We start from the raw sequence: 144,179 nt of genomic DNA on the forward strand, positions 1-144,179 counted from the left end.
ATTTTCTTCTATATTTGCACACAATTATCAAAGTTTATAATGATAATGAGACTATAAAATTTTGAGAAAGTAAAGAAACAAATAAAAAATGACACTTTTGATTGAACCACATATTACTAAATACTAAAATCACATAAAATGTATTAATCTCAAAATTTTTGTACCATCCACCTCATTTATCATAGAGTCCATAAGCCCAAGGAACTTGGGATCTTCACTCATCATCTTCTTTAAAAGAGCAATCATCTCTATGCTAGAAGTTGACATTTGAAACCTACATAAATGTGGTGACTATTAGAAAACGTATATTAATTTTATTAAAAAAATGTTAGGTAACATAAAAAAGAACTTTAATAAACATACCATCATAAGATTGTTAAGTCATATTTAAGTGAATGCCACATAATATGTGTAATTTTGTTTTTTTAATTGATTATCATTGTTTTTTTTAAAATTACACGCCATCACTTTTGTGTGGGTACACACAACCACCAATCTTTCCATTCTAGATCCTCTCCTCTCATCTTTCAAACATTCTCTTGTAAGTAGACCTTACTCAGCCATCCCACTTTAACTTGCTTCATTTCATAATTAACTGAGCTTATGATGGCATATTTTAAATCATTTGGTCCACACATAATACTGATAAATCACCCTTCATATAAATGATTTTATTCTCCTCTAGCCAAGGACGAATGCAACCTATCTTTGTTAAGCGCGACCTTAGTCTTAGATCCTTTGTCTCATATGCAATAATAGAATTTTGATGTTGAAGTGGAGTAAATTTATGTAATAATGACTATATTGGTCTAATGCAATTCCATGAAAATGGCACAAAACTATTAAGAGAGTCATGCATGTAGTGGTATCCACAACCAAACTTTCATGGCTCCTTTTAATTATAATACATTGTCTATAGTAATTTGCACAAACAAAGTCTCACTTTGCCATGACATTGGAATGAGAAAAATGATGATATGCATGCTTTTCAATGGCCAATATTCATATCAACAATGGTATCTTTGTCACATCTTACAACTACTTTATCTTCCACTCTATAAGTTTCTCCCTTAAGAAACGCTTTTTTATGTTCTATTACTCGTTCCACCTCTATGTTGAAAGTTTGATAAACATATCTCATTTCATCACTAGTTGCATTTCTGTATCTCAATCTCTTTCATCTTATAACTATTCACTCTATTACTATTGCTATTTTGCACATGCACAATCATTAGCTTTCATAGAAAACCTCCATAGCTCTTTTGCTCTATCAATACTGATACATGCACGAGACCTAATGCATGCCATTCTGAACGTTTATCATCATATCTATCAAGATCCACTAATAAGTATTCATCAGGTGGCAAGAGAGCTTTGTGAAATTGTTTTATAATCCTTTGATGTGGCATAAGTTTGTCAAGCTGGTCTTTTATTATATGAATGAGTACCATGTAAAGAAACTTCACCTTTGATAATTTGCACAAGAAATTTCATTGTCATTGTTGTTTGTTTTGAAATTAACATATGTTGAGACCATTTGTTTATATATATATATATATATATATATATATATATATATATATATATATATATATATATATATATATATATATATAAAGCATCATGACTACCGTGACGAAGAATATCATCCAAGAACTCTTTAAAACTTATAATTCATATAAAAAAGATTACGTTATTAAATTGAAATGTAGACACCATAAATACATAAACAAAAGGAAAGTTGAGAAGAGTTTATACCTACAATGTACTATAATGGAGTTGAGTTGGATCCTAAGAGTTCTTCAGACCTTACTCTCCAAGAATCAAGCAACTCTATCAAAGTAGATACATATTCTCTAGACCAATCATGATCACGAGGGTAGTTATAAAAAGCTCGAGCAATGTCTATGAGTATTAATCCCAAGTCATAAAAGACATTTGAAATACCTTAAACCTTACACAATACATATGGCAAACACCATTGTATCCGCTTCTTCGGCCTTGTAACTTTCATAATATTTACTAGGATACCTTGGCCAACAATCATATCATATAGAGTATGGAGTTACTTTTGTAATATGATGTATTGCCTCATCAATTTGGATTTTCACTGTATTGTCCACTATCCTTATTAGAGCACATGCATAATTTGAGAGCAAATTTAGAGCCAAAATATGCATACAATCATATACAAAGATCCAAGGACAAATCAAAGCCGTTAATCTCCACAAGCATGATCTATCAGAAAGTCTTGCTTCTTTTAAAAGTTCATCTCTATCTGCTTGTGTAAGGGCTCTCTCTGCCATAATAAAATAAGTAAGCATTTTATCACTCAATTGAAACTTTTTATGATCATATAAGTAAGGCATTGATCCCTCACTTTCCAAGGTAGCTATCGCTTTGTGTCTACGACAAAAAGATTGATCACCCTATTTAAAAAATCGAATCTTACACTGAGTTGGATGGCCAGTAGTTACCATTACTAGCATAGTACATGCAATGAATCGTCTATTGAGAGAATTTCTATGTTCAATAATTTATGTGATTGGATAATTGAAATATACTTTAAATCCATCAACAAACATAATTTCCAACTCATTAATCAATGGTTGCATGAAGACATGAAAAAGTTTGCTAGAGCTCCCGAGCGCCTTTTTACAGCTAAATGGGATAAATAAAAGTGATATAACTCTAATAAAATAGATATTTCTTGCATTGAGGACCTTGACCTCAACAATTCCACAATTCTTCTAGGTTGTCTTCAAGGCTTGAAGCCCATCTCAATGCAATAATAAAGGAAAATTTCGTGGATCACCCTACACACACACACACAAATTCATGGGATTTAAAAAAATTTACATTACACACACACACACACACACACACAAATTCATGGGATTTAAAAAAATTTAAATTACAATAAAGTGTACCTTGTAGAGCCTTTTGTTTTTCTGTATGTGAGTTCGACATGATTTGTAAATAAACTTGTAGGTTTTCTCTGTCTCATTTTAACCATCTACAAGTGTTGGGTGGCAATCTTAGGGAAGGAGGCCATACTTTATATACTTGTTTGCAATGCATATTATTACATATCACTGGAAGCTCAATGTATGATTCTGGATCCCAAATTTTTTTTATACTCTTGCACTTTGTGCCATCCCAAAACTCATTTATATGCGAAGTACCAATTGCCCTATCATTTATTAACCTTTTTTTTTTAAATCTCTCCACGTTTTCAACAATTCATGACATAGGGTTCTACTTTTGGTTAGTAATTGTAATTGTTTGATAATGGAGATATAATCAAAAGAAAGCATATCTTTCTTGGGTAGTTAACAATTGGAACACTTTTCACCGCATTGTGGACAATTATGCTTTAAATTTTTCCTTCTCATGGCATTGAAGTTGCATTGACATTCAAGAGTGTCTCGGGTACAATTATCTTGTTTGGTTGGTATAGCAATGATGCATGAGAATAACTCTCATGTTCTTGGCATATTCTATATCATTGAGGGTTAATCATACCAAGTCGTGTTAATATGACACTGAGTTACTCCCAAACAAGTAGGAATACTTATACCACCTAAGTCTCCATCCCATGTGTTGGGTAGCTGTACTAGCAGTTTGCCTAAGCTTGGAGTGAACATATTGTCTGTATAAGTTTGAGAAGGCATCCTCCCAACAATATCACCAAATAAAATTTGAAGCACCTTGTCTTAAAACTCAATTGAAGCTTGATGTTCATCCCAAAGTGCTTGCATTTGAATTGGTCTTTGAATGATTTTATCAAACAAAGATTGCTCAATATCATCAATATCAACCTCATCATCCTTACCTTCATCCAAGCTATCAATCTCATGTGAGGACTCATTATGGGCTGACTCAATGTCACACCCTTTTAGAATGCCATCCAATAATAAATTATGAGGGTCATGTAGACCTAGATGAGTTGTAAGACTCTCTAATCTCTCCTCAATTTTTTGGTGTCATGCATAAGTTGAAGGAGGAACCAAACTTCCACCACCACAATATGTTTTGCATCTACACCATACACGTCTGTTTAGGCAATGATTGAGATGATACGTGACTTTCAACAAGGTTGTGATCACTCATAGTAGCATTATCTCTCAAAGAGTTTTGATTAGTTTCATAAGCCACAATTGATGGATGCATATTGCCATTCATATCTTAATGACTATGTGCATAATAAGTTTGTCTTGTAACATCTTGATAGCCAAGAGATGAATGTCTACACTTGTAATTGCAATGACATCTCATGATACGATTCATTATAACAATGTGAAATATATAAATTTATTAGAGCTAATCAATCCATACATTCAAACGGTATGTTAAAGGAAGAAGCTTTGTAACATAAGGAAAGCATTAAAAAGACCAACACAATATTCAATAATTATTATTGCTACATAAATATAAGTAATCTCAATACTAGAGATGCAAAACCAAGATTTCATGCTAGACGGTTTGAGATTTCAAACCAAACACAACAAGGAAGGTCATGTCCCTAGGACTTAGTAGTATGTCACAACAGTTATCCCTTTTGAGTGTGGTTAAACATCTCCTTGTATAATGATAGTATAATTTCTATCACACGATTCTTTCATTATTGTAATCCTAGGTGTTACTACACATAGGGTTTGACAAGGTCTACCATAGGATTTGACAAATTTTCAAACCTATAAATTATCAATTAATCTCTTGAACATGTACGAATTGCTAATACAAACCATAAGCACACAGGTGTGATGAGCTTTGTCCACTTTATACATTGTGGCATTGAGAGAGGGATGATAGTACAATATCTATCACACGGTTAAATTGAATACAAGATTAGTTTAAGAGCTACATAAATTTAAGTTGTCAGAGATGCCAAACCAAAAATTGATAGGAAGGTCGTGCCCCTCGGACTTAGTAGTATGTCACAACAGTTATCTCTTCTGAGTGTGGTTGAACATCTCCTCATATGTTGACAATATAAAAACAATCGCATGATTCTCTCTTTGCTTCAAATCGTTATTGTAATCCAATGTATTACTACAAAGCATGTTAAGTTCAAAATAAATGGTGGCATGCATGAATGAATATAAAAGGAGCATTGATGACTTGATGTGATGAGCTTTGTCCACTTTACACATTGTGGCATTGAGAGAGGGATGATAGTACAATATTTATCACATAGTTAAAATTTCATAAAAGACTAGTTTAAGAGCTACATATATTGCACACTAGCTTTGAGATGTCATACTTTCAATTACAATAGATTATTAACTATGGATATTTCAATGACCCACACACCCCATTTCCATTAAAGCAAGGTCTTACCCCATTGGATAACAAAGGACAACTTGGAGAGCCAAGAATGAGACAATAGAATAATTAAAAAAAAGTCTTAGTAAGGAATTTCAAAAGAAAAAGACTATAAAATTTTTAAAGAAGGAGATTATTAAAAAGAAAGATTAAAAGAAGTCAAAGATGCATGGGAAGTGATCCACAAACCAAACCATATTGGCACCCATAGCACAAAGGTAGTAGACATCAAGAGGCATTGTAGTTTTCATTGTAGTTTTCATCCTCATTGCAAGGAGATAAAGTCATATATATCAAGGAGTGACAGGAGGTGGAAACATCCATTAATGAGTAGAAAGCATTACATCAAAAAAAAAAAAGGAAGAAAGTAGACTGAGAGATCCATGAGACCACTAAAGAAATCACACTCAAAGAAACTAGAACATATATCACATAGTTAAAATTTCATAAAAGACTAGTTTAAGAGCTACATATATTGCACACTATATTTGAGATGATCCACAAACCAAACCATAGTGGCACCCATAGCATAAAGGTATTCATATATATCAAGGAGTAACAGGAGGTGGAAATATCCATTAATGAGTAGAAAGCATTACATAAAAAAAACAGGAAGAAAGTAGATTGAGAGATCCATGAGACCACTAAGAATCACACTCAAAGAAACTAGAACAAGTGTAAATATTTAAGAGTTGAAGAAAAAACTAGTAAGCATAAAGGTCAATCTAAAAAAAGTCAATTAGCCTTAGCTAGACAAGTACATGGCACTATAGAGGCCCGCAAATCTTGTTGGATGAGGCACTGTTCAGTCACGCAAATCCCGTTGGATCTACAATGTCTATCTGCGGCCTCCAATCATACCCTACTTGAAGTACAAATCAGCATGCTGTAGCTATGCATCAATATTTGTATGCCCTACTCGAAGTGCAAATCCACTTGCTGCCCTCCACGGATGATAAGCTGTTATAATAATAGGTCATTAATGGAGTATACCATACAAATAAATCGATGGATTTCAAAATAGTAGAGTGCAAAAATTAGCGACCTTTGTAGTAGAGGTATTATGAAATGACTTATGCCCTGCTTGAAGTGCAAACTAGCCTATTGCCCTCCATAGATGATGAGCTATTACATGTCACTAATGGAGTTGTGCTTGAAGTGCAAACCAACGTGATGCCCTCCATGGATAACAAGTTGTTATATATTATAATAGGTCATTAATGGAGTATAACATATAAAGAAATTGATGGATTTCAAAATACCAGAGTACAAAAATTAGGGACCTTTTTAGTATAGGTATTATGATATGACTTATGCCTTGTTGAGCATGCTCGCAGGAAGTCCAAACCAACACTGGCCTATTGCCCTCCACGAATGATGATAAGTTGTTAATCATAGGTCTTTAATGGCACCCTACTAGAAGTGCAAACCGACGTGCTCCGCCCCTCCACAGATGATTAGCTGTAATTACAAGTTGTTAATGGATCACTATAAGTATATAAAGAAATCATATTTTGAAATACTAGAGTAGACGTCAAATAGAAAGAAACCTTTGCAAATAGAGATATTATGAAATGACCCACCCTAGAGTACAAAAAGTGACCTTTGGCGCAGAGGTACGATGAAATGACCATTATCCCAAAAGAACTTCCTTGATATCACCTACTATTGCAAAATGAGCTGGAGAATGGTATTCCATACAGGCCACTGCACCACGTTGATGTCTTCCTCTCTCTCTCTTTCTCTCTCTCTCTCAATTACTTCTTCTCTCTCCCTCTCATTCCCCAATTCGTTGGCGCCAAATCAATGCAATCCAAAAAATATTCCCAAAAACCTTATTAAATTACTTAAAAGAGAAGGTGATAACCTTCAAATAGAAAAGGTGATGAACATGCTCCCAAGAACCTATAATAGTGAATTGCATCACATTTGCCACCATTAGAGTAAGACTTTCACGAAGCCAAGTATCATCGATGCAATTCATTCAATAAGAGTTATACCTTGTCCTTGTGTCGGCAAAGATGGTAGAGGGGAACAAGGACATTTGTTCTATGGATGGTGCACTTTTGATAGTTTAGAACTATCAACATTCATACGAATATGTCAGCTTGGAAGCCATGCTACCAAGTCATCACATTTCCACCCCACGTTCTTATAACGTGTGGATTTAGAAGATAGAGATGTAGCTCCTCAATGACCTCTCATAAATGTGATGACTAGGGTATCTCCAAGTAGATGAGAGAAGATACCACGTTTATACACATACATATGATCCAACACTAATTCCAAGTTGTTCCTTACTGTCAGAGGATTGATGCATGATCACTCTCTAATGATGGACAAGCTTGGAATAATAGTATCAGTACCAAAGTTAAGACACGACATAAGCACCATCCTAGGTCATATACAAAGTGATTTGAGTTTAGTAGGTGACACTATGGTCATATACACACTCTTTTGTGAAACCAATGCTTCTTTTGTGGTGAGGTGCAAATAGCATGTATTAACAATACCAAAATATGTGCCTTACAGTCATACATGAGCATGCACATGCACACACATACTTTTTTTTCCTTTCTCCCTCCCCCACCTCTCTCTCTTAAAACGGAATCAAATGTTGGAAGAACTTGTGGGAGCATAAGGATCTAATATGGTGCCTTTGCATCTAATTAGAAATCAATAGTCCTTAATACCATAGGAAATGCATTGATTAACCCAAATCATGTCAAAGTTTAGGGACTTATTGGCCGCTTCACCTATGGTCAAGCTCAATTTAGGCTAAGCCATTTGGCAAATCAAGGTATCTTTTTAGAAAATGTGAAAAACATCAAAGCCTGAGGTAGAAAGGCTAGTTCCCCAAGGCGTAAGTATTTTGAAGTAAGCACAAAAACTTATGCATGTGAGTGATCAATGCGAAATTCTAATTTTAGTGACATGGAATGCCACATTTTTTGGTAGATTTAACATTTTTTTGGAGGCTAGTTGTGAATGATAGATTCTTGGAACTAGTGCAATCTACTTTCTTGATTGAGATGTCCCTACTACTAGCCAAAACCATTTCAAAGGAGAAACTTCCCTATATGTGGTGAGAAAAAAAAAGACAAATGCTCAATTTGAATTATTGTCTCTCTCATTTGAGGTGTATGAGACCATCTAGGATGTTAATTAATAGAGACTTATGTGCGTTTGCCAATGCTTATGTAATAAGAGGTGACATTCCTATCATTGCTAAAAGAAAAGAAGAATTAAGCTATCCCTAAGTCTTGGATTCAAGATAAACCAGGTATATGAAGGCCCCTCACATTTTAAATATTATCTATAAAATAATTGTAAAGGTAAAAGCATGAAGAGTGAAGTTCATACTACCAAAGGTGCTACATAAGTCTCAATATGGATTCCTCTATGGAAGGGAAATACATGAGATAATCCTCAATTTAATGGTTGCCATTGAATGTGCAATATAAAGTGAGGGAAACTTGATGATCATCAACATAGATTTAAACAAGGTCTGCAATAGGTTTTGGTGGGGTTTTTTCACTATCGTCATGGCTAGACTAAGAATGAGGAGATAATTTTACTATATGGTGAATGTACTCTTCAACAATAGCTTTATGAATGTTCTTCTTCTTATCCCATTACTCTTCAAACTCAACTCAAATCTTATGTGATATGTATCTTTCTTGACTTGCGTTAAGCCTATAGGTAGCTCGTAAGAATTTGTATCATAGATTTAAGGGAGTAAAAAAGATATGTCTTTTTAGCAAAGTTTTCACTAATTTGGGATGGGGTATGTTATACTTTTGAGGGGCTTTCTAGATCTCATAAATCATCATTATCCTATAAGTTTGCCTCTTCTACACCATGAAGCAAGTAAGGCCATATAGGCTTTTAAAAAAAGCAACATTTGGGGTATTCTACATCTCTTAAGAGCATCATCATCCTCCAAATTATCCTCTTTTATGTCATGAAGCAAGCAACTATATACATGCAAGGAGATCAAACAATGTGAGAGAGAGAGAGAGAGAGAGAGAGAGAGAGAGAGAGAGAGAGAGAGAGAGAGAGAGAGAGAGAGAGAGAGAGAGAGAGAGAAGCTTGCAAGATTGGCTTCATTAACATCTTGGACATTTCAGACCTACCATTATATATTGTAGAGAGATGCTTTTTAATCCCATGCTTCATACGTAATGAGTATTCTTTGTGTTGTTTTTGAGGCATATCTTATCTATATGCGAGACTTGAGCATGTAGGAAGTTGTTTTCGTATCCCATTCTTTATATTGTTTGTGTAGCTTTACATTGTTTATCAACATTGTTTATATTGTTTATGTAGCTTTGGATCGTTCATGTAGCTTACCTCATTTAGGCTAGATCATACATGAGATTTGTCCTTAAACACTAATTGAGCTTGAATAAAGCCATTTCCAATAAATGTATATTTGACCCATTGTGAAATCTCCTCCTTAGGGGCTATTTACCCATGAAAAAACATGAAAAATAGTAGCCATAGCTTGAAATACTCAAGATCGGCTATATGCCTTCGTGAGGATTGATTCATCAGATGGATTGTCTATTTGATTGAATGCTTTGGGTTTCAAAGAGGGTATATTTGTTATTAAGAAAAATATTGAAATTGACCTATCAATTCTCAAAAGGAAATGAAGTTTTAGAAATCTTGTTGGATTACAATAAATGAACTAGGTATCTTTGTAGCTAATTATTTTTAGGCACCCCTTGATATCAAAGAAAGTGAGGTAAAACATATCTGCCTTGAGAACCCAATCCATTTGACTCTGGGCTTTGATCTCCAAGTACACTTTGTCCATTACAATACTTAGTATTTCGAACCTCAACCATGCTTGATTATATGTAACATGGACAATGTGTCCTATAACTCAACCTCAAGTAGGCTTGATTACAGGTGATATGTCTAATATGTTTTTAGACGCTAACCTAATTTGGGATAAACATATATAATAGTAAGTGTAATAAGCTTACATATGTGAGCAAAATGCAAAAAATTAACCTCACCAATATGGAATGTCACATCTTTCTATAAATTTTAATATGTTTCTTTGGAGGCTAGTTGTGTTGAAGTTTTTCAAAGGTGGACTAATTAGTATGTTAATGCTTATTTTAGGACATTTATCTTGTGAGAAAGAGGATCATTTTCATCTCTTTTTACAATGCACATGTATTAGAAATGTATTGACAAATATGAAATGCCACACTACAATTGGTTCCTAATTTTCATAACTATTGGGCTAGGTCACATAGTGCTCAACATTAAATTATTTATAAAATTAGTTACCTTTATAGCATCGTGTATCAGGTCCAATTAATCTTTGGAGATATAAAGAGAAGAATTTTGTACAATTTTGTAAAAAAGGATGAGAAGCAAAGTTATACTATTGAGTAACTGGTGCGCAGATCGGATGCTGTACGCTCGCGTAGTGAATGTCGGAAGGTCCCCAAGAACAATAGAACTCTACTTTTTGCACAAATTACAAGGTAAAAAGCATGAACGACAAGAGCAAGAGACCAATTGGGTGCAATCTCCCCCCATGCCTTGTGTGAGCGGTCCACAAAGCATGTATTTTATATATTATTCATCTTCAAGCTCAAATAATAGCCCAAAGTACAAAATAACAAGCTTTTAGCTTTTGAGTTTGCTTTACCACCAAATAGGAATAAAGCTAATGGATAGTGCCCAAAAAGGCTGACACACCCAATACAATGTCCAAATAGAAATAACATAATAGTGCGCCATGCGCATACAAAATAATAATAAATATCCAACGTCTCAATAAATAGGCGTAACAAAATATAGGCGTGGCGCCTATCAAAATATAATCCATAAATCGAATACTTGCTATCCTCCAATGCTTTCCTCCGCCACTGGTGCTATCTCTACACATCAACTGAAGCATTCACAATCGTTAGTAAAATAATACAATTAAACCGACAAAAGTGAATACCTAGCAGTCTTCAGCTACATAAATAAATCAACTGGTTAGAAATAAATCCTAACCTTAATTTATTACGAGTGCGCACTCTAAACTCATAAACGTTTATTAATTTAATATGCATTTTGCGAAATCACCCATGTACACACTAAATTAATGAAACGCTCGAAAAGGACAGGTGTCCCCATCAACTTCTCGCACAAAGAATCAACTTTGTGTATGAGCCCCAGTCATCAAAGTTTACGGAATCCACCGTAAAACCTCACGGAATCCACCGTGGCACGGAATCCACCGTGAAATATGCCTCCTGGCATCATACCCCCGGGGTGGGATAGCAATTGACCTCAATTGCTATTAGCTCAATGTGGAGCTAACAGAGTGGGGAAAGCATTTAAGTCTCTAGCGTGCATCCATTGTGCTTCCTCTACAGGATGGTTCTTAAATTTAACTAGATATCTAGAATATCTTCGGCCAGTTCTAGTGGTCATAAAATCAGTATCTACGATAGCTTCGGGTTCAAGTATTTCAGTCTCTTCCTCTAACAAAGGTGGGTTTTCATAAACAGGATGTACATGTAATTGGCCTCTAAAAGGTCTCAATAAACTAATGTGAAATGTATTGTGAATTTTCCAATGAGGTGGTAATTCTAACTGGAATGCATTGTCGTTAATTTTATACATGATCCTAAATGGTCCATAGAATCTAGGGGCTAATTTGACAACTAGGTGTCTATCTACACTTTGTAGTCTACGCTTTTCTATTCTCAACCAAACATAGTCATCAACTTTGAAATTCATTGCTTGTCTTTTCTTGTTGGCTTGTTTGGTATATGATTGCTGGGCTTTAGCAATCATATCTTTAACCTCATAAAAAATACTATTATGCATAATAGCAATATAATCAGTACTTTGAATTCTATTTGACAAAGATGGAACATGTGCAGATAATCTATATCCATAAATCACTTCAAACGGTGCTTTCTTTGTAGATGTGTGTGGTGTATTGTTATATGCAAACTGTAATAAATGCAAATGTGTGTCTCATGTCTGAGGTTTAGAAATAGTATGTGCACGTAAGAGATGTAGAATAGTGCTATTAGTGGCTTCTGTTTGTCCATTAGTTTCAGGATAAAATGTAGATGAGAAATCAATCTTTGTGCCTAGGTTAGCAAACAGAGTAATCTAAAAGTTGTTACAAAATCTAGAATCACGATCTGAAATAATAACTTTTGGCAATCCATGGTTAGTGAAAACAGTTTTCAAAAATAATTGTGCTGCTTGTGATGCTGTTAAAGTTTTCTTACATGGAATGAAATATGTTTGTTTACTAAATCTATCTACTACTGTCCAAATCATATCATGGTTAGATTTAGTATTAGGTAAACCAGTAATGAAATCCATAGAAATTTGTTCCCAAGGTTTAGATGGAATAGACAAAGGCATAAGTAATCCATACTGTTTACCATGATGTCTCTTAACTCTTTGACAAATCAAACATTTAGAAAACATTAAGTAGTGTTTCCACTATCTTAATGCTTGTACAACTGCTAATAGTTCTTTGTCATATGTGGAATATTTCAGTTCAGAGGGTTTCAACTTACAACTAGAATAGGCTATGGGATGATTGTCTTGCATAAGTACAGCTCCTATTCCTGATCCACTAGCATCGGTCACTACTAGAAAGAATGGTCTATTAAAATCAGGCAACTGTAGGACAAGGGCATGGGTTAATACATGTTTCAATAAGTCCAAGGATTTCTGTTGATTCTCGGATCAATGATAAACAATTCCTTTCTTCAGAAGTTTGGTTAATGGTAAAGCAAGTAAGGAAAAATTACGTATAAACTTCTTGTAGAAACTAGCAAGACCAAGGAATGAGCGTAACTCATGTACGTTTTTAGGTACATGCCAATTCAATATTGCATCTATTTTCTTAGGATCAACTTTAATTCCATCAGATGATACAATATGACCTAAATACTCAATTTCTGTTTTAAAGAATTCACTCTTTTCAGGATTTGCATACAGTTGATTATCTTTTAGTAACTGAAAAACCAATGACAAATGCTCATAATGTTTATTTTCATTTTAACTAAACACCAAAATATCATCAAAGAAGATAATTACACAATACTGATATTTCAGAAATATACGGTTCATCATTCTACTAAACGTAGGAGGTGCATTAGTCAATCCAAATGGCATCACTAAAAATTCGTAATGACCAAACTGTGTTCTAAATGCAATCTTGAATATGTCTGACGTATCTAGTCTCACCTGATGATAACCAGACTTAAGGTCTATTTTACTAAATATAGCAGATCCTTGCAGTTTGTCCATAAGGTCATCAACTCTAGGAATGGGATACATATTCTTTACAGTGATCTTATTTAAAGCTTGATAGTCAATGCACATACGATAGATGTTATTCTTTTTCTTGACTAACAGAACAGGTGCACCAAATGGAGAACTACTAGGTCTAATCAATCCTCTATTTAGTAATTCCTCAACTTGACTCTGAATTTCTTTTTGCTCTATCTGGTTATGCCTGTACGGTGCTTTGCAAGGTGGTTGTGTACTAGGAATCAAATCTATTTTATGGTCTTCTGGATGTGAAGGAGGTAAACCAGGTGGTAGGTCTTCGACAAAACAGTCTTTAAAATGTGCAAGAAATTCTTTATACCTAGGGTGCATATGATTTTCTTTTACTTGCAATTCATTCACCCAAATGAGATAAGATTTACTACTCTTGCGTAATACACGTTTAGCTTGAGTATGCGAAAGCAGTGGAAAAACATTAGATGCATGCATACCATATAATGTAATAGATTTTTCTTGAAAATTAATATTCATTGAATGTGTGGAATAGTCTATATCTGGGTTATGCTGGTGACGCCAAGGCATACCTAAAATAATGTCACTCGACTGTAATGGAACAACTAAGAAATTTCTTCTTTCACTGTATTGACCAATTTGAATCTCTAAGTCATGCACTTCCTGTGTACCATTATACCTAGTGCCTAAGAATGCTGCTTTGATGTGATAATACGTAGGTACAGTCTGTAATTTCAATTCTTTTACTAATTTTGCTGAAATAAAATCATGAGTGCTACTGTCATCATGCAAAATAATCTTTTCCTTTTCATGCGCTAAATATTTCATAGTCAATAAAGAATGTGGAGTTGGCATACCTGGTAAAGTATCCGAAGGAGTAGGAATATCGTCCTCATCTTCTGTGAAATTGGGCATATCTTCATGTTCGTCTTCGTCCATTGCTCCAAGGTAGTTAATATGGGCATATGGCTTCTTTGAATGTCAATTTGCTGTTAGATGTCCAGGCTGGTGGCATTTATAGCATAATATTGGCTTAGCTTTGGTTACATTGTTTGCAATGGCAGGAAGTCTAGGGACATTAGGGTTTGACTGTGGAATAGGCTTAGGGTTTGGATTGACATTAGATGGTAAAGCAGGAGGTTTTGCCCAATTTTTACGGAAAGATGATGAAGAGAAACGACCTGGATTAAATCTTCTAAAATTGGAATTGAATTGCTTAGATCCATAGTTACCATTGGCTTGGAATTGCTGTGGACATCTGTCTCTACCTCGCAGCTTGTCTTCAGTGTCGTGAGCTAGTAAAATGGCGTCTTCAAGAGTAGCAGGCTTGAACATGTTAACTTCAGCGTAGTAATGTCCTAGGAGTCGAGACATATACTTGCGCTTGTGTGTCGCTTCAGGTACATCTTCAAGCATGCGTAGCTGGAGTAATGCATTTCAAAATCGCTCTGTGTACTGAGGAATAGGCTCACGATCCCGTTGCTGAATAAGATCCCATTGCTTAATAGCTTTCTCATGAAATTGTGGAGGAAGGAAATTCTGCATGAACTTCTTCTTGAAATTCTCCCAAGTAGCAGGACAATCTATACTCTTGCATACTACAGTCCACCAAAGAGATGCTCTGTCCACTAAATGATTAGTGACACACTTGATTTTATCTTTTTCTGCATAGGTTTCCTCATGGAAATAGTCGTCAAACTGACTAATGAATGCAAGAACAGTTTTTCCTTCTCGTATACCATTGAAAGTACGGAATTTGAAACTTCTTTTACATATCTTTGATTCCTTGCGGATGGTTTGAGCTCCGAGAGTTCCGTCGATGGTACGTCGAATAAGATCTTCAGCTTGAGGTTCTTCTTTGTCGCTAGACGCTCTTTGTAAATTTGCCAGTTGAACTTGCAATGCTTGCCTAGCCCTTCGTTCTTCTTCCAATTGCATCATAATTAGATCCAGCTTTTGCTCCATCGTAGGTTCAGGTAGGTCGCCTTCAGCCATAAGATCATCCATATGTGGTTCCGTCATCCTGCAAAACTCAAAAGACATTTCTCACTCAAAATCAAGTTAGCGGGATGAGCGTAGCTCAAGTTCGGGAATACAAGGCTTATGTATTTTTGGGTATGGCTTTCACAATCTTCGAAAAATCTGTGTTTTATCCTTCTTCGTATGCTGAAAATGCTTCATCAAACCTGCGTATGGGTAGAGTATCTTCCAATGAACAACTTTGCAGTTCGGAGTTTCTGCGCAGAAACAACCCTTCTATGAGTTTTGAGCACAAGTCAGTTCTGACTCTAGTTGACTTGTCTGACTTGCAGAGTTGCAAACTTATGTGACTTGCAGAGTTGCAGAACTTAGTCGATTTATGAAACTTGCAGCACTTCAACTTGATAGACTTGCTAAATCTGACTGACTGTGTGTGACCTATGTGGCTTATGACTTAGCTTAGTTATGGGACTTATGGCTTACTAAGCCCAATGTAATTTTAAGGTATCGCGGCATGTTGACGTCGCGTTTGAAGACGTCGAGTATATACTGACGCCGCCCGAATCGAAATTTTGGGTATTAAGCTTTTTTTAAAAGCTTAATACTAAGCTTTATAACTTTTGATTTTTAAGCTTTTAGGCTTATAGTCATGAAACTTAGCTCTGGTTTTTGACGACTTGTATGTGAGGATGTAGGAGTGGTCCTCCGCCTCTGCAGACCGGTCCTTCGCAATCCAATGATGGAAACATGGGTTCTTGATCGCCAGAAGTCTGTCTGTATCGACGGTTTGCAACGAGATTGACTGTAGAGCCCGATCGTTCCAAGAGCTCCGCCTTCGCATGAGATGGGTAGCGATTGGAAGCTCTTGATCTCAGCTTCGCTCTGATACCATTGGTACGCAGATCGGATGCTGTACGCTCGCGTAGTGAATGCCGGAAGGTCCCCAAGAACAATAGAACTCTACTTTTTGCACAAATTACAAGGTAAAAAGCATGAATGACAAGAGCAAGAGACCAATTAGGTGCAATCTCCCCCCATGCCTTGTGTGAGCGCTCCACAAAGCATGTATTTTATGTATTATTCATCTTCAAGCTCAAATAATAGCCCAAATTACAAAATAGCAAGCTTTTAGCTTTTGAGTTTGCTTTAACACAGAACAGGAATAAAGCTAATGGACGGTGCCCAAAAAGGTTGGCACGCCCAATACAATGTCCAAATAGAAATAACATAATCGTGCGCCCATGCACATACAAAATAATAATAAATATCCAACTCCTCAATAAATAGGCATGACAAAATATAGGCGTGGCGCCTATCAAAATATAATCCATAAATCGAATATTCGCTATCCTCCAATGCTTTCCTCCGCCACTGGTGCTATCTCTACACATCAACTGAAGCATTCATAATCGTTAGTAAAATAATACAATTAAACCGACAAAAGTGAATACCTAGCAGTCTTTAACTACATAAATAAATCAACTGGTTAGAAATAAATCCTAACCTTAATTTATTACGAGTGCGCACTCTAAACTTATAAACGTTTATTAATTTAATATGCATTTTGCGGAATCACCCGCTATGGAATCATCCATGTACACACTAAATTAATGAAACGCTCGAAAAGGACAGGCATCCCCATCAACTTCTCGCACAAAGAATCCACTTTGTGTAGGAGCCCCAGTCATCAAAGTTTACGGAATCCATCGTAAAACCTTACGGAATCCACCGTGGCACGGAATCCACCATGAAATATGCCTCCTGGCATCAGTGACTACTTAATTTAGTCTTGATTTGCTTGGCAACCATTTCCCATAAACTATTTGTAATTTGATAGGGATGTACGAGATGCGGGAGAGAAGAGCACACACAATGTAGATGCTTTCAACAATGTTATGACAACCTTATTGCACTTTCATATATATATATGAATAAAGAATATGGTTGGTCACTGTACACGGGTAGGCCCAAGGGCCTTTTACCCCAACAACCTCCCACTAAAAGGCCAATGGACCAGGGAGTGAAAAAACAAAAGAAAAGAAAAGAGACAGGGTGAGGAATCATTGCCTCTCACCCAACACGCAATCTAAAAGCGAGATGTGCAATAACTGGCGGGAACCTCCTCACAAGAATAGTCAAGAATCCCTAAGTCCATGACATCCAGGAGATAAGCAATCCCATAGCTCTAGATAATAGAGCAATCCATGACTGCTTTCCATAAAGCAAGCAACACAACTCATAAGTGCACAGCTGTAAAGCATCAGAGTGGCGCATAGCATCAACGCAGTGCATAAAAGACAGCGGAGAGCATATAGACTCTCCAAGGTCAATCATCAAAAGAGGGCCAGCATCCCGGACACAAGTCAACGGGGTCTCAAGATAGTATGCGGCCTCAGCAAAGTGAAAGACTGACATACGGCTGTAGAATCAGCCATAAAGTGCACTGAATGCGCATCAAGAGGCCTGAGAGGTGTCTGCGTCTCATAAAAGAGAGCATGACGACTGTGTAGAACCTGCTAGGCATCTAAATCCCAAAACCTATAAGCCGTAAAGTCACCATCTCCATAACCAAGGAGTATGCATCTGCGTGACATAGGCTCATGTGGCATACTGACAGATGTCTAGTAGCCAAACATCCTCAAGTGATCATAGGAGGGTCTCATGCCACTCCATGCCCCATTTGGAGTAATAACATCCAAAGAGAAACACGACGTCTGATTAACCAAGTAGACTGCCGTCATAAGGGCCTCAGCCCAAAAGCCATAACACAACCTAGCTGTGGTAAGCATAGAAGCAATCTTTGTCTATAAAGTCAGGCAGATACCATGAGCAATCCCATAATACCGTGGGCATAAGAAATCAATGCCATATTGTTGACAAGAGATCCGTAAGCTGGGAGAGATAGCACGACTCTCATAATCCATCTGTAAGCATCTAGGACTGCTACCAACAGAATCCATAAATATGTCAAGCATAGTAACAACATCCTCAATCCGTACCAAAGGGTAAGCCCAAACACGGTGGGTAGCATGATCCATGAAGGTCACAAAATACGAAGCTCCACCAAGTGACTGGGAAGGCATAGGTCCATATACTGCAACATGGATTAGATCTAGAGAAGCATGCCTCACATGATCGCCATAAGCCAAAGAGGCTCTGCACGGACCATGAGTACAATGAGGGCAAGTAGCATGGGAAAGAGTAGACAATAAGCCCATATCACATAAAGCATCCATCTCAGTGTGTCGTACATGGCCTAGGCAACAATGCCATAACAATGCATGTGGTATCTGCGTAACTACAACCATAGAATCTCCCACATGAGAGACATGCACTACATAATCACTGCCATATCTAGCACCTCTGGCCAATACTAAGCAACCACGATGGATTTTCCATGAAGTATCCCCCAAAGAGACAAAATCTTGCACCATGCAACTGACTGTAGGCTCTTACTAAGCGTAGGTATATAGAAGACATCACGGAGCATAAGAGAAGACCCATTTGGCAAAGCCAAGTGTATATCCCCTGTACCAATAACATGACAATCTTGCTCAAGGCCCAAAGAAATACATTCGTTAACCTCCCTATAAGAAGAGAACCAAGCTCTATGCGGAGTAACATGACAAGATGCCATACTGTCTAAAAGCCAACCAAAGGTATAGGCCGTATCACTGAGCAAGTAATCTATAGGGTAACATGATGTTGGGAGTGTAGGCTCAGCTGCATCATCATGGGTAACTACATGCACCATACCACTATTAACAGTGGTCTCACCTACTGTATCACTGACTTTGCTCTCATATCTAGTGCGGTGCAATCTTTTTTGCTCTCTCATCCACTTGAAGCATTTACGCTTCACATGCCCTGTCTTTCCACAATGAAAGCAAATAAAACCTGTAAAACCTGTAGAACAGGACAATTGCTCTGTAATAGCATGAGTAGGGCTGTCCAATACATCCAAGGAGCTCAAAGAATCAGGGGAACTCTCATCAGAGAGAATAGGCTCATCAAGAGGACTGTCTGCATGACTAGAAGAGCTTGAAGTCGTCATAGCATACTGCAAAGGGGACTCATCCAAACCAGAAGGGGAGAACACAAAGGCATCAACCACGGATGTAAAAGCTCCCACAGGGACAAGCCTAGCAGACAAAAGCATGACATGTCCAACCACTATAGCTTGCAGTCATAAAATCATAAGCATGCCTCGAAGCCATAAATGCATAAGCATCCCCGAAACATAGGAGTATACATAACTTTGCAGTGTCTCATACCATGTACTGATATACATGTCAGCCAAGAACGACATGTGGTAAATAAACCTGCAAGAATCAAGCTCCAATAAAAGCCCAAATATTTGTGTAAAAGCATCTAGGTAAAAGGGTCTGTAAAATACATAGTAGTAGACCATGTGCATACACGGGTGGCCATAAAGATCAACTGCTCTCTGACATACATAGGCAATAGCAGCCCAAATAGCATAGATGGCATACAACAGAGAAGCAAGACGGCCATAGCTGTAAATCCCAAGCACTATCCAAGTCCACTGATCAGTAAGTATCCCGCATATCAAATGCAAACGAGCAATCACAGCTCAATAGGCAACTGCCAAAACAAGGGAGCAGTTCACTGCTCAATACCTGTAAGTGCATCCAAGTAACAACCAAGATCCATAATCAGAGCATCAAATCCCATATAGCTTCCAAGGCCGTAACGGAAAAGCCACAACTGCTCAAGGGAATACTTAAATAAATGTAAATACGATCTCAAACAACTGCCATCCATAGCCAAAGCATAAAGCATTCACCAAGACATCATAACCCGTACTAGGTAGCCTAGGCATAAACCATGTCATAGATGAAATGCCAGTTGCAAAGAAGTGACAGTCAAACCCAAATCGAGCTCTAATCTCAGCTCAAAAGCATTCCAGAGCATAAACAAGACATGTGGCATAGTTCAAATACATCATGACATCATACCAAGTAGCCGGGAGCACCCCTTGACCAATAGGCATAACCCAACTGTAGCATAAATAGCTTTAGACCTGAAGTTTCCAGTAGCAAATAACAGTTCAAAACTGAGTAAAATAATGCTCAAACTAAGCTCAAATCAACTGCCAACTCATAGGCATACATTCCCAGACATGTAGGCACCAATCGGGCATAATCGAGCATCAAATGACCATGTAACATGAGCATAAAATGTAATGACAGGGGGTTGCCCTGTTTTGGGCTGCCTATGGACTGTGTAAAATAGTCAATGGTTGAGCAAGATCAGCTCCAAAACCATCTCACAGGATAGGCATACATTCCCTCATCATTCTGGGAGCATTCGGGACCAACCGGACGACCAATGTCAATGCCAATGTGGCCCAAACATAAAATGCTAATATAGCACTGTTGTAAATTGTCTGTGAACAGTCCTGGACTGAAGCAAATCAGCCCACAAATCAATGCCAAGTCAAATGCCAAGTGCTGGGGGGTCTAGTGGACCAAGATCAAGTACCAATGAGTAGCCAAGTGGGTGGGGGAGTTGGAGAATGATCATGTGCTGTCCAGGACCTGCCAAAAAATGGCTCAAAGTGTCTTGAAGGGGACTGATCACGTTTTTGATGAAGGGGGGCTCAAGGGAGCCACAAAGGGACTCAATAGGTGCCAATGAAGGCCCAAACAAAGCCTCAACAATCCAAGCAAGGCGGGAAGCTTCAAGCTTCAAGGGGGAAGCTCATCAATGGCTGCCCCAACCTATAAACCCTACTGTACCTTTGTGGACTGAAATGAATGAGAGAGAACAAGATCCCATACCTTGTGTAGATGCCGAGAAGAGCTCGCAAAGGAGTGGCTCTGATACCAGCTGAAAGGGATGCAGGAGACGCTCTAGAGAAGAGCACACACAATGTAGGTGCTGTCAACAATGTTATGATAGCCTATTGCACTTTCATATATATATGAATAAAGAATATGGGTGGTCACTGTACACGGGCAGGCCCAAGGGCCTTTTACCCCAACATAATTTTGCATGAAGTATATATATGTTCTTGATATGGCTATTTGTAATTGCCCAGTATGAAATGTGAGGAACCGACTTCCCTAGCTGTGTGGCCCAAAATTCCCTACTATGTTGTACGGGAAACATGTTTCCCAAGTTATATGACGACGTACAAATCCCTAGTTTAAGATGTGGGAAATTAAATTTCCTAATTATATGAGCTACAAATCCCTAGTTTAAGATGTGGGGAATACATTCCCTAGTTATATATAAGGAGTTCATACATGCATGCCTAGGATTCCCTAGCATGGGATGTGGGGAAAGTAATTCCCTAGTTATACATAGGGAATCTATATACATGTACCTAGGAAAAGCTCGAGAATTTCCTACATTCCAAGAGTTTTCCTATGTAGGAACTATTCAAAAACTCCTTTTGAGAGAGAGAGAGAGAGAGAGAGAGAGAGGGGGGGGGGGGGGGGGGGGGCAAGGAGGGATAAGAAGGAGAAGAATAAGAAAAACCTTGTTTCTATGTGGTAGGAACAAACTCAACATGCCTAAAGGAATATCCCACAATTCTAGCTATTGAACCCCTTTAGGCTCAAACTTGAAAATTGAAACCGTTGCATAAACCATTCAACCACCATAAAGGAGAGAGAAAGTGAGAGAGGACAAGACTACATAGACGTTAATTGTTTGTAGGTGGGAGGTTCAACATTCTTTCTAAGAATGTATGCCATGCTAATCAAAGCTTTTGATCTTCCACGATATTAGGGTGAAATGGTAATAAAAAATTACATAACATTGACTTGCACTAACCATTAACAAAAATATGGATTCGGCTCTAAAAAGTTTGAGGAGATGCAAACTATTATCTAGGTCCTTGGAGCTTTAGAAGAAAATTTAAGTTGAGTAAAAGATTCTTTTTGCTAAAATACATCATGGTCCTTGTAATAGAGGCATCACTAAGATGTGAAAAAGAGAGGTGTTGCAATTGGTGGTTGGTAATCAAAGTGATTGGTACAATGAATAACAATTATGTACTATCACTATCATCAATAGATTCACACTTTAGATTTAGCCTTTTGTCTCAATAACTTTTTTGCATTAGAAGGCTTGGTCAAATAGATCCTATGTTTCACTTACTACCATTCAATAGTTCAAAGATATGCTACACTTGACAAATTAACAACATAAAAAAGCTTAAAGGGGTTTGATTGATTGAGAGAGAGAGAGAGAGAGAGAGAGAGAGAGAGAGAGAGAGAGCTCTTATTTGACTTTCAACTTATAAGATTGATGAGTAAGTTCTCTTTTGGGTTGCAATTACAATGAAACTCACAAACCTAGGTGCATAGAATGGTTAAGAAAATGTTGAAACAACAATTTTTTTGTTATACGTGCTTAATAGGCTTGTGATCACATAAGTACCTTGAAGTTTCAACAGACATGTACACAGTACTGGAGTGAAAAATCAAAACTACACGTGTTGTTTGGAGTAGGCTCTTGATAGATTGAAGTTATTGTAAAAAGTTGGGTTTATATATTCAGTAAATGTCACATGTACAAATCTTTGCCTTGTCATTAGGGTTGGGATCGCACGAGTATTTTTAAGTTTCAAGGACAGACCAATCAATAGATTGGTCCTAACTAGGGTAAAAAATCAAAATCCTATTATGCTATTTAGAGTAATGATAGGCTTGTGTCCAATAGAAGTTCATATAAGAATGTTTGTCTATACATTCTAGCAAATGTCACATACATGAACCTTCACACTAATAAGTTGAGAATGCCTATTTGTTGTTGAAGAAAATATGTTTCTATGGTTTCCTCTTTTACTCAACTTTATTCTTTAGCCTACCTAAGGTCTACCACAACCTTTTTCTTGTTCATCCATGGGCACCATTTTGTAAGGATCATTATTCTTTCTTGTTGCTTGCTCTAGGTTCCTTTCTCCTTCCCATTTTTCATTCTTTATGCATGGATATTGTTTTATGGCCATTTTCCTTTAATCATGTCTACTTCTAAGGTTGGAAATTGTAGTTTTCTTTTTTTAAATCATGGATATAATTAAGATCATTTTCCTTTCTTTGCAGCCACCTTTAAGAAGTTGTGTTCATGAAATGCATTTTGAGAATCGCTTCAAAATGTCCAATTCAAGATCTTGTAAAATTTAAACCAATGCATTGAATGACATTTTACAAAACATAAGTAAATCGAGTCATGTTATCAATTTATAGCAACTTCCTCTTGGCAAATGTAGAGGTGTTTTTTAAATTTTACAATTTGTTGGTCACTAAAATTGGATTCTTGTTGGATATAGTGCCTCCCAATATTCATTAAAAACCAAGATTTAATGTGAGGTAAATTGCAAACATCTTTTAAAAAAAAAGCTTTGAAGTTTTAAAGAAGAAAGTTTAAACCTTATTCTTATCAAATAGTTTAATTATAAAAATAACAGAAACATGTAATTTGATGGAGAAATTCCTTTCAAAATTTCGAGTTAAAGGTTTTTGCGGATGCTAAATATTTTTCATGGAAGGAGGTGCTCCCATATGGGAAGGTCACATAACCCAAGTTTCTAAGCTCCTTTGCATTTTTATTTAATTAAATTATTTTTGATTTTTTATTTTCATGCAAAAGGAATCATGTAAGGACGTGCAAGGAGTGAAGTTGGAGGGGTGTGTCGAACAAACTGCGTGGGACAAGAACGTACGAGATATGATTCGAATTTAATCTATAAAAATATGCGAAATAAGGTAAAATTAAAAGAAGGCGAAAACTGCATTTTGTATTATGCGGGGGGGATTTGGGGGGGGGGGCGGGCTTGCCGGCAACTTTGGGCTGCCCGTCAAACTTGATCACGTTTAATAATTTGGCCTACAAAAATCCCTCACGCAGAAAACCATAGAAAGACATTATACACAAAGAATGCAGAAATCAGATCTACTAATACTCCATGATCAGAATATATGCACGTAGAATGCTAAAATCCTTAAGACCTTCTCATGATTATGGTTCATAATATAAAGCTACGATATATTTAACTAATGTGTTACTATAAATATGCTAAAATTGTTTTTTCGATTTTTACTTTTGACGAAATTAGGAAATTCATCGCGCCTTAATCCATTATTCTTTCATTGGTTGTGCCGGAAGGTGGTGTAAGAGTTGCTGGTCATCCATACCACCTCCCTCTCCCTCTCCCTCTCCCTCTCCCTCCCTCCCCCCGCCCCTCTCTCTCTCTCTCTCTCTCTCTCTCTCTTTCATTCTGTCTGTCTGTGCTAACCTGCTTCGTTCTCGCCATCAACTCTCCATTGCATCGTCCTTAGAACCAGCTACCACTGCCAGTTGCATGCAAACAACCCGCAGGTGAGCTCATTTTTCAGTTCTATTGCTTCTTTTCTTGCTTTCGAACTTCAATTTGTAGCTTTGGACTCACAATCAATGTGCTAATTGCCGTTTGATCACATTTAGTATTTCCATCTTCTTTCCTGCGTCAATTCGTAGCATTTCACCCGTAATAATATGTGCCTAATTTCCCTTTTGATCACGTTTGACATAGTTTGTAGCATGTTTGTCAAATTTTCAATCTGTTCTTCTCAATCCGTAGCGTTTCAACCATAATCCATGCGTCTAATTTCCATTTAATGACGTTTGAGATAGCTTGTAGCATGTTTTGTAGGATCTACCATCACAGATCAGTTAATGTCCTTGGTCCGAATTCATTCATTATTGCACGGACTGCGCATCAATCGATTTGTTTCCGTCTACGGACATCCATCAGTTTTGATCACAAACACTTGCACTTGAGTTAATCTGACTTTGTGCCGCTTGATCATTGCAAAGTCGCTCGGCAAGCCTTAAAAATATTAGAGTTGGAAAACTCGGCTTTTCCTGTTCGTCAAGTGCTGTGAGGCCCCTGCTCTACTTATCTTTCTGTGTGAAGTCGATTTGTAAAAGGCCTCATGGATAGAGGCCACTGCACCTTATATGTAGTCCTAAGACCCCTAGTAAGCTGTCTTTCGGATGCCCTTAGCTTTGACTCAGTTTCTTTAAACTATTAGCTTCCCTACCAATGACAGTAATGGAAAAATAAGTAACAGAGGATTTCTCTAGAGAGAGCATTGAGGCCACTATCTATACCAGTTTCGTGAACATACATTTTATAGCATGACATCAGAAACAATTTTGAAAGTAAAGGCTTCGAATCTGTGCATTCCTGTATCCCAGAAGTGTTGTAGGCCCTTTTATGAGGGGATGAGTAGTTTTTAAGTCAGCTACCAGCATGATCCACTATCCCATCCTTTGTCTACCCAAACCGTTGAACAACCGCATACGCAATGGTAGTTTTGGGAGACATTTCATGCAATTGGTGTTTTCTTTGGCTAAGATTTTGGCTCTCACTTAACTTTAGAATTGGACTCTGCCTGCCGCCTAACAGCAAACATGTGTGCAAGGATGGGAGGACTTGTTAGAAATGCGGGATCTAGAGCATGGCAATAACCGGAAGCTATGGAGGATGAAGAAATAAGTGTAGACTCATGATGGAAAGGACACTGTTTGTTACACAAGTGAATTAGGTTCCAAGATTGAGACTTGGACTCATAAACACAATCTTGTGTATGTGGACAATGACATTGACACTTCACTGAAAAGAAAAGAGTACTATCATTATATTAAGAAAGGAAGCAAGTACAATGCTTTATAGGAAAGTAGGAAACTGCAGTAGGCACCATTGTGCATATGGGATAAGTTAGCCTGCATATCCTTGACCCTGAGACTCCATACAAAGAGGCTGTTTGAGTGTGATTGCTGATTCTCAACACCCCTCCTCAATCACAACTAGGAAAGGCACAGAGTGTGTAGAGGCTGTAATGAGAACCACCTGCAAAGTGTGGGCATACCACAGACATGGCAAAACACCAGAGGCTGTTGCAGAAAAAGCTAAGTGTGGGTACCATAAACATGGTGGACATCCAGAGGCTGTAACAGGGGCCTCACAAAGTGTACAGGGACTATAATGCCAAGTTACATAAGGAGTTTACAAAGCTTATGGCAGGAAACATTAGGGCAAGGAACATACAAGGCTATTAAAACAGTCTATCAGAATTATGAGAGTACAAGGACTGATGAGTCTTGTCCTTCCGATCCTGGTGGTCTTCATCTTCATCTTCTTCCTTTGCTCCATTTTCTTCTTCTTCTTTGACTGCGACTAGATAGGCCTTTTGGGATCTCTTTCTTGCGTGGCAGAACTTCTCGGTGTGTCCGGTCCTTTTGCAGAAGTCACAAAAGAGCTGATCCTTCTTGCCTTTGTACCTGTTGCCAACATATAATGCATGCTCATCTCTAGAGGTACTTGGTTCTTCTTTAGTTTTTAGCTTCTTTTCTTCTTCTAACAGTGATGCTTGGATATCAACAAGTTCAGGATTTGGCATGTTGATTAGAGTTGTTGATACATTATTATATTCAGGAGGCAAGCTCTTAAGTAGAACACCGATGCAAACATCTTCATCCATTTTAATGTTGATTCCTGCAAGTTGGGTTAGGAGTCCTTCCATGTAATTAAGATGTGTGGCAAGTGATGTGCTGGACTTCATTTCAAGCCTGAAGAATTCAATTAGGAGACCATACTTTGATGATTTAGATTGTGCACCGAACAGGGTGTCAAGTCTTTTCCATGTATCCTGTGAGGTCTCACAGTTATCCACGTGATGGATATAACTGTCATCTAGCTCCAATTTGATAATGGCCTGGGCTGTGTCATCATTCTTTTACCAAGTAGTTGCAAGGTCCGCGTCCCGAGGTTTCTTCTCTTTGCCATTTGTGATGGCCCAGAGACCCTTCTTCATCAGGATGAGCTTGATGCGGGTTTGCCAAGTGTGGAATCCGACTCCTTTGAATCGAGCATTTGGCGAGTCTTTGCCCATGTTAGATTTACGGGAACAGTAGCAAATCAACTTCAGACTTTATTAGATTTGAGCAACAGAAGAATTGATTGAGAGACACAAGTGCTAAAAAGCACTAACTGAGTGTCAATGAATACCAAATCTGCAAAAGTCTTTTACTCCAAGTGATCTTCCCCTTCTTGATTTGATGCTGATGCCTTCAGATCTGAGTGACAGTACTTTAACGAACTTCAGAGAGTATTGCTCAGTGATTAAAATCACTGTTGATAACTTCAGTGAGAGAAACAGTGAAAAATGTCAAGATTTTGAAGCTTTTGGCTATGGTGGAATTAGGGTTTCTGAGACAGGGGCCTGGTTTTTTGTTGATTGCAGGAGCTACAGTGCATCATTTTCAAAACTTTTTACATATCTAGGAAGCTTATGTCATGGGCTACCAAAGCCCCATGGAGATTGTCAACATCGTGGTCAGTATGCAGCGCGCAGGTGCCGCGAACAGAATCGGCGCAGATCTGGACAGCGAGGTCAAATTTGAGCAATGCTGGAGCTGTAGATCATCAATGTTGGTGTTTAAAGTGACAGGGAGCTGCGCCCTGAGCCAAGGAACATTTCTCCAGAAGAAATCGTGTTGAAATTCTGCCTGGTTGAAGAGTTATGGAAGCTCCAAGCAAGGTAGGTCCTGTCTGGCTATGGCAGACACAGAACAGAGATTGGGGATTTTCACAATGCTGAGCTCCAGATGGTCCAACGTCCTGGATTGATGTGATACAGGGAAGCTTTATGAGTTGAGGAATACTTTTCCAGAAGGAAGTTCCAAGAGATTTGACCTGTGGAGTGAGATATAAGCAGTTCAATCTGACAGGGTGCTGCTGGCTATGGCTGCCATGGAAGCTTCAGTGAGAGTAGAGTTGAGAAAAGAAGTCATACACTGACACTGAGCTGGATGGAGGTTCAGAAGAATCAAGAGAGGCTGGAGAAGCAATGCCATGCCCAACTAGGCTCTGGTACCATGTTAGAAATGCGGGATCTAGAGCATGGCAATAACCGGAAGCTATGGAGGATGAAGAAATAAGTGTAGACTCATGATGGAAAGGACACTGTTTGTTACACAAGTGAATTAGGTTCCAAGATTGAGACTTGGACTCATAAACACAATCTTGTGTATGTGGACAATGACATTGACACTTCACTGAAAAGAAAAGAGTACTATCATTATATTAAGAAAGGAAGCAAGTACAATGCTTTATAGGAAAGTAGGAAACTGCAGTAGGCACCATTGTGCATATGGGATAAGTTAGCCTGCATATCCTTGACCCTGAGACTCCATACAAAGAGGCTGTTTGAGTGTGATTGCTGATTCTCAACAGGACTAAGGCTGCTGCTTGCGACTGTGATGTAGCCAATCTACCCACATCTCCACAAGTATGGATGCTAATTTCTACTCACATAAACCCCTTCTCTCTCCTTCTCATCTGTTACCCCATGTGGGCTTGGTGTCTAATGCTTCTGTGTGGGCTTGGTGCCTAGCGGGGGAGTCCCAACAGCTTACACTCTTGTGTTGGACTTCTGATGGTGAACATTCCAGTGGATTATATGACAGACACCTTGGGTTTGAGCCTATCATATCCCTCTTGGTGTTAAAGACTACTTGTGGTAAGATGTTGTGAGAACGTGCAAATCAACAGAAAGGAGAAAACACAAAGCATAAACTATGAGAGAACAGCACAAAACTCAAAGAATGAGTGATGAATGGGCAATGGAATCCAAAAGAGAAGCATGAGATGTACAATACAGTACCACATAGGTACCAGCATGTGTGATGACCAGTAGTGCTTCTAGTCTCCTTGTCTCTAGATGGATGACATCCGATAGAATGAGGAAGATGAGTGATGTTCTATGTAGGCCTCAGGATCACACCCTATGCAAAAGGTCAGCCCAAAGTGAGCTGCCTAGCTTTCCATATAGGCACCCGGATAGTGTTCTAATAAAGTTCCCTAAAACCCATGAAATGTACACATTGAGATTCTTTAATGCTAAGCTACGAAAATAAGGCTAAACTAAAGGAAGAACAAAATGTAGTGGAAGAAAAAATGAGTGAGGGAGTAAATGCAGTGGAAGATAAATAAATTCGTAAAGGTGCTTAGCCAGAACAGGATATAAAGATATGCTCCATAAACAGAAACCAAGCAAGGCAATGAGTTGATGAAGAAAGTGGTGGGGGGGAATGGGTAAGGGTAAGGATGAAGTAATGGTAGAAGTATGTGCTATGTGCTCCCATAATACTTTGCCATAGTAGATTGTCATATGGGATGTCTTCGTGAATATGGTGGATCCAAGGTCAACCACTCCGTGATGAAGTAAAAGGAAACTATGCACAAATGCAAGGACTTTTCATCTCTAAATGAGTACCTGCAAATATAGGTTTTCCCCTCATCTGAAGCACTTTGTTTATAGAAACAAATGCCAATGCATGATTTTATGCAAGCAGTAATGCAAGGTGTTATACTCAAATAGAATGCTATGCAAAGTGGAATGGTGCCACTTGGATAGTGGTCTTACATGGAGTTCACTCGTGCAAGTGTCTTTTTACAGGTATGATCATCAAGACACATATGCATACTAATACAAAACATCTATGACAAAAGTAATAAGAGACCAAAATCCTATAACCCTCAAGAGAAGGAGCCAACCCCTCTCACCACTTAACGGGGGAAGGGAAAGCTATGGGAATCTTGAAATCAGCCTTCCTTTTTGGAGAGGGTGGTAATTCCTTGATTAAGCACTTAATTACAGCAATTAGCAAATAAACATAAATTGAATTGCACAATTTACCTTAATAATCTTGAACAATAGACACCCAGTTGGCCCCAAAACTGGCGCCCCTTTCGGTATTTCTTTAAATTCAATTGCTAATGGATTGAGTACAAGTTGAGATTCCACAATCTCCTTTGCTAATCGAAAAGCCCATTTTTGTACATACAATCAACAAGCAATTTGGGCCAATTGCCCCTTGATTTTTCCCTAGAAATTGCACAAATAGAACTACTAACTGGCCAAATCTTACCTCAATTCACAATGGATGACCTGGCATCTGAAATCCCTAACAATTTTAGGAATTTCAAGTACTGATTTCAGTGTGCGTTGCCTTCTCCTATTGGCATGGGTCCCAAGGTGACTGCTTAACCCTAATTTCTGCAAAAATTTAGGGTTTACAACAAAGATCTCTTTGTTGTTCACCAAATTTGGCTGCTAAACCCTAATTTCTGTAAAAATTTAGGGTTTACAACAGAGATCTCTCTGTTGTGCACCAAATTTGGTTGAGATTTGCTCAAAATACTTGGGAAATGCTACGATCTCTTGAGAATGGGTTGGAGAAGGTGAGAGAAAGCCAAGATGAGAGAGAAATTTGATTTTCTTCGCGAAAAAACCCTAGATTCTGCCTGTTGCCTGCTCTAGTCTGCATATTAATTAATGCTAGTCCCTATGTCACCACTGACACTTATTGGCTAAATAACTGTCCTAGGGTCAAAACTAACACCAGCCCCCCCAAAGCCCAACTGACATAACTGATCACAACTTTTGCCTTTGACACCGTTGCATCCTCAAGATCCTTGGCCTGTTACCATGAAATAACTACCAGGTGCATCACATGTGCTAAACAACCTTGTACATTTGATTAATAACTTAGTCAAATGTTATCAACAAGAATAAAGCATCTCAAAATTTGATGTCCCTGTGATAGATCCCCTCTCTTGATTGTGCTAATGTCCAAGGGGAGGGAATACCAAGTTTGATCCGAGAAAGAAGATAGCAAAGGACCGGGTGGTTGATTGGTTTAGTCAAGGTGTTGGTGAAGTTACTCGATGATAGATGATACCTAGCTTTACATGCTCTTTGATATGCTTTGTCTTTGGGTTAATAATGTTGGTGCTAAAATTGCTTTTGCACTTGGCTATCATGTGATACATCGGTGTGAGAATGGAACATGGAAACTAAATCTCTACCAACAAGCCTCTCAAGAAGATGGCCTTAGTGGTACCATTATGGAGAGCTTGATATTGGGGCATGGTAGAAGATTCAACAAATATATCTTGTTCATGGCTCGACCAAATGGCCCAAGGAGAACATGTAGACACCATGGAAACATTGGGGTTTGGGCAAGCCTGTTGAGAGTTTGGCAATTACTCCCATTTGTGTGCCTCTTTGTATGGAGTTGTAAGGCAAGAGACATGTAACCACTCTTGAATCCCATATGCACAGTGGGGCAAAATGCTACTATCCAACTACCATAAAACATTGTACTTGGCTATCACTTTTAGTGAGTTGAATGCAATATATCTTGATGCTTTCTTCTTTCAGTTAGTGTCATTGTCATTGTCAGTCTCTTACACAAGATTTTGTTTATGAGTCCAAGCTTCCATCTTGGAACCTAATTCACTTATGTAACAATTAGTCCATTGCCTATGTCATTATAAGTCTTGTATTCATATTCCAACCTCCATAGCTCCTGCCATACTCTAGATTCCTCTTTCTAACATGGTATCAGGGCTCAGCTGAGTATGGCTTAGCTCTTCTCTTTGCTCCTCTAGTCCCTCTCTATCTCTGGTCAAATCAATACTTGCTCAAGATCTCATCTTCCACTTCTATCTTCAATTTACCTTCAAGTTTGCCATAGCCAAATTGCACCTGCCTTGCTTTGAGCTCTTAGATCTCTTCAACCAGGTAAGATCTTGACAAGCTTCCTTTTGGAAACTTCTCTCCCTGCTTATTGAGCTCCTCTTTGTCACCTGAGAGCTTGACATTGCTCACCACATAGCCCAACATTGCTCAAATTCGAAGTCGTTGTTTGAACTGCGCCAAATTCTGTTCATATTGTCGATTCTCGTTTTGTGCAGCGTGATGTTGTCCAGGACCATAGGGCGTTGCAAGCTCCATACCTAAGCTATCTCCCACTAAAATGATTTCTCAAATGATCCACTGTACAAGCTGCCCCAACCAAAAAATCAGACCCCTGTTTTGAAAACCCTAATCTGCCATAGCCATGTACTCTTCAAGCTCTTTTCCACTTCATTTATCCTGTAGTTTTCAGTCAACTAAAGCCGCCTTTACTCAAATCTGAAGTTTCCAGCAAGGATAAACCTTCAAGAAGAAGATTTGGAGCAGTCCTGAAGATCAAGCCACCCACTTGAATTCAAGTAGTCTACTTGAAGATCGAGAAGACCACCTGAAATCAGGAAACATCAATCCTGAAATCAAGCTAGTATCTTTTGATACTATTTAGCTTGTGTCTCTTGACACAGTCAAAGATAGCTTATTTCTGAGAATCTTGGTGCTGATTTGCTGCTGTTCCAACCACTCCAGCATGGGCAAAGACTCTCTGATATGTCACTTCAAAGGAGTCAGATTTCATACCTTGCAGACCTGCATAAAGCTTGTCCTGATGAAGAAGGGCCTATAGGCCATTACCAATGGACAAGAGAAGAAGCCGCGGGATGCTGCCCTTGCAACAATGTGGCAGAAAAATGATGACAAGGCTCAAGCCATCATAAAGCTTGAGTTGGATGACAGCTACATTCATCATGTGGATGCCTGTGACACATCCCATGACACCTGGGATAGATTGGACACATTGTTTGGTGCCCAATCAAAGTCTTCTAAGTATGGATTGCTAATTGAATTATTTAGACTAGACATGAAGCCTAATACATCCCTGGCATCTCATTTGAACTACATGGAAAGTCATCTAACCTAGCTTGCAAGAATAAATCTGAAAATGAATGAAGATATATGTATTGGTGTCTTGTTAAAAAGTTTACCTCTAGATTATGATAATGTCTCAACCACCTTAATCAACAAGCCAAACCCTAAATTGGTTGACATTAAGGCCTCCTTGTTAGAAAAAGAAAAGAAGATTAAAGGAAAAGAAGAAATTGCAAAAGATGGACAACTGTTGTATGTCAGTAATAGGAACAAAGGCAAAAGGGACGAGCTAATTTGTGACTTCTACAAAAAGATTGGACATACTGAGAAGTTCTGTCAGGCCAAAAGGAGGTCTTAGAAGGCCTATCTTGTAGCAGTGAAAGAAGAAAAAGACCATGGAGCAAAAGAAGAAGAAGAAGAAGAAGGAGAAGACGACGAGGAGTAGGGAACAGAAGGACAAGCCTCACTAGTCCTTCTATTCCCAATTTTCTGATAGAATTTTTTGAAGGATTGTATGTACTTGCCTCCAATGCTCCTTTCATAAGCCATGAAAAACTCCTCATGTAACCTATGCATAACAGCCCCTACACAGTTATTGAGGCCTTGTAACAGCCCTTAGATGTTAGCTATGTTTTTGGTACCCACACTTAGCCTTTTCTGTGATAGCCTCTAGACGATTACCATGTTTATGGCATAACCACACTTAACAAGGTTCTACTCATGACAGCCTTTGTATACTTAGTGCCTTTTCACGATTGTGATTGAGGAGGAGTATTGCGGGTACTACCTTACCTCCATTGAGGCGGTTACCCGAACTGATAGTGGGGTTGAGCAATGGGGCATTTCTTAGGTTGTGCACCTTTGACCTTTGAGTGATTCTCATTGTCAAAATGGCCAATCTTATGATAGTGTTGGCAATACCTATTTTTCTTTGGTACATTCTATCATTTCTATTTAAGTGACACTTTTCTTCTTGATTTTCGTCTTTGTTTTTGTTCTTGCATTTTCCTTGCTTTCCCTTCTAAGAGGTGGAAACAAGGGCCCTCTCTTATGGATGGAAGAGGAACTCCCTTATGGTCCATGGACTTGGTCAAATAGTTGTGCATAATGTTGGCACTGAAACTCCATAGAAAGTATGCATGGTTGGTTATGAATCACTTGTTGTATGAAGTTGAAATATTTTGGGGACCATTTGTTAGGGGAAATTTTACTAGCCATAAGGGAACTTAGGAAGTGCAGTAGTGGCACACTTGGTGAAAAATTACCAATGGTGATTTAACTTGATCTTAAAGGTTATCTTGGTTTGTGATTTTGAACTTACATGCCACATGCATTTAGGCATTTATGTTTGGAAAAATGCATATAGTACATTAGTGCATAATGGGATGTATACTCCACAAATATGAAGTGGTAGAAAGGAAGAGTAGGACTTGAAGCTCATAGTCAAGTTTGATACCATGGGTTCTATCCTGCAGGTCCTATCTTGATCCGCACAGCAATGAGTTAAGTGTTCCCACCACTTAGATGCTAGGTCAAAGTGTCACAATTGAGAGTGGAATTCAAGTCATACACCTTGCATCAGCTCAATAATGGCTGAAGCATTGCGTGCTTTCCAAGAGCAAAAAACCTTAGGGGGAGCCCAATGGGGTCTGACTAGGGGGTTCCTACCCCTGAACAAGGATTAGGAGCATACACTAACATTGCTCCTAGAGGTCCTTAAGTTAGAGACATCTTATGGCCTTGGTAGGACAGCTCTAACCCCTTGGCTCTCTTTCACCACTTTACATTTTACGGCACATAAAGGGAATGACACCCTAGGCTTGCCTCAGAGACCTATCACCTTTGAATTCACTACACAACATAACCACCCCTTCATCAATTATGTCCCATAAGCATGAGACTTATCAAGGAAGCCCCACTTGCCTAGTGTTAAACTCAAGTCTGAATTGCACACTTAACCCACCTACCTTGCACAAAAAGATACACCCCAAGGAGAACATTTTTGTTAGATATTCTCAAGACCCATCAATGATGATGACATCCATTGTATACTTTTCTCCAGGGTATAGATGGGATCATTTGGATGATATGCTGAAGTAGGAGTGTAGGAGTAGTAGTGCATGATGTACTCATTGGAGGTCCACATGTCTCTTATTGAAGATTTTTTGCTCTCAACTTGATGACTTCAACATATTCTTTACCCCTTGGACCTCTACCCATGGTCACTCAGACACACAAATATCCATGTTTTGCTTATGGCACACCTCTATGCACTCCTTGGGCTACTCTAGTGCAGGGGTACCATTCCATGCTTATAGTGCACCCATTCATCCTCTTTGGGCTACTCATACTCTAATCATACGTATGCCTAATCAGCCTAGTCACACATTTGGATCCACTATGTATACCTCACTGATGCATGGTGGGAACTTTGGAGCAATTTTCTAAGTGTACTGGAGTCCCCATCCCTACCCTCCCTATTCATCACTCAACACTTGTATGTATCATTTTGGTAGGATGACCTAAAAGGTTAGGAGCATAGGAATAGTTTCTAGTCTCTCTGAGCTTCCATGGAAATAGGTATCCACACTGAAGAAGTTAGCTCTCGAGGAGATTGTTGAAACCAACCTTTCTCCATGGATACCATGATAGATTAAGCACTAATTACAACAAGCATAAAATTCACGTAAACTGAAAAATGCAGACTTTACCACTTTAATCTTGGATATTGGATATCCTATTGCTCCCAAAATTGGCGCCCCTTGCGGTATTTCTCTAACTTTTATTGCAAATGGATAGAGTACAACTGAGATCCTCTAACCTCCTCTGGTAATGCAAGTGCCTTTTGCTGTCAAAACTAACCAGCAAGTGTCACGGGGACGTGAAATTTTGAGATGCTTTAATCTTGCTAGTAACATTTGATTAAGTTACTGATCAAATGTGCTAGGTTGTTTAGCACATGTGATGCACATGGTAGTTATTTCATGGGAATGGGCCAAGGACCCCGAGGATGCAGTGGGTGTTAAAGGCAAAAGTTGTGTTAAGTTATGCCAACTGGGTTTTGGTGTTCAGTTGGTGCCAGGTTAGACCCTAGGACAATTGTTTGGCCATTAAGTGTCAGTGGTGACACTAGGGACTAGCATTAATTAATTAATTAATGCTAGTCTAAGGGTCAACAGAGGTTGGGAACCGCTCCAAGTTGCAAATGGCCTAGCCAATTTCATTTCAGATGGGCATGTTTAATTTTGGGCAGGGTCACAAGGGCTTAAATTAATTTTCAGAATTAATTAATTTTGAAAAATTAATTTAATGACTGAAAATGCATTAGGAAGGCTGCCACTTGGCAAAACTTTCCCAACTAGGGAGAAGGCTGTTGGAGGGTGGTGGAAGTTGAACGGCAGCCATTTGGAGCTAGGTGGAGGGAGAGGAGGTGATCAGATTTGGCTCTGAGAGGCGATGATGACTGATCGCGCGCCGCGACAGGACAGGGGGCAGCAGGTTTTCTCTTCCGCCTCAAGAGAGGCGGTGGTAGGAGAGGAGGGCTCCCCAGTTGAGCTGGTGTTTTACCGTCCTTTTGAAGCTGTTGGTGCCATCAGATTTGTCATCAGAGCTACGAATCAGAAGATACATTTCAGCTGATTTTCTCTCTTTCTACAGCATTCTCTCATCTCCTCCAGTTTATGCTCAAGTATTCTCAGCAATTTTCAGCCATGGGTAGCAGAGTACAGCCAAATTTGGTGGACAGTAGAGAGTTTACTGCTGTAAACCCTAAATTACAGCACTAATTAGGGTTTAGCAGCCACCTTGGGACCCGTGCCATCAGTCAAAGGCATTGTACATTGAAATCAGCACCGGAAATTCGTGGAATTGTGAGGATTTCAGATGCTAGCCCATCTATTGTGAATTTGGGGCAGCATTTGATCAGTTGGGGTTCCATTAGAGCAAGTGCTGGGTGAAAATCAAGGGGCAATTTGCCCGAATGCTTTTCTGATTATTGGAACAGCAAGGGGCTTTTGAATCAGCCAAGGAGATTGTGAAATCTCGGCTTGTAATTTATCCATCAGCAATTGAAATTAAAGAAATACTGAAAGGGGCGCTAGTTTTGGGGCCAACAGGGTGTCCACTGTCCAAGTTTATCAAGGTAAAGTGAGCATTTCAATTTATGTTCATTTGCTAATTGCTGTAATTAAGTGCTTAATAAGGTTAAACCACCCTATCCGAGAAGGAAGACTGGTTTCATGGTTCCATTGCCGGGATAATCACTCAATCTCTTGATTTGGTGAGCCCGAGGCACTTGATTGCAAGCCAAAGCTTTGTGCTAGTGCTGATTTTTGTGCTCAGTTGAGAAATTACAGCAACATGTCTTCATATAGTGAGATGGAATCAAGCAGTGATGATGCCTCTCAGTATGGACGTTCTCATGGGAATGAAGGAAATGCAATGCCTAATCTTGGACAAGGCTCTCATGATGGAAAACAAGCTGAAAATGTTGTTGTTGGGCAAGATGCAGGGCCTTCAAGCCGTCATGAGGTAGATGGCCAGCAAAGTGAAGAGGAATTTGATGACCAGTTCAAGAATCGGATGAGGACAGCAGCAAATCTCTTTGCTGAATTGGCAAAGGATCCTCAGTTCACTCGATTTTTGAATGCTCCGAAGAAGGACAACAAGGGCAAGAAGAAGAAGTCAACTTCTACACCTTGGGGACAGCAAGATGCACGGAAGGTAGTACCAAATCCTTCACTTGAAGCTCCTAAAGAGGCCAATGAAGCTAAACAGTTGGTACCTATGGGGCAAGGAATGCGAATGCAAGGCCATTATGGAAGTGCCAATCCAATGGATTTTGGACAGCCGGGCATGCATGCTATGATGGGTTAGCCAAGATACTTTGGTGGTAGCACGATTTTTCATGCAATGGTTGGCCAAGGGCAGCATACAGGAATGTATGGCACAAATCCCTATGGTATGCAGTAGCCTATGCATGGTGTGCAAGACCCATTGTTTTTAGGTATGGGTGGAAATGTGCAAAACCTTATGTATGGTAGCATTGGCTTGATGCATGGGGCACAAAGTGGAATGTTTGGCAATGCATCTGCACCTCCGAATGCTTACGGGGCTCAAGGAATGACTGCTGGTCATGCAAATGCTTCATTTGGGCTTGGTCATGATGTAAATACAGCAAATGCACCCTTTTTACAGCAGCCAGTGTATGACAACTTGACTCCCAAAGGGGAAGCAAAAGACTATGATGAGGGTGGAAAAGCAGTGAAGTTTGAGTCCTTCAGTGGTGCACAAGATAGGCTGAAAGCTTTGACCTTCATTCAGCAGTTTGATGTAGCCTATTCAGGGGGAAACTTCACCGAATCCTCTAAGATTCGAAAGGCAGTCATTTTCTTGAAGGGGAATGCATTGCAGTGGTGGTCCATGCTCTTGATGCAAGGTAGAGCACCGTCAACATGGGTACAATTCAAGCAAATGTTTGCATTGAATTGGTTGACTAGTACCTTTGAGGTGGACATCATGATAGCTTGGAACAAGCTTGATGCTAAGGAATGCAAGAATTTAGAGCAATACAATAAGAAGTTTTGGGATGCATTGCTGCCCGCTACTTCTTATCGTGCCGTACCCCTTCATGAGCAAGTGGAAAAATATGTATGTGGGCTGCCCAAAGGAATCAGGGTTTTTTGCATAAAATCCATTGTGTCTAGCATGTCTCAGCTCATAGAGACTGCTGCTACAGCCGATGCTTTGCTGCGTGAAAGGATTCGGGCTTCCAAGAGAGTGGGGAGAAGCCGAATAAAAAGTTGTTTAAGGCTGAGAAAAGGGGCATATCTGAAAACCAGCTTGAAAAGAGGCCAAAGCAGCAAAGAAAGGGCTCGAAAACATTGGCACAACGTAGGGAATTGATCGCTGCAAATAAATGCTTTATTTGTGAACAGGAGGGTCATATTGCAAAGAACTGTCCCAATAGGCAGCAAGCTGCAAAATCAGAAAATCAGGGAGATCCTAAGGGTAAAAGGCCCAAAAAAACAGTGGGATTGGTGCTTGATGTTGTTAGTGATCAACCCAATGATGATGCTACTGAGTTGTGCAGAGCATGGGGCAAAATTAGGGATCAGCATGCATTGATCTTTTTTGATAATGGTGCACGAGCCAACTTCATCTCTACTGACATGGCAGCCCGTCTAGGCATCAAAGAGGATGAGATGGGAGCCATGGGGGAAGTTGGAATGGCATGTAAGGGTCATGCAGAACCTGTCACACCACTCATTGGAAAGCTTCGGTTGCATATACAGGGATATGTGGACAGCGAAGAGTTTTACATTGCTCCACTTGAGGGTTGTGATGTGTTGCTTGGTATGCCATGGCGCTACCGTATGCATGCAGTGATTGATTTATATGTAAAAGAGATCACTATTCAACATAAAGGAAAGACACTCACACTTGATGTAAAGTTGAAAGGGGAATCTGTCCCTGTTGTATCTGCAGCTACTATTTCTAAAGTAATGAAAAATCATCTTTCAGCATATTTAGTTTTTGCTAAGGATAAGGATGACAGTGAGATTGTTGGGAATATGTCTAAATTAGAGAAGGATCGCATGTCATTTCTGAAAATGTATGCTGATTGCTTCTCTCAGTCACTTCGAGGGCAACTACCACCTGAAAGACCTGAAGATCATGGCATAGACCTTATCCCTAGAAGTAGCCCTCCTAATAAACCACCCTATAGAGTCAATGCAGCCCAACAAGAGGAGATTATGAGTTAGGTAAATGAGTTGTTAGAAAAAGTGCTGATTCACCCAACTCATCTCCTTTCTGTTCTCCAGTGCTTTTGGTGCAGAAAAAGGATGGTTCATAGCGTATATGCATTGACTATCGTGCTCTGAACAAGATCACGATAAAGAACCGCTTTCCGATCCCTCGGATCGATGATGTTATGGATAGATTGCAGGGGGCAACAATATTCAGCCGCATAGATTTGAAAAGTGGGTATCATTAGATATGCATTAGACCGTAGGGTGTGCCTAAGACAGCTTTTAGGACATCTTTTGGGTTATATGAATTTCTTGTCATGCCTTTTGGACTTACGAATGCTCCTGCCACTTTTAATCGGATGATGGATCGCATCTTTCGGCCACATAGAGCATTTGTGGGTACTTTCTTTGATGACATGATTGTCTATTCAAAGAATGAGACGGAGCATAGAAAGCACTTGGACATTGTTTTCAATGAGCTACGTAAGCATAGGCTGGTTATCAATGACAAGAAGAGTGAATTCTTTTTGCATGAAATCCACTTCTTGGGACATATTGTATCGGTTGATGGTATTCGTATGGACCCTGCTAAGGTTGAAGCAATACGTTCATGGCCAGCTTTGAAAAATGTTCATGAGATCCGCAGCTTCTTGGGTTTATGTTCTTACTATAGGAAGTATGTACACGGGTTTGCTGAAATTGCATCTCCATTGCATGCTTTGCAAAAGAAAGATGTGCCATTTAGATAGACAATAGTGGAAATTTCAGCATTTGAAAAGTTAAAGGAAAAGATGACTTCAGATCCTGTGCTTGTGTTGCCTGATCTAAGGAAGTCATTTGTGGTTCAGTGTGATGCATGTGGTAGCAGCATTGGGGCTGTCCTTATGCAAGATGGCCGAGTTGTGGCTTATGAGAGCTGAATTTTTCACGGTGCAGAGAGGAATTTACAAGTTTATGAGAAAGAGCTCTTGGCTGTAATTTATGCACTGTCTACGTGGAAACATTATTTGTTAGGGGCTGATTTTACAGTGCAAACAGACCATCAGACTTAGAGGTACTTTCTGATGCAAACAAAGTTGTCAGAGAAGCATATGAGATGGGCAAATTTTCTCTCTATGTTTCATTTTCAGATTGTACACATTGATGGTAAAAAGAATGTTGTGGCTGATGCATTGTCACGTAAGCCACAAATTTTAGCCGTCACTATGGTTTATCACACTGAGTTGGATGCCATGAAAGAGCAATATGCTGCTGATTCGAACTTTGCTAATGTTTATGATCAGCTTTGCAATGGCCAAAGGCATGATCATTTTATGCTAAGAGATGGATTTCTGTTGATGCATGGATGACTGTGTGTTACAAAGCAGTTGAGGCCTAGAGTGATCATTGAAAGTCATGCTCCTCCGTATGCAGGACACAGAGGTATTGATGCCATAGTCAAGGCAGTGGAGCATTTCTTTTATTGGCCAGTTTTGAGGCATGATATAGAGCAGTTTGTTAGGGCATGCATCATATGTCAAAAGGTAAAGCATGATAGGCAAAAGATGCCGGGCTTGTTGCAGCCCTTGCCTATTCCAAATAGGCCCTGGCAGAGCATTGCTATGGACTTTATCTTTGAGCTTCCTAGGACACCTACAGGGAATGATGGAATATTGACTATTATTTGTAGGTTTAGCAAATAAGCCCATTTCATTCCGGTGAGGAAGAAGATAAAGGCTGATCATATGGCACGATTATTTATGCAATACATTTTCAAGTATCATGGTATGCCTGAGTTGATCATCAATGATCGAGACTCTCGGATGACCAGTCTATTCTGGAAGGGGTTGTTTGAAAATATGGATACCACGCTGAAGTTCTCATCATCCTTCCATCCACAGACAGATGGTCAGTCTGAGGAAGCAAATTCCATAGTGTTGGATCTTTTGAGGTGCTATGTTTCAGACCACAAGACACAGTGGGAGCAGTATTTTCCATTGGTTGAGTTTACATACAATAATATGGTGCATAGTTCCGTTGGCAAGGCTCCATTTGAGGTGGTTGAGGATGGCAAGAAGGTTCCACCTATTTTGCACACTAAGGATAAGATTTTTGAGGCTGATCGCTTTGTGGAAGGCTTGGATGCAGCCTATGCAAAGATAAAGTATGCACTTCAGAGGTCACAGGACAAGCAAAAGCGGACAGCTGATCGCCATAGACGTGTTTTGCAGTTTGCAGAGGGCGATTATGTATTGCTGCGTTTCGAAAAGGCAAGGCTGAAAAAGATGAAGGGAAGAGAGAGATTGTATCCGAAGTTAAGCATGAGATACTATGGGCCCTTTCAAGTGTTGGAAAAGGTGAGCGATGTTGCATATCAACTGAAATTACCTCCACATTGGCGGATACACAATGCCTTTCATGTCAGTTTGTTGAGACCTTTTCATGGTGATGTGCCAGAAGATGTATCTGTTGAAATTCAGCCAGAGATTGAGGAACTAGATGAGATTTTGGTACCTGAGCAGATTTTGGCACATAAGGAAAGGAAGGTCAGAGGTAAAGTTTCCAGAAGATATTTGGTGAAGTTTCAAAATTATTCACTAATGGATGCAAAATGGATGGAAGAGGATGACTTGGTAGACCATCCTCAGTTGTTGCAACTTTATCTCGATGCCTTTCAGTTAGAGCCGACTTTGGATCGGGCTTACTCAGGTTCAGCAAAGCGGGCGTTCGGAGCATTGCCTGATGCTCAAGGGGGAGGTAGCACTTCCACTCCACCGGTTTTGGACAGCTCTCGTATGTAGTGGATCTCGGATGTATTTAGCATGCATCCAAGGTACTGTGCTGATAGTATGTCTGCCATGAGGTCACTACTCGGTGTACTAGTCACTGTGAGATACATGTATATGAGTATGGTTGTCATGGCGGCTCTGAGACTATACTTATGCATGAGTTTTTGGACTAGTTTGACATGAGTTTTTGCCTCAATTTTGAGATCAATTTCTGATTATTTTCAGCTCAGTTTTTGATCAGTTTGAGAACTGTTTATGATCACTTTGGGATCAGTTTTGCATCAGCTTTTGCATAAGTTTTTGATAAGTTTTTTTTTACCATCAGCTTGTGATCAGTTTGGAGTCACATTTGCAGCCATTTGTGATCAGTTCTCATATCAGTCCATGATCAGTTTATGATCAGGTCATGCTCAGTTTTTAATGGTTTACAGCTGATTCCATGGACAGCACATGTAAACGAATGTCATTGAAAGTTTCAGCCATGGTTCATGCTGAGAATATGCTTTACTGTGGTTTTGAAGTCACAACGGTTGAGAAACATGAGTTATGGATGCATCCAATGGTTTCTAGCAATAGTTTTGGACTGTTTTTCAGTTTTCTATTATGTTTTGCTGGCTGGAAAATTTCAATAAGTTTTGCGCATATGCAACGGTTTGACAACAGTGGCCAATGTTGTGGTGATTGTCATGCCAAATTGAAATTCCAGTGCAATATACTTTTGCTTTGGCCCAATGCAGTGCAATCGAGGACGATTACAAGGTTTTCAAGGGGACGTGAAATTTTGAGATGCTTTAATCTTCCTAGTAACATTTGATTAAGTTACTAATCAAATGTGTAAGGTTGTTTAGCACATGTGATGCACATGGCAGTTATTTCATGGGAACGGGCCAAGGACCCCGAGGATGCAGTGGGTGTTAAAGGCCAAAGTTGTGTTAAGTTATGCCAACTGGGATTTGGTGGTCAGTTGGTGCCAGGTTGGACCCTAGGACAATTGTTTGGCCATTAAGTGTCAGTGGTGACACTAGGAACTAGCATTAATTAATTAATTAATGCTAGTCTAAGGGTCAACAGAGGTTGGGAACCGCTCCAAGTTGCAAATGGCCCAGCCAATTTCATTTCAGATGGGCATGTTTAATTTTGGGTAGGGTCACAAGGGCTTAAATTAATTTTCAGAATTAATTAATTCTGAAAATTTAATTTAATGACTGAAAATGCATTAGGAAGGCTGCACTTGGCAAAACTTTCCCATGCAACTAGGGAGAAGGTTGTTGGAGGGTGGTGGAAGTTGAACGGCAGCCATTCGGAGCTTGGTGGAGGGAGAGGAGGTGATCAGATTTGGCTGTGAGAGGCGATGATGACTGATCGCGCGCCGCGACAAGACATGGGGCAGCAGGTTTTCTCTCCGCCTCACGAAAGGCGGCGGTAGGAGAGGAGGGCTCGCCAGTTGAGCTGGTGTTTTACCGTCCTTTTGAAGCTGTTGGTGCCATCAGATTTGTCATCAGAGCTACGAATCAGAAGATACATTTCTGATTTTCTCTCTTTCTACAGCATTCTCTCATCTCCTCCAGTCTATGCTCAAGTATTCTCAGCAATTTTCAGCCATGGGTAGCAGAGTACAGCCAAATTTGGTGGACAGTAGAGAGTTTACTGCTGTAAACCCTAAATTACAGCACTAATTAGGGTTTAGCAGCCACCTTGGGATCCGTGCCATCAGTTAAAGGCATTGTACACTGAAATCAGCACCGGAAATTCGTGGAATTGTGAGGATTTCAGATGCCAGCCCATCTATTGTGAATTTGGGGTAGCATTTGATCAGTTGGGGTTCCATTAGAGTAAGTGCTGGGTGAAAATCAAGGGGTAATTTGCCCGAATGCTTTGCTGATTATTGGAACAGCAAGGGGCTTTTGAATCAGCCAAGGAGATTGTGAAATCTCGGCTTGTAATTTATCCATCAGCAATTGAAATTAAAGAAATACCGAAAGGGGCACCAGTTTTGGGGCCAATAGGGTGTTCACTGTCCAAGTTTATGAAGGTAAAGTGAGCATTTCAGTTTATGTTCATTTGCTAATTGCTGTAATTAAGTGCTTAATCAGGTTAAACCACCCTATCCGAGAAGGAAGACTGGTTTCAACAAGCCTCCAAACCAATTTGCCCTATGGTTTGCTTGGGAATTGGCTTTCACTTTGCTCCTTGAGAGACAAATTCAGCCCCAAATGGGCTAGATAGCCTCTTGAATCTCCTTAAAATTCTTCAATTTCAGTTGCTAGAATTCAAGTCTTAGGCCCTCAATTTTGAGCACACATCCCAAGACGGTTGTCAAAATCCTAATTTCTTCTGTAAATTAGGGTTTATTGAAACCAGCTGAAGGGGAGCTACGGAGCTCTACCCCGAGACCTACGGACTGCTTACTAATCAAGCGTTTCAAGCCGAGCGGCCATGGCTACCTCTCATATAGCCGACGCGCAATGCCTACCTTACGGGTGTAGTGAGCTTACCTTGATGCTTGATCGAGTTCCCTCCTCTCTCTTGCGCTCCAGTAGCTCCACGATCCTTGTGGCAAGCTCAAGCAACCTCAAGCCCTCTCCATCAAGCTCCATCCTCCATATCCGCGCTAGAAAAGAGAAAAGAAGAGAATAAGAGAAGATGAAGAGAGAAGATGGGGAGCTTCTTCTCCACGATCTCTCACTCTCACACACTCATTCCCTCACTCCCTTACACTCCCTCAATCCCTCACTCAAGCACAAGCAAGAAGGCAAGAAATAAGAGAAGAAGAAGAAGAAGCTTTGGCCACACACAAGAATGATCTTCTCATTCACTTTTGAACTTTATATATATGCCCTACTTTTTGGGCGGTCATTCTCACTTTTTACATGGCCGGCCATTAGCCTAGGCCCTCTTTTCCTATTTCCCACCGTTCTAACTTATCCCATTCCCAACTAGTGCATACAATTTGCATAGGAGTGAGCTTGGCACTCTTTTACAAGGATTCGGGAGCGCTTTCACAATTAATGGTGCGCTTTTACTCTTTTCTTTTCTCGAGGCAGCATTGAGGCCTTCTGGAGAGGTCGTCATTCAAAATTTTCAGGGTCTGACTTCCATCCGGGGCGCCTTTTCCTTCCTTTGTCCTGTGCCCTTTTGGTTATCTCCTTTTTGCATTTTCCTGCTCCTCTGCTTCATTTTCCCACTCCTCTGTGCTGTGGTAAACATTACTCCCCCTCCTAGCTGAGTGCCAGTCCCATGGTGCTGTGGTGGGGAGTAGTGGGGTAGTTGGGGTTGTTGCTAAGTGGAACTGGTGGGTAGATGACCACAATCAAAAGGTGCTGTTGTGAATGAGAGGTGATGGAGTTTGATTAACGATGACCGGGAGAGATTCCGGCGTGCTTTAGACTTTATGAAGATGCTCGGCATTTCTCACACAGTTGTAGCTCCCCTTCTGCGACGGCTGATAAAGGTTTTGCATGGGCATCTCTAATCCTTTTCATTGCCGGCCGGCTGTTGAGAATCATGTAGTAATCCGCAGGTCTAGGGGGTTTGAACATACATTTGGAGAATATGAGGTTCCAAAATCTATGCCAATGGTGGGTCCATCACTGAGTTTTCCTTTTGCTTGATTTAGTTCAGTCATGATAGCCATCAACAGGCAGATGGTCGGCTACATCAAGCATGTTGGTCCATCCAACCATCGGAGTATGCAAAAGCTCCTGAAGTTGCTGTAGTGGTGTCCTGTCCGACTCATGGAAAAATTCCTGGTCATTAGCGGATGTCGTGGTTGGATGGTCTTCTTTAGCTGGGTAGCCATTCACTAAGTCATGATCATAGCCTGCAAGAGAAAGTTGTGCACTCCCTAAGGGGTGTGTCTGTCTCACGGTGTGGACCCAGTTCGTGTGTTGTTGGAGGTGCAGTGCAAAACTTAGGGTGAAAGGTCTGGAAGTCCTGCCATTGATGTGCCCTAAGCGTGAAGTGGGGGAGGTGCTAGGTGTAGTGAGTGAAGTGAACCCTCGTGCTTTTTTTTTTTGTTTGAAGAATTGTATACAAGGAAGATGTCCTGGCTAATGCCTATCACCTTTAGCTGGATTACGAGACGGTCGCAAGCATTGGGATAGGAATGCGTGACTTTGTAGATATTCTTTAATATTGGCCCAGGCCTTGGGAGGTGCGGATGACAAGAAATGATGATTGCACCTCGTGAAGCGGGTATCACTCATATCCTCTAAGATTTCTAGGCAAAAGGAGGGAAGCAGGGTTGCCCTCATCATTAGTCTAGTCATGGCTCTACTATCTATCCCTAGGTTGATGTCAAAAAAGAGTGGAGGGAGGTGGGCTTCCTCTGCTGTGGGTCTTTGCATTAGTAGGAACTTAATAAGCCTAAGATAATTACAGGTAGTTAAGAAGGATGGATCTGGGCAAGAACAAAAATCTGCGAGGAAGCGGTTGATAGATGGGAGGAGATCCTCTAACCTAAAGACTAGGCATTCGTCGAGGCTCCGGGCATTAACATTATATATCTTAGGAAAGTTAAAATCCCCATGAATATTTCGATCATAGTCAACTCCATGCCTACGAGGGTAGGGTATGTAGATGGGGTCGTTGCGTTTTTCAGGGAGCGAGCTGCAAAAGGCGGTCCAAGCGTCAAAATTGGTATTCCAAACCCTCCTCCGCCACTTCGGCTGTGTCTCGTAGCCTTGGACAGTTTTGGGAACCCTGTTTATCTTGTCTTGCCAGTAGTCTTCAGGCTCTTGCTTCCGTCTGGTTATTATGAGGCTTCTTTCCTCTATCCACCTGTTTGCAAGATTATTAGCCAGATCCTTGATCTTGGCTAGAATACCTAGAGGCAAAGCACGGTCCAGAGAGCGTGGATAAGCAAATGAAAGTTCAAACGGCCTCGTCTGGAACTCTCGTTGACGCCATATGACCAGTTCCTGAGGCCAATCGATAGGATGGGGATCCCCCCGTAGTGGCACAGGCTCTTCAGGGAATTGTCTTGGTAGTGATTGTGCTCTGCGTTGGGCTTCCTCTGCTAGTTCTTGTCTTCTTCTTCTGGCTGCCACAATGCGCTCGGGCATATGGGCATCTTCAGGCTCTTCAGGCGGGAGGTCTGGTAGAGGTGGACTGGGCATTCTTTGTTGCTCTTCTTTAGCATCTTGCTCAAAGTCCGGACCCTCTTCGACATTCTGCTCGACAACTGATAGAACCGCTTGTGGTGGTGGTGGTGGCTGCTCATGCTCTTCAAACCCAAGTTCCTTAAGCTTAACAGTGGAGAGGCCGGCACGGCGTAGGTAGTGAAGTTGCTGCTCTTTTGTGATTCCTGTGCCTGTTGGAAGCTCCCGTTCTTGAAGGCTATACTTTAGTGCTCGGGTGGTCAGTTGTTCTAGCTTCCTTCTTACCTTCTCCACTGAATCATTGCCCTCCGCCTGGGTGACGTGTAGTACTGTGCTGAGGAAGGCTTGCCTTTGTGTATTGGCACATACATCAACAGCTTCTGCCCTGGACTCCGCAAGCACTCTCTCGCGCTCAGCCACCGCCAAGCGTTTTGTTAAATCCCTAACTCTTTCAAAATTGTTTCTTTCCCACTTACCGGCTCTCTCGTCCATTTTCTTTCTTCCCTCCTCCAGCTCACTTGCCAAGGTTGTCACAACCTGCTGTTGCTCATTCGTTAGGAACCAGAGTTGGTTCCTTTCCCTAGATTATTGAGCCAACTATTCTTTAGCAATTTCTTTTGCCTGATTTGCAATGCTGAATCTTTTTTCTGCCTCAGCAAATAGCTCTGACTTTTCTTGCACAAGCTGCTTGTGACTTTGGATCTCTGCGAAGTGCAATCTTCTTTGGGTGAAGGCCATGGCCATGAGGGCCTCTATGTTTCCCTTGGTAATCTCCAATGTATCTTGCAGTCGTTGTGCCTCATTCTGCAGCCTTTGTACTTCTGCTGCGGGAACTCCCAGCCTTTCCTGTTCTAGGAACTCTATTTCCCTCTCCGATCTGTCTTGTTCTTCAAGTTCATACCATAGCCGGAAAGCTATGGCATCTTGTTGTTGCTCACTTGGCTCGCCCTCCTGAGCTTTTATCTGTCTGTACCTTTCCAGTTTGGCAGTTCTCTGTTGCAAGTCAATATACTGCTGCACTAGTAACTTCAAGCTTCGCTGTTCTGCCACCAGGTTTTGCTTTTCATCTTCCAGCCTTTGTCTTAGGCGGCTCTCATTGTCCTGGGCTTCCTTGGTCTTTACTTCCAATTGATCTTGTAGAGTTTTCACTTTCCTTCTTCGGTCGGCTCCTTGCTTTGAAACTTCCAGCCTTAAGGTTGCTGAAGTTTCCTTTTCTTTCTCTAACTCCACCAAGGCTATCTTCTTTTCTTCTTTTGCCTTGTCCAATTGTGCTAGAAGCTCAGCCACATAAGCATCATAGTCGGCACCGAATGGCATGGGAATATGGGCTGTAGTGGTTGATGCCTCTAGCTTCTGTCGTTTTGGATCTTGCCTAGACTTGGCATCTGCGGCAGCGGGCCTTTTTGCTCCCGCTTCTGGTACAATTTCAGCTACTTTATTGACAAATAGCTGCATCATGTTCATCAATTGGGCCATGTCTAGAGAGGGCGTGGATTGCGGGGTGGTTGTGGTTGTGGTGTCGGTTGGTACTAACACAAAGGAGGAAGGCAGGGGGTGCAGTAGGGACTTGCCTTTGCCTACAACCACTGGGGCCGTTTCCACACTGCCACTTGCTTCAGCTTCATGGCAGGGACTCAAAGGATCGATCTCTCCTCCCCCATGGGTTTCTTCGACAGATCTATGAGTGGCCTCTGCCAACTCAGCAAGTTCTTTCATTTTTAGTTCTTCGGCTTCCTCCTCTACCCTTCTTTGCCTCTCTTCTTCTGTCCTCTTTGATTCTTCTCTAATTTTTTCGAGTTCTTCCTCTTCTTTTTTCCTTCGTTCCTCCTCCATCCTTCTTGACTCTCTTTGAGCCCGCTTCATCTCGGCTCGCTCTTCTTTTCTCAGTCTTTCTTTCTTCTCCTTCTGGCTCTTGTCACTCTTCTTTTGCTCCCGTGGTTTAGCCACTTGAGTAGGTGGTACCTCCGGCTCTCCTTTGTCGCTTATTATCCTTTCACTCGAGCCTTCTTCCTCGCGGTGAGGTGAGCTTTGATGCACAACTTGCTCTTCATCTATACCAGCATCCTTGATAGCCTCATGGATGATTGCCGTCAAGACACCGCCATATTTGATTGTGGAGGCTTTCGAGGCAGGCTTTTTCCTTGCGGATCGTGTAGTAGAAGCAGGAGACTCCCCACCAGCTGGTGCTGTGGCTGGAGCTAGGAGCGCGGTTGAACTCTTGATAGTTTTCTGCACAAAACCATTCCAATCCACCTCCTCTGGAACTCTTGCAGTGATGCTCTCTAATAATGGCATCCCAATTCTATTAATTAAAGTGTTGTATCTCTGTCCTGAGAAAAGGGCATGGTCCATTTTAGCTTGCATCTTTGTTGCGGGGTTTGGAATATCAGCCAAACTGATTCCATCCACTGTGTGCATGTCATCTTTTTTGACTCCCATCATGGTATATACATCTCTTCTTGGGCGCCTCTTCTTCTTGGACACAAGCCCCAGGGCTTTCTCGACGATAGCTGCATTAAGGGGCACTTGCACCCTTCTTTCCTGGTCACCAGTCCTTACTGTGATTGTGCCACAGCTCCTACCTTCATCAAAGCTCCTTAAAAAGTCAGCGCACATGCTGTAATCTACAGCCTGTCCGACCTTTTCCACATACTTTCGGAGGTTGCATTTATCCACCAACTCCTTCACTGCTGGCTCTTCCAGGATGGCATCGTCTAAATTTAGGGTATGTTTGAACGTGAACTGGCTAAATCCACGTGTCTTAACACTGATCCCATACTTTGTCAGCTCCTCTTCAGTGAATGGAAGTTTACCCCCCTTTTCTTGTCCTGCCATGATAGGTGCCTGTCATTACACCATGCCAATATTAGCGTTATGAATTGACTCATCACTAACAAAAATCCAAGAAAGAATGTGTGTGACAATTTTCCGTGTTGCTTCAGAGGTATGAAACTTGGAAATAACTCAAAAGCAACATCTATTTCCTCCTTGCATTCTTTCCTATTTAAATTCAGTTGATCACATGGACTTTGTGGGGCGAGTTACTTGGCCAACAGCCAAGTATAGAGGTTAGGGTTATATTCAAGCTGAGCATGACGATCAAGTTTACATGGTCGTATGGAAGCTTGGGTGATATAGGTCAAGACATCATGACAGACGTCCCCGGAGTTGAGGCGGCTAGCAACGTGCAGTTCCTCTTCTGTAAGGAATCGGTTAATGTAAGGGTGGGCTAACACATGGTCATCTAAGTGTATGTTGCGTGTAATGGCCAAAACCCTAAACGAAAGAGGTGCCACATAAGTAGGGTCGTGTTCAATTGTTTTGATTGCCCTTCTTTGCTCGGCATTGGTCATGATGCGGCAACCTTTTTTCTGCCATTGGAGTCACAAGGCATACCACAGTTGTAAGAACAAAGAATTAGAGCTGGCAAGCTGCGTGAGCTCCTCCAGTTCTTGTTCAGGTGCAGAGCGAGCAGGCTTGCGGTACGAGGTAATTAGTCTTTTGAGAATGGCTTGCTCCTTTGAGATTTCTCCATTAGCGATTAATTCGGCGGCAATTTTGGGAAATTTGACGGTCATAAATTCGTAGTCTTCCCAAGTGCATGGCAATGAACGAACATCAGAAGCAAGGGGTTTATCGAGAAGTCCTAGGTCAAGCCTCTCATAGCTCCTAGCGAATGTGGTGAAGGTGTTATCTAACACCTTGATGCATGTCACGTCTTCTCCCGAGGTCTCAGCAAGATCCTTGGCCACTGAAAGGAAAGATCGTCTTTCATACGAAGGCCTAAAACCTGCTGGTGGTGATGGTGCAATTGGGCTGGACAGTGGTGACTCCATTGATTGCGTCACAGATGGGACTTTGCACTCAGAAGCACTTTGAGATGCTGCAGGGGGCTCCAGTGGCATAGGAGATGTGCTGCATTCTATCTGAGCCGGCATGGGGGTGCTCAACTCCTCTGACTTGGATAATTCTAGGGCATCTAGCTTTGGACGATAAATGAGTTGGGATTCATTAATCACAACCGGTGCTAGTCCAACTTGCTTTGCAGTGTGGGCTCCGTATGTGCAAGCCTCTCTAGTTGGAGTGAGGTTGCTTAGAGTTGAGCCTCTTGAATGTCCACTCTTAGGCACCCATATCCAGGGGTTGCCCTCATAGTATCCTTGTGCTCGCAAGAGATCTTTGGGGATCCATCGCGGCATAGTCGTGCGTCTATGTCGATAGCGTCTGAGCTGCCTCGTAGGCTCTGGCTTATAGTTTTTGCGTTTAGAAGCACGTTTCTGCAGTTTACAAGGAGGTGGTCCTTGTCGTTTTGGCACCCATATGAGCGTGGACTCCTTGGCCTTGTGAATGGCCTTGGTGGGCTTGGTTCTAGCAGTTTGAGTGTGGGGTGAGATATCACAGCTCTTCTCTCTAGGCTTGGTCATAGGTGTGGTCGTAGGGGTCTCTATCGGTGGGTTTGCAATTGTAGAAGGATCAAGATAACCCTTGCTGAAAGTAGTCACTATGCGCACATTGCCTATAGCAAGATGGATGCGATCTAGGTTATAGTCCACATTGCAGTTCGTCTGCTTTTTAAAAGTGCGACCTAGTAGTGACTTATTACCGGCCCCTTTTGTGTTTGGCAACACATAAAAGAAGACTGGTATACTTTCAGACTCGATAGAGACAACCACTTTACATTTTCCTAAGAGTGAGTAAGTGTTGCCTCCAAATGGGCCGAGTTTAGCAATTGTGGGCTGTAATTTAGGTTGACCAATGCGTGTCCAATGGTCATGCGTCAAGATATTATAGTCGGCACCTTCGTCGATCAAGGCATCAAAATAATACGTCCATTCTGCAGTGACCGTGATTCGTAGGTAGGCGGGTGCCACTACTTCATCTTGATCTGTCAGTTCGGTAATAGTGGCCACGCAGACGTTGATAGGGGCTTCAAGCATAGGTGGCTCGTGCAACGGATGGGAAGGAGGATAGTACTTTTTCATGCGACTGCCATTGAAAAAGCCTATTCCTTCACCTTCGAGCGTCTCCGATTCAACATTGCCTGTTTTACTAATTGTACGTACTCGGAAAGGTCCTAGTCCTCGAAATTTCATTTTCTGTTTGTGACCCTTCACAAAGTATAGTAGAACGAGGTCCCTCAATTGGCGGGTCCCTCAATTGGCCTTGGCGGGTCCCTCAATTGGCTCAGTGGTTTGCCCTTGTCTCTTTGCTCCTAGTAGGATCACCACTCTATCACCCTTCTTAAACTTTGTGAAGCGTTTGGGGAGATCCTGTGGCTTCTTTTGCCTCTCTGCTTCTGAGTCCTTAGTTCGCTTCCCGGCCTCCTCCTTTAGCCGTGTGCGCTGTAGGTGGACTGGCAAGTCCCCTTTGGTGCGTTTGACCTTAGAGGGTTGGGGTATTTCGGGATCACTCTCCGTATTGACTTCTGACTCCGAGTTAAACTCACATCCCTCACTTGAGGAAGGAGTTTCGTCAGGGGGTTGTAATTTAGTAGGTGTATCCATCTTAAGCACTAGAACTACCAATGGTTGCGTCACTTTTGCCTGCTCGTAATCCATGGCTTCTATGTGCTCCAACCAGGATCTATCGCACTCCATCCGCATGACTCCTCTTTCTTTCCAGTCTTCCCTTTCCATTCTAGGCCTAGAGTCTGCCTTGATCTGTTCGATCGTTTTTCCTTTAGTGTCATATTCTATCGTGTCTAACTCTTCTTCACTCTCGTCTCCAATAGAGCAACAGTCCTCGTACTCCTCATCATCAGAATCTTGCCCCTCTCATTGCTCGTCATCCCCCATGCTTTCCTCTCCAATCTCCTTTTCGTCAGTGACTAAAGCCCAATTGTATAATAAGTTCAGATCGTGAATTTTGGTCCATTTTCACTTAGGCTTAGCCAAAGGATCACTCTAGGGGTTTAGATTGGCAGCCATGTTGCCCTTCAGTTTATCGGTCAGGTACTCTATGATTTCTTGAAGCTCGAGCTTGTTGGTGGGGATATGGAACGAGACCGGTTTCCCTGGGTTACGTGAGCTTCCTGCCATCATGCAGAGTGGCACAATGGGCTCCCTTGCTAGCATGCTTGGGGATTTAGCAGCTTGCCTATATAGCTCTTCCTCATTTGAGAACGGTAGATCAATGGTTGCCAAGACGTGCATCCAATCCCGCTCGTCCTTAGGGCAAGGAATGTACTTGGTCAATGACCCATAGGGTTTGCTTGCCTATGCATCACCTTACAGCATGGTTGAGATAGCATCAAGGTCGGCTGGGGTAGTTTTCCAGGTATCCATCTCAACCCTTACCGCTTCTGTTCTATTCTCCAAGAAGATGAGATTGTTACCCCAATCTTCAATAACTCGAGTGTTCCTCATCTAGGGTCAGCCTAGTAGTATGTCGTAGTCCACTCCCTTCATGATAATGAAGTTCACGGAAAATTGCACCCTTGCGACCTTCACTGGCCAGTTCTTTAGGACCCCAAATGGTCTGACCTTCATTCCGTTGGCCAATGTGACATTGAACCTAGCTGTTTCCACGGGTGGGTTTCCCCAGGCCTGTAGAATTGCGTGGCTCAAGACACTGACACCGGTGCCTGTGTCTACGATTCCTTTTCGTGTTACATCCCCTAAGGCTAAGATAGGTAAGACTGCATGCATCTCAGTGCCTTCCCAGAAAGCATTGACGTGCAGTGACCTTGGAATTGAGTGTAGTATTAGGCTTGGAATTTGCGTGACTGCGTCCTGCTCTTGCAAGTCAGCGGCAGTGTGCCCCTCTTTTCCCTTCACCCAGTGCTTTAATTCTTGCCATAAGGAAGGGTGTTGCCGAAGCAGATCTCCTAGGCTCAAGGTTACTGGCGTGGTTACTAAAGTGGTGAGGAGGTTGCCTTCCTCCTTGGTCAGCACTCTTTGGCCATATGTCTTGGTTAGCTTGCTGACATGCTTCTTCCTGGTCTTGCCTCTGTGGCATCTCATGTGGTGTGGGTGCGTTCCCCGATTGAGGTCACGACGGTGAAACGAGTGTACTCACACTAGAGAGGTCTTCAATTTGGTCTTCCAGTATGGGCTCTACGTCCTTAAGGTGTTCCTGGGCGTCCTTGACCCACTCCTTGACTTTGGCTATAGCCTTGAGTTGCTGTTTGGGGTGGGGGTATTCCCCTACCTTGGCACTCCCTAGTTCTGCTGTCTTAGGAGCTGAGGTCTCTGCCTCTGCATTAGTGACCCTCTTTCCTGTCACTAGTGTTGTAGCTTTCTCAGTCTTAAGGGTAATCTTTGCGTCTGTTCTCTTTCTCCTTCTCCTGTGGCTTTTCTTTCCCAACAGGCTGCATCCAGGTTACTTGGCCCAGGCAATGAGATGCTTGCCTGTTTTGTTTGTGCTCGTGTCATGACATGTAGTAGGATGGGCGTAACCTCACTGTTAAAGGTTTCCACACCGAACAGCCCCAAGGGTAATGAGGGCACGTTGGCAGAACTAGTTGATGGCTTCCGTCTAGGACAGTCAGGAAATAGGTGTGTGATTCCACACTCGGTGCATCGAAGGTCAGCTTTGTCCTTGTTTGCCTGTTCCCTTTCCAGGCAGCGTGATGAAATATGGCCTGGATGACCGCAAGTCCAGTATGAGATTGAATCTTGGCTTGGTCCTCCAAAGCCTCTACCTCTTCCTCTATCTAGCGCCATCACCGATACTGGTCGATAGTCCATCAGGACTGGATTGCCTTCCTCATCATAGGATATGTATGGGTTCACATAGGTCTTCTCTTCACTAGGTTCTTCCACATAGTGAACAGGAGCGTCACTCGGTGGATGGGTTACATAGGGCCCTGGTGGTCTGGGTATGCCTGTTGGGTTCATCTCTAGCCTAGGAATGGCCGGCCTTGCGTCATTTGGTGCTGGAAGCGCCAACTGGGCTCCCTTGCCAAAGAGGTTAGGTGGCCTATTGTCTAAGTATGGACGGTTGTATTGCTGCGCATATGGGAATCTCCTTGGCGTCATTTGGTGCTGGAAGCGCCAACTGGGCTCCCCTGCCAAAGAGGTTAGGTGGCCTATTGCCTAAGTATGGACGGTTGTATTGCTGCGCATATGGGAATCTCCTTGGCAGTCTGCAATGTAATGAGTCATGACCGAACCTACCGTAGTTCGAGCACGGTCTAGATCTAGGATCTTGGCACTTGGCTGGGAGGTGGTTACCGCCATAGTGTATACATTGTACATGCGACTGCACAGGTTTCCTCATTTGCTCTTGCAATCGTGCAAGCTTCATTCTCACCTCAGCTACCTCCTGGCCTTGGTCAACACTCTTTCCCTTATCCTGTATGCTAGAGTTCTCTCTCTCTCCTGAAACTGTTGATCACTCTGGAGCTCTCTGACTTGTACTGTCTCGACTGGTGTTCCTCATGCTTCGCTCCCTAAGCTGATCGTCCACCCTTATTGCTCTTCAAAGACTCTAGCTAACACGTCTCAGTGTAGAGTGGAGTTACTAGCCAAAGCCTTGTAGAGCTCCTCGCTTTGAATTCCATTTATAAATACGGTAGACACAGCCTTCTCGTTAGGTCGCTCATTTGCAGGGATCCTCTTGAAGAGGCTACGCACATGGATGACTTACGTCTTCCTTTTCCCTCTGACTGACATTCATCAACCGGACGATGAGATTGTCAGAGTACCCTGTCTCAGAGAATCTCTTGATAAATAGGTCCTTAAGACAGGCAAAGTTCGTGCACTCAGCTGCATCTAGACTAGTGTACAAAATTCTCCCCTTATCACCTAAGCACAGACCAAAAGCTTGAGAGCGTTGTGCAAGGCCCGTGAGACTGTTTGCTTCGCAAACTTGTTCAAATTGCTCCACAAAGCTATATGGGTCATTGCTAGGTTCATACTTGTCTAGTTGCTTTGCTACAATAGGGATTCTAGATTGCCCCTTTGCCCCTTGCGTGACCCCTAATCCCGAGAGTAATGCAGTGACTAAGGCTGTTGTGCTCTGCTCAGCGGACGTATTGTCCATGAGCCGCTTGGCTACGAGTTCACTCAACGATAAGTCAGCCTCTGCTGCTCGTTCTCTCTTTGCATTTGGCCCTGCTTTGGCTGCACCAGCCAAGGCTAGCACACGCCGGGCCTCGTACATGTCTACATCTTGTTGGAGTTTCCTAGCCTTCTGCTCGTGGTTATAGGCAATTATGCCCTCTAGCGCCTTTCTAATCGCCTTTCTTTCCTCTTCTAGGCTTGCTACCACTTCCTCTACTGGTCTGCCCTGAACTACCGTCCTAGTCAACAAGTCGTACTCATTGACTAACTCTTGCACTAAGACTGTAAATTCTCCCAAGTCCAGTCGGTCCTCTCCTTGTCCGCCTCGTGATCCTGACATTGCTCCCACTTCTAGCTCCACAAGGTTGTCGATCAATTTGAGTAGCTCTGGCAGCGTCCGATCCTCTATGTTGTTCCCTTCTGGATCTTCGTGTCCTCATAAGGTCCTACTGATGGGGCTCTCAGGCACCCAACTATGTTTTGGGATCTTCTCCTAATAGTGGGTTCCTTGATATTATTATATCTCCTGATGAGTTCCTAGTTATTGAAAGCAGTTGTCAATCTTATTCTCAAGTTGTGCTTCGTGCTTTCTAGTGCTTAGTGCGAAAACATGCTTTTTCTTTTCTTGTAGTGTATCTTTGGTGATAAAATCAAAAGTGAGGTGCGGATGTAGGAAATGCTCAATGTAAGCTCCACTCTTCCCCTCACGTTTGTAGCCTGATATGGCTCTAAGTGCAGGTTCTGGCTAATCTAAGATCTTACTGAAAGTCCATGCTGCGTTCTCTATTCTGCTTCAGGGTTGGTTGGTTGGTTGGTTATCGAAAGTCAAGTTCGGTCCGCTCAGTGTCTAGCTATTTGGAGTGAATCCTCGGTTATCCTGTCTGGTCTCTGGCTTCTAAGGGCTAAATTGGGTTTCTAGGGGGGGGTCAGAGATGTGAACAGGGTGGCCAGGACTGTCAGGCAGGTTCAAAAAACCCTCTATTTTAAGTTCTAGTGAAGTGGTCCGATTCTGGGAATCGGACGGGGCTGGTCCAATTCTGGGAATCGGACGGGGTGGTCCGATTCTGGGACTCGGACGGGGTGGTCCGATTCTGGGACTCGGATAGGGTGGTCCGATTCTGGGAATCGGACGGGCTAGTCCGATTTTGAGACTAGGACACGTGGTCCGATTTTGGCACTGGGTCCAATTGCTGGAATCAGATCGGACGGGGTGGTCTGATTCTCATAGTCGGACGGGGTGGTCCGATTCTTGCACTCAGACGGGGTGGTCCGATTTTGAGACTCGGACAGGGTGGTCCGATTTTGAGACTCGGACAAGCCGATTTCTACTTTGGTCCGATTTCCCTAGTCGGACAGGGGGTTCGAATCTTGCGATAGGACGAGTGGTCCGATTGTGGTGCTAGGACCAATGGTCCGATTCTTGCAGTCGCACGGTCCGACTCTAGAAATCGGGTGGTCCGATTCTGGGAATCGGACCCAGACGACTTGGTCCGACTGTGCAGACGACAGCCGGTGGGTTGCGCGCGATGACTCAAGCTCAGCGCCTACTCCATGTAATCATCCAGTGCCTTTCAGATAGCCAGATAGGTGCAAAACACTATAAGGAAATGCGAGACATACCTAGAATCACTGTGGTGCTCGAATCGAACGGCACTCCAGAATTTGTGCCCCTATTTCCCTGTTTCTAGCAGCAGCAAAACCCTTTCTGTTTTCCTTTTTTTTCCTATCCTAATCTTAACCTAATGCAATAAAAATCAAAAACAGAGATGGAGATGGATGGTCTACTCTAATATTCAACAACAAATTAAAATACTTACTTGCTCCAAGGATTAAAACCTCCTAAATCTCCTAACTATCTCGAGCATCGGTTCAGGCTGTAAACCCTACTTCTATGCTTGATTCGATGCGCACGGCGCTCGAGGCTCGATTCCGTCAGTCCCGACAATGGAACCAAAATGAAGGGGAGCTACGGAGCTCTACCCCGAGACCTACGGACCGCTTATTGATCAAGCGTTTCAAGCCGAGCGGCCATGGCTACCTCTCACATAGCCGACGCACAATGCCTACCTTACGAGTGTAGTGAGCTTACCTTGATGCTCGATCGAGTTCCCTCCTCTCTCTTGCACTCCAGTAGCTCCATGATCCTTGCGGCAAGCTCAAGCAACCTCAAGCCCTCTCCGTCAAGCTCCATCCTCCATAGCCGTGCTAGAAAAGAGAAGAGAAGAGAAGATGAAGAGAGAAGATGGGGAGCTTCTTCTCCACGATCCCTCACTCTCACACACTCAATCCCTTACTCCCTCACACTCCCTCAATCCCTCACTTAAGCACAAGCAAGAAGGCAAAAACAAGAGAAGAAGAAGAAGAAGCTTTGGCCACACACAGGAATGATCTTCTCATTCACTTCTGAACTTTATATACATGCCTTACTTTTTGGGCGGTCATCCCCACTTTTTACATGGCCGGCCATTAGCCTAGGCCCTCTTTTCCTATTTCCCACCGTTCTAACTTATCCCATTCCCAACTAGTGTATACAATTTGCACAGGAGTGAGCCTGGCACTCTTTTACAAGGATTCGGGAGCGCTTTCACAATTAATGGTGCGCTTTTACTTTTTTCTTTTCTCGAGGCGACATTGAGGCCTTCTGGAGAGGTCGTCATTCAAAATTTTCAGGGTCCGACTTCCATCCGGGGCACCTTTTCCTTCCTTTGTCTTGTGCCCTTTTGGTTATCTCCTTTTTCCATTTTCCCGCTCCTTTGCTCCATTTTCCTGCTCCTTTGTGCTGCGGTAAACACCGGCCTTCCTTCTTGGAATGGGTGGTGATAACCTGATTTAAGAGTTAATTACAACAATGAATAAATGCATATAAAATGAAATACACACTTTACCATAACATTCTTGGACAGTAGACACCTTGTTGGCCCCAAAATTGGTGCCCCTTGCGGTATTTCTTTAGCTTTCATTCAATTGGAAGGAGTACAACCCGAGATTCTTCAATCTCCTCCTGCTAACCAATCGTTCTTGCTGTCATAAATGACCAGCAAGCCTTTTGGGTCATTTGCCCCTTGATTCACCCAGGACTTCTTCTCCAATTTGACCCTTGGTTGGCCAAATGCTGCCCCAAATCAATTCAGGATGGGCTGGCTCCTGAAATCCCTTAATAATCTTCAATTATCAGCTGCTGATTTCAGTCCCTTGAGCCTTCAATCTCCGTCACGGATCCCAAGGTGGCCGCTAAACCCTAATTTTTGCTGTAAATTAGGATTTACTGCAGAAATTATAGATTAGCCCACCAAAAATGGCTGAGATCTCATCCGAATGGCTAAGAATTGCTGAGAATGACTGAGCATAGGCTGAAGGAGATGAGAGAATGCTGTAGAGAGAGAAAATTGTGAGATTTGTCGCGAAGAACTGATCAAAATCAGCTGCTGCCTTGCTGTACCAGCCCCAAACGGATGCACCAACAACAATAGGAGCATCAGAGACTGTGATCTTCAAGAGAAAGTGCATCAGTAGCAATTGCAGCTTCCCAAGGTCAAGAATATGCAATCTCCATCACCAAAATGGTCTTCCATGGTTGGGAAATGGCCCCAAAGCTGGCAGCAACAGTCTAACCCCTCTTTCCAACAGCTCCAAAATGAAAAAACGAGATTTTCCTCTCCCTTCAGCCCTATTTAGCCTTTCCCCCCCTTGCACGGGAAAGTTTTGCTAAGTGGCAGCTTTCTTAATCCATTTTCAGCAATTTCCAGCCATTTAATTAATTTTCAGAATTAATTAATTTTGAAAATTAATTCAGCCCTTAATTTGTGCCCAAAAAATTGACCTTGCCCATCCAAAAATTAATTGGCTACCATTTGCAACCCAAAGTGGTCCCATGCATTAATTGACCCTTGGACAAGCATTAATCCATTAATTAATGCCTAGTCCCTAGTGTCACCACTGACACTTAATGGCCAATTAATGGTCCTAGGGGCAAACTGACACCAAAATTCATCTAGAATCTAACAAGTGTAACTTGTTACAACTTTTGCCTTTGACACCCATCTTTTTCACATGTTCCTTCGGCCTTCAACTGTGAAAAAGTAGCTTGCACCTCACATGTGCAACACATGTGGATCTTTTTATTGCACATTTGATTAATCCTTTAATCAAATGTCAATTAAACATAAGCAAAGCATCAAATTTTCACGTCCTCGTGACAGACCATCCCCTTGAAATCCTTGCAATCGTCCTCGATTGCATTGTAATGTGTCAAAGTAAACAATACTGTACTGGAGTTTTCACAAGGCATCATAGTCAACACAACATTGGCCACTGTTGGCTAACTATCTCTGATGCCCACCATTTGCTGAAAATTTTCAGCCAGCATAAACATAGCATAAAGCTCAACAATATTCCAGAACTGTTGCCAGAAACTCATCGGATGCATCCCAAACTCTTGTTTCTCAACAGTGCTGACTACGCAACCATAGTAAAGCATAATCCGAGCCAAAACCATGGCTGACTTGTCAATGGCATTCAATACACATGCTGCTGTCCATAGAACCAGCTGAATACCACTGAAACTAATGATCATGCACTAAAAACCAGCACTCGATAATCAGTCTCTCATAATCATAACTTGATGCAAATGTATAGTTTCAGAGCTGCAGTGAAAACCATACCTATTTGCATACATACCACAGTGAATAGTACACTGAATAGTGACCTCATGGCAGACATACTGTCAGCACAGCATCTTGGATGCATGCTGAATACATCCGAGATCCACTATACACGAGAGCAGTCCATTCCTGGAGGAGTGGAAGTGCTACCTCCCCCCTTGAGTATCAGGTGGTACTTTGGACCCTTGCCCTGCTGAACTTGAAAGAGCTCGATCCAAAGTCGGCTCTAACTGAAAGGCATCAAGGTAAAGCTGCAACAACTGAGGATGGTCTACCAAGTCATTCTCTTCCATCCATTTAGCATCCATTGGCGAACAATTGTGAAACTTCACCCAATAGCTTATGGAAGCTTTACCTTTGAACTTTTCTCTTTATGTGCCAAAATCTGCTTGGATACCAATATCTCATCGAGCTCCTCTACATTGGATTGAATTTCAGCAGATACATCCTTCGGCACATCAGCATAAAAAGGCCTCAAATGAAAGGCATAGTGTATCTGCTAGTGTAGAGGCAATTTCCATGATAGCCAGTATTAAACAGAGCATTTGCATGACCAACACTTATTTCTTGAGCCCCAAAACCACGACGGGGTATCGATGCTTGCCCATATGCGTGATTTTGCACACCAGGCATCATACCGATGCCGCCATACATCGGATTATGCATTCCATGAGCCAAACCTGAGTACATTGGGGTATGCAAGCCATGCATTGGTTGCTGAAAATTATGGGCAGGTGTGCCATACATTCCCACATTCGGTTGTTCACCCACCATAGCATGAAAAATTGTGCTACCACCAAAGTAAGCTGGTTGCCCCAAATTCTCATGCAAACCTTGCTGTCCAAAAACCATAGGATTAGCATTTACATCATTAACTTGCATTTGCATTTCTTGCCCAACTGGCACCAACTGCTTTTCACCATGAGCATCTTTAGGGGCATCTTGAGAAGGCTTTGGCTTGTTCTTCGGTGCATTTTGCTGTCCCGAAGTTCTAGAAGAGGATTTTCTCTTCGTGCCCTTGTTATCCTTTGTAGGAGTGTTCAAAAACCGAGTAAACTGAGGATCTTTTGCCAATTCAGCAAAGATATTGGCTGCTGCCCTCATTCGATTCTTGAATGCATCATCGAATTCCATTTCCCCTTGTTGATGATCATCCTCTTTCTGCATTGAGGGTCCAACATCTTGGCCTTCAACCACATTTTCAGCATGTTGTCCATGATTCGTGCCTTGTCCAAGATCAGGCATTGCATTTCCTTCTTCCCCATGTGAATCTGCATCATGAGAGGCATCATTATTGCTTGATTGCATCCCACTGTATGAAGACATCTTGCTGTAATTTCTCAGCTGAGCACAAAGATCAACACTAAGCAAAAAGCTTTGGCTTGCAATCAGGTGCCTCGGGCCCACCAAATCAAGAGATTTGATGTATCCTGGCAATGGAACCTTGAAACCAGCTTTCCTTTTTGGAATGGGTGGTGATAACCTGATTTAAGAGTAATGCATATAAAATAAAATACACACTTTACATAACATTCTTGGACAGTAGACATCCTGTTGGACCCAAAATTGGAGAGAGGCATTTCTATGAATTTAACCTGCAAGAGAGAGGGAGGGGAGACTGCTGGTCTGATTTGCAGCCATTGGAGGAGCTTCTGAGGCAGCCAGGGGCAAAAGAAGACCAATCAATAGCAGGAGAAAGCATCTACAGGCTGTTGAGACAGGACAGCGGTAGTAAAAGACTGATTCAGCGATGTGGCATATCGGTTGAAATTACCTCCACATTGGCGGATACACAATGCCATTCATGTCAGTTTGTTGAGGCCTTTTCATGATGATGTGCCAAAGGATATGTCTGCTGAAATTCAGCTTGAGGTTGAGGAGATAGATGAGATTTTGGTACTTGAGCAGATTTTGGCACATAAGAAAAGAAAAGTCAAAGGTAAAGTTTCTAAGAGATACTTGGTGAAATTTCAGAATTATTCACCAATGGATGCCAAATGGATGGAAGAGGATGACTTGGTAGACCATCCTTAGTTGTTGCAGCTTTACCTATATGCCTTTCAGTTAGAGCCGACTTTAGTTCGGGCTTCGTTAGGTCCAGCAGAGCAAGGTTTTGGAGTATTGCCTGATGCTCAAGGGAGAGGTAGCATTTCCCCTTCGCTAGTTATGGATAGCTCTCATACGTAGTGGATCTCGGATGTATTCAGCATGCATCCAAGCCTCAAGGTACTGCACTGGCAGTATGTTTGCCATGAGATCACTACTTAGTGTACTAGTCACTGTGAGATGTATGCAGATGAGTATGAGTTTCACCCGGACACTGGAACCATACTTTTGCATCCGCTTATAAACAATTTAGCATGAACTTTGCCTCAATTTTGAGACAAAAATTCTGATAAGTTTCAACTTAGTTTTTGATCAGCTTGAGAACTTTTTATGGTCACTTTTTGGATCAGTTTTTGCATTGATTGCTGGTGAGTTTTTGCAATGAGTTTGTGATTACTTTGGGGTCACATTTGTAGCAGCTTGTGATCAGTTCTCAGATCAGCAAGTGATCAGTTTATGATCAGATTATACTCAGTTTTCAATGGTTTACATCTAGTTCCATGGACAACAGCATATGTTATGATGCCATTGATGTTTTAGCCATGGTTTATGCTTGGTTTTCGCTATACTATGGTTTGGTTTTGCTAGATGAGTTGAGCTCATGAGTAATAGATATGTCACATGATAATTTGACAATGTTTTTGAGATTCTTTGTGAGTCTTATGTTATGTTATGTTGGTTGGTAATTTTCAGCATATGTTGGGCATATGGAGTGGTTGAACGGCAGTGCGCAATGTTGTGTTGACTATGATGCCCTATGGAAATTCCAATGTAGTACTTTGCTTTTGATGCATTTGGCAGTGCAATCGAGGACGATTGCAAGGATTTTGAGGGGGAGGGCTGTCATGAGGACATGTATTTTTGAAACCTTACTTAACATGTGGATTAATTTTTAATCACATGATTAAGTAAATGATGCACATGTGAGGTGCAACTAGGGTTAAAGTAAATTTATGAGCTCGGAACTCGAAGAAATCACAGTATGTCAAAGGCAAAAGTTGTTGTAAGTTATGCTGCACAGACACTTGGTAGTATTTGGTGCCAGTTGTTGGCCTAGATCATCCGTTTGGCCATAAGTGCCAGTTGGTGATACTAGAGAAGTGGCGTTTAATGGTACCTAACGCCAATCTGATGGTCAAAGATGGCGCAGAGATACTTGGGACTAGAAGTTGCCTAGCCAATTTAATTATTGGCTAGTCAGATTATTTTTCAGGGCATCGAAATAATTACTAGATTAATTTTCAGTATTTTATGGCTAAAAATTAATATTTAATTATGAAAAATGCTAGAAAAACCATTTGGGAAGGCTGCCACTTGTGAAAAATCCCCATGCAAGACTGAAAAATGTCTTTAGAGGCTGGAGAGAGGCATTTCTATGAATTCAGCCTGGAAGAGAGAGGGAGGGGAGGCTACTGGTTTGATTTGCAGCCATTGGAGGACCTTCTAAGGCAGCCAAGGGCAAAAGAGACCAATCAACAGTAGGAGACAGTATCTATAGGCTGTTGAGGCAGGGCAGCAGCAGTAAATGATTGATTTTCTTCAGTTCTTTGTATCTGCATGTTGTTGTGGCGGGCAACAGCTGCACTTGACTGATTTTCAGTCATTCTTCGCGACAAAACTTTGAAGTTTCTCTCTCTATAGTCTCCCTCTCATCTCCTAGCCATTTCACAACCTTGCTCCAAAGATCTCAACATTTGGAACCTTGGAGGCTGAGAAATTGCAAATTTCTCTGCTGTAAACCCTAATTTACAGTAGAAATTAGGGTTCAGCAGTAGCCTTGGGAAGCGTGCCAAAAATTAGAAGATCCAAGACTTGGATTCAACAAGGTTGAAGGTGAATTTCCGTTGAATTCAGGTGGAGGACTAGCCAACCATTGAATTTGGGGCACTTCCATCGTCTATGAAGTGGGTGAAGGCTAATTGAGTGCCCGAATCAAGGGGCAAAATAGATTGAAGACTTGCTGGTCACTTTGGACAGCAAGGGGAGTTGAAATACTGAAAGGGATTGGGAGAATTCCATTGTAAGTGAACTTTTTCTTCAATAAAGCTAAAGAAATACCGAAAGGGGCACCGATTTTGGGACCAATTGGGTGTGCATTGTCCAAGATCAGTAGGTAAATTTGTATTTTCAGATTTGCATTTATTGTTTGCTGCTATAATTAAGTTGTAATTAGGGATTTACCACCGTATCCAAGGAGGAAGGCTGGTTTCATGGAGAAGCCAAATAAGGAGTTGTTTAAGGCTGAGAAAAGGGGCAGATCTGAATATCTGCCTGAAAAGAGGCCAAAACAACAAAGAAAAGGCTCGAAAACATTGGCACAACGTAGGGAATTGATGGCTACAAATAAATGTTTTATTTGTGAAGAGGAGGGTCACATTGCAAGGGAATGTCCCAATAGGCAGCAAGCTGGAAAATCAGAAAATTTGGGAGATTCTCAAGGAAAGAAGCCTAAAGCATCAGTGGGATTGGTGCCGATGTTAGTGATCAGCCCAATGATGATGCTATTGAGTTGTGCAGAGCATGGGGCAAAATTAGGATCAACATGCATTGATTTTCTTTCATAATGGTGCATGAGCCAACTTCATCTCTGTTGACATGGCCGCCCGTCTAGGCATCAGAGAGGATGAGATGGGACCCATGGGGGAAGTTGGAATGGCATGTAAGGCCATCCAGAGCCTGTCACACCGCTCATTGGAAAGCTTCGGTTGTACCTACAAGGATATGTGGACAGTGAAGAGTTATTCATTGCTCCACTTGAGGGTTGTGATGTATTGCTTGGTATGCCTGGTGTCACCGTATGCATGCAGTGATTGATTCTCGTGCAAAAAAGATCACTATTCAGCACAAGGGAAAGGTACTCACACTTGATGTAAAGTTAAAAGGTGAATCTGTCCCTGTTGTATTTGCAGCTTCCATTTCTAAAGTAATGAAAAACATCTTTCAGTGTACTTGGTTTTTACTAAGGATAAAGATGATAGTGAGAATGTTGGAAACATGTCTAAGTTAGAGAAGGATCGCATGCCATTTCTGAAAATATATGTTGATTGCTTCTCTCAGTCACTTCTAGGGCAGCTACCGGCTGAAAAGCTAGAAGATCATGGCATAGATCTTATCCCTGGAAGTAGCCCGCCTAATAAGCCACCCTACAGAATCAGTGCAGTCCAACAGGAGGAGATTATGACTCAGGTTAATGAGCTGTTAGAAAAAGGGTTGATTCAGCCTAGCTCATCTCCTTTCTGTTCTCCAGTGCTTTTGGTGTAGAAAAAGGATGGTTCATGGCGTATGTGCATTGATTATCGGGCTTTGAACAAGATCACAATAAAGAATTACTTTCCGATTACTCGGATCGATGATGTTATGGATAGATTGCAAGGGGCAACCATATTTAGCGGTATAGATTTGAAAAGTGGGTATAATCAGATACGCATTAGACTAGAAGATGTGCCTAAGACAACTTTTAGGACATCTTTTGGATTGTATGAGTTTCTTGTTATGCCTTTTGGACTTATGAATGCTTCTTTCACTTTTAATCAGATGATGGATCGTATCTTCAAGCCACATAGAGGATTTGTGGGCACTTTCTTTGATGACATGATTGTCTATTCAAAGAACGAGGTAGGACATAAAAAACACTTGGATATGGTATTCAATGAACTGCGTGACCATAGGCTGGTTATCAATGACAAGAAAAGTGAATTCTTCTTGCATGAAATCCACTTTTTGGGGCATATTGTATCGACTGATAGTATTCGCATGGATCCTGCAAAGGTTGAAGCAATACGATCATGGCTACCTTTGAGGCATGGCTTGCAGAAGAAGGATGTGCCATTTAGATGGACAGCAATGGAAATTTCAGCATTTGAAAAGTTGACTTCAGATCCTGTGCTTGTGTTGCCCGATCTAAGGAATTCATTCATAGTTCAATGTGATGCATGTGGTAACAACATTGGGACTGTTCTTATGCAGGACAACCGAGTTGTGGCTTATGAGAGCCAAATTCTCCATGGTGCAGAAAAGAATTTGCAGGTCTATGAGAAAGAGCTCTTGGTTATAATTCATGCACTGTCTACATGGAAACATTATTTATTGGGGGTTGATTTTACATTGCAGACGGACCATTAAACTTTGAGGTACTTTCTAACGCAGACAAAGTTGTCAGAGAAGCATATGAGATTGGAAAATTTTCTCTCTATGTTTCATTTTCAGATTGTACATATTGATGGTAAAAAGAATATTGTGGCTAATGCACTGTCACGTAAGCCACAAATTTCAACTGTCAGCATGGTTTATCACACTGAGTTGGATGCTATGAAAGAGCAATATGTTGCTGATTCGGACTTTGCTAATGTTTATGATTAGCTTTGCAATGGCCAAAGGCATGAACACTTTGTGCTAAGAGATGGATTTTTGATGATGCATGGATGACTATGTGTCATAAAGCAGTTAAGGCCTAGAGTTATCACTGAAAGTCATGGTCCTCCGAATGCAGGACACAGAGGTATTGATGCCACGGTCAAGGCAGCGCAACATTTCTTTTATTGGCCAGCTTTGAGGCATGATGTAGAACAATTTGTTAAGACATGCATCGTATGCCAGAAGGTAAAGTACGATAGGCAAAAGTTGCCGGGTTTATTGCAGCCCTTCTCTATTCCAGATTGGCCTTGGCGGAGCATTGCAATGGACTTTATTTTTGAGCTTCCTAAGACACCTATAGGGAATGATGGGATATGGACTATCATTTGCAGGTTTAGCAAACAAGCTCATTTCATTCTGGTGAGGCAGAAAATAAAGGCTGATCATATGGCACGATTGTTTTTGTAGCACATCTTTAAATATCATGGTATGCTAGAGTCGATCATTAGTGATCGAGACCCTCGGATGACCAGTTTATTTTGGAAGGGCTTGTTTGAGAATATGGGTACCACGCTGAAATTCTCATCATCCTTCCATCCGCAGACAGATGGTCAGTCTGAGGAAGAAAATTCCACAGTGTTAGATCTTTTAAGGTGCTATGTTTCAGACCACAAGACATAGTGGGAGCAGTATTTGCTCTTGGTTGAGTTTGCTTACAACAACATAGTGCATAGTTCTACGGGCAAAGCTCCATTTGAGGTGGTTGAGGGTGGCAAGAAGATACCACCTGTTTTGCAAACTAAGGATAAGATCTTTGAGGCTGATCGTTATGTGGAAAACTTTGATGTAGCCTATGCAAAGATAAAATATACACTTCAGAGATCGCAAGAAAAGCAAAAGAGGGCAACTTATCGCCGCAGACGTGCTTTGTAGTTCGCAGAGGGTGATTATGTATTGTTGCGTTTTGAAAAGGGAAGGTTGAAAAAGATGAAAGGAAAAGAAAGATTGTATCCGAAGTTGAGTATGAGATACTATGGGCCCTTCCAAGTGTTGGAGAAGATCAACAATGTGGCATATTAGCTGAAATTACCTCCACATTGACGGATACATAATGCCTTTCACGTCAGTCTGTTGAGGCCTTTTCATGGTGATGTGCCAGAGGATATGTCTGCTGAAATTCAGCTTGAGGTTGAGGAGCTAGATGAGATTTTGGTACCTGAGCAGATTTTCGCACATAAGGAAAGAAAAGTCAAAGGTAAAGTTTCTAAGAGATATTCAGAATTATTCACCAATGGATGCCAGATGGATGGAAGAGGATGACTTGATAGACTATCCTCAGTTGTTGCAGCTTTATCTAGATGCCTTTCAATTAGAGCCGACTTTAGTTCGGGCTCCGTCAAGTTCAGGAGAGCAAGGGTCCGGTGTATTGCCTGATGCTCAAGGGGGAGGTAGCACTTCCCCTCCTCTAGTTATGGACAGCTCTCGTATGTAGTGGATCTCGGATGTATTTAGCATGCATTCAAGGTACTGCGCTGACAGTATGTTTGCCATGAGATCACTACTTAGTGTACTAGTCACTGTGAGATGTATGCAGATGAGTATGAGTTTCACCTGGGCATTGGAACTATACTTTTGCATCCGCTTATGAACAATTTAGCATGAACTTTGCCTCAATTTTGAGACAAAAATTCTGATAAGTTTCAACTCAGTTTTTGATCAGCTTGAGAACTTTTTATGGTCACTTTTTGGATTAATTGTGCATCATTTTTTGCACTGATTGCTGGTGAGTTTTTGCAATGAGTTTGTGATCAGTTTGGGGTCACATTTGCAACAGTTTGTGATCAGTTCTCAGATTAGCAAGTGATCATTTTTGTGAGATGGGAGGATCGAGGTATAGCTGGGATTCAGTAGACAGTGTGAGAGTGAGAGACAGAGTTGAAGCACGACACCCAAGAGAATAGACTGAATGAGTGTAACCAGAAAGTACAAAGTACAACCCTTAAACCTTAGGGTTGTAGGGGGTGTTCACACCCGACACACACTAAGTGCCCAAATGTGTGTAACATAAACACATAAGTACATACGACAATAAGACCATAAGTCTGGGGGAAAAAACCTCTCCTACCGAGAGTACAAAGTGCCCCAGTGTCCTAGTGATCACCGACACTCCCATATGAGCGTAGGCGTAAGTGAGGCGTGAGTCAAATACCCAACAAACCCCCCTGGAGTGAAGAGTGATCAAGAGTACAAGGATCATCCGCCACCAAAGGATATCAAATTTAAAGCATCGCGAAATGCCTCGAACAAGAGATGTCATAACTGCAAGTGTAAAAACAATAGTCCCTGTCCACAACAAAGGACGCGGACTCACTAGCAGTGGAAGTAGTAGTAGAAACAGACATTCCTGACTCCTTCTTCTTCTCTTTGGCAATGCGCTTACTGCACTCAGTGATATAGTGGCCGTCCGTTTCTTACAATAATGACATTTTCCTTTTTTAGCTTGCGTCCCCCCTTGTGTCTGATTCTGCGATGTGCCCGAAGTGCCAGAACTCTGTGGAGCATTTTTCACCTTGCTGTTTTTGCCTTTTTGTCTTGCTACAAAAGCCTGCTCAGAGACTATAGCATCCACACCACTATTTTTCCGTGTTTGCTCCTCCTCTAGAAGCAAACTAACCAGCTGAATAAAAGTGAGTGGGTGCTCAACAATCCTCATGGTGAGGTTCAATGCAGTATGAAAAGACAAGTACGAAGGAGGTAAGGAATTCAAGGTGGTGGATATCAACTGTGCATCCGAAAAATACTCATCTACATTCATGAGCTGCTCCCTCAAGTCCTGAATCTTATTTAAGTGATCCTGCATAGAATCACCCTCATGCATCTTCAGAGTTTCCAACTCTTTCTTCAAGAAAGAGATCCGAGTCTCATTTTTTCCTGCAAACATATGCTCCAAAGTCAACCATGCATCTCGTGAAGAAGATGCCGAACGGATATGAGGTATGATGGACCGCTGAACTGCCAGAGCAATCAGCGACAAGGCCTGTGCATCACGTGTATCCCAAGCTTTTTGAGCTGCAGTTCTTGGAGGAAGTGGCTGAGGTGGAGTGGGCTGAGGTCCCCGTTGTCCACGTGCGCCATGGGGAGGAGGAGTAACTGGAGCTACAACTCCCGGTCGAGTTTCCTCTCCACTAACAAAATCCCATAAATTCTTGGCCACTAATACATTCTTCATCATGAATGACCAAAGCAAATAGTTGTTTCCGTCCAATCTGTCTTCCTTGGATACATACGTAAAGACATCACCTCCTTGATTTGCCATGATGACAAATTTCCAAAGACAAAATGAGCAATGTCAAAGCAGTATGAACTGGAAACCTGCAAATTTGCAGAAATTGCAGCAAACACGTTTCTGCAATTAATGTGCAAGGGCGTACTCTGTCAGAAAAAAAACTGTCTTTTAATGCACGCTTCCCAAGGTGCAAACAGTGCACTGCAACACTGTTATATCAAAATCCCCAAAATTTTTGCCAAAATTTTTGTCAAAACAGTCTTTCTGTGATTGTACCAGCAATTCATATGCAACTGTCCCCAAAATACACAAAAGCCCCAAAATTTCTGATGATCCAGTCCAGAAATTTGCATGAAATTTATCCCACACTTGTGCTGTGCCTGCGGTCCCTGCTGTGTATGAACCTCCTCTGTCAGAAATTGATTCTGGACTAAAATTAAAAATTTTATTTTTTAAGAAAAAACACACCTGACGTGGTCAGGGCGGATGAGCAGAGTGACAGGTCTGACGTGGACTGGGCAGGCGGGTGGACGTTTGGGCAGACGTGGTGGCGCTGGCGACGTTTACAGCTGACGTGGACTCGTTAGGCGGGCGGGCAGAACAGTCGTAAGCAGACGTTGGAGGTTGTTGATCGTCAGGCGGGCGGGTAGGACAGTCTCGAGCAGGCGTTGCAAGTGGCGACAGTCGCGAGCAGGCGTTGCAGGTGGCTGGTCGTCAGGCGGGCTGAATCTGACTGCTGACGACGGTGACGTCTGACGAAAGAACAGCGCTTGGGCTGACGTGCAGACTATTGCGAGCTGCTGGCAGGTGGCTCGCTGTGCAGAGGAGGCGACGTTTCCAACATACAGGTAGTGCGCTGGGCAGGGCACGCGATGTTGCAGGCGTTGACTGCGCTTGCTGGTGGCGCGCTGAGACAGGCAGGTGGAGCTGTGCGTTGACGGCTGGAGCTGACAGCCTGGAGCAGAACTGGCGTGGGCTGCAGATTGGATTGCTCTGATGCCAAATGTGAGATGGAAGGATCGAGGTACAGTTGGGAATCAGTAGACAGTGTGAGAGTGAGAGACAGAGTTGAAGCACGACACCCAAGAGAATAGACTGAATGAGTGTAACCAGAAAGTACAAAGTACAACCCTTAAACCTTAGGGTTGTAGGAGGTGTTCACACCCGACACACACTAAGTGCCCAAATGTGTGTAACATAAACACATAAGTACATACGACAATAAGACCATAAGTCTGGGGGAAAAAACCTCTCCTACCGAGAGTAAAAAGTGCCCCAGTGTCCTACTGATCACCGATACTCCCATATGAGCATAGGCGTAAGTGAGGCGTGAGTCAAATACCCAACAATTTTATGATTAGATTATGCTCAGTTTTCAATGGTTTACATCTAATTCCATGGACAATAGCATATGTTATGATGCCATTGATGTTTTAGCCATGGTTTATGCTTGGTTATGCTATGCTATGGTTTGGTTTTGCCAGATGAATTGAGCTCATGAGAAATAGACATGTCACATGATAATCTGGCAATGTTTTTGAGATTCTTTGTGAGTCTTATATTATGCTATGTTGGCTGGTAATTTTCAGCATATGTTGGGCATATGGAATGGTTGAACAACAGTGCACAATGTTGTGTTGACTATGATGCCCTATGGAAATTTCAATGCAGTACTTTGCTTTTGATGCATTTGGCAATGCAATCGAGGACAATTGCAAGGATTTCGAGGGGGAGGGCTGTCATGAGGACATGTATTTTTGAAACCTCACTTAACTTGTGGATTAATTTTTAATCACATGATTAAGTAAATGATGCACATGTGAGGTGCAACTGGGGTAAAAGTAAATTTACGAGCCCGGGACCCGAAGAAATCATGGGATGTCAAAGGCAAAAGTTGCTATAAGTTATGCGCACAAGTACTTGGTGGTATCTGGTGCCAGTTGTTGGCCTAGGTCATCCATTTGGTCATAAGTGTCAGTTGGTGATACTAGAGAAGTGGCGTTTAATGGTACCTAACGCCAATCTAATGGTCAAAGATGGCACAGAGACACTCGGGAATGGAAGTTGCCTAGCCAATTTAATTATTGGCTAGTCAGATTATTTTTCAGGGCACCGAAATAATTACTAGATTAATTTTTAGTATTTTATGGCTAAAAATTAATATTTAATTATGAAAAATGCTGGAAAAACCATTTGGGAAGGCTGTCACTTGTGAAAAATCCCCATGCAAGACTGAAAAATGTCTTTAGAGGCTAGAGAGAGGCATTTCTATGAATCTAGCCTGGAAGAGAGAGGGAGGAGAGGCTACTGGTTTGATTTGCAACCATTGGAGGAGCTTCTGAGGCAGCCAGGGGCAAAAGAGACCAATCAACAGCAGGAGACAGTATCTATAGGCTGTTGAGGCAGGGCAGCAGCAGTAAATGATTGATTTTCTTCAGTTCTTTGCATCTGCATGTTATTGTGGCGAGCAACAGCTGCACTTGATTGATTTTCAGTCATTCTTCGCGACAAAACTTTGAAGTTTCTCTCTCTATAGTCTGCCTCTCATCTCCCAGCCATTTCACAACCTTGCTCCAAAGATCTCAACATTTGGACCCTTGGAGGCTGAGAAATTGCAAATTTCTCTGTTGTAAACCCTAATTTATGCTGTAAATTAGGGTTCAGCAGCAGCCTTGGGAAGCGTGCCAAAAATTAGAAGCTCCAAGACTTGGATTCAACAAGGCTGAAGGTGAATTTCCGTTGAATTCAGGTGGAGGACTAGCCAACCATTGAATTTGGGGCACTTCCATCGTCTATGAAGTGGGTGAAGGCCAATCGAGTGCCCGAATCAAGGAGCAAAATAGATTGAAGACTTGCTGGTCACTTTGGACAGCAAGGGGAGTTGAAATACCGAAAGGGATTGGGAGAATTCCATTGTAAGTGAACTTTTTCTTCAATAAAGCTAAAGAAATACCGAAATGGGTACAAATTTTGGGGCCAATCGGGTGTGCATTGTCCAAGATCAATAGGTAAATTTGTATTTTCAGATTCGCATTTATTGTTTGCTGCTGTAATTAAGTTGTAATCAGAGATTTACCACCCTATCCGAGGAGGAAGGCTAGTTTCAGCTTTCTCTATCAGGTTACGGCTTCTCCACACTAGGCGACAGCTGCCAGGCCTCTTCGTCATCTGTCTTGCTTGCGTTGGTGCTCCAGGTCCTCTTGAGACGTGCATTTGCTGCATCCTCTTCATCCTACACTCCGAGTGGTGGCCATAGACTTGGGATCCGTCTCTAGTGGGCGTCACTCTCCAACACACTGCTTTGCCCTTGAGTATCTGTATACTTTTACATTCATTTGCAGTATTAATTCACTTCAGAGTTGTGTTCTTCTTTCCCTTCTTCTGTTTGTGTTTGAGTTTTGAGTTTTGAGTTTTGTGTTTAGGGTTTGAGTTTTGCTTTCTGTGTCTGTGTTTGTCTCTTTGTGTACCAGCTTGACTTTCAGATCATCCCCTTCCTTAAGAGAGAACTCTTGAAGCTCAAAGTCGAGATTGATGTGCCGAGTACGATCACGAGCTGCATAGCAGTCGAGAAGGTGACTCCAACGCTCTGACGCGAGCGGGAAGTGCTGCAACTGAGAGTGAAACTCAGGAAGCAATCCTTGCATCAGCTCAACATTGGCTGTAGCATTGCGGACTCTCCATTGATGGATGTAGTCAGGGTGAGCTAGTCGAGGGTTCGGCATAGGCTCTAGACCAATGAAGAGGTCCCAAAGACCCTGAGACTCAAGCACTTGTTGCATGAAATTCGACCAAGTAGTGAAATTTGACCCGTTAAACGTGTCTTATCCGTGAAGGCATATTTGGCCGTTGCAACAGGAGTGGTAGTGCTCGGAGATGGATAGTGTGAAAAAGTGTAGTGGAGATAGGATGGGGGAGTGGAGTACACTTGGAAATGGGCCCCAAAGTGCCCACTAGGCATGCGGGTAGTGTGCAAGATGGATCCATAGGTAGGGAGGGGCTGACTAGGCATGGGCATGGTAGCCACATGAGGAACCCAAGGAGGTGGGATGGGAACACGGGGAGCAGAAGATGGGAATCCCTGCGTAGGTGTAACCCAAGGAGAGTGTGAAGACGCACCATAAGCTGAGGATGGAAACCCCTGCGTATGAGTGGTCATGGAAGATGTGAAGCTGGGGATAGTGAGGGGCATGCCCATCACAGTCGACCCAGGAGTGATGGGTATGCTCATTTGCTGAAAGGTGAGAGGCACTGTGTTAAAGGGTGGTATTCCCCCTAACGAAGTACCATGGTGCAAAGAGGTAGAGAATGGGGTGGAGAAGGAAAAGGTGCTAGGAGAGGAGATGGTAGATCCAACCCCTAGGGTGTGTGATGCAGATGTGGAGTATAATCCAAGATTTTGGAAAGATGATGAGAGATGATCAAGGTGTGATATAGAAGAGGTTGGGATGGGAGGGAAGTCAGAAGTGTGTGTAATATGCTCAAATAAAATAGAAGATGTACCTCAAAAGAAGAAACAGGTGAGGGTTTTGATTCATGCAACACAAAAGAATTGTACAAACCTGACATTGGACCTGGCGGAGATGATGAAGATGGATCGCCAGACGTTCCGAATGCCGTATGTCCTCCATGATCGGAGAGGTGGCCAGCCTCACCAACCGGTCCGAATGTGGTAGCAAAACTGGTAGGAGGGGTGTAAACATCACCGTACTTGTTGCGATAGTACTCCTCAAAGTCCTCCTCTGTCATGTCAGTGAAATCTGGTGCTGTCATGTCAGTGAAATCTGGTGAAGGTGGAGTGTCGTCCTTCTCACCGAGTCCATAATGCCGTCTCAGGGCCTTCAATGATGGAGAAGCTTGATAAGACATCATAGGAACTGGAGAAGAAGGTGTCTGGGATATTGTGATTCAGTTACGAGTCGTATTGTGTGCCTCGCACAAAGACTAGCTCTCAACAATATCCGTAGGATACTCTTTACAAGAGCACCGGCTTTGATACCATGTTAAGAAGACTGCTAGGGTTTGCACTAAGGACACACAGAGTGTACGACCACGACAGAAACACAAAGACACAGACAAAGACACAGAGGGCAAAACTCAAACCCTAAACGCAAAACTCAAAACTCAAACACAAAAACTCAAACAAAAATAGAAGAAGGGAGAGAGAGAACACGATTCTGAAGTGAATGAATGCTGTAAATGAATATAAGAGTGTACAGTGTGCTCAAGGGTAGAGCAATGTCAGAGTGTGACGTCCACCGAAGACGGATCCCAAGTCTGTGACCACCAGTCGGAGTGTAGGAGTGCTGAATAGCGAATGGTAACAGGCTGGTCACCAAAACGCAGCAGTTTGGAGGTTGGAAACTGGTAAATGTAGTAGTGTACCACCGATCGGGGGCTGGAAACTGTGCACAGTCTGCTATAAACAGCAGGCTGAAACAGTGTCTGAGAGTGTCAAGGCCTGCAATGCTGAAAATGCAGGCTGGCTGACCTTGGAGATGATGGACAGCAGGCTGAACAGCAGTCTGGGACAGTTTGGAGTAGTTGCCAGCAGCTGAGAGTTATCGCCTACAGCAATGAACAGGCTGAAGATGATGTGGTTGCAGTCGATGATGGCTGGACAATAGATGGAGGCGGGCTGCAGGCTGGAAACTAGGCGCCAACAGTAGGAGAGGGTGTGTGGGCTAGTGTAACCTGCAAAACAAGGATGACTGTTGAATGGGGGCAGCCTATCTATTTATAGATGTGGAAGGGTGCCCCAGAAATTAGGGTTTCCACAACTTTCTCGAACCGCTCCCCGTTTTAGGGTTTTACTCTAAAAGAGCATTTTTAGTGTGTTTTGGGGCTGTTTAAGAGGCTAATCAGCAAGTAATGCATATTTTAGCCCAACACACCATGGACTACTCATATGGCTACCATGTGCATGTCTAGTCAATCCATCTCTACCTATGGATCCACCTTGCATACTACCCGAATGCTTCGTGGACACTCGGGGGCCCATTCCCAAGTGCACTCCACTCCCCCATCTTACCCCCATTATACTTTTTCACACTACCCATCTCCGAGCACTACCACTCTTGTTACAATGGCCAAGAATGCCTTTACGGATAAGACTCGTTTTAACGGGTCGAATTTCATGCAACAAGTGCTTGAGTCTCAGGGTCTTTGGGACCTCATCATTGGTCTAGAGGCTATGCCGGACCCTTGACTAGCTCACCCTGACTACATCCGTTATTGGTCTAGAGTCTATGCCCTAGCTTACCCTGAGTACATCTGTCATTGGTCTAGAGCCTATGCCGAACCCTCGACTAGCTCACCCTAACTACATCCGTCAATGGAGAGCCCGCAATGCCACAACCAAAGTTGAGTTGATGTTGGGATTGCTTCCTGAGTTTCACTCTTAGTTATAGCACTTCCCGCTCACGTCAGAGTGTTGGAGTCACCTTCTCGACCGCTATGCGGCCTGAGATCATACTCAGCGCATAAATCTCAACTTTGATCTTCAAGAGTTCTCTATTAAGGAAGGGGATGATTTGAAAGTCAAGCTGACTGAATATAGTCATTTACTTGCCAAGTTTGCTACTACTGGGTCTCCAAAGTCAGACGACGATCAAGTTAAGTTCTTCTTGGATAAGTTGCCCGAAAAATACTTCAATTTCATTCAGCACATCATCTCAGAGCCTCGATTGCCAACCTTCTACGAGTTTGAGTGTCAATTCTTGCGCTATGCGAGGTTGCATGATCAAGTCCCAAGAGATCTTCATCATAGCCTTATTTAGAGCAGAGGGGGTTGGTTGCCTCTTCTTCGGGAGGGAAAACCAACAGTGGCAAGAACTCGCAAGATGCGCAGGCAAGCCAATCAAAGGGTGACTCTTCTTCCTTAAATGGAACTAAAGAATCTAGACCTATCTGGTAGCAACTCCCTAAGAAAAACCGGTTTTGCACACACTGTCAGAGAGCAGGCCATGTGGACGAGGAGTGTCGCTCCAAGGCCCAAGGTCTTCCACCTAAAAAGCCTTAGCAAACCGCTGTGACTGTGTAGTCCAATGGGGGTACGCCTTCCGCTCCTGCTTCATCTGCTCCTTTAGTACTCGTTGCTACTCCTGGACATGTGGCCCGATCACAACCTCAATAGACAGTCTCTTTCACTATCGAGGGACTGACTGATTGGTCTCTTCGGTATTTCTTTAACTTTATTGAAGAAAAATTTGATGTACAAAGGGTTTTTCCCAATCCCTTTCGGTATTCCAACTCTCCTTGTTGTCCAAGATGACCAGCAAGTCTTCAATCTGATTTTGCCCCTTGATTCGGGTAGTCAATTGGCCTTTACCCGCTTTGATGGAGATGGAAAGTGCCTCAAATTCATTGATTTGCTGGTCCCTATCCAAGACTTGGAGCTTCCAATTTCTAGCACGCTTCCCAAGGTTGTTGTAAACCCTAATTTCTGTTGTAGATTAGGGTTTACAATAGAGAAATCTGAAAGTTCTTAGTCTCTGGTAATCTCAATGCTGTAATCTTTAGGGTAAGGCTGGGAGATGAGAGAGAATGCTGAGGAGAGAGAAAAGTTAGACTTTCTTTGTGAAGAACTGAAGAAAATGAGTCATTTACTATTGTTGCCTTGTCTCAATAACTTGTAGATGTTGTCCCCTGCTGTTGATTGGTTTTCTCCTGCCCCTAGCTGCCTCAGAAAGTCCTCCAATGGCTATAGATCAGACTACTAGCATCTCCTTTCTCTCTCTTGCAAGCTCAATGCACTAAAATACCTCTCTCGAGCCTCTAAAAACGTTATCTTGTTTTACACGGGCATTTTTGACAAGTGGCAGCCTTCCCAAATGGTTTTTCTAGCATTATCCATAACCAAATATTGATTTTTAGTATTTAAATATTGAAAATTAATCTAATAATTATTTCGGTGTCTAGAAAAATAATAAGACAAGCCAATAATTAAATTGGCTAGGTAACTTCCATTCTGGAGTGCCTTTGTGCCATCTTTGACCATCAAATCGGCATTAGGTACCATTAAATGTCACTTCTCTAGTGTCACCAAGTGACAGTTATAGCCAAATGAATGACCTAGGTCAACAATTGGTACCAGATACTACGAAGTACATGTACAACATAGCTAATAGCAACTTTTGCCTTTGACATCGTGTGATTTCCTCGTATCCCGGGCTCGTAAATTTACTTTAACCCCAGTTACACCTCACATGTGCAACATTTACTTAACCATGTGATTAAAAATTAATCCATATGTTAAGTGAGGTTTCAAAAATACATGTCTTCATGATACATAATATGGAAAAAGCCTCTATTAACCCTATCACTAGGCTAAGTCTAGAAGGAAGGTCTCACTTGAAACCTGCATGCTAATTTGGCTTCCTTCATAGCATCAATCTCTACTCTAGCAATGTGCATCCTCTTAGTTGTCCATTTGCACCCTAGTTGTCTCTTCTCTCTGATCTGTAAGGCAACCAATGATGCTATGGTGGATCTCTCCTTCTCTAAGAGGGCTCATCTTCTCCTCATGGCCTCTTGAAGAAGGAACTGATCTCCTATAGGCTCTCTTCCAAGTCACTAGTTGCTCGTCCAACTGAGAAGGGTCTAGATCTCTAAATTTGTATGATTGACTCTCTAAGATCATCCTTGTAGACAAGTGCTTTAGAATCCTAACACTTCATATCTTCGACTCTCTAAAAAAGAAGTAGCTGAATTGTTGAGTGGTCCGAGAGGGTTGTGCTAGGTATGATGCCTCTTAGATTGCCCTTGTTGCAAGACTAGTCATCTACATAAATTGGTTGATCCTAGAGAAAGTCTTGGCTTCTATTGCCTTGTCTCTCTTGGAGAACTAGAATGAGCTTGTGGACTTGCCAAACTTTGCTATGAACCATGGGTCCTAATCTCTAATCTGAAATAAAAGCTCCTCTCAAGCAACTTGCTCTCCTCCTAGTGTTTTGACCTTAATTCAGCATACAACCAAGGCATCAGAGGCTCGGAATGCATTGAGGAGTCACCATTATAAATTAAGTCGAGATTGTTAAATTGCGTACTTAGTTCATTAGAAATTATTGAATCAAGTACATAACTATTAGAACCTAAGATATGCGAACCAATTCACTTTGCCAACATGATTTGCACTAGATTCATAGGCCTCTTGTAATCGCGACACTATCTCCTCTGCTTGTGTAATGGCAATGTCATGTACTTGTCTCTCTTGTCCTCAAGTGGCTCCACCATATTAAAGTCCCCCCTTTTTCCAATGATCTACTTGCAGTAGAGACTGATTAAGGGTAATCCAAAATTTTCTCCTATCTTGCTATCCATTTGACGCATAAATAACCAGTAGACCAATAAGTGCCTGTATCCCTATACCTCCCATGGCTGCTGCCTAGTAAGTGTGACTCTAGCCTATATCCCTATACCTCCCATGGCTGCTGCCTAGTAAGTGTGACTCTAGCCTGGCAGTAGCTTCCTGCAACATTCAAATATCCTCTTTGCTGAGAGATGGTGCTCTTGCAACATGAGAAAATCAACTGATCCTCCCATTAATGCTTTGTGCAAATTCTACCTCATAAGGCTCTAGCCTTGCCTAAAGTGTTGTCCTTGTAAGCCTCATGCATTCCATGAGAGTATCTTCATGGAGTGCGCCTTAGCCTCTTAGATCGGAGTTGGCTCTGCTGCCCATGCGTGTCTTTGTTGTCTCCTATCATACACCCTCTCATGTGTCCTCTCTATTAACTCTGTTGCAGGGTGTAATGGGAGGAAGTCCTAGGAGCATGCATTTGAGTCCTCTACCACCTGCTCACACTCCTATGATGCAACTTTCCCAACCTACTGGAATGTCAAGTACCTAAGATGAGAGGGATCTTTGCTTGGCAAGCTAAGAGTCTGGAAAACAGTGGTGCATATATAGCCTGTTGCATCTCTTCGGTGGCTATCGGTGTCACTACCTTTGTGGGTTGTGTGACATCTATCTGTGGTGTTGCAGCAATCCAGAGCCATGGAATCTTTGGCTCTTGGGTAACCAAGGGAGTGTCCATGGAAGCAATAGGAAACTGAGGTGGCATCATACAAGCTAGTGATCTGAGGCTTTGACCACTCTTCATCATCCCTCCTCCTACCTTTGTAGCTCTGGGTCTCTTTGGTCTTGCCTCTGTCCCTCATCTGCCGCCATCTCCTCTATCTAGCATTGCGCTATCTGGGCTGCTGTGGCGGGGAGGCAGGTGGAAGGTGGGCAGGGAGTTTTGGTGGGGGGCAGGACTGTGGCAGGTCAGTTTGTGGCAGCTGAAAAGTGATGGGCAAGTCAGCGATTGATACTGCACAGGTCAGGGCCAGTGTTGTTAGGGGTGGTGGGTCAGGCAGAGCCAGTCACATCAGCAGGTTCATCATTCTCCATGTGTTTTGTCAGGCTTTTGATTTTGTTTGTTGACTTGTTAAGCAGGGGGCCTCCTTGAAGCAGGGGGACTGTTTCCCAGCTCCACTTCAGTGCTTCTAAGTTCAACACTGCTTTAAGTATATCGTTCTCATCAAAAATCACATCTTCTGGAGTCAAGATCTTGTTTGCTTGACCATTCTTTTGCCTTTCATGTGTTTCTCATGATTTTCCTGCATTTTGCTTGCTCTCCAACTAATAATTAAGTTTAACAAAAAATCAACTATTTTCCTATTAAATCCAGGTGTCTTGCTTGAATATTTGGCCCACACCAAAATCTAATAGATTAATTGAAAATTTAATGAAATTTCAAATGAAGGTTCATTTGACATGAATTATTTAAATCTGCAAACAAATTTAGACTAATCAACTCATTGTTTATTCATAGAACATGAGCAATGGATGTACCTGCCCATGTCCAACACCTCATGCAATGACTTGGACCCGCCCAAAGAGTGAGAGATACATCACGTCCCTGTGACAGCAGAAGCCAAGTTAGCACGAGGCTTTTAGCACTTGGCACAATCGGAAACAACAGATGTAGTACACCTTCGCCTCAGCCTCTAGCCCACATAGCTAGCAAAATGTGGTCCTCTATTGCAATGCCATCATATCTCCCAGCCTTTATCTTTAGCTGGTGGGACAAAGTGTGGATTTGGCCGATGGCACATCTAAGGCCATGTGATAGATGTATATCCATGTATACTGGGTGTGTGACAAATCCATTCTAGGAAAGGTTTAGAAACTATATTTGGGAATCAGTACTATGTCATCTTTGTGCCTAGTTGCTATGTCGGGCGGCTTAACCGTGTTCTCTCAACATCCATTCTCCAACTTCAGAATATGCATTTTGATCACTCAAATCAATTTTGATCCTATTGAGTTCAAGGTTTGGACGATCCAAGCTGTAAACAAAAGGAAGGAGTACCCTTCTGTTGCTAATTGTCTAGAGGACTTGAGTGATAGGCATGATCATTTCAACAATGTTTGTTTCCTTCTATTGCTAGTTGTCTAGAGGACTTGAATGATAGACATGAGTATCTATGCTGTGGAAGCTCTCATAATCTCTAGATAAAAGCCATTGTCTAGAAAAGGGTCTCTATGGCCAGTGGTGCAGCCCCTAGCTTTTCTCGAATGATAGCTTTGGTGTGGGTGACTTGCTACAAGTCATATGTGATGTCATCATAATCAAAGGTCTCTCCACCATGAGCTGCCAACCATCATAGAAATCTCTCTTAGGTGCATCTTACTTCGTTAGTGGTTCTCTTATTGTGTGCTAAAGACTAGGCCCTCAATTCTTTGCTCCATAGAGAACTGTCGACGTTACTAGAGTAACAAACAACCATAATCTGGTGTGTCGCTCTCGTTGCAGTTTGCATGGGAAATTTTTGACAAGGGGCAAGTATTTTACCACTTGGTGGCAGTTTTCCAAAATTTCTTGCTTTAATTAATTACTTTTTGGAATTCAATTTCTGAAAAATAATTAATTCACCATTTGACCCTAACCAAGAATTGGCTACTACCCATTTCCATTAATCACGCTGACCCCCATGGGACATTTAATGAAACCAGCCTTCCTCCTCAGAGAGGGTGGTAATAACTTTGTTTAGCAATAATTATAGCAAGTAAATAAATCACATAAACAGAAATCACACTTTACTACTTTAATCTTGGACAATGGACAACTTGTTGGCCTCAAAATTGGTGGCCCTTGCAGTATTTCTTGATCTTTAATTGCAAATGGATGGAGTACAAATTGAGTTCATTAATCTCCTCCACTAATCCAAGTGCCTTGTGCTATCATAAATGACTAGAAAGCTTTCAAATCAATTTACCCCTTGGTTTTACTTGGGGATTGGCCTTCACCCTGCTCTTTCCAATACAAAATTGGCCCCAAATTTTATATTAGCTAGCTAGCCTCTTGAATCTCTTTGAAAATTTTCAGTTTCATTTGTTGAAATTTAAGTCCCACGCCTCAATTCTGAGCACATATTTAGAGGCAGTTATCAAATCCTAATTGTTGCTGTAAATTAGGGTTTATAATAGAGATTAACCAAAATCTCTACCTTTGATGACTCAAATGGCTGGATTTTGCTGAGATAACTTAAGAGATAGCTGGCGGATGAGAGAGAATGTTGAAGAGAGAAGATTTCGACTTCCATTCACAAGGAAATGGAAGAAATCAGCTGCTGTCTTGTTTAGATGACCATGGAAGCTATCTCCACCGATGAAACACCCTGAATATGATGTTCCCTAGCTAAAATAGTCCTCAAACCGCTGTCATTTACTGTTGTATTTTCTTCTAGGTGTGTCACCAGCTCTTGGAGGATCTCTTGCTAGTTGGAAATGGCTTGTCAATTGTTGCAGTAGTAATGACATCCTTCTCTCTCTCTCTCTCTCTCTCTCTCAGCTTGCACAAGGCTGGAATGACCCGAAGCCTTAAAAACGTTTTTTCCACTTGCCTAGAAAAATAATTTCAACATCCAATAATTAAATTAATTTATCCTATTTTTCAACATTATCAATTTGATAATTATTTTAATGTCTAGAAAAATAATTTCACCAGCCAATAATTAAATTGGCTAGGCCCATTTGTCTCCCAAGTATTCTTGAGTAGTTATTGATCCTTAGACCAGTATTAATTAATTAATTAATGCCTAGTTTTTAATGTCATCACTGACATTAGTGGCCAATAAATTGGTCTAGGCCCAAATTGGGCACTGAGTATCACCTACTACCTGTCATGCACAACTTATTACAACTTTTGCCTTTGGCACCAATTGATATCTGGAGGTCCTAAGTACCACATGATGAGATAATTAACTTCACATGTGTAAGTCACTTTTGCACATTCGATTAACTTTTAATCAAATGCTAAGAAAAGCACTAAAATTTCATGTCGTCGTAACATTTAATGTCCCAACATTGATTGGTCTTGGACTTCGCATTAATTTCTTAACTAATGCCTACTCCCTCTTATGTCATCATTGGATATTTAATGGCCTAGACCTAAACTGACATCAGGCACCCACAAGTGCCTATCCAGCATAACTTTGTATGACTTTTGCCAATGTCACCCACCACTAATAATTAGATTGGTAAGGGCTTCACCGTCACTTAATTGACTTGGATTTCACATATGCACAACTTAATAATACCAAAGCTAAGTATTAAAAATACACATCCTTGTGACAATAGGTCTCTTCTTGAGAGAGGACATCCTTCTTAGGATCATCGCAACTAGCAAAGACAAGATCATCAATTTCACTATGGAGGACCATGGTTACCCTAATAGAGTTCACATGCTGAGGATCGGAGTAGTGACACACTATGAGAGGAGATGGTACATTGACCTGACCCTTCAAATATTATAGTCGGATTCAAGATGGTGGGTTTGGAGAGAGCCATTCCTCGATAGACCATGCAATGTAGCTTTATTTAGCTACACCATAGGCTGGGAAGGACTTATTGTCAGAGTGAAGCAATGTGGAAGTGTATGACCAAGACAAAGCGTGAACACAGAGAGGATAGAGAGAGAAAGAGACAGTGAAACACAGAAAATCTGTAGTGAAGAATGCTGTATAAGGATGCAGATATGTACACGGGTGTAGAGAGTATTTCTGCGTATGTCTCCACCTCAAAGATCTCACTCTGTGAACCCCAAGGGCAGTCTCCACGGTCAGCAGCCTGGCAATCTGAGAATTGAACTGAGGAAGAGTGCGGAGATGGGGCCAATAAATAGGCCACAAATAATACATGAAATAATGCAGGTTGGCTGTGACTGCATTAAATGCAGCCAACTGGACAGTAACTGTCCGATCTGCACAGTCCGACCTGGCATGTGTCATCTGCCCTGCCTGCCGCCTGCTGATGTCAGCTGCCTGCCACGTGGACTGCCTGGTACAACTGCTGGAAACTACTCAAATCTGAACTTGCCTGTCCAGGGAATGCCAAACCCTAACACTTAGGTGACTAGGATTAGAGCAAGCCAAGAGCCACTCCTCAATGGCACAGATAGGGTATGTCAAATCCCAAACCTAGTCACTTCCTTGATGGATGGAGACACTGGCTTATTAGAGGAGGCCCCTTCAGAGATTATAGTGGGATCCAATATAGTGGATTTGGAGATGGCTATTCCTCCATAAGCCATACAATGTAGCTTTATGTCGCTGCAGCACAAGCTAGGAAGGAGGATTTAGATGACCATGACTACAGTAGAGCCAACAACCACTCCTTACTAGTAGACAGGGTATTTTAAGTCCCTTCTTGTCAGAATTTTGGAGGCTGGATGAAAGCTTTAGGCCTATGAAGATTTCTCACTTCCTATGACTAGTAACTCATAGGATTTTGGCAGTTGGCACATGGGTAGGGCCCCAATGGCATGTGTGAGATGTGGTGAGCAAAGGAGACTTAGAGGCATTGCCTATGGGATTGTCCCAGCACAATAGAGATGTAGTAGCTTGGGTCATAGACAGAGGCCCAACATGTGGATTTGAGGATTTTCAGGGGAGCCACTCTTTTCTCATCATTGGCCAGCATTTGAGCAAGATCCCTATTGTAGATTAGTTGTAGGCACAATGGACTTAGGGATACTGTCATAGATGGCAGTTGATTTCCAATATAATTGCTTGGTACTTTTGGGATGCAAGGAGTAGCTATTTGATGGACCTCCAAGATGGAACAAAGACTCTTTCTAGGATTTGGATAAAGATCATCCATACTTTCTGTGGGAGATGGGAGAGGCTGCAGGGTGGTTCAGAGAGGATGAGGAGGAGAGACACTTTCATGTGAACATGGGGTTCCAGCACCTTATTTCACCTAAATGCATCATCTGGCATAAGAGAATCTTTCTTGTACTCTTCGTGGATGAAAGCCAGTCAAAGACAGCAGATGAAAACCTCTTACTTTGATGTAACTTCCACTTGTGAATAATTTCTTCAATTGCATGAATAGAGGTATATCTTGATGAGAGGGATGACATTGTGCTACTTTTCTACCTGCTATTACATGCTTCGTGACATTCTTTCAAACAACTTGGGAAAACATTAACTTAGTAGCATTGTGAATTGAGTGTGCTCCTAAATGCATCTCCAAAGAAGAGTTTTGAATTGAGGATGTTATGGAAATTGTGCAGACTGATTTTGCCAAGTATAACATTTATTTATGCTGCCAGGAATCAGGTATTGGATGGCTTCTGCTAGTTTCTATTCTTCATAGGAAACTGCATTGGAGAGGACAGGATATGGGCGAGCAAGCACTTTTCAACTGACTGTGTCACATTCTAGTGGCTTTTGTGGGGGGAAAATGATGAGTTCCAATAAATCCAGAAACAAATAATCAAAATAGATACATAGGAAAATATCACCAGAACATGGACAGCCTATCAAATTCAGATCTGTTGAATCTTGTTCAAAAGCAAGAAATTGCATGGGAAAGTGCAGAGGCAGCTGTTGGACACTTGGAGAGGCGCTTGCGTATTCTTGAAAAATCAGATTCCATTAAAAATTCTGCGCTTCAAATATTTCAAAATAGCTGCAGTAATTTAGCACAGCCCACAGACTTGCCCAGTGGGCATTGCAATTGTGTTTATGTCAGGCCCATGTATGATGATAAAAGTGGTGGGATTTTGTACAAAACTCAAATAGTTGGAGATGGTCATAGCTTGCGTAGTAAATTTTTGAAGGATAGAGGGAGGGATGATGAGAAAGATTGGGAGATTAGAAAGCTCAAAGCAGATTTGCAAAGACAAGATACAGAGATGAGAAGACTTAAGACAGATCTGCAAAAGATTAAGTTGCAAAATTTTGATGATGAAAGAAGCAGTGTGTCAGACAAGTTTGTAGACAAGGTATGCGATCATGGCCTAGGCTTTTGGTTACTTTCTTGCTAATCATTCAAACAACTCTGATCCCAATACTTCATGCAGGTAAACACAATCAGGATGCCAACCATCTCAAGGTCCACAAGCTTCCGTGAGTCACCATTCTCAAGGGTAGACCTTAATGCAAGCACCAGTTCATTCAGCAATCCAAGTGGATACAGAAGCACATGGTTCCAAGATTCACTGTGTGAATCTCCCACTTTGACACATAATTCAAATGGCTTTGAAAGCTTTGTTACAAAAAGAAAGGAAACAGGAATGGGTTTTTCTACAGTTCCTGACCTCGATAGGTAACTTTCCTACAAAACTTTGTAGTTCCTCTTGATGTGTGCAATATATCTGCATGCCAAGCGAACAACCTCGATAGTGTGCATCTGCTTATATCAAAGTTATCTAACTGATAGAAAAGCAATGCCCTTTAGCTGTACAGAGATATTTATATACTTGCCGTTTTTGAGGCATGTAGCTCACACATGCTCACATGTGTGTGCATGCGTGCACAGTAGCTTGTGTCTTATGAGCTTGCTACTTTATTCAGATCTGTTTTACCTGACATCACCAAAAGCAACCATGCTGTCTGGCAAGTTATAAGCTCATTATTGAAAACCATGCAAGTTTCTGTTGAGAATTTGTGCAACAATGTTAGGGTGCATGACTCTCAAATCGATGATTCATCAAGGATTGACAGTGGAGCAATTGAAGGTGGGATTTGTCTTGGCAAGTTAGATTTATTTAATTATATGAGTTTTGAAATTCCTTCTTACAATAGTTTTGTACTCCAGATGAGTTGTTTATATTGAAAAAGACAATTAGCAGGCTAGCTGAAGTCTCCGAAGAACGTGGCTATCAATCATTTTCACTTGAGACTGCAAATGAATCACTTGATGCTGTGAAGGTAAGTTTTAACCTACGATGCACAAAAGTTCTTATGGTGTTGTGAACATCTATAAAAAGTTACAAGCATCAATTTGGTGAAATCACAAGTGTTGGTCTTCTTTGTGGTGCCATGGATATTACATGAAATTATATTACAATATGATTGCCCTATGAGTTCAAGTTTTCATGTTCAAAATTGAGACCTTGTTAAGTTCAAGGAAAGAGCTAGGTGCTCACATTGACACCTGAGCCTTGATAAGGAAACTTGGCACTCAAGACACATGAGAACACGAGAAGAGATGCCTCGGCCATCTTCATCAAAGCAGTCCTTGGAGCCTATCTCCACAGCACCAATATCCGCCACAATGGAGGCATTGAGAGGATGATACCCACAGTCTCCTTATAAAAAGCAAGACACTGCTTAGATCAAAGGGATCCCTCCGATATCCTACCCTCTTTGACGTATCATCCTATTGACCATGTTTACATCCTAGAGGAAGGTGCATAGCAGTTAGAGTACGAAGCTTGTCCAAAGTGGATGCACCGGCATGTGAAAATGGTGCTACATCCCATCTATCTAGTCTGACAAGAATTAGTGCAATGTATCCAAATATTTACATTCAGATAGACCTTCTTTCTTAACTTGGTTCAATGTGCAGGCCATGGGTATAAGTATTCACGATATCCTACCCCTTTGACATATCATCCTATTGACTGTGTTTACATCCTGGAGGAAGGTGCACAGCAGTTAGTATGAAGCTGACAAGGATCCAGGACTCTTGTCCAAAGTGGACGCACCGGCATGTGAAAATGGTGCTACATCCCATCTATCTAGTCTGACAAGAATTAGTGCAATGTATCCAAATTTTTGCATTCAGCTAGACCTTCTTTGTTAACTTGGTTTGATGTGCAGGTCATGGGTAGTATTCATGATAACCTTGACCCATACCAGTTTGTAAATGCTAATAGAGGTGGCTCAAGAGCAAGATCACTGGGTGATACCCCTCATTCACTTGCAAATTATGGAAATTTTCCTTTCAGTGCATCACATTATTCACAAAACCCACCCATCCCACCCCATCTCTCACGTTCCTTCTGCTGCACATCACCCTCATTTTCACCCATTCCACACTACACCACACTGGGGGGTACTTATCCTTAATATCCCATAATTTCCTTTCCTATCTGGGTGGCGGAGTCCAACAGTGTTAGGGGTACACCCCCCAAACCAAGCACCTGTGGAGGCCTATACACAAGGATATCCAACCTGAGCATTTCAAGCTCCAAACATCACTTACATGGCCACACAATTTGCTCAAATACCTATGCCTAGTGGTCCATCAGCCTTCTATCATGTAGTACCACCTTCCACGGGCCAAAATCGAGGAGTCATTGTGCTAAGCACCTCGGTGCTAAATGTAGCAGCGGGTCAAATGTTCGTCTACCTACGGCAACCCATCTATCCGACACCTTACTCATCCTTCCATCCTTTAGCTACAAACCAAGAATGCATTCAGTGTGACGAGACTCACTTCATCGGGTCGAACTTCACCACTTGGTGGAACCTTATGCAGCATGTCTTGGACTCAAGGGATTTGTAGGACCTTGTTCATGGGTTGGAACCCTAGATAGATCCCTATTGGTCCCCCTATGAGGTAGTTTGTTCTTGGAGAAGCAGAAATGCCATGGCCATTGTCGAGCTCATGCAAGCTCTATTATTCGACTTCCGCCCTCAATTTTTGCATTTTCACCTTACATCTAACTGGCAGGCACACTTGATTGATTGCCATGTGGCTTGTGATAGGACTTGCCAAATCAATCTTGGCCATGGCCTCCAAGAGTTCAAAATATTTGACCAAGATGACCTAAAGCTTAGATTAGTTGAAATGGTGAGTGGTTGTTGAGTTTGCAATCATCGGACATCCCAAGTTTGATGATGACCAAGTCACCTTGTTCCTAAATAAGTTGCCACCAAATACTTCATCAAGTCATTTCACAATCTCAATTGCTTGATTCTATGAGTAGAAATTACATGGTGCAGAGGACAAAATCTGAGTAAGAAGTAGAGAATACACATCAAATATGAGAAGAATAGAAACTGCTTTAATTTCAAACGAATTGATATAAAAATGGCTCTATCTACTCGTGCCCTTCCACTGTGAAGCGTAGATGGCAATCCAGATAAATGATAGGTGAGGAGCTTAATGGTAGCTGGAAGAACTCTGATAGGGTGAAAGATAGATTGACAATAGCTTTGGAGGGGTCTTTCTTTTATAGCACGGGAAGGTAGTCTAGTCAGCCTATCTGACTATATTATGAACCTTCCCTAGTTGGCCTGGGAATATTCCCTTTACCATTGGGAATCAAGGGGGCCAGCGCCCCTTGAGACCCCCCTAACTAGGGGCCACTTCCACGGCCCTTGGACCCCCAAATAGGGGTTCCTGCTGCTGATAACTCCTGCACTCACAACTCAATGCATTGTGTGTCTCTATCTAACCCAAAGGCTAGATCTACAAAGGTTACCTTTTTGCCATCCGGTCACATAGACCTCATCTGACATACAAGTCAGGACCCAACCAATGTCCATGCTCACACATGGCTTCTCCTCATAATGGGGGCCTTACAACTTAGAGCACCATGGATCATTGGTGGTACCTTATGAGGGTGGGGCATTGAGGATATCTAACACCAATGGCCACCCCACTAGACTCTATTGTGAAGCTAAGTACTTTGACAGTCCTACATTAGATGAGCATAGCTACCCTCAGGTAGTGGGGAGACTTCTATGGCTTATCCAACATTTGCATCAAACACCCTTCATGATCTCTCTCATCCAATTTCCATTCTTAGCTAGTACTTTAATGCACCAAAGCAGTCTCATTGATCTCTCTTATCCAGTGTCCATTCTTAGCTAGTACTTTAATGCACCAAAGCAGTCTCATTGGATTTCACATATGTGTCTGGAGCCTTTGGAACGGAAAAAAGCTTGCCAAAGCAAGTGTCCATCCAAGTTGAAAGATCCTTACATTGCGTAAGCATGTTTTTACCTTGTGAAAGAGTAGTTGACTTGGATCCACCATGTTCATAGCAATTATCAGTGGCAAAATCTGATTAAGGCAATTCCACAGCAATTTATCCTCATGTACCTCATCACCTTCTGTCTATAACCCTTTACCAACGTCATTGCAGTGCAATTGTTCTTTTAATCAGGGATAATCTTTAATGTCTCGCTGTTCATGTATTTCCTTGCAAAGAAAACAAAACCTCAAAAGAAGATATCCATCATCTCTACAGTCATGTTAGGCCATTGGGCAGCCCATCGAGGCACCCTTGGTCCAAAGCCTTAGTTTCTTTGGGGTGGGACCTTTCGTGTGCACGAGAGTGGAGAAGTGATTCTCTCTCTTTCTTGGGATCTTTTGAGCCTAAGAAGAGGTGTTGAGCCACTAAATTAAGGGATGCACTTATAAAAATTATTGTGCATTCATGCTTATTTTATTTTCCTTAAAACATCCCTAAAAAGCAATTAAATGCTGATAAAAAATTAAAAACGCCCAAAAATTGTCCATAAATAGAGCGTGTTGTGGGTATCTACTATCCACTCCATCCTTGACCATTCTACACCAGCCAGCCTTCTCTAAATTCTGCCTACACCCTCTCGAGGACATTACCAGCCCATTAGAGATCTGCCCTAGCCATTGCCTAGACTTTTGACACCTTTACCAGCCTGCAGCTGCTCTTGCCAGCCTGTTTGTGACATCAGCTACTGTCACTATCATCTTGAAAGCTTCAGCCTGCTGTCATAGCATGTGTGTGGAGTGTGGAAAGCTCTAGAGGGCAGTTGAGTGTAGGATAGAAGTGAGCTAGGAGGTGAGTGTCCCTAGGGGAGCAGTGTGCTTCAACTGGGTGAGACCACTGTAGACATGGTGATTGTATATGCCAGCCAGCTCATGTGTGAAATGGGGGTGGTGGGCTGGGTGTGGGTAGTGGCTGGTACTTTGTGGGATTGATAAGTTGGAGTCTGGACATGGGAAGGGATAAGTAGGTATGATCCGTGCCAATCGAGCACAGGGAGATAGTGAAGGATTTGATTAGCTCCATTGTCTCAATGGAGCCTAGGACATAATACATGCTATTGTAACAATGTGGACTGAAAGAAAGTCAATGTTCCAGATCCTAGCCACTTCATCCCGTTGTGGATAATGAAACGATGTCACAACGTTGACCATATCATGTGCCATCTGCTCTAGTGTCAGGTGATACCTTACCTATGCCAGCTTCCTCTACATACATCACCTATAATTGTCCTGGGTCCTTCAAATCATGTGTGTCTCACTGTCTACTCTATGTCTTGGCATTGAAATGTCCCACTAGAAGAATCTCTCTTAGTTTTGAGTAGTGTATAATCTCATCTGATTTATCTGTCAATGGAGACTCCCCATCTGCTGCTCCATCTCCCTCTCCCTCCTACTGTTGTACCTCCCCAGTGGTAGGGTGATATATAGCATCTGATCCATCCTAATCCACATGTATCGAGCATTAGGATCTAGTGCCATGGTGCATACTTGGTCCTGTAGCTCCTACTTGATCAATAGTGCCACTCCTCTTGACCCTTGTGGTGTTGGATGTCTCATGTTGCCTCTACAGATAGACTTGTAGGTGTATCCTACACTCTATGCAACCCCCTCTCCATGTTCCGTTGTATCTTTGTTATCATGATCAAATCTTGGTTCTCCATCCCTTTTCCATTCTTCCTAGATGCGTCTAGAGCGAACCATTACAATTCTACACTGTTATCTGTATCTTTGAAGTATCAGTGTCATAGGTTGTGAGTACCTATTTGACTTCCTTTTGATCAATGATGACTTGGTCGCCCTTGTACACTGCCTTCTTGCCTTCTTTCCTAGCTTTAATTATTCTCGACATATTGGTGCAATGATGCTCCATTTGCATTTTCATGGGTCATCATCTATGTAGATAGGATCTCTTGGCATCCTCTTTATATCCAAACTGCACACATAGGGCCTTATGATTCTCTTTGGGCAAATAACCCTCTTGGACTATCATATTTAGGCACCTTGCTTGCCTCATCCTCTTCCTAGTGGCATCAATGTGTAATTCCTCTCTCTGGCTGTCCTTTTCCACCTCCATTTTTATGTTCTTCCTCACCACTTCCACCCATCCCTGTTGGATGGCCTCAAGTTTGACATCTATGTCCTTGGTGACTGCCTTGGAATCTCTTCTTTGATGGTGTTGATCATGTCCTCTTGTATTTCCCCTTCTCTCGTCCGTTGCTCTTCAACGCTTTTTATCCACAATGGGACATGTCATCAATTAGCTATAATCCCTGTTTTGGTCACTCTGGCCTTCAGTAGAGTAAATGTGACTTACTTTTTTTCTCTGGTAGTGTATTGCTTGTTATACAACTGCTGTGTCCACAGTATTATACAGTAGTCCTTATTTCGATGTTGCAAAGATTGTTTAAGCGAAGGAAGATCTCTGTATGTATATTGTGAACTATCCAGAGTGCATATCTGAATATGTAACTTACACCAAATGAACTCTCATCCAATGCCCATCAACTTCCTAAGGAATGCAAAATGCTCTATTGAGAATTTTAGTGAGCAAATCTATAGGATTTTGGTCATTGTTTGAGATCTTGACAAGATCAATGGACTTGTCCTCAATGACCTCTCGAATAAAGTAATAACACACCTCAATGTGCTTCATCTTTGAATAAAAGATCGGCCAATTGAATAGCACTCATAGAATTTGAATGTATGTAGGGACTACATCACTAATGCCAAGGTCTACCACCAGAGAACCTAACTAGAGAGTCTCCTTGCAAGCCTCAGTGGGCTACAACATACTCTGCCTCTATAGTAGATAGGGCCATGCATTTATGCACCCTAGACATCCAAGGAACAGCAGGTGAAGACATAGCCAAAGGTGGACTTCCTATTGCCTACATATCATGCATAATCAGAGTCAGTGTATCCCATGACTCGTGTATCCTAGCCACCATAACTAGTGCTAGTGGAGCCAGCCTTACTAAAGCTTTTACTGCAGGTTTGGGAGGGGGCAACAAGAAGGACAAGAACAAGAAAACAAACCGATTGTGATAGTCCATTGTCTGTATAACTATCAGACTGATTGATCATGTTTATTTGGGAAGTAGACTTGATAAGTAGCCATTTTCACAGGATAAAACACCATACGTGATTCTGAATGCATATCTGCAAACTTGTTTTGTTTTAGGATTCTCAACCTGTTTGGAAGTTTTTACAATTATTCTTTATGTATACTTCTCATGGTTTGGTTTATCTACTTTGAACTAAAAAAGTTTGTTTATGCAACTTCAAAAGAAAGGTGAATCTGTTCACAATCAAACCTTTGTATTTTTGAATCATCTAGTTTGATGTTTCTGCTTGAATGTGCAGGTGAGAGATGTTCACAACACCATAGATGGAGTGATGCAACAGCTTGCACAAACTGAGCTTAAGGTGATTGCTCTATACTTTCAGCAGTTAAAAAACATGAACATTGCAAAGCTCACAATGTACTCCTGAATTTCAAGTTTGTTTGATGAAATGCTTATAATATTGTGATTGTTATAACATTTTGTTAACTGTAATTAGCTCATATTTCTTTTGTATTTGTTCTTTATTACAGCTTAGAGATTCTCAAAGCACAATAGATGGAATGATGCAACAACTTGCCCAATCTGAGTTTAAGGTCATTGCCTTGGAGTCTCAATGCATAGAGAAAGACAAGAAGTTGGAAGACCTTGAAAACAGGATGTATGCTAGTCTAAAAGAAACTGAAGCCGTTATGATACAAAAGTATGAACTTGAGACCACTGTACGTGAACTGTACAAAGAAGGAAAAGATCAGAGGCATCGAATAGAAGAGCTTGTCAGTATTAATGAAGAGCTTTTGGAATTTTCTCAGGCCAAGGAGGAGCAGGTGAGTGACTTTCCAATGTATCGCTAAGTCATTCGTTTGGGTTGATAAGAATTTCATTTGACTCGATGTTAATCTTTACCAGCCTAGGCTCTTACAAGTTTACATAACAATGAAGAAGAGCTGATGATGTTTGCTAATAAGAAAGGAAAACTAGATTTGTGAGCAAAAGATGAGAAAGCAAGGATCAGGAGACTGGAACAGTGCAGTGAAAAGAAAATCTAATTTTTATAGAAATTGAAATGGTTATGGACTTGGTAGAAGCAGGCACAATGTTTACTTGTTGGACCTAATAAATAACTTCTGAACTTTCATGTCTTTTTAGTAGAAGCAAGCATAGTGTTTACTTGTTGGACCCAATCACCTCTGGACTTTCATGTGTCATCAGTTGATGGACTTGTTTTTCAATCAAAGTGCCTCCAACATTTCCAAGCATTTGTTTTTTGCAAGGACTTGGATGAAAGTCTAAAGATCTTGTAACTTCCATTATTTAAGGAAATATTTTGTGTAGCAGTTCTGCATACATATTCCAAGTGTGACCTATCTTCTCGGTCTAACGTCTTTGACAAGTGTGATTATTCTTGGCTCCCTTGCCCCCCCACCCGCCCAAAAAAAGGCCATGTAAGGTAACTTTGTTTCCCTATGTTCTTGCATATCATCTTTCTTATGACACTTTGCTTTGATGATTTTAGGTTTCTTGTCAGAGAACTATGCCATACTGGCTTTTTTGATAGGGAGGGATGAATACAACTCCTTCAGCATGATGGTGCATGCCCGATCCTTGGACAGCTATGTGCTATTGTGGGTGCCTTCTATTCCTTTACTCCTCTACCGTGACTTTGCTTCTCCTCTGGTACATGTATTGGCTTGGGGAGGGGACATTGTTGTCCTCTAGTAGCGGAGTGACATGTGTACTTAGGCTAGAGAGGGACCATGAGTGATAGGTAGGCGCATGCACGCGCGTGCGCGCACACACACACACACATGTATGTATGTATGTGTGTATGTATATATGTGATGCAATTTGGACCATTGGTGTTTGGATTCTACTAGGTATCACTATTTAGTGGATTCAAAACCTTGGAGATGGTTTGACTCTGGGTCCATGATGGGATGCTTTCACAATGAGTGTGATTAGCTCCTAATTGGATCTCACATGAGAGGACACTCTAGCGAGATGGCTAGAGGTGGTGGATTTATGCTTCATGATAGGTTGACGAGCATTGTTTGACCGTGTAGTATGAGAATGATTGTTGTTACTCTTCTACAGGGTTTGTCTATGAACAATATCTACATAGTATTTTCTCCGAGGTGTATCTAGCATTGGCTAGTACACCTAGTGCTGGGGTATTCATGATGCATCTATTGTCATTGTTTTTTGTACTAATGTGCTAATGGTTTTTTACATGTCTACATCACTATAGGTTTATTGTAAATATCACCCATGATTTGTGAAAGGTGTTAGCATTGTATTTATTGAGCATATCATGGGCTTTATTTATGTCTTTTATTGGAACATTTATTAGGTCATGTTATGGAAACGTGCCCATTTTAATTATGGCTGACCCACTTCTGTGACTTTGGGTTATAGATATGAGTGCTCCCTCTCCCATTGATTATGCTGTCACATGCAGTTCTTGGAGAGACGGGGAAGAGAGCCGGAGAGCCTATAGAGTGTCCCCTATAGTATTGCTTATGTATGCTTATGATAGATGTTGTTGATCGTGTTTTCTTGTCTTTCTTGTTCATGTTCATGCTCTTATTCATCTTACTTAGTTATGCTTTTGCTCATTGTGCATTCTCACATGTCTCGTTTAACCTCCTTTGTCATTCTCATAAGAGGGCTAGCAGTGCATCTTGTAGTTCTAGGGTTGGCAATGTGTTAGGGGGAAGCTTGGAAGGTGGCAGAGGACCTCCAGCCCCTATCTAGCCACAATCCCTGCATAGCCTTGCTAAGAGTTACCAAGCTGCTTGCATTCACAGTGTTTGCCTTTGAAGATCTGAAAGGCCATTTGTACTGCTTAACAAGCATGTGTCTAAGGCATGGGGTGGATAGAGAAGATGCCTTTTTGTCCATCTCCCCCGTACTTTGAAAGGGCCTACTAACAAATGGTACTTCCAATACTCAGACTAACTGGCAAATCCTTAAGAACTGATTTGTGAAAATTTTCCTTCGGTAGAGAGAACCACATAGTAGAGGAACTCAACAACTTAAGCTGCAAGGACGGGGAATTGGTACCAAAGCTCAAAGGGACTTCTTGATCTACTAATGGTCCATGAAAGCATTGCCTATCACTAAATAAAAGATCTGAGAGACCCTTGAATCTACTACCTCTTGGAGCAACTTTAGCAATTGGGGCTAAAGCTAGAGGATGCCTCTTAGCTGTCCAAAGCAAGTTATGGAGAACAAGCATGGCTGCCAAGAAGACAGTGTGATGAGCAAATTAAGGAAGGTGCTGGAACCTCAAGGGTAGACAAAAGCAAGGTGGATTCCACCTCACTATAATGCAAGCATCAAGGACCTATTGTGAATGTGAACTGATGTAGACACCACTTCAACTTGAAGGGTATGAGACAAACCTCAATGCTTAAATATGGAATGGGCAATCTCCAACATTGCCCAATTTTGTAACTCCGTGATACCATTCTCGGATGCTGCATTGGTATTGGAAAACTCCATCTACATCCCTGCTGCCTATACAAAACCTGTCAAACTCCTTAGGGGCAAACTCTCCTGCAACTTTGGCTTAAACTCCTTGAACCCTAAAGGCGATTTCTTTTCAACAAAGAACTTCCACTTACAAACTTGAGAATAGACCTCCAATTTTAGCTTCAAAAAATAGGCCCATATGCATTTGGAGAAGTCATCTCCCACAAGCATGAGGTATTTGGCTTTCCCTAGGGAAGTCATGTGCATGGACTACACAAGTCTATATGTACCAACTTCAAGGGAATAGATGCCCTTTGAGTAGACGACTTGGGAAAAGGCACACAATGTTGTTTGGCACTCAAATAGCTAGGCATAGAGAAGGAAGGTTGGAATGGAAATTAAGCCAGCCCTCAACCAATCCCTTCTAAGAAGCCTATCGACTAGAGTCAAAATTAAGGTGCCTATAGCATGCATGCCATAAGAATCCAAGTGCTAAAGAAGATAAGGGGTGCAATGGATGTGAGCTTGTGGAGCTTACCAAACCATAGAACAGCTCTAGATGTGGCATTCTTCATTGTAACCTTCTATTGGGTAAAGACTACACATGTCCCCATCGAAGTGAGGCCATGTACAGATTGAAGATTGAAGCCTTCTATCATGAAGATATAAAGGACTTAAGCTAAAGAATCTTGTCTATCATGAAGAAACGGGATGGTGTCCACACCTCAAATAGACACTAATGAGTTACAACGATGGTGATTGTGTTCCATCAGCCATGAAGGTTGTGGATCCAATCTCAATGATACGTCATATGTGAAGGTGCCTCACAATCCACAAGCCAAGGCTTCTCTGATAAAGAAGCTAGGGTGGTATCATCAACTACATAGAGATGCACAAAGATTGACTTTGTCGTTGTGGCTAGTGTAGCCATGGAATCCTTCGCTCCATCCTTCACACCAAGCCAAAGATAGGGGTACTTCTTCCGATGCTTTTTCTTTGGATGAGTCATCTTTCCATAGTGTGAACACTTGGGATGACTCTTGGACTTATTGTCCTTCTCCTTCAATTTTTACGGTTCTTTTACTTTTGATTGCCACCACATGATGATGCACTAGCAACAAAGGCATGATTGGCTATTTTACTCCACTCCTTGTCATAGGGATGTGAATATTTAATGCTTTGCTTAGTGTTTGGTTTAAACATTAATTAAATTTACACATGCGAGGTGCACACGTGATGTGTAAGTCAGTTAAGTCACAATGACAAGCTTAGGACCCCAAGATGTTAGTGGGTGTCAAAGGCAAAAGTTGTAATAAGTTATAGTGGTCATGTGATATTAGTTATACTGGTTAGGTATGAGGTGGTGTCATTTATACTCAAGAAGTACTAGGTGTTGCATGGTGTCAATTTTGACCTAGGGTATTTAATTAGCCATTAAATGCCAATGGTGACATTAGAAACTAGGAATTAATTAATTAATTAATGCTAGATCAAGGGCTAATTAATACTCTCAAGACCAATTGGGAGTTGGAATGGCCTAGCCAATTTAATTGTGGATGGGCACATTTAATTTTGTGGGCAATGATGAGATGAAATTAATCTCTAGAATTATTAATTTTGAAAATTAATAAAAAGGCTGAAAATTCCATTTGGAAGGCTGCCACTTTGCAAAATCTTCCCATGCAAGCAAGGGAAAGGTTGTTGGAGGCTCACACTGTCTCATTCCAACATTGTGGAGGTTGGGAGAGGAGGAGAGAGTGCTTCTGCTGCAATTTTCCAGCCACTGGAGACTGTCAAGGATAGCTGATCAGGAGACCATTGAAGGCAGATGACAGCCCCTGTAGGCTGTCTACAACTAGGCAACAGCAATTTTGGGCCCCACAAGGGTAGGCAACTGCATGTGGGGCTCCTGTTGATGGTAGATTACAGTCATTGAGCCATTTCCAGAGCGGGGCAGCAGCAAATTTGAGCACTTGGTTGCGATAAAAACCCAAAATTTCTCTCGTCAGCTCTCTCTTGTCTATAGTGTAGACCCTAATTTACAGCATACATTAGTGTTTTTCAGCCCCTTGGGTTCCATGCTAGAAAATTGAAGGCTTAGTACGTGAAATCAGCAGTTGGAATTCAAGGAATTGCCAAAGATTTTAACAACCATCCATCCCTGTTGGATTTGTAGCTAGATTCAACCAACCAAGGGCCAAGTGAAGGCCAATCCCCTGTTTGATCAAGGGGCAAATTAGATTGAAGGCTTGTTGGTCGTTTATAAAAGCAAGTAGCATTTCATAGTGAAGGAGATTGGAGTCTCAATGTACTTTATCCAATTCTAATAGAAGCTAAAGAAATACCTCGAAGGGCACTAGTTTTTGGGGCCAACTAGGTGTCCAATGTCCAAGATTAATTCGGGAACATTTAAATTTCAGTTTATGTGAGTTTTATGCTTGCTGTAATTAGTGCTCAATCGGGTCATTTACTGTCCTTTTGAAGAAGGGTGGTTTCACTCCTTATGGTGCAACTTGCTCCAATATCATGGGCACACGCCGCACAAGCCATTCCCATATGATGGTGTTCCACACTCTGGAGGTGAAGAGACTAGCATAGAAGGCCTTATACTTTGGAGACAGAAGATGTGACAAGAGAGTTCAATCATGGCAGCTCAAAAGTACAAATCTTCACATAGGAAACTCTTACAAGGATTCTAGCACTTTATAATGTACTTGGAAAGAGCTTTCAAATGATACCCATAATCCAAGATCCCTAAATTTTAGGTGTAGAAATAGTACTAGAATCCTTGTATGAGTTTCTTGTACGAAATAAATATACACATTGTACAAGCTTTTCATGTTCATGCCATGTAAATGTCCATTCTAGCATATCTAGCCCACACTTCAAGGAATTGATATTTTCTGTGTGCAAGTTAGACCCTTGAAATGATTGAGATCCATCATAGGCACCCAATCCAAGCATACAAGTAGAAGTGGATCCAATATGGGTATCATCTGAAAGCACTTTCCAATACATTACAAACAGTGCCGAAATCCTCATATGAGTTATCTATGCAAAGATATGTGCATTCTAAACTTCCAACATGTATATGCACATTATACAAACTCTTCATGGTCATGGCATCTTGCTAATTCTAACTATCCATTTTGGTAGATCTAGCCCACATTTACAAGGCATCAATCCTTTCTATGTGTGAGTCAAATCCTAATATGATTGAGTCAGGTCCTTAATCTAGTAATATAGGTAGACGTGGATACTATCTTTCTTCTAACCCAGTGCATGAGTCCTCAATAACCTATGACCACTCATCAATGGCCCAACTCTAATGTACTTTTCTAGATATCTTTAACTACAAAGGAAACAAATTTGATAAATTATTGAATATGTAAATTAATGAAGAATGATACATGTTCTTTTTTTATTGTATTATGACATTCTTCCTCAAGGGTCTAGTAAAACAAAGTTTTGCATGCAGCATGAGAAAACTATCTATGATTGTATAATGATCATGCCATTGATCAAGAAACACTTGATCAAAAGCTCTACTAAATTCTTTATTTTACACATAGTGCTCTTTCATTCATCAAGGTTATAATAGAATAGAATAGGCTTTTGCAACAAACATTAGCCATCACATTCTTCTCTCCATCCACATGAACAACTTGAAAATGGAACATGGATAAGATCCATCTTGTGTGCTTCTTTGATAACCTCGACTAAGTGAATAAATATCTAAAGAGATGATGTGTCTGTATTATGAAAATGGATCCAAGAAAATAATGGAGTTGGCCCATCTTGGTGCTTCTCTGATATCCTAGACTAAGTAAAGAAATATCTTAGAGTCTAATGATTTGTTTTTATTGTGAAATTAGCACAAAAAAAAGGGCTTTCAAGTAGTCAGAGCATGAATAATTATCAAAAGCTTTTTCTCATAAACCTGCAAATTCTTTTTCAGCACCATGCAATATCCTATTCTTATAGCCAAACCATCCTACATTAAAAAACACCAATGCTATTCGTACATGCATCACATAGAACCATAAACATTAAATGCTAAACAAGTAAAACCACAATGGGGTATGTATTAAATTTTTCTTGAGCTTTTCAAAAGCTGCCTTTTGCAATTTAGTCAACCAAAACTAGGCTTCTATCTTAGTCAGAGCATGAAGGGGTCAAGAAATCTCTACACAATAATGGGAATAAGAACATACTTCTAAGAAGCTGTGAATATCATGCATAATCTTGAGATAAGTATCATTTCTTATTACATCCGCGTTCATTTGATCCATCTTCATACCATCTTTAAACACAATGTGTCACAAAAAGTGAATATCATCCGAGAAGAATTCACTCTCTTGCCATTGATGACTAAACCATTCTTTTTAAGTATCTTACACATTTTGGCCAAATGCTCCTCATGATTCTTCAAATATTTGGAATGTGCAACAATATCATCAAAGAATGTGCCAATAGGTGTGTGATAAGGACAAAAGGTCTAACCCATCACCTTGTAAAAGGTAGCAGGAGTGTTCGCAAACCCAAGGGTAAGACCAAGAGTTCATTGGGCCAAAGATCATCCAAAAGTTAGTCCTACATACATCCTCATGTTTAATGTGATATCCACTCCTCAAGGCGATTCAACTAAAGACTATACATCCTTGAAAATACCGAAGATATTATCAATCCTCAAAATAGGAAAGTGCTTCTTGATAGTATTCTTCTTCAACGCCCTATAATCAATATGTATGCATCAAGAACCATCCTTCTTCTACATCAGTAGTATTTTTTGTTTTGTTTTGTGAGTCAAGTACGCATGATTAGGTTGTGCAAACTCTACCAGAGGGCCAAACCCTTAAGCCTCTAGTTTTGTTAGACTATGTTGCTTATTTCCACTCCCTTTAGTTGATAGCTCCGGGGACTAGCATTATCTTGGCGACTCGATCTATAGGAGGGAGGAGGTGACGAGACAGATAGAGCAGATTTGGACCAAAGAGTGGGACCGGATAGCAGAGGAGGTTGCAGGGGTCCTAGCCGAGTCGAGTAGAATCTGCCAAGAGGCAGCTATACAGGCCAGGCAGCAAAGCTGGGAGGAGAGAGCACTCCGGTGGGACCTTGCAGCCATGCAGAGATTATTACAGGAGGCACCAGGGGATCCCACCCTCCACGCACAGGAGATGCGCGCGCGAGCAGTCATTGCTGGGCTTGAGGACAGGTGTTCGGAGTTCTCTTTCCGAACCTCAGCAACCTTCTAGGTGCGGAAGAGGGACACGATGTGCAGGGAGTTCTTCCAGGTGCACTAGCCTCGCACCGCAGGAGAGCAAATACGCAGTCTTCGGGATGAGTATGGGAGGACTCGTTCTAGCCCAGACGAGGTGATGGAGATTGCTACCGACTATTACACGCGCCTCTTCTAGCAGGAGACAGCTTCAGCTAGAGAACAGAGATGTAGACAACAGGTCTGGGATCACATCCCGTCCCTCGTCACAGGGGAGATGGGATGCTCCCTCCTAGCCCCCTTCACAAAGAAGGAACTAGAGGAGGCTTTCCATACATATGATGGGCGGTCGGGAGGGGATGACCCTTCTAAGGCCTTCTTCACTACCTACTGGGAAGTGGTGAAGGACCCCCTACTGATGGTGTTCCAGGAGATTTTCACTTCAAGACAGATGCCAGGGAGTCGTTTGGCAGGCCTTATCAGTCTTCTCCCCAAAGGGGGAGACCGGTTGGAGCTTTCCCAATGGAGACCAATCACCTTATTGTCAGTGGCCTATAAGGCACTGACAAAGATGATTGGTAGGCGACTACGCCTTGTGCTTCTAGACATCATCCATGACACATAGATAGGCTTTGTCCAGGACAGGAGCATCCTAGACAATGTATTTATCTTCTTTGAAGCGACAGAGTGGGCTCAGCACAGTGGGCAGAGACTGGTCGTACTACTCTTGGATTTCAAGAAAGCTTATGACAGGGTGGACTAGGATTTCCTAGAGGGCACCATAATGAGGTTGGGATTTCCCTAGGTTTGGATTCACGGGGTCTTTGCTCTTTACAGATCGGTCACCAGCAGGGTTCTCATAGGCAGAAGGCGAGAGGAGGAGTTTCGGTTGGAGAGATCGGTTTGATAGGGCTGCCCCCTGGCCCCTTACCTATTTCTATTCTTTGCAGAGGCGATGTCTCACTTCCTCAGGTCACGCGTGAGTGGATTATGCGGCCTTCGACTTCCAGTGAGAGAGGAGACTGAGTTGTTAGACTCAGAGTATGCAGATGACACAACACTCTACATAGAGGACGATGAGTTGATGTTGGAGAGAGTGAGGCTGGCTCTTGACGTGTTTTGCTCTGCACCGGGAGCGAAAATCAGCTGGCGAAAGTTGGTTGGTTTCCTCACAGACCTAGACTCTAGCACGGAGTGGGATGTCCACCTGGGATTTAGATGGGTGAGCAGAGGGCAGACCGTCCGGTACCTAGGGTTCCAGGTGGGACTCGACATCACTCATGCTGAGTAGTTTCTTCTTGTTCTTGATTCTATTCAAGGGAAACTGACCTACTGGGGCACAGCTTGCATCTCACTAGCCGACTGAGCCTTAGTGGTTAACGAGGTCCTCCTAGCGACGGCCTTGTATATCGCCTCATGTTGGTGCTTCTCCTCTTCATGCGTAGTGCAGCTTCGTCGCCTAGTTTGGAATTTCCTTTGGTTAGGGTCAGATGGTTCCATGGATTCCAGGGCCAAGGTGGCATGGGCGACCATCATACAACATTTGTCAGAGGGAGGGCTTGGGATCATAGACCCAGAGTATCAGAGTATGGTCCTCTTGGGTAAGCTAGTTGTCTGAAACCTCACACCAGGCGGGCAGACTTGGAAGGTCTTATTGTAGGAGGGCCTTCAGGACTGTAGGCCGAGGCTAGGTGGTGAGTGGAAGCCGTCCTTGAGATGGATCTTTATGTCAGCCCAGATCACCTCCCCCCGATCGCCTTTCCTACGCAGCTTACTCTGCGTGTGGCAGGGCCTCCGTAAGGCCCTAATCCAGAGCCCCCCAGGCTGCCAGGAGGAGATAGACCGTTAGTCGGTGATCTGGAACCCCAGGTCAAAGATCGGGAAGGGGCACAGATCAGCGAGTGCCTCCACATCCAGTGGGCTGGTTGGGAGATTGGCCCGGCCCGTACCATCAGGACATGGCGGGAGGTGTACAGGATGGCGGACGAGGAGGTACTGTAGCGAGTATCAAGCTGCCAGAGAGGAGTGGAGTTGAGAAGGGAGATAGACGCAGCAATACCTTAGGAGTGGCTTGCTCCCCCGATACGAGAGCCGATAGAGCTCGGGGAGGTATGGGCAGCTAGGTTTTCACCAGCAGGTATCCCTCTACAGGTGGCAAGTAGAGTGGGCGGCACCCCACAGGGGAATTTCTTCGCCGTTCAGGAGGGGGAAAATCTGGCCCTTGATAGAGGGCACCAGGATGAGGGGACAACTGCCCTTTCGTGGAGGAGGATTCGGGTGGTGGGCCTTCAGGGGAAGACATGGCGACTAGACCTCTATGTCTTCTGGAAGGAGCTTAGGGAGTGGCGCCTTTGGATCTGGGAGGGCAGACCACTTAATGAACTGGAATGGGATCCAGGAGAGTGGCTATGACCGGCCACTGCGGTTGCCAAGAAACCACCCAGGTTCCTAGAGTACATTGCTAGGATTGGCAGACACGTACTGATACAGGAGGATATGGATTGGGCGCCGTCACGTAGGAGGCACTGGGCGGAGCACAACATCACGGAGCCTTTCCGACGGACTTTTTGGCGTTGCCTTTGGGATAGTTGGAGGCCGAGGAGAGTGTCGTATTTCTTATGGCTGGTGGCACATGGAGGCTTGGCGGTGGGAAGTTGGCTTGCCACCATGCAGAAGGAGAGATTTTGTAAGTGTTGCATATAGCAACCTCTGGAAACCCCAAAGCACTGCCTTTGGTCATGTGAGGAGGCGCAGCTCGTGTGGAGAGGAGTATGTCACATCCTTCGCTGTATAGCACCCAACCTTGAATATATCTCATGGGGAGCTTTCTGTTGGTAGGCAGTCAGCCAGGGCCGTCACCTTCCGTATGAGACCAGGATGCAGGACATGATATTCATTATCGAGGCAGGGTCGTGCGTAGTGGTCGGTTTGGGGCTTTACCCGTCCACTAGGTATTGGAGCCCACAGCAGACCGCTGGAGGTATGGGAGCTCATAGGGAGTCTTACTGGATGGCATATCTAGAAGGCGTGGTGTCAAGAGGCTTTCGGCAAAGAGAGACTTTTAGTACATGCAACCTTAGTAGAGCTTTGGACCTCCATTATCCACTCCCTCTGCGGCCGATGATATCAGGTGCAGGGCGAGTCCAGGGCTCGTTAGGAGCTCCGTTGTCATTTCATGCGCACTTGAGGCGGCCAGGACCTATTTTTGTGATGCAGGTAGGGTGTCTCATTTGGCGATACACCTCTCTCTCCCCATGGCTTCTTGCTCCCATCCCCTCCAGACCATCTTGAGAGGCTTGTATAGGTGATGTATTTGTGACTTTGCATCAGCTCCAGCTAGTCTGTTGAGCATGAGCACTCCGTTGTAATCAAATTTTTTGAGTAATATAATCAGCCACATTTTACTTGCAAAAAAAAAAAAAAAAAAAAAAAACCTTTGTTGGTTTGAAAGCCCCTTATAGGGATACTTTGTCCTGAGGAGATTTACTAATAGAATTTTCTTATCTCTGGGTAAAAGAAAAGTTGACAACTAACAAGTTTGATCTTGGAAAGTGTACAATTGAACCTTCTCTTATAATCAAGCCCTAAGAGGCCCATAATTGGCATCCATTAGGGTAAAAAACGCTTTTAAAAATACACTTTTGTTAATCAGGGATTAAGAAAAGGACGGAGTTTGCTACGTATGCAAGAATATGATATTCTTGTCTCCTTTTTGGAGATAGTAGAGTCCGCTTTGTGATTCTCTCCTTCTTTTTAGCCAAAATCTTCAAAGTTTGATACGTTTTGGTAGTCTTGAAGTCCTTATTTACTTATAAAATCTGAGAAAGGACAGGATAACGATGTTGTGAAGTTAATAATGACTTTTTTGAAAATCGAGAGCTCATTACTCTTTTTAATATTCCTTTTTAGTTCATTCACCTTTCTCGGTAAGCCTCTTTCTTTGCGAATTCAATCTAAGTATGGCATTCAAAAGGCGTCCTTCTCGTTTAGTAAACTCTTGCACCGTCTATAGCCAAGGAGATGATGAAAATTAAAAGCCAAAAACCTTTTGCATAAACGATTGGATTATCATGTTACCCTCTTGCAAGGGCTCTCACAAGGTGAAAGGAAGAAAATGAAAGGATATAAAACATCACTGGAAGGGATGTGTCATTGCTTTCAAAATTATGCATGAAGGGTGGTTTGTCAAAGTGCAACATGTTTATATGGCCAAGGATATGCACTTGCCTCCAAACGAACGTATTTTTCAGCAAACACATTGTAAGTCGAGTTGATAACGTATGTAATATTTTTTTCATTTAAGCAAAGTACTAATAACAAATTCTTGGTTGTCGATATATTTCCGTCAACAAGTATTGAATGGCAACCTGTGGAAAGCTTAAGTGGAATCTTTCATGCGATTCATAAGGTGTTGCAGACATTATCTATGTTGATTAGACTGTGGGTTCTTTTAGTGAGAGAAGGGTTTTTGTATATTATGCACAGTATGTGGTTCCCTCTAGAGAACGTATATATTGACATATTGAGGATTTGCCATTACCAAGTCTTTTATCTCTAAATTGGGAGATTCTTGATTAGGCAACGATACACAGCTTTAAATTCAAAATATGTTAGGATATTAAAAAATCCATGATGGTTGAAAGGATTTCAAGAAGAATACGCGTGTCATGGTTTATACCCTTGCATATCTTTGTGGCGTGCTTCAAAGATAGCACATTTACAAAGGACAAAGGTATCTTGGCTAAGCAGAAATTTTGTAGAAGAGGAATTGGACAACATTCTAGAAAGGCTTTGGAAATCTAGAGAGTATAACTATAAGGGCGATACCATGAGGTGTGCTATATGTCCCCAATCCTTTTCTTTGTGTTATAACATCGCACAACAAACTCTTGCTTTGGGCTTCGATTATAGAAGATACAAATTTAAACTAGGCATTTAGATTCCCTTGGATTCTGATACAGATTGCATGCCTTTCAAACTTAAGGCGCAAGTTATAGCACATGAAGAAGAAAAGGAGGTAAATGTCACTTTCAATTGGAGTCTAAAGGATGTAAGGGATACCTTGGAGCTGCTAGACAGCACATCCCCTAGATATAAGTTTAAAGTCAATGGTAAAACAATTGGGAAAAGAGCTGAACGTTCTTTCTCTTGTATGAGTTGTTTGCCTCCCACAATTGTAAGTTTTGAGCTATAAATATGAAAACTATTATTACATTTACATAGGATAAAAAGCTTTTCATTAAATCAAGAGTTACAAAATTGAAGTAAAAATATAAAAGGATGCAAAATAACAAAGGAGATTCCTCCAAGTTTTTGTTTGCATCTATTTATATTCTTTTGTCTGTGGTACCTTCTCATTCTTTGGCATTGTAACTTTTTCGTCGCTTTGTGCAAAGATCTCTAGTCTCTTTACAATGGCTTTTTTCTTTGGTTGTTGAAAGAATTTGACTTTGATAAGGACTCTCTTCTCATCAGACTGAAGAGGAGATGGATGAGACTTCATAGGAAAAGTGTTGGTATTCCTTTCTTTTTGGAGTTTACCTTACTAGTTTTTCCAGATGACTTGCCATTACCCTTGCTTTTACTCTTAGTTGAAGATTTTTGTGGAGGGGAGTCGGGATTGATCTTTGTGATTGCCCTATCCAAAATCAACTCAAAACATCACTTCTTTATCCACCACATATATGAATTAGGGTAATCTTGGCACTGGGAGAAGAAATGTAACGAGTTGGTAAACTCAAAAAGGGATCCCTTAAAAAACAAATAATATAAAAGAGACTTATATTCACCTCACCTATCTTGACCATCTTTGAATCTATTGTCTTGCAGACATTTGAAATCGCTCTCCATCCACAAATATGTGTATCACTTTACAAGTATGCTTCTTGTTGGAGAAAGTTATATGATTTTTTAGGATCAATAATATCCTCATATGTGATGCCCAAGAAGGTAGTCACGAGCTTGCCTACACCGCAAATGGAAACATGTAACTAAAATAGACAATCAAATAAAATAAACAATTAACTAAAAAGCAAGCAGTATTTCATTCAACACACATTTTTGCTTGGCCTTGGATACCACTTAGAGAGTTCATGAGGATAATTTCTTTGGTGAGTATATCAATATATATATGACTCCAATGTCCTCTGTAAAATGAAATGTTAGTAAGCAATAAATACAACAAAGAAGTATATATTAATCCTTTTGGAAAATTGTATACCTTTCGACGTGAGAAAAAAAAAAAGGTCGTTTGTAATGGAATTGGACGCTTTGAAAAATATTGCTATGTTCAAACTAGATCTCGAAAATAATTCCATTGATAACAGTGGATCAACAATAAGTGTATTTTTAGAGATTTTTTGGTTGAGAGAAGCGATCAACGCCCTAAAGCCAATAGCAAAAACAAAGGAGTGTTACTTGCAATGAACAACACCATCATTCCATATAGTAAAAATTTTGAGAGTCAAAATGCCTTACCTTATGCAACAATAGATTACAGAATCTGACAATTGAATATCTTTTTTAACTAGCATGGACTTGTCCTCAGGAGATATGCTAAGATAGTCCTCTTTCTTAGAAGTGTAAGAAATATCGACAACCATTTGTTCATACATCTCACCTTTTCTCTTATAATTGACAAAGTCAAGTATAACGATTTTTCTCTTGCAAACTTCATCCTTAGTTTCTATGACCTCTTGCAGTTTTTCTTGTTGGACAAACTCTTACTGTGACGGGGTCTTTGTTGGTCACATCATTGATCTTTGGTCCTTTTGCTTTCCTGGATGATTTTGGCAGAACGCTAAGGATCTCAAGTGCTTTTTTATAGAGGAGGTATAGATTGGAAAATCTCCCTTATATGTAGATTTGTAAGTCTTTAGATGTATGTGAGGCATTCTGCCATATTTCTAAAGACAAACACGACAAGGTGGGTTCAAAGTCCATTAAATGCATCTTTGTTAGATATGGTAATGCAGGTGAGACAGTCTATTGCCTTGGGGATCCACATACTTAGAAGGTTATCCACAACCATGATGTTGTGTTTTATGAGAGGACAAGTTGCATAAGCAACCAAAGCTAGTAATTGAGGTACAAAGGGTGATCTCTCAAGGGGGAAGCCTCTTATTACCATACAACCAACCATAGTTAGACAACCTATAGAGCTACTGATGATGTAGTGGCCAAGTGCTTTTTTTTATCAGTAGTGGGCAAGGGCCTCAATACCTTGTTGACCCTATACTTGATTCTGTTGACCATACTAAAATCTTTGTTCATCAAGGTGATTCTATGAGTATGAGCAGTAGCAATGTAAGCATCATTCATAAAGTCAATAACAATGTCTTTAGCTGCATCCAGAAGACAAAGAATCGCTGCAAGCTATCATTTCTTTTGCATGCCAATTTTAGTCGACACTCTTGATAATCTATCAGAAATATTCTTGATAACTTTGATGAAAGCTGTCTTTGGAATGACATGCTATGTAGCTCTTTGGGCCTTCCTTATCTCACTAAAACACTTTTGGATATAGTAAAACCTAGACCTTCTCATTCTCCTTGGCTTGGAAGGCTCGCCTCCATGAGTAGAAGAGGATCGAGGTTGTTCAGTTGGCTGATCAAGTGCTCTAGGGGAGGTTGGAAACTTGGCAGTTGTAGGAGATGACTATCCAACAAGATCATAGTGTTAGTCACTAACCACATGGAGCTTGGCTTGGGCAAGAGGAGAAGACACAGTCTTTGCACTTGATTGCTTTGATTGCATGGTAGGACACTGAGGAAAACCAGGGATAGGAAGAGGGAAAGTCTGTGGAACCTTTGATGGCCTTGTCTCTTCCTCCAAGAGACGGCAGTCTGACAGCAGGGATGGCAGTCTGGCATGATTGCTGACGTGAAGAAACTGCTCTGAAGGGTCACGTTTCTGCACATGGGGACAGCCGTTGTCCTGTAGGGTCAGGTCCCTACGAAAGGAGATAGATACTGTCCTAGAAGTTGCAGAGGTATTGGTAGTCATTGAGGGGTCTCTGCAGGGTCAACGTGGGGCTGTGCAAGGTACAAATGCAAGCACACTGAGTGGATGCCTTGGACTGCGAGATGGCAGAGAATATTGATGAAGAAACCAGTGGACATGAGACCAAACTTGATATACAACCAATTGGGCTAACCACAGGAGGCACTGCATCAGAAGGGTAGTACAAGATCCCCACTAATGACGAAAAGTTCTACTACAGACAAAACAGAAGGAGAGCTCGTGAAAATGCCACTCCCACAAGCGCCAAGCGCGATGGACAAAGATGCAAAGACTGATTGCAACAAATGGTTTGGATGGCATGAAAGCCCTCATAAGAGCTGAGATTGCAGCAATATGTATGCCAATGATTGTCAAGGTATCAAGTGACATGAATGCAATGCATGAAACATGGGGAAAGGAATTGAATGCTAAAATGGATGCAAACCTGAAAGCATGCATGAGGGTGTATGGCAACATGCAACAAAAAGTCATGAATGACATGGATGCAAAGCAAAAAAATATATATGAAAATTTGTAGGAGACATTAAGGAAAGAACTAAGTGTTGCTGTAGAAACAAATGGGAAATCATGCTCTAATAGTTGGAACGATGCAAAATATAAAGAAATCAAGTCTCACTTACAAATAGATATGATAGATAAATTGAACATGGAAAGGGATGCTTGGAAAGCAGATATGGATGCATTGAAAGTTGACACAAATGCATGCATAGCAGCTAAGGACATAGAGATTGTTGAACTCAAAAGGCAGTTAGAGTCATGTAAGAATGAATTAGGGACATACAAGTCAATGATGGATGCACAAACAACAATTCCAGACGCACCAGAATTAAAGAAAGAGGTGGAAAGTTTAAAAAAAGACATGTACACATCGGTGAATGTGGAAGAGGGAGCTCAAAAGAAAGTAGAAAATGTTTAGCAAACAGTGAAGAAAATGCATGATGGATTGAGGTAGTCAAAAGAAACAAAGGGATGCCTCAGAACAAAGTAGAAATGATGAATGCAACACTAGAGGAGGAAGCAAAGAGGAAACTCCGCGCATTGCGTGTATGTGTGGTGGGATGGGCTAAAAAAGGAAACCCCCAAAAGGATGCAAAAACACTTTGTGCTAAGATGGGTGCAGACGAGACACACATTATGGATTCTTGGAGGATAGGTGATCCAAATGACAAAAGATGTCAGATCCTCATGCTGAAATTTGAGGACATGGGTAGAAAAAGGGCCTTCTTATCAAAGAGAAAGGCTTTGAAGGGTGAAAAGATTTATCTTGATGAGGATCTCACACCCGCACAGTTGGAGCACAGGAGGGCTAGCATGCCAAAAGTGTTGGAGGCACGTAAAGAAGGCAAGTATGCTATGTATAGAGATGGCAAAGTAGTCATAGCAGAATGGAGGTCACAATGACGGTACGAGGCCTATGAGGTGCTAAAGATGTCCCTTTGGAATTGTAATGGTTCAATGAGACTTGATGCAAGTTATTTTGAGGATACTTTTCGTGGGTAGACATGGCTATGTATACAGAGACACATCAATGTATAAATTCTAGATTACTGGATGTTGTGGGATAGAAATGAGAGAGCGTCTATAGACCTCAACCCCGTAGACCAGGAGGAACCAAGGGGTTAGGTGGGGTGGCTATTCTTTATCATGAGAGCCTCCAAGACATGATTCACGTGGTGTCACAAGATGTGCATGCTGGATATATGTGGGTAAGGTTGAGGATAGGGCACCCGAGGGATCTATATGTTGCAATATGTTACTTCCCACCTGCCTCTTCAACATTTGCTCTTGGGGAGGGATCACCATTTGAAGTACTACATGAGGATATTATGAGATATGCAAGCAGTGGGGACATACTTGTAGTGGGAGACTTTAATGCTCGAACAGGAAGTGAGCAGTCCGCCTTCTATGATACTGAACATGAAATGTTTAAGGAATTGGCATTGGATGAACTAGGGCTTGTTAGGACATCTCAAGATAAGGAGGTGACAGCATATGGATCCCATTTGCTAGCTTTAGGAAGTGCTCACAAATTGGCTATATTCAATGGCCTATCAAGCTGGCCGGGGGTGGATGCTTTCACTTGTTGGAACAGCAAAAAAGGGGCCAGCTTTGTGGACTATGTAATGGGCTCCCCAACATTAATCCCAAAAATTAAGCATTTTGAGATATCTGATAAGCCGATTGGTATAGCAGCTGACCATGTGATCCTAAAATTTACTGTAACATGTGGTTAGAGACAAGAAATATGCACACAGTTACACACTTCCCACATTATGAATTTCTAGAGCAAGCGTCGCATATCTATAGTGATGCAATACGAGATGGCTTAAGCCAGCTAGACCAACATGAACCACTGGAAGATGTCACTAGATCTCTAGCGAAGGTTTTACATGTTGCAGCTTCAGAGGCATTCCCATGTAAGATGGGCTCTATATAGCAATATGCATATATACTGCCTCTTAAAAGGCTTGGTATGATGATGAGTGCAGACAGATTAGGACCCGCCTACAGAGGGATATTACACTAGAGACATGCGTACACAAACAGGCAAGGAATATCTTTCGCTGTCTTGTGTGGAAAAAGAAGAGAGATTATTTAGCCAAACTAGAGTTAGAGAAGTATCAGCTCTTTTTGAGCAGAGACTGCAAGAAGGCATGGAGGAAATTTCATGGGAGACAACCCCCAATTCAGTTGACATCACCTATGGTATGGCATGAAGATGCTAGGGCATTGTATGATGTTCCATCAGAGGAGCAGATACCCTGTCCATCAAACTCTAGGCCAACGCAATGTGGTTTCTTTATGGAAAAGATGATCAGATATGCCATTTGGAGGTTGAAGAATGGGAGAGCACATGATCAAGATAGCCTTGTGGCAGAGCATTTTGCACATGCATGTTATGCACTGGCCCTTATCTTGGTGAATCTATTCAATAGAGCCGTATGTGAGGGGTTTCCAGTAAGTTGGTGTGATCACACAATAGTGCTGATTTTAAGAGTGGAGATCCATTGGTTGCTAACAACTACCGTACTATTATGATTGGCCATATGCTAGCGAAGATATATGCCTCTATTGTGGAACATGAGAAACAAAGAAAATACGGTTTGCAAGACAAGCTGGCTTCTACCGCGGATACAACACGCTAGACCATATATTCACACTAAGGGCCTTGATTGAGGAGGGACGATCACGGAGGCAAAAATTCTATTGTTGTTTTGTGGATTTTCACAAGGCTTTTGATACTGTACCACGTGCAAGACTCATGCAAAGGTTGCGAGCCATTGGGGTCCCAGAGGATATGCAGGGGTGTATTTATGCATTGTATGAATTTGTAACAGGGAGAGTACGAGTGCCTGGAGGTACAACAGACTCAGTGTCTAGCACGGTTGGTGTAAAGCAAGGCTGTCCCCTCTCTCCTTTGCTGTTTGGACTGTACATTGATGGGATTTCTGATTGCATATAGAGATGGGGTGGTATGGGAGCCAACTTGGCTAGGGTACTGATACCAATTTTGTTATATGCAGACGATATGGTGCTCATCTCAAATTCACCCGAGAGACTAAAATGACATCTAGATGCATTTCATGTGTTCTGTGAAGATAAAGGTTTCAAGGTTAATCTTGGAAAGACTAAAATTATGGTCTTTAACACCTTGGCAGCTGGGTGACACGTTCAGAGCATCACTTTATGTATGACAGTTAGCCTGTGGAAATGGTTAGACAGTATGTATACCTTGGGGTCACTTTCAAAGGGCCACAGTTTTCATGGAAGGAAACTTCAAAGGCTAGGCTTGCATGGGCATATGCAGCTTTGGGTACTCTAGAGTGGCAATGTGCACACATACAGTTTCAAGAGCCTCGTACCAAATTGTGGCTTTTTGACACTTTAGTTATGCCCACACTACTCTACAGAGCAGCCATTTGGGGCCCAAGCCTTTATCATACTAGACGGATGCCACTTATGGACTGTGATGGACTGGAAGCACAACATTGTGATGGTTGGGAACATATGGAAAGACCGTTGGTCATGATGATAGCACGTATGATAAGGGCAAAAGCCTCGGTACCACAGGAGATCATCCGAGCAAAATTGGGTGCTGCACCCATGGTAGTTGAGGCATTATTCCAAGCAATTACTTTCCTCTAGAGGATATGGCAGCTCCCTAGAGATCAAAATTGGGTGCTGCACCCATGGTAGCTGAGGCATTATTCCAAGCAATTACTTTCCTCTAGAGGATACGGCAGCTCCCTCGGTACCATAGGAGATCATCCGAGCAAAATTGGGTGCTGCACCCATGGTAGTTGAGGCATTATTCCAAGCAATTACTTTCCTCTAGAGGATATGGCAGCTCCCTAGAGATCGATACCCTAGACTAGCCTTGGAGTCTTCAAGATAGCTTGCAGCAGAGGCAGATAGACAGTGTTGGTATGCACATATGAGCATGTGGTTGAACTTACATTGCATGAGTACAAATAGATTGTTACCGTTCAATTACAGCCTTGATTGCCCTACTTTGAGTCTCAGTTGTACAGAGCTAAATAGTGTGATTAAAGCAGACAGTGGAGATAGGAAGGACTTGGTCCAAGCCCCCTTTCCCATTAGGCACGAAAATGGCACAATACCAATGCCACTTCTTGCAACTCTCTCATGATGGTTTCATAGTGAGGTCGAGATACATGGATGCTCAACTCTCCCATGGATTCCGAGTTGCTATTGGTCAGATTCGCACCTCATCACATCAGTTGTTGATTGAGACAGGTTGATGGAGCCATATTGCAGCCAATGACCTCGATGTGCTAGCTTTGTGGATGGGAGCCAGAAACGAAGGAATACTACATTTGCAGATGTACTGTATACTATGATATTTGAGGCCGCTATCATTACCTCTTTAAGGAGGGTTTTGGACCACTTAGACGGGTGATGGACTATGAGGACCAAAGATGTTTGGGTCTTTTCTTATTGGAGCTCTAACGGCGCAGAGTAGTATTGTTATAGGATAGGAGGCGACCCCAGCCTCATCCACCCCTCCAAAGAGCAGTTACAAACTCTTTCAGTGTAGCTGAACCCCTAGCTGCTGCCACCCCAAACACTACATCTCCTACTGATAGGCGTCATCGAGGGACATCATCAAGCGGCATCACAGTTGACAGAGCTATAGCATTACGCAGAGCACGACGCCCTAGAGTACCTACTCGGCGACATAGGCATGCCCATATGCGTCACATTCGCATCACGATTGCTCATCACAGATGTAGATTGGCACGCTGACTCAGTCGGAGGTAGCTTGCAGAGTCTTGGTGGATTCCATAGACTGAGGAGGAGATACTCTACGCTCTTTTAATATTTTTAAACATAGTTTTTTCAGTTTTTTTTTCAGTTTTTTCAGATTTTTCAGTTCTCCATACTTCTCATACCTCTCATCCCAATCCACCATGTAGACCTACACATTTATCTCTATCTCTTCTTCTCTGATGAGAGGTGATGATACCAGTTGTATTGGTAATGGTCATATATACTTGGTTTGGCTTGTGACACGTGGCATTGATACCACGTAAGACAGGGCCGGTCATATATACTTGGTTTGGCTTGTGACACGTGGCATTGTATTATTGGCTAGGGTTTGCCACGACCATCCACGTGGCCATTCATGTGGCAAATCACCTTGGTGTGTATAAATACATGTAACAAGGCCATTCATGTGGCAAATCACCAAGGTTTCATTGTCATCTTGAAAAATACTATGAATTCTCAAGTTTCATTGTCATCTTTAGTATTCATTCTTTGAAGTCTTTGAAAAAACCAATTGAATAGCTCCTCAAGAGCATTGTTTTTTGTAACTCCTTCTCCATGTTTTGTGCTTTGAAAAAAACTTGTACGTGCTTGATAGTGAGATTTTTCCATGCCTTGGCCGCTATAAGTTGCTAGGGGGCCTTGCTCCTTCACAAAGTAAGGCCCATGGATATGAAGGATATGTTGCAAATACAAGAGAGTAACAATCATTTAATACCATTGAAAATTTTATCAAAGAAAACTTGAATTAAATATTCTCTCTTATCGAAAAAATGTGATATTCTTTTCTCTCTATGCCTCCTTTATTGCTTGAACAAGATTTGTAATCGAATATTTGAACTCTTTTAGATATGTGTATGTGTCTTTTGTTGCTTCAGGAGCTTTAGAAAGATATCGATGTGTCTTCAACCCTCCATCTTTACAAATGCAAGTCACGGTGTGCTTGCAATGTTTGTCGTTATCCCATATAGTTCTCTTCCATACTCCCAAGTAATGCTCACTTCTTTTCCTGTATGTTTTCTGAAAAAGCGTTTGGTTTTTGAGCCTCCCATTGAGACATCAGCCAAAACATCTCTTGTTTTCCTTGAAAGTCTTAGATTTTTTCTTAAGTGAACTTGATCTCTATGAAAACCCATTTTGGAGAGTAATGCCTCACATTTGTTAATACACTAATCCGATAAAGACAAGGGCTTAATCGAGAATGCATAGTCGAGATGTAACCTGAAAAGTTTGTCAATTATTCTAATCTCTGCATGTAAAGTACAATTATGAATATTTCTAAGAGGAATTGAAAGAATGGGATTCCATATGTCTTCTTTGTTTTTGAATTTACTCAAATCTATAGTCTCCAGTTGGGGCTCTTCTTGCAAGGTGCAAGTTACTCCAATCTTTAGATCCAACACTTTTCATGCAATAAATACAATGATATTTTGCATTTGTCCCATTACATATTTCAAGCATACATTTGATAGTTTTTAAGTCAATACTCATATGCTAGTCCATATTAAAATTACCAATCTCATTAACCACCAACATTTTTTCTTCACTTTGACATTTAATAATGTTTGGAATATTTGTATGAGTGAACAACCATTTCAAATGTGATGATTCTCAATTGGTACCTGAGCTACACCAACCCACTAAATCTCCATCTCAGACTTAAACTTATGCATTGGTGCTTGACCCCCACCATTGTTGTAGTCCAATACCTTGTTCATGATGCAAATACTGACTCTTTTTATCTTTTGTTCTTTTTTAATCTGTGCTTTATCTAACTTAATTGCAAACTTCAAAACACCACGACATTCCTCTATTGTGAGTTTATACATGTGAACCATTGCAATCTGCACTCTTCTTAGATTAATCCATATATTGTTAAACACATTATATTCAAAATGAGATTTTCTTTTTGTCTTTTCATATGGCATAGGCACCTCAATATGAATGTATTTTCCAAAAACATGTGGAATCTTTACGATTCATAGTAGTCCTTGCGACGGATACTGCAAGGGCTTAAGGCAACCCAAATGCACTTATTCTATTACATTTAAGATTTTTAAATCATAATCTAGAGATAGCATGATAACCTTTTCGACTAATACCCTTAGTATCATATGTCTCTACAATTTCGTTTGGTCTTTAAGTCCTTTACCAATTCTTTGAGAGTTGGGTCTCTCAAACCCACATTCTAAGGTGACCTAAGAATCCTCAAAATATCTTTCTTATTCATGGTTTTTGGCCCTAATGTGTGAGAATGAAGGTGCCAATGAGTCTTTTAGGACAACCTCATATTGTTGTAAATCAGCCTCTGCCATGCAAATGCTTCTCAAAGGTGCCAATGGGTCATTTAGGACAACCTCATATTATTGTAAATCAGCCTATACCATGTAGTGGGGCCTATTAGGGCACCCTCATATTGCTATAAATCAGTCTCTACCATACTAATAGCAGCTGATTTAGAACAAGAGAGATTTTGCAACAATAATGTTATAAAGGTAAGTGGAAGTTGCAGAGATTGTCCTGGCTTTTGTTTTCTCATGCTACAACTTCCAGACAACCTCTACACTTTCTAGCTACCTTTAGAATTTAGTTTCCAGTATTGTCAATGACTATTCCGAATGTTTTTCTTTTGCGATTGACCTTTTGAAGACCATATTAGATTGGTTGCATAGTTTCCATATCCTCGGACACATTTCACCCAAAGCAGGTACGAAAACAATACTTGTAGCCTACATCTACAAGTGAAAAGCTCTACATCTCAACTTTGACATTATGCTATGGCGTTTGCATCTATTGCTTTAGACAACTGGCTTCATAAGATTATGTGTTTCTTACTAAATCGTTAAGAGGAATCATGCCACGTTCATCTGATAGAAGTACTTTTGTGAAGATAATGGATCTTTCAAACTCACTAAAATTTGGCACTTTTTGACAGCTGAGAAATCTACGAGAGGAAAAGGATTATTTGAGGAAGCAGCTTATACAGTGTGAAAACTGTGCTACATTTAACTCCTTATTAATAGATAGGAACAAGGAAATAGAGGAGTTGAATAGAAGACTAAAAGCTGGGCAAATCAGCACTGATACCATCATAATTGAGAAAATTGAGCTGACTGCAAAACTTCAGGAAATGATGAAGGAGTCGGAGGTGCAAAACAAGCGAATCGAGGAACTCGTAAGCATTAACGAAGAACTGCTGCAATATGCACAGTCCAAAGAGGATCAGGTGGTTTTTCATGCTGTTCTGTGCACGGCCTTTCTTGATTGAGAATCACTTGCGCTGTTGTTTAACATCTGTAATCTGAATGTATGTGGATCTGAGCAGATTTCCTTCTTAAAGGAAGAGGTTGCTCTGCTACAAGCACAACCTGAAGAAAACTTCCAGGAGAACTGTAGGCTGCAAGAAACTCCAGAAGCAAAGGATCAAGAAACTCCAGAAGCGAAGGATACCGAGGTCAAAGATCCGGAAGACACATCAAGGGTGGAACATAATAAAAGCTTGGACCGTTATGGTGATGAATAGATGGAGGTGCTTCAAAAATGCAACAGCTGCAGCTGTTCGTCGGTCACAGCTACCTACAAATTAGATCGCTATATCTTATGAAAGCATTCAAGGGTTTATTGGGCTGGAAAGGAGAAGGGCAGGCAGGGTAGAGAATCTCGTTTCAGATGAGAAACAGGAGGCAGGGACGATGGGAGGCACTTGGGCAAAGTTGACATCATGCATGCCCTTGCCCCATCAAAAGGTTGTCTGTTGACTGTTATCCTTGTCAACTTCTTTGTTGATTGCATACTGACATGTCGCTAGCTCATTCGATCATCCATGTTGGCACGTGCACCCGCATGCGTGCTCATTCAAATTCTCTGAAGATCGGCTCGATACAACAAGCCTCAGAGCCATTGCCTAAAAGCGTAAGGTCTTTGGGAACAGAAATATCATCAATGTCCGACACGACCCATATCCGTATGCATATATTAACACACATCATCTAACCTTTGCACTTAGGGCGTTTCCATAAGTACTATTGGGAAGTGCATAGAAAAAGAAAGAGAGGCCCAAATGAACTACCGAGAGTGTAAGTCATAACTATAATTGATTCATGATGGATAAAAAACCAGAAAATGAGATTTTATATAAAAACCTAAATAAAAACCAAGATGATACTACAATCAAAGTGTTTGACAGCCCTTGGCTCTCCTTCCAATCTACAAAAGAGTTTGATGAACGGAATTCCCTCTAGAATGTGTGGCTATTGTGAGAGGTGATAGCTTTGGATCCTACAATAATCTTGTGGGTGTTGCTAGACTTTGGGACAAGGCCTTGTACCTTAGTGTAGCTCTATGGCTCAATCTATAGTGGCCCCAAAAAGTCTTGTGTAGGGTGTAGTTGTGATGGTGGTCGAATGTGTGTCTCTGTTGTGATGACCTTGAAGTTTGAAAGTTTCACTATCTCATTACCCCTCCTACTGATAGTTGGGTTAGCATATCTCAGTGCTTGTGAATCTCCAAAAGGAAGAGCCCCATGCATCTCTATTTAGGGATGTCGTAACCTCAACATAACGAACCAAATGCCTTATTGAAGAGGTAAAATGAAAGCTTCATATCTCATAGTAGGTAGGCTATCTACATATGTAATGCTCCTATGTCTCCATTTCTTAAATTAAGCATCTCTAACACAACCTATTTGGAGTCAAGCGAGGAGGGTTGGGCCTAGCCTATGACACGTCTCATTCTAAAGGATGTATTTGTATCCATGCATCTTGGTTTGATAATGGATGTGCCCTCAAAAAGACTAAGAAGATAGTTCTTATAGAAGGCCATCTTTGTGCCAGGTGGTACTACTAGTGAGATCCATGTCCTCTTAATGTCTATCTTGGGTGATATAGATCTTGAAGATTTGGTTCAACTCAACATGACTACGCTATATTATAGGTGGGTCTAGAATGCACTATAATTGTGGTAATGCATCCATGTAGAGCTACTGATCTCTCAATCATGTACTAGTCTAGGGAAACTAGCTTCCTATGCCTCCTCTAGTGGCAAGTTGCTACAAGGAGCATAGTCTCAAATGAGGTACTCACAAATTGCTACGAGGAGCATAGTCTCGAATGAGGTACCTCTTTGTGAGTCATCTCTTATAATCAATGCATGTATGTTACCATTGAAGAGGGCCTCAACAACCATCGAGGAAACCATTAGCTCCAATGAAATGATCTCATATGGTATTGATGGCATGATGCATACCATCCTAGCAGTCATCATAATCAGTGGCCTCTCCATCTTTCACAATCCATAATGAAATAATCTCATATGGTATTGATGGTATGATGTATACAATCCTAACAGTCATCATAATCAATGGCCTTTCCATCTTTCACTATCCATAATGAAGATCACATCCCTAACTCCATACATCATGGCTATAATGTCAAGTGTGTTAAAAAGTCATGGCTTTGGAGTTGACTCTTGGAGTTGGATTTGGGCACATACCTCTTTGGCCAACTAGGACTATGAATTTTCATGAGAGTCTAGTATCTCTTAGAATTGGATCTAGGCACGCTATCTCTCTAAGATAGCAAGGGCCTTGTGTGAGTCTAGCACATGTAGCTCTCATCATGGAGAACTTTAGTCTAGAGGAAGTGGACTCAAGGTAAATATAGGAGAATAACTTGCACCACTATATAGCCTTAATAGAAGTGAACTATGGCATTGATGTGGTGATCCAACTAGTTGAGGTATTAAATATCATAACTTTGGTTGGATTTATAGTTAATGCCCTTCTATGTGCAAAGGCATGTAGGGCATCAAGACATCAATATAATTTCTCAAGAGAATTTGAGATTAATACAATGTCATCAACATATAGTAAAATGGGAATCAAAACTCTTGTAAGGGGTGCTTCTAGTTGACCAATCCCACCAACGTAATCCATGATCTCATCGATAACATCGTATCACACCAATCATACATGAGTCTACTTAGTTTCCCAAAAGGGCCTTTGTAATTAGTTCTATTCATTAATTGATTTTTCACACACACACACACACACACACACACACACACACACACACACACACACACACACACACACACACACACACACACACACACACACACACATGCAAACATACACACAAAAGAAAGAAAGTTGCATTCACATCTCTCTAGAGGCCACGAAGGTGTATAGGACAAAGAGATACACACCAAAGTTTCTAGTTATAATCCACTTTAGGAACCCAATGGCTAAAAAATAAATCCACGTTGAAGCCATTAACACCAAAGGGAAGACCAACTACCAAAGCAATTTAGTGTTTGGGCTTTCTAAACTCCTCTATGATGACTTTTCCACCTTGATAAACTACCCATTTGTCCCTAAAGGAACTTAATCCTTAGGCTTTCTAAACTCCTCTATGATAACTTTGGAGCCTTGATAAACTACCCAATTTCCTTTCTTTCTTATTGCCTCTATCTTAGCAATTTCACATGGTGGCACTGTAAGCTATGGCACTACTTTGGTTCCCTTGAAACATTTTGATTGTTTTAATACTTCACCTCTATCTTCCATGCTTCCAAACTCCAAAGTTGCTTGATTATTTCCTTGCTTGATGGTTTTCTATGCTATCATGCACTTGAACCCTTTTTCTTCTAGCATTGGCCTTATTTTGGTCTCTAGCTTTGTATGTCTATGAACATCCTTGGCATTTCTCTCATATTTCTTCATGCTATCCTTTAGGGAGGCCTCTTGAACATGTATGGGATGTAATCTTCTATTGCAACATAGCTTCATTAACTATTGAAAAGATATTGTCTATCATACCTTGTTGATTTGCTTGCTTCTTTTGATTTCCTTACGTACTTGTCGATTTGTTTCCTTGTTTCAATTTTCTTATGTACTTCCTCTTATACTATAGGTGCTATTTCCTTAGTAATTAATGTACCAAACCCATTGTTATCATATGTAAAGCATTTGCACATACTAACTAAATTCACTCCTTAAGTTTATAGCTGTAAAAGTGAAAATTTGTTTGCAAAATAGTATTGATAGTTGAATTACAAACTACCCATACTTTGCTACTTATGGATAAGAAATGATGCATATTATTGCCATTGGAGTGAATTTTAAAAGGGTGATTTAAAAACTCTTTTTCCAAAAGTATGAATGACATTGTTTAGTGTATAGATATATAGCCTTTACTTGTCATTATAACCTATTATTGAGAACAAGTAGCCTTGCCATTATTATTAAAAGTTAAGAAATGCAAAAAGAACATAAATAGAAACTTGAAAGTGCATTGAGCTAGCATTAGATACTCAAACAAAATATCCTCTAGATGTTGTCATCAAAGCTAGCCAAAAATAATAGTAAGATGAGAATGCATCTTGCAATTGTATTACCAAGCCAAGGAAGTAAAGTGTTTAAATCATTGACAAACGAAAGATAAAATAAATAATGTGCAACATGAAATTATAGCTTTTTTGAAACTGAAATTCCCAACATTGGAACAAAATATAATCTTTATTGTGATTGAAGTGTAACTTTGTTCTCATATCACACTTGTCCATAAGGCTAAAGCATGACTTGACTAATTACAATTCATATGAATTGCAAAGGTCTTTTGACAATCTAGATGTGCGTTCAATCAAACTCCTTGTAACATAAGGCCCTTGTTTTATGCAAGTAACCACATTATGTAAACCTTGTAAAAGAGGGGATGGACAAAGTATCAAACCTCTCATCAAGAAAGAGCATAAGAAAGGGAAGCACTAGCATGAGAAACTATATATTTCACAATAGCATGTTTCCATGAATGCTAAAAAGATCTATATACATGTATCTTTTTGAAGGAATGTTTAGCTCCTACCTTAGGCACCAATTTGGATTTTTTGACTCTATTTTAGGCCTTCTTGGCTATGTTTCATTAATCGTGTTGTGAAAAGTTATATAAAGACTCCAATAAGATGCTATTATGCCCATTAACAACTATTTGAATGCATGCTTATGTATATGTAAATGAAATATTGACTTGTAAAAGATTAGTTCACTTGCCAAGTTAGAACACTAAAGAGACTTGGATAGGCTCATTGCAACTACCTTGAAGATATGAGCCTTTTTTTTTCTTTTCACATAGCATACTGACTTTTTTTTTTGCATGCCAAAAAATCATCTACAAAGGGAGTTGGAGTCCTCTATTATGAATCCTATCATATATGATGTCCCAAATTTTTCTAATGTCCAACCTAACAAAATTCTTAAGCTTGGTTAGTCCTTCATTGTGTGAGCTGCGGTAACTAGAAAGAACCACCTTCACATTGATACTACCATCAAAGCATGTGCTCTCAAACCACTTTGCCAAGTCTATACCACTCTCCTAACTTTTATAGATAGGGGATAAGGGATTGATGCCTTGGTCCTTTTGAAAAAAGGGCAACATGGAGATATGCTCATGACCTTGGAGAGTTTGTTCTGAGTGGGGAGGCATTTGGCAATGACCCTCCATAACAAAGTTTAGACTATATGGAAGGGCATTGTCAACCAAAATATTTTAAGTCACAACCCTTCTAGGTCTTCAAATCAATGTATATTAGAACATCTTCCTCCATCCCTTGATAATTTTAATAAAGATATTTCTCCTCATCACTCCAAATTCTTGTCTTGCAAAGACTTCGGGGTTTTGCCCGTTGGATTAAGCCAACTTTAAATACATCTAGATTCAACTCTTGATACATAATTGTCTTGCAAAGACTCAGGGTTTTCCCATTGGACTAACCCAATATTGAGCGCATCTAAAGTCCACTCTTGAATACACAATTGACCGACTCTCTTCATGATTGGCATAGATCACTTCCAACCAATTCTCCTTTCTTTTGTTAAGGTCAAAATCTAGGAGCAACCTCCTCACATAGTAGGAATGTACACCACTCAATGTCTTGGTAGTTATACCACCTCTATAATCCCTTATTATGAATCTTCTTAGATAGCCCATGATCTTGTTTAATAGATGCCTAGTCATCAATCAAGGCAACCAAGCATAGCCACATGGATTGATTTAGGGAGGCACATCCATATCTCATTTCCATGTGCATTCTAAGATGATGTGCTTCGAGGATTTCCAGAGGCTAGAGGCCAATTCTAAAGTGCCAACTTTGATGGTAGTCATGCCAAAAAATACCCGCATCCAAACATCAAACATCCTTCTAGATTCCTCCTAGGACATAGGCATATGCAATTGTATACCTCAGTATCACAACCCATGGCTGGTCCTCTTTGATCCTCTTAAAGTAAGAGGGGGAAATTATCAAGACCTTTTACTACAAGTATTCGTATTTGAGTCCCCCTTGGGAAATAGGCAAGGTGATAGTGGCCTAGGAAATAATGCTCCAAATTCTATTTCCATTGAAGGTCCATATGACCACCCAGTAAAGGAGCCATGTAACCCATAGCTTATATATATGGAAACTCTTCTACAAAGTAGTTGATAAAGAGCATCCTATCTTTCTCTCACTAATATGAGATCTTGAATTTAAAAAAAGGAACTCATTCTACGCCTACATAAAATCTTCAAAAGGTTTCTAGTCAACCCTAAGTCATCATTAGCAAAGATTTGGGCCATAGAGCCTTGGTCATTTGGAAGTGAGAGACTCCTTTTGCATCATAGCATTAGCTTTCCTCAATGGCTCTCAAATAAGGCTCAATAACAATGGCAAATAGTAACAACCCAAGGGGACAATATTATTTGAGGTCGAGTGTTCTTGGAAAAGGGTAGAGATCATTGAGTAGAAATCAACATCAAATCCTTATCATTCGGGGATACCATTAGTAAGATGCCAGTTTACCCAATCATATAATTTATCAAAATCCATGTTAAGGCACACTTGAAGCCATAACAAGGCCAACTTCCATGCTCGTATTTAGAATGACATCATGAGTCTTCTTGTCATGCATGAACCTATACTATGTTGCATGCAGTACAAAATTGGAAAAGATGAACTTGATACAAAGGGCAAGATCTTGAGCCATAATTTTCTAGGAGAATGGTTAGGGGTCTACAATGCCCTAAAAATTGCATCATAATGCTCTTACATACCAGCTTAACTAGTTTTTTATTCATTGCTATAAGGATTTCACCACATTTGAAGCAACCATTGATGAATCGACAAATTCCTCTTGATGCAAGTTCCAAAAATCTTGCAAGAACTTGATAGACAACAAAACCTTGAGGTCAGATGATTTGTTTTTATTCATAATAAATGGTGGAAACTCAATCTCTTTAATAGAAAATGGCCTATCTAGATGGAATCTTGACTCGAAGGTAGTTTAAAGTTCTTTACTTCCTAGGGATCCTAGGGATCATACGGATTATCCTTCCCTAGTATTATGTTAACTTGAACCTCAAATACTTCTACTGCATGGATAGCATACAACTATGTTGTGAAAAAATCCTCTTGTCTCCTAGTGGCCTTCAACCATGCACTCTCAAGACTTTGGATGCCTTTTCTCTCTCTTAGGAAGGTTATATTGAGTCAAAAGGTGGGAGACCCCCTTTATACCGCCCATTAATAAACTTAAAGGTGCAAAAGATGGTCGAAAGTAGCAATATCCCCTAGAACATTGAGACAATTGCTTAAAGCCACCCACCATCCATCTTGGATGATGTATACCCAATCCAAACTGTCCATGCTCCATGTTTAAATATTATGCCTATTGTGCCAAGTGTGCTCACACATGTGGGGGTTTGCCAAACCCAAGGTAGGATCAAGCATTCCATGTTGTGTCATGAGATTGGACCATAAAGCCTTATCCATGTGATCCGTTGCCTACTTTAATTGTCATATTCCATCCTCGAATAGGATAGAGTTGGGTTTCTTGTTCTTCTAATTCGCTACTTTGTTACTGATGATGTATTGGGGCAAAGCTACTATGTAGAATCTCAAAACTAGTCGAGTTCCATCTCCTCATTGGAGATCTTTCTTAATTTCTACTCTCCCTTTTTGTTAATTGAGTCAAAAGCGAGCCACCTAGGAGCATTAGCCCCCTACATGCATGGAAGGAAGAGGGACAAGCCACTTTTCTAACATTTAAATGTTATTTCAAACACCAATCCCACTTGTTAGTCTATGTGTTAAAAACACATCCACATCCTACATTTCATATGGAAGGACTCAAAGATTTATCCTCTCTCTCTTTCTCTCTCTCTCTCTCTCTCTCTCTCTCTCTCTCTCTCTCTCTCTCTCTCTCTCCAAAAGCAACTATAAACCTAAGATTTAATATATGCTCACCTACCTAATACCAATCTAACTTTATGAATCAATTATTTAATGAGAGTGAATGCATATGATGATGAGCCTATGTAAAACTATTTTTCTAGGGCTAAACTAGGGTATCTTATTAAGCATATGTAGGATAGGAGAAAGAAAAGATTAGTATATAATTGTTTTTGTCAAAAGCCACAATATTGAAAGTTAATGTTTATTGAGAATTAAATAATGTAAGGTAGGGCATGAAAGGCATTAAACTTTTACTTATATTGATGAGCTAGGATAATGGTATTAATTAAAGTGATTACTATCCACACCAAGGGAGTAAACTTGTCAAACTTACAAACATGAAGGGCCCTAGATTGTATACTTGAGGGCCTTTAGGACCCTTTGTACATTCAACTCAAGTTATGTAGCCTCTATTTTAGGCGAGTTAGAAGTATTTATGGTATTTTTTGTTATTGGCATGTTGTTGGCATCATTGAAGTAATGCGCTCTTAGATGTGGCAAATTATAGGCATGTTATTGATAAAGGGGCCCATTATTAATATCATTGAAGCAATGCACTCATGGATGTTGCAAGTTGTAGCCTTATTGATGAATGATCCAAAGTTAATGATTCTTGGAAGAAATCATTTATGGTGCTTGTAGTGGTCTCTTGACCTTTTTATGCAATAGGCTTGGTACAATGTGGAAATTCCACTCAATGTTGAGGCTATCTTGGTTCAAGCACTTTCATTATAATGAAGTAGGAAAGGTCATGAACTTAAGTGGGGCTATCTACGTCAACAAGATTATTGTGTCCTCTAGCTTGTTTAGGTAGGATGAGAAACTTGAGTGATGTATTAATAAAGTGATTATTATTTGAACTACCAAGATTCTTGTGGCATAGAAAGTATCATGAAATTGAGTGCATAAGCTTCAAGACTAGCTTGGATTCATTAAAGTTTCTTACATTTCTCACTTATCAATGTAGAGGTCTTTGTAGGATTCACTAGTCTTAGATTGAATATCCTAGCATTTTAAATATAGCTAATAGTCATTTCATGTACCTCTTTGACCTACGGATTTTATTCTAAGTCTATATAAGGTTGGAATATTAAGAAACTATATAATCTTTAAAGCTAGGTTCTTATATCCTTACACGTTTTATAGTTATCACTTGTTAATATTTGGTCTCCACTCCATCCAAATAGTTGATGGTGGATTGTAAAGGGTCAAAACCTCAAACCTTATTACAACAATATATTTGGGAACCTAAACATATGCGTTTCCCTTATGACATCCTTGTGCTTTCAAAGGATGGAAAGAGTCCAAGTTTTGATATTCTTCATTTTAATGTCTAGTTATGATGCTCATGATCTTGGGGGAGATCTTAATAAGTGTTCTTAGGAAGCCAAATTTGGTATGACATTAGGGTAGAGAAATATTAGGCTAAACCTTAAAGAGAAAATGCTTATGAAGTTGGGATTGATATTCTTGGTTTCCCTTTTTTCAAAGATAGTCCGTAACACTTCTTACAAGGCTAAGTCAATTTAGAAGCCAAGTAAACTATTTATTGCTATAAAGTCATTTATAATTATGTAAAGAATGTTTTATCAATATTTTTCTCTAAAATATTATCTAATGAACAACTTCTATTTACAAGTAAAAGTTTTTGTATCAATGTTAAGAATTGTAGAAAGGGTGGATCATGTGCATGCTTGATGATTGATATATGTAAGGTGTGATGCTTTCCATGTTCTCAACATATAGGTGATTTAATGTGAAATTGTTGGCACATTGTTCTTTGATGGTTGCATATTGGTTGGAGTTGTGCAAGGTTGCCAAATAGTATCATGAGCTTGTTCTTGAATGGATCTAGAAATGATCCTTGGCATATGCTTACTATTTGATGGACTGCTATGTCAAATGTTATTAGCGTTAGCATTGATATCCAGTCAATACAATATCCATAATTTTCTCTTATGTGAATGGGGGCATGAGAGAGGGTAGGGAAGAAAAATGAGCTGGCTATTTAAAGCTTAGAGATCATGCTTCTTTTTTTAAATCATTCTCATCATCATATCTTACTTTCGCCTTTATCGACATTTTCTATCTCATCGATTCGAATGATGTCTCTAGTCTGTTGAAATGGATCTCGAGAGATAGAACCTCATCTTTAGCTTCATACCTTGCATGATCACCATTGCATGTAGTTCATCAACTTCAAAATTGTAATGCTTTCAACTTGACATCCCCATCATTATCTTTGCCATGAGATGATGCCTAAGAGTTATCAAATTGCATTGTTAAATTCAAACTGACTGATAATCAACGTGAGTTGCCAACTTTAAACTAATTGTCTAATAGATCAACAATGATTTGATGAGTCACAGAGAGAGAGAGAGAGAGAGAGAGAGAGAGAGAGAGAGAGAGAGAGAGAGAGTGTGTGTGTGTGTGTGTGTGTGTGTGTGTGTTTGTGAGAGAGAGAGAGAGGTTGAGAGATTGAAAGAAAGAGAAATGAAATACTGCCTTTGCATGAGACACTAAATACCTAAGGGGTTCTCCATCTTCCGAGCTTTAGATCTTGCCAATTGAAGACTTATCTCCACATCCAAGGAGAGGATCTAGTACGAGAAAGTGATAGTTCAATGTTTCAAGACTAGACAATATCAAAGAAAGTGAGATGCACTACAAATTGTAGAGGTTGTGAGCAAGAAGTGAATGCAAGAAGCGGGCTTTTTGAGCGAGCTTTTTTGGGCAACCTCCAATTCTTGTTCCATATAGTCCAGTTATTCATTTTCTCTTGGACATATATCAAGTACCACTACTACTTCTTCATTGCTACCACCATTTCCACCACCACCACCACCACCACCATCACCTCCACGATCACCTCCTCCTCCACCACTACCACCAACACCTCCTCCACTACCACCTCCACTACTTCCACCCCCACCACCTCCATTGATGATTCTCCACTACCACCAATACCTCTATCAGCACACCACTACCACCATCGCCAGCACCTCCTCTATTACCACCTCCACTACTTCCACCCCCACCACCTCCATTGATGGTTCTCCACTACCACCGATACCTCTATCAGCACACCACTACCACCATCGCCACCACCACCACCACCACCACCACATCTCACTCGAACCCTCCTCACATTAGCACCACTACCAACAACGCCACCAACACTTGGTCTATTCTCCAGTCTCTTTCTCCACTCATGTTTCTCCCCTCGTGTCAACTACACCAATTACCATTCTCTCTCTATCTCCCTCTCACTCACTCACTCACTCACTCATTTGTTAAGACTCACAGATGGATTCAAGTTATGCATCCATTTACAACAATAACCCTTTAATTTTGCAAGGGTTAAGGGTTAGTATGAGATCCATTGTATCAAACACTTTTAGTCGTGAACATTTGGGCAATAATAATATCACATTGTTACTTGTATGATGAGGCTGATCTTTCAGCCATGCATGTTGATCATACTTGTCATGTATCTGCTTTGGAAAGCTTGGGGGTCCCACTCATTTGTAATTGAATCATTGACCACCTTGTACTGATGCCTTGGAGTCTCCAATGATACTATGAATATACCCATCCCTCTAACATACCCATTCATGAAAAAAGTCTCGAAAAGTTACTTGTATTTGTATTATCATAGGCAGGGCAACCAAATGACATAATGGGATGAGAGGCAAAGGGATGGATGTTCGCATCTATATGAAAAGTCATAGGAAAAAATCCCTTAATGTTTAAAGAAAACACCATATTCAATAACACGTCACCATTGCTTACAAATACTCACCATCAACATTCCCAACTAATGGTCCTCGATGCAAGCTTGCACAATATGTTTATAATCACAAATGATTGGGAGAGCAGTCTCACCACTCGTATCCCTAGCTTGTGTCATGTGCTCCTTCCTTGTTCTTTACATTGGCTTCTTTTTTCTTTGTGTGCAGTCATACCCTTGTTGTGTACTAAATGACTAAATGCTCTGTTTGGTCATCACTCTCCTTAGTTGCCTTGTCGATTTCACTCTCTAATACTATGATCTTTCTCTTACCTCCCTTCTTTATATTGTCAAAGCATATCCACCCTCTTGTGATGTCACTCCCCCACATGAAAGTGCAATGGTCACATCTCTCCCTTTGCGATTGCATGCTGCTTGTGACTACAAGTTGTCCCACTCTAGGTTAGGGGGAGCAACTCGGAGTCCTTTGAAGACTCGTCAAATCGTCACTCCCTTTCTTGCAACGATCCAAAACAAGGTAAGAGGAAGGTAAAGCATAATAACAAAGGTCAAGAGAGGAGCTACTTACCATTAATTCAATCTACCATTGCATCATTGTGTTTTCCTTGAAGTCAATATTGGTATTACCTATACCACATGTATTCATACCTCTTCGATGCATGACAATGACAAGAACTCCGGCGATCCCACTCATCTAGGGAGCAAGCCCTATGAGAGCAACATCTGGCTAATCAAGCCTTCGATGCTTTGATTGCCCTCAAAAAGATTCAAATGATGTTGTGTTTTGAAATCCGATCTCACTATGGTGGTGGCATTGATATTTACTTCTTGTAGAGATATTATTCACTAGATTTCCTACCATCATTAACGAATTATGAATTAAGTAAATACAACGTGACTAGATAATAAAAATTATGAATTAAGTAAATATGGCGTGACTAAATAAGAACAAAGCCAAGTTGTGAGAGAGAGAGAGAGAGAGAGAGAGAGAGAGAGAGAGAGAGAGAGAGAGAGAGAGAGAGAGAGAGAGAGAGAGAGAGAGAGAGAGAGAGAGAGAGAGAGAGAGAGAGAGAGAGAGAGAGAGAGAGAGATGGGAAGAGAGAGAGAAAGGGAGAAAGATTGGGATAGAAGAGAGAGTGAGAGGAGAGAGGGTGGGGAGAGGGAGATAACCACATATATATCGAGGGTTGAGGAGAAAAATCATAATGCGGATTTGGAGAGGGGAGGGATCCTTTTTATACACAAAGGGGGGAGAGAGAGAGAGAGAGAGAGAGAGAGAGAGAGAGAGAGAGAGAGAGAGAGGGAGGGAGGGAGAGAGAGAGAGAGAGAGAGAGAGATTATGTGATATATGGAATTATTTTTATTGAGAAGGGGTTGTTGATGGCAGCCGCTTTGCCGATAAAAAATCATTCCACAAGTCCCCTTATAGACATAAAGGAGGGAACTTATAAATTTATTTTTTGCTTGAGAGGGGGGGTGCTTGCAACCCCTTCTTGGTGAAGAAAAATTCCACAAGTCCTATCCTTCATCTCTCAAAGGAGACTTGTGGGAATATTTTTCACTAGAGAAGGGGCTACAAGCAAACCGTTCCTAGCATTAAAAAATTCCATGAATCCCGTGTGAGAGATGAAGGATGAGACTTATGGTTTTTTTTTCCCCACCAGACAAGGAGCTACGAGTAGCCCCTTCTCGGTGAAAAATAATTCCACAAGTCCTTTGAGAGGCGAAGGATAGGACTTGTGGAAATTTTCTTTGCCTAGAAGGGATTATCAACATCCCCCCCGAATAAAAAATAAATCCATAAGTCCCTCCTTTCATCTCTTTAAGGGGACTTGTGAAATTATTTTTGTCGAAAAAGGGCTAGCAACCCCTTCCCAACAAAAAAAATCCACAGCTCTCTTTCACACACACACACACACACTCTCTCTCTCTCTCTCTCATTCATCTCTCTCTAATTATAAATCTAATTAATTTTACATAAGTATAAAAAATAATCAATCAATTAATTAGAAAAAACTAATAATGAGAAATTAATTAGAATCACATACTTAGACCTAACTACAACCAATTATTAATTCATTGGAATAAGAGAGAGAGAGACATAGAGAGAGAGTGAGAGAGAAACAGATTAATATTAATTAATATTATTCTATACTATTAGCATTAATATCAATATTAATTAGTTTAATTTTTACTACTAATATAAATTTAAAAATATAAATAATTTAATTTAAACCATTAATATGAAATAAATAGTATTATTAATACTAATATTAATATTAATATAATTATTAATAATATTATTAATTACTATTACTAATTTCTATTAAGTAAAACTATTAATTTTAATTTTAAGCACATTTAATTTATATTTTAATTTATATTATGAATGTAAATTCATTATTTTTATTAATATTGATTAGTATTGGTTATTAATATTAATAATATTACTTTTAATATTATTGATAGTTAATAGTTTATATTATTATGATGATATTAGTAATAATAATTAATTGGTATTAATTATTCATCTGAATAATATTACTATTAATATTTTTTGCTACATAATCATGTCCTTCTTCATGTTTATCCAAAATAATCACTTTAAGTATTTTTAGGGTCTTGCTTTGACACTTGCAACCTCCAAACTTTTGATCAGTAATCTCATGCAACATGATCTTCTTTAACTCCATGTAATTCAAGATATAGAGTTCTTTCTAGTAACATACAATATGCTTGCTTTAAGGTTGTTCATCCCAAGGGAGTATTAACTATTTATGTTGCCTTTATGCCACTTTCAAGATTTCCTTGTCAAATTCTATTGCTTCCTTCATGATCTCATTGAAGCTCTGTTGACCACATAGACTTCTAGTAGGGTCTATCTTTGACTCGAGAGCATTGACTATTTTCTTTCTTGGGTTTGAATTGCATTTAACCTCAATGCACCAACCTATAGAATAATTCTCATCATTGTGTTGCTTATAGGGATATTGTTCTAGGATTGAAAAAAAATGCAAAGTCATGCTAATCATTTATCTAATTGCGAGGCCACGGGGGTTGGGGGGGGGGGCCATGGGGCTTCTAGGGGTGACCCGTACCCCAATCCAATCATTGCTCCCTCCCCCCCCCCCCCCCCCCCCCTCTCTCTCTCTCTTTTTTTAAAAAAAACTAGAACTTTTGTGCATTTTTCTCTTTTTTCTTTCTTTAAATTAGTACTTAGTTAATAATTAATATTTATTTATCTAACTCATGATTAATATTAATATTTATTTAATTAGTTACTTAGTGAATGATTAGTTAGTTAGTATTTATTTAGTTGCTTAATGATTAATTTTACTATTTATTTAGTTAGGTAACTAGTACTAAATTAGTATTAATTAATTAAAGTTAATTAATAGTACTAATACTTATAATTTCTAGTATTTAATTCTTAATAGTAATAATAGTATTAATTATTAGTTATTTAGTTAATTAGTAGTAATAATATTCAAATTGATTATCAATAGTATTAGTTACTATTACTATTAATAGTAATTTTAATATTATCAATTAGTTAGCTAATACTAGTTTATTAGTATTAAATAAGTAAATTTTATTATTGATTAATTGAAAATTGAATTATATTACTAATTACTAATAGTATTAATTAATACTTGTAAAATAAATCACTAACTATTAAAAGAATGAATCTTAACTACTATTAATTAAGTTTTAGCTATTAATATTTATTTACTTAGTTAACTAATAATAATATTTATTTATTTAGTTAATTAATAGAAATAAAATTAATTGATTAACTTAGATTTTTTATTATTACTTATTAATAGTATTAGAGTAGTATTAATTATTAGTAGTAAAACTGAACATTAATTATTTAAAAAAGTAAAACTTATTACTTTTAATTACTAGTGATTTTAATTTTATTAATAATAATTTTAAATAGTCTTATTAAGTAGTATTTAAGGCTAATATTATTAACTAATGCTTGGTCCTAACGTGGGCTAGGGCAATGGAAGTTTGGTTTGAATAGACGATGGTGAGCTAATATAATAAGCAACAAGGACACACACACACACACACACACACACACACACACACACACACACACACGCATGCACGCACGCATGCACATATGCACACACACACACATTTATAAGTAAGAGTCTTGTGTTGGTGCATCCTGAATCCCTTCATTCCAACCAACTACTTATATATATATATATATATATATATATATAGAGAGAGAGAGAGAGAGAGAGAGAGAGCTAGGATTATTTTGTTGCCAATGAAGGGGTCACCGGCGCCCCCATATTTGGTGAAAACATTATGTCCAACACCCCCTCCCCTCCCCCCACTCTATCTTCATATCTCATATCTCACATCTCTGTCTCTCTCTCTATATGTGACATCATTTAATGCTCCACCATCTCAATGTGGTTATATAAGGCCATGCTCCTCTTATGAGATACCCCCCTCCCCAAGTTGTGGACTATCTACATCGAGACAAAATATCTCAATCCCCTTGACTTAATCATTCTTGCATGTATGTGCATCTCTCTCTCTCTCTCTCAACACCCGTGACCCCCACATGCACACACTCTTTCTCTCTCTCACTCACTCTCATATGCACACGCATATTCTCTCTCTCTCTCTCTCTCTCTCTCTCTCTCTCTCTCTCTCTCTCTCTCTCTCTCTCTCTCTCTCTCTCTCTCTCTCTCTCTCTCTCTCTCTCTCTCTCTCTCTCTCTCTCTCTCTCTCTCTCTCTCTCTCTCTCTCTCTCTCTCTCTCATGTCTAACACCCAAGCCCACACTAAGTCTCTCTCTATCACTCTTATATCTGACATGTGTATCTGTACATGTATAGATGGCTTGGGAAATGGACCCATCATCAAGTTCTACACCAAATGCAAGGATAGAGGTCTACATATATATATGGCCTCTCTCTTTGCCAAACCTATTATGCACTATACAAATAGTCATTTCTTAATGTTAGAGGAGAAAGACATTTGCAATGGCAATGGTGGATGTGTTCCTGCTATTACCCATGCAAATGGTGGAATACAAAGCACACAAATCCATTATAGCAGCGACCATGAGGCTAGCAATGTATATGTAGTAGGCACCTTGGTCTCGTAAGACTATCTTGTCGAGCAAGGAAATGGGCCTCCATTCCAACCTCCCCCTAGAGTAGAACTCACCTAAAGCCCTTGTAGCATTGGGAAAACAACAATCACTGTGGAAGCCTCACATGACGAAAAGCAAGACCATCCCAATCACACTTGATGTGGTCAAAGTACAAGTGTTTTAGGCAGAGTGGAGGAAATCTGTGTTTAGTATGATGACAATGTGGCATATGAGCTTCTAGACAAAGTGGAGGAAATCCGTGTTTAGTATGATGACAATGTGGCATATGAGCTTCCATCAATAGTAGTAGACAACATGCATCCTATGGAGGGTATGGAGAAAATGTACAATGTCCATTGCTAGACAAAGCCCACATCAACATCAATGGCATTCTCTGGTACAGTTTGTCGAAGCAAATGTGTCGGAGAATTAGAGTGTTCAAATAGAAATTGCAAGTTCCTACATTTGATGGACATAAAACAATGGCCTCCCAAGAGCCATCATGTCCAAGTAAGAATTATCAATTTGAAAGGGACGATGGGGATCCTATAGGTTGTTATTTGTTGTGTTTCTAATGTTGCAAGATAAAACTTTTTTATTGATGATAAGCCATATAAGGATTTATTACATCAAGTTTGGTTGAGGTGTTGTCTTTCCCCACATGAGGTTTGATGGGAGGAACATGATCAATGCCTTGCTCTTCATTTGGTACAAATTTTTTTAAAAGAATATTGCGAAGCTTGTATAATAAAAAAATGAGTGATATTTACATCATGAATAAATGAGTCAAGGTTGATCATCCTTGCATATCAAAATGCCAAAAGGGGGACTAGTTGGATATAATTCAAAGGCCTCAAAAAGTCTAGTAGATCAAAATAGAGCCACGAGGAGACTATAGAGGAAACAAAAGACATTTGCACACATTGCCACTCAAAAAGCTACAAATTGATCTCAAGCCCCTTGCTTTTGATTTTTATCTATGTCAACAACAGAGACTAAAAAGTTTGATTTTTTTAAAAAAATTAAACCTTTGAGCCTTAACCATCCATCCTTCTATTTTATTAAAAATAAAACTACCTATGATTCCAAAAAAAATCCAAACACACAAGCAACGAGTTGATTGCCTCTCAACTTGCATCTTAGGCTAATTCATGCGATGTTTTAAAGTGCAAGCTCCTATTTCACCACTCAAACATAGAGAGTATGCACATAGTTGCTTGATTGTATTGGTCCTAGCAATGGAACGAAAATGTTGTTACTTTCACAAGCCACACATGCCAAACTTAAGGAAACACTTATTGTTTCAAGTGCTTTGAGAAGTAGAGTATAGCTACCTCTCACATAACCATTTCAAACTCTCCAAACGAATGCAATAAACTCACCGATTTGCCTTCTTGTTGTAGTCTATCTACAAAAATGGGTAGTTGATGGCACCACGATCCTTGCAACACACCTCAAGTGAGCTCCAACTCGATTGCCTCAATCCCTATGCAAGCTCTGTGAAGAAGTCGAAGAAGAAGAAGAAGAAAGAGCTTCTCTATATCGATGCCTCATTGTACCTCTCTCTCTCTCTCTCTCAAAAACAAGAAGCTAAAAGAGAGCTTACAAGATTGGACACCACAAGATTGAGCTTATCCATTTATTTTCTAGTTTTTATATACGATCTTAGTTTTCTTGGCATTGCATTAGCTTAGACAAGCCTTTTCTCATCTTGCACATATTATTTTATATTTTAGGCAAAAATCCCTTGAGCTCATACATCACCAAGATTTTATACTTTGCATTGGAGCAAGCTTGGCTCTCTTTTACAAAAATAATTTCAAAATCATCTTCGTATTAAAAAATGCACTCTATTTTTTGCTTCTCTTGTATTTCTATATTTTTAAATTTCTATCATTCTTTGCATGCTTCCTTTGTTGCACCTTTCTAAAAGGGGTTAACAATATAACCACAATGATTATAGGTACATGACCCTCAAATCTAACATGCAAGGCACTTTAAATTGGGCTATTCCAAAAAACCACATGCATTTAAGGATATATGTAGTTGTCATACCAAGCCTGAGATGCTTGCTTTAGACCATATAATGCTTTGTTGAATATGCACATTTGCTTATTGACCTTTTCAAACAAACCCATGAGACTAAAATAAATATGGTTCCTCATGAAAATCGCCAATCAAAAATGTAATGTTAATGCCCAACTAATATGCATTCTAGCTATATTCATGAGCTATGAATTTACTAATGTCCAACAACTAAGATGGATTTAGAAATGTAGTGTTAATGTCCAATTGATATGCATTCAACTATTATGTGCTATTAACACACTAATGCTATGGATTATCATCATATAACAAGTGGGAGTAAAGGTCTCATCAAAGTTAATGGCCTTGTACTAAGCATAACCCATCGCCACACTGCTAGCCATATAGGATCAATGCTACCATCTAACCTATAATGCTACCATCTAACTTGCCTTTTAACTTGTAAACCCACTTGATATTTATAATTTTATACTAGGTTAAAGGAAACAAGTTGATCCAAATCACATGTACTTAAAACAACTAGTGTGTAACAATCAAATTCATAAGATGTGCTATTAGAGCCAAACTAAGTACAACTAGACAAACATGCATCCAATTTACTATGATGTAACAAATGCACCAACCATTTTATCATAGTTATGACTCTTGGATCTCTACTCTCTCATTAATAAGGGTACCATCCACATTTGCATAAAGTAAACTGATTTATGGACTTTTTAGAAATTTGCATAGGATTGACAACTACCTCATTTGGTGCTACATTTGACCACCCACAATTGAAATTGCAAAACAAAGTATTATGTATACCTTGTGAACATACGTCTATCTTCTTGGTACGTGAATCTAAAGGTTGCATAGCATCATCCATAAAGATGACATCAAGATGGGCTAAAAGAGATTGAGTTTGTGGATGATATAACTTGTAATGACTATAACAAAAAAAGATACATTTCTAATTACTCACAAAATCTTGATCTATAACACACATAATGGACGTGTTTCTTCAACACTAATCTTCTTGTCGTAAAAGAGAAACCAATTCCTCACATGAAAAAGCATTGGAATTCCCTTTCATCATCAAAATAATAGTAGATGCAAAAATTTGGTAAGAATCAAGAAGACTATTGATGAAAACAATCTACACAAGTGAATTGTCTAAAAAATATAATCTATAGCAATTACTACTCCTTAATATCTTAATACTTATTTAAAACTATATGTAGAACCACCATCATCCATGTGTTCACTCTCTAATTGCTTTAGTAGATGAGTAATGTGGGCCTTAATTTTTTATTGATTAGATGTGCAAGTGCATCTTTAGCTTTCTTGATAATACAATCGAGCCATAAGCCTATACATCTCTATCATCCCAATCAAGGATTCTTGTGATATGATTATGTTTTTGTAATCTTGTAATGATAATATGCTATTAACTTTGAGATTTTACATCAATAATATTGAAATTAATGTTAAACGTGTGAAATTGGCTACGTCAGTTAACCTATCGAGAATTAGACACATCCTAGAGGCCATAGCCTGGTGGGCCTATCGGCATTCAAAAAATCCTAGCTAGCTATCTATACACGAAAAAAACCTCTATATATAGAGAGGATCCTAGCCACATTTATCTCTTTTCTAGTTTTTGTAGAGTATCTTAAGGAGTGCATCCTTCTTGGGTGAAGAACTCTCTCATAGGGTAAAACCTCAAGAGTATTCTGTGCATTGAGTGGATGGTTCTGAGAATCTTGCAATGAGCCAAGTTGGCCAAAGACCTCAAGGGCTATGCACTAGCATTCTCCTTGATATCCTCATGGAGGCACTTGCTCACTTTCCATCACCATCTTTATCTCTACATTTGAGCATGGCCATACTACCTTGACCATGTCAGTTTAGTTGTTGCTGGGCTATGCATTGGGCCTCTCTTCCATCCAATACCATCAACTCACTTTTTAGGCACTCATAGGCCTTTTGAACACCTTTGTTGTATGCTCTCTCTTCATTATTTTCACCCTTGTCCATTGCTCATCGATAGTCTTTGCCTTAAAGCTATGTTTTGTCATCAAAAGGCACTAATATCCACTATTTGCAAATGAGACATGAAGACGAAGAGTTATAAGCAAATGCATGACATCATACCACAATGATAGACATGCTAGAACAATGAGAGACAAAGAACTAAATTCAATTACATAATACATCTCATAACATAGGACCTAAACCAACCAAACAAAATTAAGTACATGAGATAACATAATGCATTGCATTTAAACCAATTAGATGTGCACACAATGCACACAATAAAGCATGTATAACTTGTTGGTCTTAATAAACAAGGCCCCAAAGGCAATTGAAAATTCATAGAGAAAAAAATTATGCACAATATAGTCATCTCAAAATTGCAATGTGATTATGCACCATATGACTCATTACAAAGCACCATTGAACTCAGAGTCATAGAGAATTTGAAAGTTGCTAAGTTGTCTTACAAAAAATTAGGGTTCTTTATAAGGGACACCCTCTTTATAATAGGTGAGCTAGGATTAGGCAAGCTCTATGAGATGTTATTGTGTGTTTGCAAGGTCAGTGTCACATCTTGCCCTCAAAAAATCATCTAGATATGCAAAGGAAGGATGCATGGCCCTATCATTTGCTAGCATGTGCTCCCTAGCCTTGAACTCTATCAAGTGCATGCCATTTTGTCCTAGACATACCTTAGCTCCCTTCGTAACAACAAGTATTTTCCTAATCGTCAAAACTTGAGGAGGCACATGATGAGCCATCTCGCACTATATACATCGAACTCCTTGCCATATGCAAATTGGCATAGGGGTTCATAACTCTTTAGTGCAATCCATGGTCTCTTTCTTCTTTCCTACTCATCTTTCTTTCTATGCTTATCAAAGACATACATAGGCTTGTCTGGTGCACCACACTACCAATTGAGGGATGGCCTTGTCATGCCAAATATAGCATTAGACCCAATTTAATTATGCCCACCCTAGGGGTGTTGTCTTTTGTACAGTCTAGCACCATGTGCTTTGCCATGCAAGTTGGAATGGATGATATTACACTATGCACATTGTTCATCCCATCTACCAGTACATGAATTATGCACAACATATTGCTAAGCACACCCACAATTCTAGCCATGTCCTCCAAATTGAATGGATGATACTACACTATGCACATCATTTATCCCATCTACCAGTACATGAATTATGCAAGACATATTGCTAAGTGCACCCACAATTCTACCCATGTCCTCCACATTGGGAACCATGTAAAGATGTCATCTCAAGTTCTGGCTTGAAGCTCATTGTTGGCTTATTCAAGCACTTTATTGTTCTTCTCTATTCATAGTCATGAAATGGGCCCCAACATTAAGAGATCATCGAGCATGCTACCATTGAGGAGGGTAAGGATAGTTACCCAAGATGGCCATAAGTAAAGGCAATGCATTGCACAATTGGTGCATCGACCTTTTGCATTACATGCTCCACTTAGAATTACTGCAACTTGGTATACCATAGCCCCTGGACATCTTTGTGCAATCTAATAGAAAATAACTAATGTTATCCATGGTCACTTTGACACAGCCTAAAAATATGCTCACCAATGACCTTAGCTGGCTTTATAGCATCGAAGGAATCCCAATTGTTGGTACACATTGGAACGTGCATAGCATTGTTCTTGCCCCATCGATGAATCATCTTGGTACCTAGTGGCACCCACACTAGGGCTTTCACCTATGGCCATCTTCAAATGCTTTGGCAGAGAGGTTGCAATAGACAAAGTCCTTCACCCTCTTTGAGCATGCTCTTTGTCTCTCCATTTTTTGTTCTAGAGGGCCAACTTCTCTTTCAATTCAATTGTTTCTCGTATTACCTAAGGTTTGCAAGCATCTTAGTGCATTTCCAAGAAGTTTGCAGCAAAGATGCAAGTTTTTTTTGGGGTCCCTCAATGCATTAGAAACTAGGTGTGAATACCCTTATTGTTGTAGCATGGGTACACATGGCTACACATGTCTGATTGTAAAAGTTGACAAGGGCAACCTCATTCTCATTGATATGTAATATTTACTCATCCATGTTAGACACGATAGCTTTTGTCAAGCATATGTGGAGCACTTTGGCAACGTTGAGGACCATCTTCATGAGTCACAAACTCTCTATAAGAGAAAAAAACAAGTGTAGTAGCTAAGTTTGATATAACAAGTTCAACTTAGATCACTTGCATATAAACTTGAGTGGTGAAGGCTTAGACTATACTCTACAAAAGCAATTTATTAAAACTCATAATTATAATCAACAAAAACATATGCACAAAGACAAATTGTTAAAACTTACATGTATATTCAAAACTATTAATTGTTTTATGAAAAATCCACAATTTTATAATGAGTTAACATATACTTAGTTAAAGTATGAAATATTATGACATCAATTTTAAGTTAAGTTGGTTTTGCCTATAATCTTCAATTAAAAAACACAATTTCATGATATTAATTTTAAGTTATATTGGCGTCATATATAATCTTTGATTCAAAAATGCAATTGCATTATATCAATTTTAAGTGATATGGGTATTGCATATAATTTTCAAGTTAAAAATACATTTGCATGATATAAAATACATTTAAAATGTAATATAAATTCCATTAAGTTGTTGTTCATTAATTGAGAGAGAGAGAGAGAGAGAGAGAGAGAGAGAGAGAGAGAGAGAGAGAGAGAGAGAGAGAGAGAGAGAGAGAGAGAGAGAGAGAGAGAGAGAGAGAGAGAGAGAGAGAGAGCGCATAGAATAGGAGGAGAATGAAAGCCCAACATGCCCCTTAAGCCCCTGTTTTATCAATTTGAGGTCCCTAGAGAAATACGAAAAGCCCAATAGGATTTTCAATGGTTATCACGTCACTTTTACATATTCAAGAGAACCAATGTAAACATCTTAGCATGGTAATCACCACCCTATTTACATTAAATTTTGAGTGATAACGTGAATATTCAATCCTTGATTCTAATGAATCCACTCCATACTCTAGCATTAATGGCAGTGGAATTGAAACCCTTATAGAACCAATACATATCATATCAACACACAGCAGATAGGTGGTTCCATCCAACTTGTCCTCAATTATCAACTTATGAGATACATCATTGTTGTTAGCCATGGTGGTTGACTACACTTGATGCAAAGTTGCTACTAAGGAGGGAAATTTGCATAAAACTAGCTTGTACTATATAGCATAGAACAAAATAGAGTATAAGAGGCCTTAGCAATAGAAATGAGTATTGTCCAAAATTCTACACAAAAGGGTAAACTAGCCCACACAATACTATCAATAGTGCAAATAGAGCTTGAGCTGAACCCAAATAAAAAATCTAATGGATGCTCCTCGATTCTCTTTCCAGTCCAAGGAGATGAAGCAGAGGATATCAATGGCCCTACTTAAGAAA

At 40.9% G+C, this 144,179-nt stretch overlaps 1 protein-coding gene across 1 annotated transcript; it reads left to right on the plus strand.

The window, feature by feature from the left end:
• The first annotated feature begins 24,813 nt into the window (after nt 1-24,813).
• Nucleotides 24,814-120,869, plus strand: LOC148039842 (uncharacterized). Its single transcript, XM_087665776.1, has 9 exons — nt 24,814-24,957; nt 86,821-87,495; nt 87,574-87,818; nt 88,067-88,230; nt 88,311-88,423; nt 94,842-94,904; nt 95,074-95,367; nt 119,479-119,769; nt 119,869-120,869. The coding sequence occupies exons 2-9, from the start codon at nt 87,019-87,021 to the stop codon at nt 120,064-120,066; spliced, it is 1,845 nt and encodes a 614-aa protein (XP_087521902.1). The 5' UTR covers nt 24,814-24,957; nt 86,821-87,018; the 3' UTR covers nt 120,067-120,869.
• The last annotated feature ends 23,310 nt before the right edge of the window (nt 120,870-144,179 follow it).

This window comes from Lygodium microphyllum, chromosome 2 (assembly GCF_053477565.2).
Source record: "Lygodium microphyllum isolate KBCC chromosome 2, Lygodium_microphyllum_v1.1.10, whole genome shotgun sequence".
In the NCBI taxonomy this organism is placed as follows: domain Eukaryota; kingdom Viridiplantae; phylum Streptophyta; class Polypodiopsida; order Schizaeales; family Lygodiaceae; genus Lygodium; species Lygodium microphyllum.

Bases quoted from the DNA above. Each gene is read 5' to 3' on its own strand.
- LOC148039842 (XM_087665776.1), top strand. From the start codon at position 87,019: ATGGACAGCCTATCAAATTCAGATCTGTTGAATCTTGTTCAAAAGCAA. The intron at 88,231-88,310 runs GTGGGATTTGTC...TTTGTACTCCAG, and splicing joins TGACAGTGGAGCAATTGAAG to ATGAGTTGTTTATATTGAAA. The intron at 119,770-119,868 runs GTGGTTTTTCAT...GGATCTGAGCAG, and splicing joins CACAGTCCAAAGAGGATCAG to ATTTCCTTCTTAAAGGAAGA.